This window comes from Rhamphochromis longiceps, linkage group LG7, assembly GCF_057381845.1.
Source record: "Rhamphochromis longiceps isolate RC_006_pf linkage group LG7, R_longiceps_female_GT1.1, whole genome shotgun sequence".
Classification (NCBI taxonomy): domain Eukaryota; kingdom Metazoa; phylum Chordata; class Actinopteri; order Cichliformes; family Cichlidae; genus Rhamphochromis; species Rhamphochromis longiceps.
Window position 1 is genome coordinate 54,249,015 of NC_140563.1, and position 121,896 is coordinate 54,370,910.

General features: G+C 40.2%; 4 protein-coding genes and 2 pseudogenes across 9 annotated transcripts; 3 read left to right on the plus strand and 3 right to left on the minus strand.

The window, feature by feature from the left end:
• Positions 1 to 14,914: 14,914 nt before the first annotated feature.
• Positions 14,915 to 16,180, minus strand: LOC146666350 (uncharacterized; annotated as a pseudogene).
• Positions 16,181 to 17,367: 1,187 nt separating this feature from the next.
• Positions 17,368 to 19,533, plus strand: LOC146666351 (uncharacterized; annotated as a pseudogene).
• Positions 19,534 to 34,111: 14,578 nt separating this feature from the next.
• arhgef28a (Rho guanine nucleotide exchange factor (GEF) 28a) lies at positions 34,112 to 87,542 on the minus strand. 5 transcript variants are annotated; one of them, XM_085414326.1, is made up of 36 exons: positions 87,305 to 87,542; positions 84,860 to 84,914; positions 75,755 to 75,899; positions 75,301 to 75,666; positions 71,549 to 71,738; positions 71,060 to 71,249; positions 69,115 to 69,184; positions 67,302 to 67,348; positions 67,098 to 67,170; positions 61,548 to 61,654; positions 61,164 to 61,435; positions 60,905 to 61,088; positions 60,694 to 60,802; positions 59,653 to 59,739; positions 57,512 to 57,554; positions 56,483 to 56,584; positions 54,950 to 55,073; positions 54,113 to 54,248; positions 53,970 to 54,025; positions 53,828 to 53,888; positions 53,572 to 53,701; positions 53,363 to 53,478; positions 50,553 to 50,693; positions 50,116 to 50,366; positions 49,906 to 50,031; positions 49,683 to 49,800; positions 49,277 to 49,531; positions 49,114 to 49,190; positions 48,833 to 49,011; positions 48,431 to 48,522; positions 47,565 to 47,750; positions 46,243 to 46,478; positions 45,563 to 45,610; positions 44,417 to 44,935; positions 42,396 to 42,660; positions 34,112 to 36,885 (listed from the first exon to the last, which is right to left on the minus strand). In XM_085414326.1, exons 2-36 carry the CDS (start codon positions 84,890 to 84,892, stop codon positions 36,734 to 36,736), a joined length of 5,286 nt encoding a protein of 1,761 aa, XP_085270452.1. In that variant the 5' UTR covers positions 84,893 to 84,914; positions 87,305 to 87,542; the 3' UTR covers positions 34,112 to 36,733. The 5 variants fall into 5 exon arrangements, with proteins under 5 accessions (XP_085270452.1, XP_085270453.1, XP_085270454.1 ...); XM_085414327.1 differs by having other exon boundaries at positions 87,427 to 87,532; XM_085414328.1 differs by lacking the exon at positions 59,653 to 59,739.
• Positions 87,543 to 92,423: 4,881 nt separating this feature from the next.
• On the plus strand, positions 92,424 to 97,414 carry ankra2 (ankyrin repeat, family A (RFXANK-like), 2). Its single transcript, XM_085414331.1, has 8 exons — positions 92,424 to 93,192; positions 93,287 to 93,445; positions 93,547 to 93,612; positions 94,692 to 94,789; positions 94,900 to 95,025; positions 95,117 to 95,183; positions 95,317 to 95,397; positions 96,335 to 97,414. Exons 1-8 carry the CDS (start codon positions 92,892 to 92,894, stop codon positions 96,388 to 96,390), a joined length of 954 nt encoding a protein of 317 aa, XP_085270457.1. The 5' UTR covers positions 92,424 to 92,891; the 3' UTR covers positions 96,391 to 97,414.
• Positions 97,415 to 99,490: 2,076 nt separating this feature from the next.
• On the minus strand, positions 99,491 to 105,350 carry btf3 (basic transcription factor 3). Of its 2 annotated transcripts, none has more exons than XM_085414332.1 (6): positions 105,260 to 105,350; positions 103,289 to 103,357; positions 102,840 to 102,953; positions 102,523 to 102,724; positions 100,954 to 101,007; positions 99,491 to 100,025 (listed from the first exon to the last, which is right to left on the minus strand). In XM_085414332.1, exons 2-6 carry the CDS (start codon positions 103,355 to 103,357, stop codon positions 99,979 to 99,981), a joined length of 486 nt encoding a protein of 161 aa, XP_085270458.1. In that variant the 5' UTR covers positions 105,260 to 105,350; the 3' UTR covers positions 99,491 to 99,978. The 2 variants fall into 2 exon arrangements, with proteins under 2 accessions (XP_085270458.1, XP_085270459.1); XM_085414333.1 differs by having other exon boundaries at positions 105,197 to 105,284.
• Positions 105,351 to 113,410: 8,060 nt separating this feature from the next.
• Positions 113,411 to 115,383, plus strand: foxd1 (forkhead box D1). Its single transcript, XM_085414335.1, has one exon. The coding sequence runs from the start codon at positions 113,707 to 113,709 to the stop codon at positions 114,754 to 114,756; it is 1,050 nt and encodes a 349-aa protein (XP_085270461.1). The 5' UTR covers positions 113,411 to 113,706; the 3' UTR covers positions 114,757 to 115,383.
• Positions 115,384 to 121,896: the final 6,513 nt, after the last annotated feature.

Below are 121,896 nucleotides of genomic sequence, written 5' to 3' on the forward strand. Positions count from 1 at the left end.
AGATTGTTTTCAAAACTTTATCAGAGTCCAGGAATGGAAATATGGATGTGAGCTGGAAAAGAGCATATGTCCACGTAATAAAAGCAATAAAAGTCCACAATTCAATTACCAAAACATGAAACCAGTCTTTTTTAATCTTCGTATAGTAATACAATTTCAAACATAATACAAAATTGGTGCTGTTCTGATACAGCTTTAGTCAAGGCAGATGGGAACAAATGCATAGGTGCATGCACTTGTGAGGAATTCAATTTGCTTCTAATCAAGCTAGGTGCATAGCAGATGGAAAAGAACGGGTGTCAGGGTTTCAAAAATGAAAACAGAAGAAGAAGAAAGGGGTCTTGTGTATGCGAATGCGTGTATGACAGTTCTAGCCCCCAGCCTGAGGGGACAGGTCTGTTTCTGCAGGCCTAAATTGGCTGTCAAACCTGCCACAGACGACTCTTCTCACAAGCCTCAGTCTCATATTTCTGCTGTAATATGAACTGGAGGCAAGAATGGGGGAGGGAAAAATGCAATTACTGTTCTTTTTTTTTGCTTGTCTGTGTGTGTCATCTCGGTCATGTATGAACGCAAAAACAGAGGAGCTCTTGTTATAATGAATCCCCCAAAACTCATTTCCACTCCCACAACAAGCAACGGGTGTGCGGGATCCCATAACATGAACCCGTAAAAGATTGTCAGAAACACTCCACATTACATGCCATTACTCCGTATTCTTCCTCTGTTTTAATAAAGGCTTCTCGGTACATTGAGTCTCCTAAGAGCTTGAATTACATTACATCCTCTTGTCCATGGGTATGAAGGCTTTGTTTTTTTCCTCTGAGAAGTTACAGTATTAGTCTTTGGTTCATCTTAAAAAAGGAGACTAACAAAGCCAAATGATATTCAGCACCTGACATCCTCATTAAAATGAGTTATGGTAATTGGGAAGAGTGACAGCAACCGATCTTGCTTTATGTGTATATTAGTGCACTATGAGCTAATACAGAATAGTTGTTCTCATTACATCACTAACATTAATATAGAATAAGTCCATGGTATTGCACCAGATTACCATCGGACTGGATGACATGTCCCTTTATTATGGGTACCATGGGCATTGTAGCTCATTTTAAGCTGGCTAACAACCTGCTGCTGTAAGTACTAAAGCTAATATAGTCCCCAGCAAATGTACTGTTTCCATACGCTGAGTACATTCTACGCACTATATCATCAACATCCATCCATCCATTTTCTTCCACATATCCAATTCAAAGGTTAGGGTCAGCCCATACCCAAGACATTAGGTTAATTGGTGATTAATTTGGTATTCTAAATTGACTATAGACATGTGTGTGAGTGTGATTGGTGTACTCTAGCTCTTGCGACAACTGGGATAGTCTCCAGCTCCGCCACGACCTTGAATTGGATAAATGGAAGAAAATGGACGGATGGATAAAAAAAAACAACACAGTTTTGATGACAGCCAGTGCCAGCATAGTTTATTTTATTGTCCTGTTCTTTTGTTTTCCCTCTGTGCTAGGAAAACAAACAGATGATAAACTGTTTTTATAAAGTCTTTTGGTTCTTTCTCACCCTCTCTGCAGACATTCAGCCAGTGCCAAGCTGATGTAATATAAAAGATACCTATCAGCCACTGACCTTGGTAAATATAATCTAATTTACAGATAAGATGATATCAGTCAGCAGGGCCTATACTGCCCTGTATCACTGTTTCTGTATCAAGCTATAACAAAACTATAGAATTTCAACCCAGCTCAGTCATGGAAGGATAGTTTGGTTTTCTTTTAATGTATAATGTATCTTTTATGTGAAAAATGAAATAAAAATCCAAGAAAGCCAACAACTAAATTCTCTGGCATCCCTGCTCAGAAGTCCATCAGCACAATGTTCAATATTCTGTTTAACTTTGCAACAATGCAAAGTTTGAATTCCCTCTGCTTTCTCCTTCTTGTGGTTTAGTGTTTGTTTAATGCTTTGTTTTTATAAGCAGAAGTTATTCTGCAAAACATCTTTCATGCCATGCTACAACTACACTGCAATGGACTGCTTTCCAAAGGCTTGAATTTGAAATGGATTGACAGCCACCCACAGCGACATGCTACTGTCTCCATCTCTCGACCAGACAGATTTCCTCATTAAATGCACTGTTCTGGCACTGTGGAGGTGATCGATGGCGTCGCTTTCTCATCCTTGTGTGCTCCTCACATGATTCATCATTCACTCTGCTCCTAGACCCCACCCTCCACTACCCCAAACCCCATCTCAAAATTCTGCAAGGTGAACCATTTCAATGTGGGGATAACAGACGTACAGTAGGTCAGGTGTGGTAATCAGGTGTGGGGGAGGAAAGCACCAAATGTTTCAAAACACTATGCAGAATAGACCTCTGGAAATGCTACAACTCTGGAAATTTCCAGGCAAGGTCACGTTTCTGTCCCTCCTAAGCTTTGTCTGACATTGTGACTTCATGCTCTGGCAACCAGTTCCACCAACTGATGGATCACAGGCTATGCCCTTCCCTTGCAAGTTTTTTTTTTCTGCTGCTTTTTTCCCTCTTGTAAAATAAAAGGAGGTGATTCACCAACTCCGGGGAGGCAGGGAAGGCCCCTGATATGACTTGTATGAACAAATCACATTCTCATTATCCGCGATCATTATCGTTGACATCCAGCTGACCTGTTTTCCTACAGCTGCGACATAGAGCCTCAACTGACGAGTGACCAACAGATGAATCATAATTAAAAACCAGTTCCTCCCTTCCCTCAATCACCACCGTGGCGGCAATATCACTGAGAGTTATCAGTGTGAGACAAGCTGAAGTATAAATGAAATGCAGAAAGAGACAGAAGCTGTCGGTCACCCTGTTTAGAGTGAGCATATCCATCTGTGTCTCCTACAGGCACCGAGGAGGTGCAGCGGCCCATCAGCCAGTCAGGAACAGTTCCCACCTCCTCCCTTCTACTTTCTGATTACGTTCTTCATGAATAACTTTCAGTATACCACTGTGCTGCACACTCCCGTCCTGGGAAAGGGGGAGATTAAAAAAAAAACGGCCATTAATAAGGACAAAGGAATGCAGGGCACACACAGATAACATGTTTCCCTGTGCTGGATAACAGCTGTCTGCTTGCTGTTTTTCTTAACAATCACAATCACAAAAACAGAAACACGTGATGTGTGCTAGGTGTGTTTTTGGAACCCTCAGAGGCACAGAGGCTGGATTGGATTTCCATACCTTGTTTTGGTATAATGCAGATCCTCTTTGTGCTCCAGAAAAGATAGCTTCCCTAGCATTCAGCTGCAGGATTATCACGTACAGCATGATGTTCGTGCATAACTGAGTTGTCTCAGCCGAGACAGCCGAACAACATTTGACACAAATTATAAGTAGCGGGACACAAGTGACATATTTGTGGCTCTGAAGAAAGACATTTTCATGTTATTTTTTTCAGTCTGTCAGCGTAGATCAGGGGTGGGCAATTAAATTTCCCAAGGGGCAACATGAGAAACTGGGACTGTTGTGAAGTGCCAATAACACTATAAAGCATTACAGTTAATACTGAGCTGAATTGAGTTCAGCTCATTGGTGTGGCCCACCACAACAGACCCAGTTTTTCATTAGGGCCCCTTGGAAAAATTAATTGCGCACCCCTGGTCTACCTGGTCACATATGTGAAACATGAAGTACTCTGAGATCACTCTCTGGGCAGTATTTATTTCTAAGGAAATAGTATTTTATTTTATATAGATTCATTTTTTTTCTTTGCTCTTTTTAAACACCCCTTAAGAAGTCAGATAAGGGTAGCATGAAAGATGTTTACTTTGACTACACTAACATTATGTTATGAAGGTAATTAAAGCTAACTATAATGTGAGATTTAGAATCCCCAATATACCAGCAGCATTTCCTAAATCCTGACAATACAAACAGAGGCAGTAGAATTTGAGCCATGATTTACGGACGATCGTGGCTCAAGAGTTGGGAGTTCGCCTTGTAATTGGAAGGTTGCCGGTTCGAGCCCCGGCTTGGACAGTCTCGGTCGTTGCGTCCTTGGGCAAGACACTTCACCCGTTGCCTACTGGTGGTGGTCAGAGGGCCCAGTGGCGCCAGTGTCTGGCAGCCTCGCCTCTGTCAGTGCGCCCCAGGGTGGCTGTGGCTACAATGTAGCTTGCCATCACCAGTGTCTGAATGGGTGGATGACTGGATATGTAAAGAGCTTTGGGGTCCTTAGGGACTAGTAAAGTGCTATACAAATACAGGCCATTTACCATTTTAAAGATAAGAGACAGTTTATTAAAGTTTGAACTTATTTATCCATGAAGATAAGGTCGGAGGTCAAAGTAACATGATATTTTGAATCCCCATACAACATTCCCTATATGCCCATATGTTGACAATCAAAGGAATGCTTGAAGGAAACTTAGTTTAGCCCTATACATGCATTATTATCACTTTAACATTCAGATCAATCAATTGACCTTCAAGGTGGGGTCAGAGATCATGTGATGTGGTATTTTAAAGCTTATACAGTACTTTCTATATGTTGACAATACACCCCACACTTGTAATGATCATAGTTTCTAAGTTATAAGTTTTGTTTTTCACCAATAAATCATTAAGCTGACCTTTAAGGCCTTGGTGGATGTAAGCCACATTTTAATGGATCGCTAACATGAGCCCATCTAACCCTAACCTGATAAACCTAAAGGTTTAATCAGAATTCATTCAAAGCTTTTTGAGCTATTGGATTTACACACAGAATGACATGCACATAAACACTACCAAAGAACATAAGTTCCTTGGTTATTACATCCAGTACATTAACATACATTTTTCTACTTACTGTAACTGCTCGGGCTAAATAGCCTCACTTTCTTTCTTTCCTGCTTTTATTCTTGGGTGACAAGTAGCTAAATTGCCCTTTTAAAAAGTAGTACAGCCACTAACACCAATTCATCCATGACCAACTGGGTGGCCACTTGTTATTTAATGAGGATTTCCTTATATTAAGGAAACTTTAACAGGCTACAACTTTGCACATCAAAGTTTCCTTCATAGCCATTTAAGAGGATCCAGTAAGTGTAAAATCCTTTTCCCTCATTAAATGTCACTAAGTTAAGAACACACAAGTCATGCTTGGAGGGTTTCCATCACGTGTGCGTCAAGTGTGTGTCAGGCCTCCTCGTGGCAAACGTGTATTTATATAAATAGACTCTTAACTCATTGCTTATAAAAATTCATATTAAGTCCTGACTTCACTTTTATGAGACAAATGGAGCAGCAGAGCAAACATTTTTTTCTGTATCACATCATTTTAAAATGTCAGATTAATTATCCAAATAGGGTCTATTGCAAGCTTTCACCTTTGTCACACGCTACTTGTTAGCATAGAGAAAGCCTAAAAGGATATTCTTCTCCTGGTCTTTCCGCTACTAATTGGGCCCCTGAAACTGCTGCTGGTAATTGTGGCATTGTATCTTATTCACTTCACCACTTTAAGCTTTTGGAATGAAAATTCATACAGGGCTCAGGGGTTTGTGGTTGTGCCATGTGTTCATATGAGTGTGGATAAATATGGGAGAGGTGTGGTGAACCAGTGGAGTTGATGAGAAAACCCTCCTTCTTTTTGCTTTTAAAATTTAATTGACAGTTGTTGTCTGGGTTCTGGATTAATGCTTCCATGGGAAGGCTTCCTTTGGGCATTTGAAAGGAGCCATGTGTAAGGCATTTTTTTTAACATTAGGAAAAATTAAAAACAAACTTTTAAGAGAATTTGATGAGTGTTGACATTATGGCTGGCACTTTGATATATTGTGTTGCAGAGATTTTTACTGAAGTATGGGTGCTAACCAGCTTGCCCAAAGGCTCTGCCATCTCCTATTGCCACTTTGTACCCCAAGAGTGAGTCACCATGGTGTCAACTTCAGTTCAACATATGAGGAAAAAGAAATGGAGCTGCCAGAGTGTATTTTTACTCTGTAAAGACTGTCTTGTCAAGCAAACTGTGAGGATAGGTGGATGATAAACGAAACAATATATCCAAAGGAGAAGACAAGGGGAATTAATAATAAATAATAAACTAATAAAATGTATTAGACAGTAGGTGCACTATTTTCAGAATTACAGCCAGATGTGTCAACTAGCAGGCCTGGGGAATAGAACTGGGCAGGCACTGCTCCAAATTGGCTCTCAGGATGACATGAATTTTATGGCCTTCCTTCCTGATGAAGACCACTCACATTCATACTACAACAAAGTCATTAAATAATAGAAACAACTACATGACAGGAAAGAGGACTGCCTGGGCAATAAGCTATCAATTTTAAACATTTCTTTCCTGCAAGTTAAGGCCATAGAGTAGTGGTGACCAGTGTTGGGCAAGTTACTTTGAAAAATTAATTAATTATAGTTAGTTATAGAACCCCCATGCTAAAAACCAAGCCCTTGAATGGTGCAGCTATTTCTGCCAGCTGTCTGCAGACATGATACAATACAATGTACTGTGTATATGACAAATAAAGCTTGTTTGTTTGAAGGTATCTCAGGGATTAACTGTGTTAAACTTCTTTACAATGACAGAAGGGTAAGTTTCACAAGTATGGCCCACTGGGCTGCATGATGATCCATAATGTAAAATGAGTTTAACATTCCAAAAGCAACCTCTTCTGAATAGCAAACACCAGCTGTAGGCAAAAGTGATATTGCTTACTTTCTGTTAACCAGGTGTTAAGAAAGAGATTGGACACAAAAGTCTCTGTAACAGTAATTTTCGATAATGGTTTTATCTCTTTAACTTTGGATGCTTTGTCTCAGAAGCACAAGGTCCAGATGAACAAAATGCCCATGAAGCCATGCAGAGGTAGCAATGATTCATTCAGCGTTTGTTCTGATATATCAGGGTGAAATTTAGCAGGCTTGTTCATAAAAGCCAAGAGAACCCAAGATGTCCAGGGGCTATCTTCACAAAGATCCAACCAAACATCCATGACACTGTGAAAAAGGAACTCTTTACAAACTAGTAAAATGATGAACTTATATGTATGAACTAACTAGCAACTTTGGTGTAGAGATGAATCTTTAAACATGTTCTTAATCTACCTTTTAAAATTTTGCTTTTGCTTTTCAAATTCCATAGTTCGGGGTGCTATTGATCTAATCTCAGTTCATGCTTTCCAACTTTCAGCTTGCTATCTCTGTACTTTTTAGCAACACTACAACAGTATCGGCCACTGAATAAATTCCCTCAGCCACAGTAAACTGAAGGTGAATTCTCACAGTCCTTGGGTCGTTTTAATATCACGCATATCCTGTTTGTTCTTTGCCAATCAAGTTGTTAAGCCAAAGCTCAGGTTGACTGTTTATCTGGCATCCCCACTCGCTGGGAAACAAAGCCAAGCATTGTAAAAAATTCTACTTCCTCTTTTCACCTTCTTTTCTGTTCCAAGGCAGATTTGGGAGAGGCTGATTTACAGGGCTGTAACGCAGCATTTAGGAAACATTTTGTTTTGATTAAAGACAAAGTTTTCAGTTAAACTGTTGCAGGCATTTATAGCACTGGTCCTGTGCGTTCACTGGAAAATGCATTTCCATTCCTTGCAAGAGGGAAAACACTGTAATCACTTGGAAAGAAATATTGCTTTTTTCCCCCTAAAACTTCTAAAGTTGATAAACATTATTTATCTTTTTTACTTTTTAAGAAATGAGCTGTGTCATAATGTCTCACATGGATATCGTGTCTTTTTTTCTTAGTTATTACTACCACACACAGTATTTACTGTTATGGAAGAATTAACTTGGCATGATGTATCAGCTAAATGACTTCACACAGCAGACACCAGACATCTGTTGCAATTTTCTTGGCAAAGTTTCTACACCGGGTTACAGGACCATCTTTCACTCTCACCTAAACAACTGTCAGAATAAGATGTTCCATGTGTTTTTTGTACAAATAAAATCCAGCTGAAAATGAACTGCGGTCTGTCCGACAGCCTTGAGACACTCCATTTTTTTCAGTGTAATTTTACCTTAAATGGGCTTGATTTGGGTTTCTGACTGCTATCCACCGATGAAGCTCTAACAGCTGCTTCTCTAAGCACTAACTGCAAACATTTAAAATAGTGCTAAAACTCATTTGTCCTGAATTAATAATCATTAAAAGACTTGTGCCCAGTGTTTCCTGAGTTGCTGTTCATGCCCGTTTATGAGAAATTACCTTTTTACATACCGTCTAATGTATTTAGCCCTGTGAGACCAGAGAGCACAAAATATAAACACAGAGAAATGTCAAACATGATCATCTGACAGCTTCTTCATTAATGGGGCTTTGCTAAGGATTTGAATATTTCAGGGTTGTTGCTATACCAATAGCAGCACCATTTGTCTGGGTGTTCATCAGTAATTTGGTAGTCTGGGACTGGAAGTACAAATATTAACCACTTGGGCAATGCAGGCAAAAGTCAAAGACAGCCTAAAATCGGACATTGTGTACCCAGAAAGGTGACCCTCACGTCTGTAGGTTCGATGCTATACATTTGATGTGTTAGACACATGATTAAGTGAATTTATAAATATAGCACACATCATCTGCATCACAATGTGAGGTCATTTTTGACCCACTCTTCCAACAACCTGTGTCCCTAAAAATGCAACAAAACAATTAAATATAGTTATTAGATTTATTTCAATCGCCTAGTGCAAATAATCAAAATAATTACAATATCAGTGTGAATCCAAACAACTGCTGCTCTCTGACAGATAAAGAAATGAAACAAAAATTGATTCAGAGCTATAAAGCTTTGAAATGTGCTTTAAATTTCTGTGAAATAACATTTGATTATGGCTTCACAGTGCAACACACCAACATCAATCATAAATAGCAGTGTGAACAACAAACACGCAGAGTGCCTCAGTAATTCAGCTGAGAGCAGAGGGAAACCAAACACAGAAAGAGGCTGTGATTTTAAAGCAATTGTTCTGTGATTGAAGTACTCTGCTCCCCAGCCCCAGGCTCTCAAATAAAGCCTGATCCCTCTTCCCCCATATCCTCCAAAATGTTTTAATGAGACCAAATCCTTTTAACTCATGCCCGAACTGCCAGAGTTATGGATATAACTGTGTTTGGTTGTGTGCGCGTGTGTGTGTGCGTTTGTATATGAGAGTTCTGAACACTTTCTCCTTCTCCTGGAGTGAAAAGGGAAGAGCAGCAGTTTCCTCTGGAGGGGAAATCACATCAAAGACATCAAAAGATCCAAAAAGGTGATCCAAAGATCCAATTTCAGACCAAATGAGCATTATCTCGCACGACCAACCGTCCGTGACCACCGCCTAGCTTAACCCAAATACACCGAAATGTGTCTGAACTCTGAATAAAATGTTACCAAAATATTACACCTGACAGACTTTAAGCTTATCCTGAGCAGCAGTCCTGATCTGAGTGCAAAACTATCACCAAACTGTGGTCGGGATAAAAAAAATCTGAATGACTCTTACATGTCATATAGTCAGTAGGCGTTTATCTTCAACAGGAAATTTAATTTCAGTGTAGCAACTAGGTATTAAAATAATAATAATAATAATTAGCCTCAGCACAAACACACATATACGGGTGGTACTAGTCTGTGCTCGGCTGTATAAGGAGGAAACGTTTTCTTTTTCTACACTTTCAGAGTAATGTGGAATTTTCTGAGGAACTGTTGCTTAGCACTGATGGTTATCATTCACAACAAAGAAACAACACACTGAAAGGGGATGTTCTAGAGGCTAGAAGTGAAGTAATGTTGATAATACATAGCTTAGCTATTTGCAACGATAGCGCCACAAATATATATACCTCCATAGTTACTATTAGCCATACCATTAATATGTGAGTTGGACAGTCCAGTATTTCAGTCTGTATTAAATATTTCAAATAGTATTGAACAGCCTGCCACAAAACTTTCCTCCAGCACCACTTTGAGGTTGACATGTGGTTCAGAGTACAAAATACTTAAAAGTTTGAAATAGTTTAAATCATGAGGTGTATTTAAAACTATTTTTACATAACTAAACCTCTCAACGTCCTTTAGAATACCACAAAGTTGTGTTTAAATACTCATTTATCCAAGAGTTGTGTGACCTCCATAAATTCATCATCTTGTTTTAATGAAATATCTTGCTGAATCGTACAGATAGTGTCAAATCAGACTCCTACATGCAATAACAAGTTCTTATAAGTTATCATTCAGTCTTCAAGCATTCCTTCACAATCATATGATCTGTGAATGAGTATTTCATGGGAGAGTGAGAGAGAGGTGAGATAAAATGCCATTTCCTAAGAGAATAACATAATAACATATTCCAATTGCTCTGTAACACAAACAATATGCAAGCTGTGTACCATTGTAATTAAGAATATAGCTTTTAATTCAACTAGGATTGTTTTGAATACCATTTTTTGGGCTCCAGAGATTCACTGGTAATTAGCAGCGAATGTTCAAATGTTCATCCAGCAGAGCCAATGGGGTTTGTTCATGTTAATGGAGAGTCCTCTTCACGCACTAAGGTTAATTATGGAGTTCCACAGGATTCCCTGCTAGGACCAATTCTGTTTACATTATGGATGCTTTACCTTGGCAGTATAATTAAAAGCATAGCATGCAGTTTCTCTGCTAAGCAGATTATGCCCAACTTTATCTATCCATCAAGATAGATTACACACACCAATTAGTTAAACTGCAGGAATGTGGATGACCTCTAATGACCTCCTGCTTCTACATATTACAGTGAATATGTAGATCTGCTACCCTCCATTTGCGCAATATCTCTAAAATGAGAAACATCCTGTCTCAGAGTGATGCTGAAAACTAGTTCATTAGTTTACCTTACAATATAAAGCACCTTGAGGCAACTGTTGTATGATTTGGCGCTATATAAATAAAAATCAATTGAAATGAATTAAATTAAAAATTGAAACAATCAGTTTGCAAAATTTGTACCCATGTTAATGACCACAAAATCACTGCAATTTTTAATTTTACAATTAGTTAAAACAACAAAATGGACCTTTCAGCTTTTCATATACTTTGAAAGTGTTTTTTTTGGAGACCCTTTGAATGTGCCTGTCTCTAAATCACTTTGGGTCAACTTTTTTTTTTTTTTTCATTTTTAATGTGCTATAGCTATAAAATGAAGACGTTATAGTCAACGCCAGGAGGTTCAGACATTTTTTATAGATTATGTTTGAGCTATATTTTTTTTTATTTCCCAAAAAATAAATTCTTTGTGATGACCGACAGCCACCAGTGATGGATGACCCAAACATTTGACCAACAAATTCAGCCTTCTCTCAGGCAGCTGTGTCTGCAACTAGTGGTAAATGACCCCTCATAGCTATAATTGCCAGTTCCCCATAGTGAACAGGCAGAAGTGACTGACCTTTTTTTCACCTAGTTTAATGACCAAGGAGGGCCAACTCACTATCTGTTACCTGCTGCCTCTGCTAATGCCAAGGAGAATGTTATCAAAGGAATGAGCCTGTCAGACTGTGGCAGGAAGTTCATGGTCCAGTGGAAAAAAGGGATAGATGAAACTGAAAATATGCATGTGAATTCAAATTAACCATGTTAAAGGATAGAAGATGGAGAACCAGCTTCAACAAAACAACGTTGGTGAAGTCTGGAGAGGCCTCAGAACCATCTCGGGCCACAAACAGCAGAACTCTCTGCCTGGGAGGGATGTGAGATGGGCAAATGAACTGAATCATTTCTTCAACAGATTTGACTCAGCCATGAGGCAGTCTGCAACATCGGCTGCAGACTCACCCACCCCCACTGCTGCTGTTCCACCTCAGACACTTCACACCTCCTCTATTCACCCTGCTCACTCCTCACCACCCCCAACAACAGCATCCAATACACACTCAACACAAGGCTCCAGCCTGTCTCTCTCAACCACCCAGGTTAGGAGGGAACTGAGGAGGACTAATGGCAAGAAGGCAGCGGGTCCAGATGGCATCAGCTCGAGGGTCGTCAGGTCCTGCGCGGACCAACTGTGTGGGGTGATGGAGCACCTCTTCAACCTGAGCCTGAGGTTGGGAAGAGTCCCACAGCTCTGGAAAACCTCCTGTGTTGTACCAGTGCCAAAGACTTCACGCCCCAAGGACCTCAACAGCTACAGGCTCTGACATCCCACCTGATGAAGACCCTGGAGCGGTTGGTCCTGGCTCAGCTTCGGCGCCTAATAAGCTCATCACTGGACCCACTTCAGTTTGCCTACCAGCCTGGCATTGGAGCGGATGATGCCGTCATTCACCTCCTACATCGTTCCCTCGCTCACCTGGAGACCGCTGGAAGCACTGTGAGAATCATGTTCTTTGATTTCTCCAGTGCCTTCAACACCATTCTTCCCTCGGTTCTAAAGGACAAGCTGGTGAACTCTGGAGTGGACCATCACCTCACTACCTGGATCCTGGACTACCTCACCGACCGACCACAGTATGTGAGGACTCAGGGCTGTGTGTCGGACAGGGTCGTCTGCAGTACGGGGGCCCCACAGGGAACGGTTCTGGCTCCGTTCCTCTTCACCATCTACACTGCAGACTTCTCCCACAATTCCACCCAGTGCTTCCTGCAGAAGGTCTCTGATGACTCTGCAATAGTCGGCCTCATCACTGATGGGGACGACAAGGAGTACAGAGGTCTGACCCAAGACTTTGTGGACTGGTGCCAGCTGAACTACCTCCAGATCAACGCCAGTAAAACCAAGGAACTGGTGGTAGACTTCCGCAGGCACAAGCATTCTCCACTGCAACCACTGAACATCCAGGGTATGGACATTGAGGCTGTGGACAGCTACAGGTACCTTGGTGTTCATCTGAACAATAGACTGGACTGGACTCATAACTCAGACGCCCTCTACAGGAAAGGGCAGAGCAGGCTGTACCTGCTGCGGAGACTCAGGTCGTTTGGAGTGGAGGGCCCACTCCTGAAGAAATTCTATGACTCTGTGGTGGCTTCTGCTATCTTTTATGGCGTGGTCTGCTGGGGCGGCAGCATCTCTGCTGGGGACAGGAAGAGACTGAACAGGGTGATCCGAAGGGCCAGCTCTGTTCTAGGATGCCCTCTGGACCCAGTGGAGGTGGTGAGTGACAGGAGAATGGCGGCTAAGCTGTCATCCCTGATGGACAACATCTCCCACCCCATGCAGCAGACTGTGACAGCACTGAGCAGCTCCTTCAGTGGGAGACTGCGGCACCCACGGTGTGGGACGGAGAGATTTTGCAGGTCTTTCCTCCCCACTGCTGTCAGACTCCATAATAAAGACTTTAACTGATCAAGCACACACATCCATACATATGCAATAATACTAAGTGCAATAATCCTTTCTGTCATCGTTGTATTTTTACTCAGTTGTATATAGTATTTGTATTTGTATTCTATTTTTATCTTATTGTATATTTATTTTATTTTATTCTACTGTATATAGTATTTTATTTTATTCTATTCTGTACAGTTGTGTACTGTATTTATTCTTATTGTATTCTAATTTTTGCCTCATAACTTTTGCACTGTCCACTTCCTGCTGTGACAAAACAAATTTCCCACGTGTGGGACTAATAAAGGTTATCTTATCTTATCTTATCTTATTTCCAGTTAGTTTTAACTTGGGTCTAATTTTGTCATTTGGCTATCATTCTTCCTACTTATAAAGATGTTGCACCAGTATGGTTGATCGCATTTGCAAATGATTAAAACAAGATTCCCCATTTGGTTTTATAATATTTTTCCTGTAAGACTACAGCAAACCAATAGCACCCGTATGCCATCGTGAAATTGTTATTTAACAGTATACTGATGGTAAATTTCATACTATGAGAACTTTTGCCATAATGTGCTGTACAGAATATAAACATGACACTGTTATAGACTGGTTCTTGTATTTTCTACTGTACTTAAGCACTCAAAGTACTTCATACCACATGTCTCATTCATACAAAAATTCATACAGCTATTTTTTCCTACTAATATTCTAGCTAATATTCACATGATTGACACATTGGGAGCAGCTTTTGCCCTTATCTGATTGCCATTACATCATTATTTTAGTTTTTCTATTGTAATGTCTTTGAAGCATTTATCAGTGTCAAATATATTAAAGTGTTCTAGAGTTATAGCAATAAAATGATTTATACTGCTCAGTTCTCAACTTGCATATCCTCTTTCATATAACTCAAATTGATGTTCTGTTATGTTTTGTTCTTTTCTGGACTATGGAAAGATATCAATCAGTCGCCCCCTACAAAAAAGCACTAGGCATCAGTGGGAAGAAAAAAACTCCCCTTTAACAGGAAGAAACATACTTATTATCTGCTACTACTACTGTAATATGAAAATGTTTGCTTGCTGTTAATATTTGGTCCTTAAGGACATCAGCATATAGTAAGCAATATTCCAGGGGGTCTTATCTTTAGCTGGGATAGGCTCCAACCACTGGATGGATGGATGACAACTTGTTATGTTTTTATGTTTCTGTTAAGTCAACACTTTATAATAACTGCACACTATCAAGCATTAGTTAATCATCTGTTAAGCATTAGTTAATGGTTACTTAATTATCTCTACAGCATCTACAAAGTATTTCACATCATCAATTAATAGTTTACAAGCACTGCTTTAAACTCTTTGTTCATGATGAATAAGCTAATGTATAACACTTTTTATTAATCATGTTGTCATGTTTTAATGTCATGATTAATCATTTATAAACACTACTCTGCATCAGTTACAAACCAGTCATTTCAGGATGTTCAGTGGTATACAAAATCATTGGTAAAAGGTAAGTAGATGGTTAACATACCCTATATAATACTATAAACTCTGCATGTACTACACATACTAGTTTCATACATTTTATAAACACTGAATATCAGGGTTACACGAGCCACTCAATAACTATAAGGTGTTCTGACAGTAGTATATCATTTCTGTTACCCCCGAGTCTCCAGATTTGCTCCTTGTAAGACCTCCAGGCTCTCTCCAGATGTTGGGTATGGGCACCTGTATGAGGGTCAACATACCACCTGGTGTGGTTAACAGTATGGTGTTCATACCCTAAATTTGGGAGTACACGATAGGCCCGCCATTCATCACTTATCACTGAGGAACCAATCCAGACATGAAGGGTAATCACAGGAACAAGATGTCTTCGAGATCTTTTCTCCACAAGTCGCAAGATAGGCCTTGTGTCTGACGGAGGTTTGTTTGACTTGTCCACCATGTGCTGCTCCACGACAGATCCTATTTTCAAAATAGTAACATGAAACATGTATGTTTAAATATATGTAATAAGTATTTGTTTAAACTAAACTTAATGTGCACTTGCATACAAATTTTGTCATTCCTTGTTTTGTTATAAATTTATCCTTCAATTTACCATTGAGTCTTTTTATCAAATAAGAAAATATTTGTTATGTTAGATAATAAGAAAATAAGAAATATAAAAATAATAGGAAAATGTGATAAAAGGGACTCTGTGTAGTTGTAATGTTAATGACAAGTCTTTAAGGTGATAATCTAACTGACTTCACTTACTTTAATTTGCCAGACAATTACATGTTATGTTAATTGACTTTAATATACTTAAAATGGGCTACTGATTTTTCTTTATTTTATGACAGAAGTATGTATGTACAAGTCATTGTAAATGAGACCACACACAGGGGCTTAGTGCCCTGTTACTGCTGCTTTTATCCCCCTTGTCCAAGGTGCTCCATGCACCTCTGCATGGACAGAGGAGCGAAGACACGCACTAACATGACAGGAGGGTAAGGTCAGGTTTAGCAGGGATAGAACATGTTAAAGAGGTTCCCTGTTAGCTCGTTTTAAGGAGAATTTTTGTGTGAAAACAAATAATAATAATAATAATAATAATAATGAATTTTACACGAAGTGTGTCACTTTGTATGGAGTTGAGTCTAAAAACATAATATGAAAATTAAAATAGATATCTTACCAAGCATATTGGTCTCCGTTGTTCATCCTTTTCTTCAGTTCCATTCCATCCAGTCTGCTAGCAGACTTTGCATTTTATTTTTCTTTTAAGTAGCTTTTTTCTTTGAAGATATTTTATAAGATTCAGTGCGCCTCTTTTCGACATCTCCTCGTTAATTAGATTTTTCAGTTGCGTGAGATTTCGTATTTTTTAGCCAGTTTGTTGTTAAGCCCACAGAGGAAGCCGCGCTTTTGCTACTTCCTGCTTCCTACATGACCAATAGGAGACCGCGATGCTGTGCCCTCTCACCTCTAGGTCATAATCAAGCTGGATTAATGGCTTCTCTATGAATACGAAAGCCCAAACCGATCCGGCATGCAAACCTGGGCAAAAAGGGGGAATAGGGCTTTGGAGCGTGATGTCACGGGAGCTGGGCCACGCCCCCTCCCGCCATGACAGTAGGCCAAAGAAAGTACACGGAAGCGTCAGCTATGGTTCGTACATGCTGTGTTGTCGGTTGCAACGTTAGATCACACGATAGGGAAGGCAAGAAGCTGGAAAATGGGCTCACTTTTAATCGTTTCCCCTCCTGGAGGCAACGGGAGGGATTTCATGTATCTGATATGAGCGGATATCGAGTTCTCTGCCATCCCCAATTTTTTGTTGGTTTGTTCGCAGCATTTTCTTTCCAGTGAGTTCTAAATAAATTCATATCTCTCTTAATAGGCTTTTAGTGTATTTCGAATGCGCTGAGGTCATAGATAATTAGATAAAACATCGTAATGTGTGATGCTATAGAATCACGTCATCTTGACTGAGTAGCTTATTATTTGGCATTATTGCAGGCAAACCAGCATATGAAATATGAAACAGAAAAGAAAAGTATGGGGTTTTTTTTATTCAAGATCTGTTCACCTGTACTTAGCAAGTACATACACATGAAATGCAAACTATTTACATGGCAACGCACAGCTGGCAACCTGGCTGTATCTTGGTCATATGGTCAACGTACTCAAAACGTGGAGGCTTAAAAACGGCCAAATCTTGTACCCAACCGTTTGTGAACTAGATGTGTGTCTCCAGGAATTTATAATTCCGAAAATGATTCGCCGTGTATGCGATGACTCCACAGACAGGGTAAGCGAAGATATCGGGATAGGACAACGGCGGTAGGCTGTCTGGGTTTCCACTCCACTGCCTTATTTCATACGGGTCCACATTACCGATGCATGCTATTTTTTCCAAGTACCATCTCTTGGCGTCTGGGTGCAATCGGTCGCGATACAGCCCTTTGTCTTTTGCGTTGATTTTAAGCAAGGTTCTGGCAGTCTCGCTTCCAACACAGTGTGTTTGTTTTGATTTGTGGCCTTCCGACATGGCGCCGCGATCCCACAATGCACTGCGGCGTGACGTCAACTCCAAAGCCCTATAATAACGTGGACAAGATGGATGTTGGTGTTACCAGTGGTGAGTATTTTTTTTTACCTCATTGTATTAGCTTATTTCATTGCTAACACCCACCGCCTATTAGCAGGTAGCTTTTCGCTAGCTGCTATTAGGCAATTAGCTTAGCTTAGAGCTACATTTAAGCTTTAGATATCGGCAAAAACACTGTTCTGTCACGGTTTGCCGGGGCAAGCCGTGTGGAATTATTTAGGACCAGGACGCGGTAGCTCTGGTGCAGGTGAGTATTTATTAACGAAGGAAATACAAACAACAAAGGCACTGGGAACATGAACTGGAACCTAAACTGGGTAAAACTAACAAAACAAACCAGAAACGAAGATGCAGGGAGGTCCGGGGAAATACACATGGAGAGATGCAGGGAGACCGAGGGGAAACAACACAGACGAACCAGCAACTACTAGGACAGAAGACACAACTTAAATACACTCAGAGAACACAGGGAGATTACACACAGGTGGGGAACACAGCTGGGAGTGATTAACGTGACGAGACTAGGGAGGCAAACTGAAAACACATAAGACGCAGACCTTCACAATAAAACAGGAACTCACACATGAAAGGACACAAACTAAGAAACGCGGACTAGATACAGGAACACACGAGCAGAACAGAGTAAACACTAAACAGAAGAACAGAACCAAAATCGCAAGAAGAGAAAACACAAAACACTGGGTCAAAAGGACCCAGGATCATGACACTGTTCAGTTTATTTTATTAGTCGTTTCTTGTGGCTTGGCTCAAGGATTAAATGAGGATTATCGCCTTTGGTGTTACTCTGGGCTGTAACTTATAATTGTGCTTTTTGTAATTTAGTTTGTCAGTCCTTCTCTAGCTATTTTGCTGCATGCAATATGAATTCACAATAAATGCTCTACATTGTACAATTCTAATGCACTATGTTTGAAATACGTTAATATATAATTATAGTCAAATTGGCCAGTTTTTAAATACATAACTAAATATAGTTTGTAATGTTACCATTGTAGGCTATTTATCAATCACTGTAATGCTTTTACTGTTATTTAAAGTCTACAAAGTGTACATTATTATTATTATTATTGTATTTGTTTTATTAATTTTATTTGTAGCCAAGTCTCATTTTGTTTTTAATTTTCTCTAGGTGTGACTGTTGCCCCAACTGCACAGCTAGCAGACAGAAGAAAATCACAAGAGTTGTCTGTGTTGTCTTTTTAACTGTTATACTAGCTCTCTCAAAGGAACCCACAAGTTCTGTCCAGGATTCCAGTAAGGTATTGAGCATATCTTCACTTTCCTCTGATGGGTCTTTTAGTGAGAGTTCTGACTCCTCCATGAGCACAACTTTATCAGATAAAGACAGGAAGAAGAGGAAGAAGGGCAAAGAAACATGACCAAAAACAAAGAACAAGAGGTAAAGTGATTAACTCAACAGTTTGATTTTTCATGCGGTGTGGTACGTTACTACACTATTACATTACATTAATGATTATGTTCTCTCAATTGCAGTCCACAATCCTAAGCAAGTGGTCACCCAGTATAACAAGATTTTGAGGCTGTTCAAACAAGGAGGCACCATGTCTGCTGCCTTTAAACATCCGGGAGTGGACTGGAACACGATTGTGGCAACTGCTCCAATTGCTGAGCTATTCTTTGTTGCACCTGAGAGGTATAAAGAAACAGAAAAAAACAAGCAGGGACAGAAACTTTCATTGTTTGCTACACAGTGTGCTACAGCAATCAGTGCAGATCCAGAAATAGGGGAAAAATTCAAAGCGTATAAAATATTAAAACAAAGGATTAGATTTTTGGGGGGTTTTTTTACATGGTGAAATGTGGTGAGAGTCCACCATTGTTAACAGCTTAAAAAAACTTTTAAAAAAAAGTTATATATTCCAGTTGATTGGTCAGTTGTTTGTAAAAAAAAAAAAATGACACACTTGATTTTTGGTTTGTATGTTTTTTATTATTATTTTACTGTTATAAATTCTGTAGTTTTATTTTGAAGGCTATGGGAGTTTGAATTAGAGGAATCTGAAGAAGAGGAAGCCAAACCTCTTCTAAGGCTGGTAAGACTAGAAAACTCACAAGACTTGTATTCATTTGGAAATTTCTTTTTTTCATTATGTTCACATAACCTTTAAACATAACTGCACTGTAAATGTGTTTTCTGTTTCAGGTATGGGCGGTGAACGTCATCAATAAAATGAGGGACGTTGAATTTCAAGCTAGAATGCTTCTTCAGTTCCCAGAGGCCATAAATTTCAGTAATATACAGTTATTAACCCATCAAAAAAATAACCAGAAAATTCTGATTTTTTGGAACTGAGATGTTTATTAACCCTTTAAACAAAATCCACAAATTTGTTTTTTTGCTATGTCATGTTGTGTATGATATACTTTTATTATGTATTTATTATATTTTTTTATATAGCATTTGATACATTGGGTGTTTTTGGCAACTTCCTGTTAACAACAATGTTAACTTTAGACAAAAAAAAGAGTTTTGTCCCTAACATTTTGAAATTATGGCAAGTATTGATCATGTTGATGAGATTGAGGTCTCAGAAACTCATGTATATATGATACAAAGTATGATACAAGTGATGTAAGTATGATACAAAGGGCATTATAGGGTTAACAGTCCAGCTACAGTGTTTCAATATTTAAGTGATGCTTTGAATATGTTTAAAAGATCATTCTTATAATGTTTTTCTACAGAACACCTAAACTCCTCAGCATGGTGAAGGACTACATTAAAGTCCTGAAAAAGACGCAGCAAGAACAGCGTAACACCAAAATGCTCACCGTGCAGGAGGTAGTGATCGAGGTAGTTCTCCAGGGCTTCTGGGAGCTTCCTCCTCGTCCGCTCCTAAACATGGCCTCCCAGACTCTAAGCATCCTATCCACAAGTGTCATCAAGGCCACTTTGGATCATGTCTCCAAGAGCCTCACGGCGATTGAAACACAGGCCATCTTCACCCGCTCCATCCGAGACAATATGGTCGACACCATCCTGACGGAGATCAGACACAAATTTCCTCAAGAATCAGCGCATAAAGGGCGTAAACACAAAGCGCGGACCCGCCGACAGATCAGAATCAGCAAGCTGTCGGCTTTCAGCCCCGACCGTGAGAAAGCCGACAGCTAACTGATTCTAATCCGCGGGTCGCACTGTGTGTTTAAGTCTTTGTGCAGAATCCGTGTTCCTGCTCTCATTTACTGTCTTAGCTGTTTGGTGGTGGTTGAAATTTTGTGAGATTTCACCTGAGATTCTGGCATTTCGGGCAAAATAAATTTATATTAAAAAATCAATTCAGGATTTTAATGAATCGATTTTACGTTATCCAAGCCAGAATTGATTTTAATCGATAAATCGATTATAAAAACCCACCCCTAACTGGCACCACCGGGCCCTCTGGCCACCACCAGTAGGCAACGGGTGAAGTATCTTGTCCAAGGACACAACAACCGAGACTGTCCAAATATGTTGCTTGATGATTGTTGTTCATGTTTTTAGGGTTTCTTTAGTTTTCAGTGGGCTGGGTGTGTTTTTTTCCCCTTAGTGTTCTTTACTTAATTCTTGTTCATAGTTCCTGATTTGTTTTCCTAGTTCTTGTTTCTTAGTTTTTAGTTTCTTGAGTCTTGAGGTTTTGGTTTGTTTTTTGTGACGTTTATCTCTAATGAAAATGTTTTCCAGCAATAAAAGCTGCCGATTTAAGTTTCATTCCACGTAAGAGTCCTGTGTTTGGGTCCTACAACCTGCCTGTCACAGCACACCATGACAGAAATCAAATTTTATAAACTCATTCATATTTCTACACGAGTCTCCCATCTATATTAAATAATTTTTTTTCTTTCAAACATTTGTAAGAGTCTTATGGTTCTCAAAATGCTTCCACAAGTCCAGTAAGTGTAGTGCAGTAACATAACATATTGATTGTATTATTTTTTAATACAGTTTGAACTTATTCTGTTAACATATGAACAACAGTAACTGAAACTGGTATATAAAATGCATTTCCTGTAGAAAATGCAGTGTGAAAGCTAATAGCTGAATAGTTTGAGTTGAATTTTTATAATTGCTGAAATCTCTGGTGAAAAACATGTTTAATGGGCTGAAATACAACGAAATATTCACCTGACAGCCAATGCGCAGAACTGAAATTCACACAGAAGAACTTGGAAACTAGCTGAACAGCTTGAAAATGTACATAAGAAAAAGTGTCTAATGGCAAAAGAAAATTTAGAGCTAAAACACATCTGAATGAATATTAGTAGCTCATATTCTTTAAACCACTGGGAGAGAGGAATTATGTATTTTAAATGTCTAAACTCAAGAATCTCAAATGAAAAAAAATGGAACATTTTCTTAATATCTGCTGTTTTTTGCCTTACCCTTGTGCAGTGGTTCCCAAACTTTTTTAGCTAGGCCCCCCTTTGTTTTACATGAAAAATGTTCGCGCCCCCCCTTCTCAGGCGTGCACGTTCAAAACAACACTAAAAGCCTATTAAGAGAGATATGAATTTATTTAGAACTCACCGGAAAGAAAATGCCACGAGCAAACCAACAAAAAATTGGGGATGGCAGGGAACTTGATATCCGCTCATCTGACCGCTGCAATCCAAGGTCTTCGTTTAGTAATATCGGATACATGAGATCCCTCCCGTTGCCTCCAGGAGGGGAAACAATGAAAAGAGAGCCCATTTTCCAGCTTCTTGCCTTCTCTATCGTGTGATCTAACGTTGCAACCGACGTACAACCATAGCTGATGCTTCTGCGTGCTTTGTTTGGCCTACTGTCATGGTGGGAGGGGTCGTGCCCCTCCAAAGCCCTATATGTGGAGGGATAGTAATTGTGCGTGTATATGTAAGCATTTAAACACTGCAGAGAGTAGTAACCGTATTTTGTCCCCCATTGCAGAAATCCATTTCACCGAAACAATAATGTGGCGCACAGTGTGACGTCAAAAAAGGCGCACACCTTTCACGCTGCGTTTTCCCCGTTTTCCTCGTCCACACGTAAATGCAAAAACGGAGTTTTTGAAAATATCCACCCTGGCAGGCGTTTTTAAAAATCAATTCAGTGACCGAAAACGTTGTTTATGTGTGGACGAAAGGTGCAAACATATAGAAAAATCTCATTTTTCAAAAATACCCGGGTACGTGTGGATGTAGCCTTTGTCTGTGTGAGTGTAACGGCTGCCGCAGGTGCAGCTGTTTGGGCGGGAAAAAGTACACAGCCTCTCTGATTGGTGGATTCAAATTGAGTTCAGACTCATTGACTGGCATAGATCCACACAGGCCCCTCCGTGCTCCATGTCTGTGTGTTTGTGTGAGTCTCTGTGTGCATGTGTGTGTTCATATGTGTCCATATTTGTAATTTTGTGTATCTGCTGGCTGTTCTTCCTTTTCTAAGGTTTCTGCCAATTTTTCACAGTTGAAAAGCAAGTAGTTTTGAGAAAACTTCAGCTTTTTTCAGATGGCCATTTTGCTTTTCCAATATTCTGCTTAAGTTATTACTTTTCTACTAAATTATACTATTTCTGCTACTATTATACTACTGTATATTAAGTTATACTGTTACACCACTTCTTTCAAACTGTTATGTTTGTGCTAAATATTAACATTTATGCTGAATTACAATACTTATGCTGTGTTTTACCATTTCTGCCAAGTTATTACATTTTTGCCAAGTTGAGCAAAATGATTACAAGTTCAACTACTTTTAAAATACTGACTTCAGCTTCTTCAGCTATTTTCAGCAGACAGCTTCAGCTTTACAGCATTCACACAGCATTTTTACAGGAAATGCTAATTTTTCTAGTATTATGTTAATAACAGATTTGAGAAAAATCATATCTACATTATATCTTACTGTTATTATATTATTATGATCTGCTGCAAGCTGGTTAGAATCATATATGAAAACTAAAAAAAAGTAATTCCAAAATTTTGTCCTAACATTCAAACATTGAAACTACAAAAAGTGATGGCAAGAAGAAGAAGGTAATGTGATATCAATATAGTACCTGATAAAAGAAAAAAAAATGTTCTTTTCTGATTTGTTCATTGTAAGTCTGATCATATATCACTCGTACATCAGTTTTACAATTCCAAAAGAAAAATAAAGGTCAGACGATACAAAGTTGGGAATGCTTTGTGGTAAATGCTTTAGGATTACACTACATCTGTTAGCATTCCGTGACAGTAACCTATCCTATAGGTTGCACAACACCCTAGTAATACATTATTATCTAGTAATTACGCCACCTCTTGTTAAACGTCATGACACATGGCTACCTGACAGTCCTCTATAATTTAAAAGGACAAAGAAGCAAAATGAGGGTCCCATTGAAAACCTGGTGGGTGGGTTGATCAAATGAGTGAACCTATTGTGAGGGATTACCTCAGTGTCACGGTGCAGGATCACAGTGAACAGCTCATCCACACGGTCTCACGAACAGCATCACATGAGTGTCCGACACTCCTCAAGTGCTGACAGATATGAACCTTTGATGTGTATTAGTATGCCTAAGAGATGATTCACCTCCACCCTGTGCATAAACACCAAGACTGCAATTAAAAGGAGCACTAACAATATGGGCCGTAGATCGCCGACGACCGCAGCGCGTACACATCCAGTTAAAACGATTTTCATCCCTTGCATACAAACACATGCGTGCATGCACACGCCTTACTAATACTGTTGTGCCAACAATATTGCAGGAACGACTGATGACACTGATGACAGAAAGATGAGAGCGCTGACAGGGCGACAGGCGGTGAATACACTTTCATGGAAATAGCTCACGATGAAAAATGATACACTATTCATAGCAGAAAAGTACCCAATTGGTGGCAGATGTTAGATGCAGTATTTTTATGTTATTCCTCTCCTCTCAATTTGAAAAAAGCAATATACAGTATAGCTGGAAACTATTATACAAGTGGACATTTTACCAAATCAATGTAGAAAAAAACTGCCATGAAATGCACATAGACGCACGTAGATCATACTTGTATTGATTTGTGCTCGCCCTCTGGCAGTGTGAGGTATTTGAACACTACTAGAAGGCCATGGTTATCAATTCAGATGCTTTTTTGATACATGATAGCCATTAATAGAAAGTATTTCTTTGCCTTTAGCAAATAAGAAAATCATTTAGTCGTGCCTTTTCTGCTATGAGGACATATGAGTTTCTGTTTTGTCCCTCTCCTCTGTTTTAATTTATTTTAACTTTATCTGTTGTGATGCCTTCAACCATAAGTCTGGGAAACTAGATTCAGATGTACTGTACAGGGATGGGCTTGGATAGACACGAAAAAGAATAGAAACTGATTTTAAAAAATAATAAAAAACAAAAGAGGTTTCAGTTACCCTTATTGAATTCCCTCCCTGTCCTCTCCCAATATTCTGATAAAATATAAATGTCTTTTAAAACAGTTTTTGTCGCCCAGAATGCAGGAATGAGCACAGACTTCTGTCAAATGAGGTAACGCGTGCTCATTTTCTCTACTGTGCACAGCATTTATGTTTCCAGCTGCGGATATTCGACCCCCCCAAAGGCCTTTTCCGAGCCAGGAAAAACTCTGATGTAGGCCCCAAAGCACTTTGCAAAGCAGTCCCGTGATAACAGTCCTGGAGAGCCTGTTAATGCTGCATTTACGTCAAAGGGAAACAACATATTTGTATTTTTTCCAGCTTATAAAACAAACATAGAAGTCCTGGAAGGCAACTCTTACGAGCTGTTTGATGTTTTTTTCCCCCCTAAACCTCTGATTTATCCACCTGTGTTTCACACAAAATTGAAAGGACTGAAAAGCAGCTCAATGCAGTCATGCACATATCCCTACTTAAGTTCAAACTGAGCATCAAAATGGGGAAGAAAGGTGATGTACGTGACTTTGAATATGAAATGGTTGCTCATGCCAGAAGGGTATGGCGTTATTTTTGTGCCACTATTCTGAGCGCACGTTAAAAAAAATTTGCTCTCAAGGTTCTTTCTGTGAAGTTCTAGCTGTTTAGCAGTGAACAGGACTCCTGCATGACTAAGAAGTCCTTCACAAGCTCCAGATGCAGGAAGAGCTGTACTGATTTTGATCGACAGCTTCCTGATGTGAGAAACGCTATGCAATGGTAAGTTTTCTCTAAATCTCTTTTTAGTTGTGATGGGATTTCCGGCTCTTTTTAGAGAACCGGCTCTTTCGGTTCAGCTCACTAAAAAGAGCTGGCTCTTTCGGCTCCGAACTGGCTCTTCAGGTTGTTTTGTTGCTTTAATTAATTTATTATTAACAATAATACAAAATTATGCACAAAAGGAATTACTAATGTAAAAAAAAGTGGTTTTATTTATATATTTATATATGTTTATATATAAATATATGCGGTGGCCCCTAGAGACATGTGTTGCTTGGGATGAATTGGTTTCTTCTAAACCCAATTCATCCCTCCCACCTACTTCCCTCTCAAACTGTCTTATTGAGATTAGATCCTGGTTCTCCTCCAATTTTCTCAAACTTAACAAAGTTTTACTTGTTGGTACACCATCTATCTTAACCAAATCCCACAGTTTTTCCATTAACATTGAAAATTCTCCCACCCTTCCCTCCCCTCAGGTTAAGAGTTTGGGTGTCATGCTTGATAATACTCTTTCATTCCAGTCTCACATTAATAGTTGGGTTGCGGTCACGTGGTTCTGATGACGTGCGGAGGCAGCGCGATTTTTGAGTGGAGGGCGGAAGTAAACATGGAGGACACTGTGGAGAGTCAGGAGAGCAGCTATTGTGCAACTTTAGACCCCGTTTCTCGGGAGAGATATAAACAGATAGTTAAAAAATATATCGGACGTGATCCGTATTCTTTGAAAATGTCCGAATACACCACAGAAGTAAAGGATTTGCCTACTATCGAGGCTGTGGATATCACCAACTACTTGGTCCTCCAGACTTCTTACTACACTAGGCAGCAAATGAAAGCTTTCAAGAGTCTGGAGGCGTACAATTTTTTTGTCAGCGGGTGGGTCCACAACCTTGGAACAAAACGTCTCCGTGATGGATACAGTTTGGTGTTTGCAAGGGTGAGTGTTTGTTCTTATATTGCTTTATCTTAAACACGCTAACAGTTAGCGGTAGCGGCTTTAACGTCAACAAACATGCCACATCCTTAGGACTTCGTTAGAGTGACAGTTGTTTGTTTCAAGGTAAACCATTCTCAGCGGTCTAACGAGACACCTCTGAAGACTTGGGTAATTGCAAAGGAGGATGGAGAAGTGATTGCAGCTCATTGCAATTGTATGGCAGGGTTAGTAGCCTGTTCTCCACTGTCACTAGGCTCAAATCCGGGCTCTCAGCCGTCTGTTGCATATCCAAAATCGCCTCTGCACATCGATGCTGTTCTGCCTTAAGCTTCATTCTTTTCTCTCGTTTGAGAACTGATTCCGATCTGGGTTTTCGTTCGTAGCCGAGATTGACCGTCGGAGCCCAGTCCTCCGACTCTTCGTCATCCAAAGCACTTGGGCAGCCTATAGTCCCAATCAAGTCAATATTAGACTACTAACTTAAAAGCACTAAGTAAACGAGAATTTAACGACAACCTAATGCTAATAAGTTCGTTTGCAAACATAACATTACCTCTGACGAAGTGGTCGCTGCAGACACGGGCATTGGCAGACTCTGCTCCTCCCGACTGTAAACGTAAATTTAAAATCCATTTTTTCCTACGTTTTTCGGTTAGAATTTTCCATTTTTCTCCTCTTCGTTGGGCTATTTTTGGTACCCTAAAATACCGTTTATCAGTTTCTCTGGTCGACCTACTGGAGCATCCGTAAACACAACAGGACATAGGCATTTTGCGTACTGTCTGTCTGTGATTTTGCGCTTATCTTTTTCACTTCCGACCGCCAGTCAAATTTCGCGCTTTACGTCGACGTCACGTCTACGTCAAATGAAACCTAGCTATTACATAACCCGGTCTGCTTACTTCCACTTACGTAATATTAACCGACTCCGTCCCTTCCTTACCCCTCATGCTGCTGCCATCTTTGTCCATAGTCTTATTACTGCAATTCCCTCCTATTTGGTCTCCCTAAAAGGTCCCTTCATAAACTCCAACTTCTTCAAAATTCTGCAGCTCGGGTCATAACTTGCACTCCGTCAAGAGCTCATATTACCCCAGTTCTTCAGCAGCTTCACTGGTTGCCCGTAGAAGACAGGATAAATTTTAAAATCGTACTTCTTACATACAAGTGTATCCATAAATCTGCTCCTTCATATTTGTGTGACCTGCTCCATATCACCACTGTTTCCTGCCTTTTCAGATCATCATCTGCTATTCATCTTACTGTTCCGTCCTCACACCTTATCACTATGGGGAACAGAGCTTTCAGTCGCTCTGCTCCTCGGCTCTGGAACTCTCTTCCTCCTGCACTAAGAAATATTGACTCCCTTTCCGTATTTAAGACACAGCTCAAAACACATCTGTTTAAACTGGCTTATTCGCTTTAATGCCGATTTTATCTGTTGTCAAGCTCTGTTTTGTAATTTTAACTTATTTTATGTATTTTATGACTACTGTTTCTTTTATTAATTTAATTTTTTGTAAGGTGACCTTGGGTTTCTGAAAGGCACTCTCAAATAAAATGCATTATTATTATTATTATTATTATTCATTATTATTATTATTTCCTCAGGCTGAGTTTTTTCATGCTGAAAAGTTGATTTGTTTTGGGTCACACTGAAGACACCGACGCTGAAGACATAGCTGTTCTTTTGTACTGCTTTTAAGCGAAACATTCTTTGTATATGAGGCCAAGGGTGTTCATCCTCTTCAGCTCTAGCGTAGACAATTGGCTCTGCCATGTTTTCATGTGTTTCTTCTTTCCATGTGTTCGCCACTTTGAAATGCTTGGGCGGCTCTGCCCGCCACAGTTTCAGACTGGTCATGTGACTGCATGGTCACATCTGATTGCTAAAAAAGTTACCGGAAACCCCACTGGCGGCATGTTATCTAATGTGTTAAACTAATTATTTTTTTAAAAAAGTAACGAGTAGAATTTTGCAAATGTAACGGAGTAAAAGTACCGTTTCTTCTTCACAAATGTACTCAAGTAAAAGTAAAAAGTACATTTTTTTCAAAAACGTACTTAAATAAATGTAACGGAGTAAATGTAACTTGTTACTACCCACCTCTGTTATCCACACACACACACAATAGCAGCCCCTCCTGCTCAGTTTTTGCATTTGCGCTCGCTCGCAATGTGTTGCTCGTGCTCTCAACATTTCTGCCCGTGCGTGTTCAACTCTTTCTGTACACCGTTATATTTGTACCTCAAAATCACACATTGCGAGCGAGCACAAATGCAAAAACTGAGCGAGAGGGGCTATTGTGTGTGTGTGTGGATAATAGCAAACACTGAAATACATTTTTTGCACGCAGCAATGAATTTTGTTCACTCAAATTGAGCTTTTCTTCGCTCAAAATAAATTTTTCCTCAAAATGCAACACTTGCACCTGCAAACCTTTTTTACGTGCGCTCAGAATAGTGGCACAAAAATATCGCCATAGAAGGGCTGGTCTGAGTATTTAAGAAACTGTTGATCTGCTAGGATTTTGCCACACAATCATCCCCACAGTTTACAGAACATGTCCAGTGAGCATCAGTTCTCTCTCTCTTTGCTGATGTCAAAGGTCAGATGATAATGGACAGACTAACAACGAAAGATTAACAGGCATTTAAGTAATCACTTGTTATAACTGAGGTATCCTGAAGAGCGCAAATCACTGAACACCGAACCGAGTGCCACTCCTGTCAGCTAAGAACAGAAAACGGTGGTTAAAACTTGCACAGGCTTATCAAAGTTGGTCAACTGAAAACTGGAAAAACATCTGGCCTGATGACTCTCGATCGCTGCTACAGCATTCAAATGGTAGGGTCAGAATTGGTGTAAACATGAAAGCATGGATCCTTCCTGCCTGGTATCAATGGTTCACGCTTGTGTTACCGATGTAATATTGCAGAGAATCATTTCTTAGCATGAAATGAGCATCTTTTAACTGCCGCAGCCTACCTGAATACTGACGCTGACCATGTCTATCTTTTTATGGCCACGGTGTGCCCATCTGCTGATGGCTGCCTCCATGAGGATAGTGCTCTATTTTACAAAGCTTAGATCATCTCACATTGGTTTCTTTAACATTACAATGAGTTCACCTTACTCCATATGATTGTGCAGCTGACAAATCTGCAGCAACTGTGTGATCATGTCTGTATGAACCAAACTCTCTGAGGAATGTTTCTGGCAGGCTTTTGAAAACATGTCAAAAAGAATTAAGTTAAAGAGTGGTTCAACCCAGCACTAGAAAGTGTCTGATAATTGTACTGTATGTTATTAACAGTGATAATCTTAGCTAGAAAAGAACATTTTGTAAAAGAGTGCCGTACCTGACCTGCCTTTGCTTTGAAGCTCAGACCCGTGGCAATGACACTGAAGCTGCACAGTGTGTAAGTGTTGTAATTAGCACTTATTTTGGATTAAACAGCATCACACTTGGCTTTGACACAGCTGGAGGAGATGATCATGATTTTAAAGGGACGTGATGAGTGAGACCAATTAAAACGGGGGTCAGACATAAAGATCAGAGGATGTGTCAGTTAAAAATGTCTCTTCAAAAGAAGCAACTTTTTGCAAATGCTGCAAAGGCGTGTCATAAGCAAATCTGAACGGAAATGTTTGCTTGCACCAAATACAGTAAAAAAGAGAGAGCAGAAAACACTGAAAAGTACTGAAAGTCAAACAAACATGAATCACGTTGTTATGGTCATTATAGCTGTAGATTTCCCTCTCTGGGTATGGTTTTGAACAGTCTGTATATATACTGAGTCTATCCTGTAACTATAATTCACCCCTAAGAGAAATCTAATAACCTGTATATGTGTTGTATATTGTGCAGGTTTCTCATAAAAGCATCACTCACTGGGATAAGCTTTAATAGCTGTTATTTATATTTGGACTGAGCAGGTTTATTCTGTGTGCCTACAGAAATCATTACACCTCCTCTTGGGAGAGCCTGTAGCAACGTGTGGTTCGACCTGCCAGATGACTCAGCGATAATATGTTTCCCCTTTATCGGTTTTTCCGTCGGTGTTATTGGTCACCTTCCACAGAGGTCATTAAAAAACAACTAGGGAAGAAGGGACAGAAGCCTCGTGCCGTAATAAGGAACAAGCTTTAATTATTGATCCCAGACAAAGAAAAGCTAAACGGATGAAATGCTAAAGAGCTATTACTTTCAGCTCGAGTGTGTTTATGCTTTAAATTATGACACTTTTTGCTCCACTCCTCAGGTAGCCGCAAATGAAAAGTGTTTGTGATGATATCGGGGAACTTTCAGCTGAACTGGAAAAATCTAGATGGTTGATTGACATCCTACTGCTATAGCTCGAGTTAGAGCGTATTTCTCTGTCAAGCGCCTCCCGATTCCGCAGTTCCAAACATGCACCACACCGTAGATCCTCTGCATGGCCACATCACAGCAAGAACATTCCAGTTTTTGACCTCGCTGAGCCGGGAATTTCTGTGGCAAGTTTAAGGGCGAAAACACAACTTTACACTCAGTTACTTTTCTAATAGTTCAGAACCGTTTAACTCTTTGTGATGTACATTGAACAACGTGCTGGAAACATTCCGAATTCCTGATCCATGTTGAAATCTACAACAGTGCAGATGATTTCAGTGTATTCATAGTTTTCACAGGACTTCAAATCATTATGGAAAGGACCACCTGAAGAGCTTGACAATTATTTATAAGCATGTAAAAAATTGGGCAGTCTGCCTCACACCTTAGTGGAGCTTAGAAGAAGATAAATGATACCACCCTTCACTTGCATCTAGTTTAAAGGAGCCAAAAGTTCAAACGGAACAGGAGAAAAATAAAGCAGAAGAGCAGGAGGAAAATTAACATCAAGAAGAATGAAAGAGAAGAGGTAAAACAATAAAAAGGTGGAGTTCACACAAGGCGTTAACGGGAAGAAATGAAGGAGAATATGAGTTAGCTCCACAAGGCCATCATTTCTCTTAAAACTTACAACGCCACCCCCGAACTTATTCACTGCCTCTTACTTCAAACCTTTACACCAACACACCCCCTAACTCATGCACCTGCCTATTTAACCCTTATAACATACACATTTACCCCAACCCATGTTTCCCAAATGTAGATAGACAGATATAGCCCAATAAAATCAAAGGAAATAGCTCAGAACAACAGCACAAAAATTGCTCAGAATGTGTAACAAAGAACAAAGACGACCAACAAACCAGGTCTGTTGAAGTGAACTGACCCTGTCTGTAAGGTCCTTTTTAACTAAAGCTCTTAAGCACTGTATTCTAGTGCTTGTTTATATAACAGTAAAAACACATGTGGCTGTGCGAACAATGACACCTGTCACATATACACGCACACACACAGGCACCTCTATGACATGCATACAAAAGCTTGCAATATCATAAAAGGCTGTTTCTTTCTCTTCCCACACCTTTGTCCTAGACAAAAACACAAAAGATTCCTTTTCAAACAGCTGTTTGGTTTTCCTTCAAAACTGATGAGGTAAGGTACACCCTATTCCACTGAAAGCTCCAGAAGGCCTGAGGGAAATGGGCGTAATCTCAATTTTAAAGCAAAGGTAATACATACAATGGATCCTTGATAAGGTCTGACTAAAATGAATTCTTTTTAAATGATTTTTTAAAAAATGCTAATAGTGTTTTACCCAAAAGGCACAAAGTTATCGTACAGTCTCAGTGTCAAAGTAGCCCCTAATTTAAAGCAGTGGTAAATAGAAAACCATCAAATTTGCAGCAGTTAACATTTGAAAAAGCTCAGATCTCTCAGCAGCTTGTTTCAGATCTGTACCACAGAGAAGCTAAAGGCGTCATCACTATATTTTATTTCAAAAGTTGAAGGAGAAGCAGTTCCCAGATGACCTGAAAGGCCTCGAGGGTTTATAAGAGCGCAGATCAGAGTATTCAGAATGTCAGAACTGTTTTGGTCTTAAAACATTTAGTGTTTTATAGGACTGAAGTATATATATATTCACACACAAAGGAAAAAATAAACAATCAAGCTCTATGATCAATGACATTACTAGCAGAAAAATTACTTTCTGCTAAATATACTTAAATATATATATATATAGACTCTATATATCATTGCCATAATGATTGTGAAGTATGTGCAGTATGCATGTTTGCTCCTTAACTCCTTTCTGTGCATTTACACATAAAAACTGCACGATCGAGGAAAGGGTCATGAATGTACGCCATATTTATGCACATAAATCCAACGTCACATTTGCACATTCATATACACGCATTTATATTTAACACTCACTGCAGGGGTTCAATTTTAAGAATTTTAATAATGGTTCTACACCATTAATAGAGGGTTAAAGATAATCATAGAAGATGGCAGACAGAGGGGAATCTTTGCTAGCTATGTCCAAAACACCATGATCAGCGTACAGGCCACAGGTAATGGCTGTTTATTCCTTTAAGGTCAAGTACTGATTTCCAAATTTCTACATTTCCAATTAAAAGCTCTTATTATTAATATAATGTGACAGCTAAAGTGTCTGTCCTGCAGCAATATGTTGAAAAGGTGACACTTTATAATACTTTTATGCTATTAAGCATTAATAAAGTATTAGTGGGCGCTTAATTCATCATTTGTATATCATTACTCCTCCTTTGTCATTTTTAAATACAGATATTTTTATACAGCTGTTACTTTTTACACCATGTACAGCTACCACTGTGCAGTCACAGCTATCACTGCTAATACAGCACTGCTAGTAATAATCATAATAGTTGTAAAAATCTTAATAATATTAATCATAATATTAATAATTCTTTTACTAAGCCCAGTTTGATCACCTAGGCTACCACATGCAACCCTAACTCTGAGTCCAAAAAGTGATGAATTACACTGCAGGTCTTTAAACAAACAAACAAAAAAATCATACTTATTAAATGCAAAATGTACTAAGCCAGAAAAAAGACCGGGGCGTGCAGCTGACATGGAATGAAGTGGGCGTTTACAAAATATGCAATAGTCTGTGAAATAATAAGATGCAAATTGGGGGCAGAGCTGGGACCCTGTTGCTATCACAGACATCTGCTCTTCTTAAACCGCGACAGACGCAGAGACACAGGTGGAGCACATGAAATACATTACTTTTATTGTCAGGAAAAAAACCTGGAAGCTCTGTTTTTGTTTTTGGCCTCTCGTGAAAAGATCAATTTTGGTTCGCAGGAATCCGTATTTGAAAATAGCAAATAATGAAATGCCCAAGAAACGTATGGTTTGTTGCAAAACAACATATTGCATTCATCTGATACTGGAGCGGATTTTATGATTGCAATTCAGCAGTGCGCTCACATAGGAAATCATTGACTTTCACGCACCTGGTCTGCCACCTGTCACTGCTGGCAGCTGAACGGGAAGCTCAATCACACATCTGTTTACACTGTTGGAGACACTGCACAAGGAGACCAAGGACATAAAAACTGAAGTGTTATTGTCACCCATGCTGAGCTCTCTGTTTATGATTCAGCTATTTTGCTGTTTCAGTGTAATAAACCCCATCATGTAGCCCCATCAAACAAACCTCAAGAAAAACAAAGCACCGCGGGAAATTCTTTTTAAATGCAATTTTATCAGTAAAGTCAAGAATGTACAACACATGAGCTCAAAACAAGAAAATAGACCTGGTTACACACGTTCACGTCTTTGTGCAATAGAACCCTTCACACCGCACAGTAAAACATGACTTTTTTTAATAAATAAATAAAAGCACATAAGTTATGTACATGGTATTAAGTCAAAACTTCAAAATACTCCACTGCCTTGTGGTCTGATTACACTACAACAGAAATCAAACAAGATTCATGTTATAGTGCCTGTACAAACACTAGGAGACACCTAAAGCATTGGCACATTTGATACAAAAAAAATAAAAAATCGTCAGGAGAAGCAATATGTAAATGCTAGCTGCATTGTAATAGTTCAGCACAGAGCACAAGAGCATCAATAAGGCAACTTCTTATTGTTCTGGGCACTTGGGAGGATATTTATATTAGGACATTTTTCACCCTATGAAGCAAGCAAAGAAAGACAGCTAAACTGAGCAAACATATTTATGATGCTGAGCTTTAAGCACTGTAGTTCAATGGTTCCTCAGTCTTAGTTTAGGGTCTTAGCACACTAATATTACTAAATCAGCACTAAGTACAAAGAGAGACCTGTTAGGTCATTTTGTTTACAGGAACTGTTCAAAACTGTAGCATTTGCAAAATTAAAGGGACATTTGTTTTTATGAAAGAAGCACATTGTAATGGCTATGAAATGACAGTGTTTAGGCTTGCTGCCAAAAAATATCACTGTAACTATGCAGTTCTTCCTGCCACTGGTACTAAATCTGGACTAAAAAGCAGTAAGCACTTTCCCCATTACAATGCACTAATCAGGCAAGGAATAACTGTGGTCGGACATAGTTGCGTGACTGAAATTATTCGAATATGTGCAATGAACATTAGCTACTTACATTCAGAGTGCAGCCATAGATTTAAAACAGGAATGTAGTAGTTACTACATGACAGCAATTTCACTGAAAAGGACACAGGCACTTAAAATCAACCTTGCTTTTATGTAGACATATAACTAGACTACAACCAGTTGGCAACCAGTTCGAGTACATATTGCAAAAGACAAGACGAATTTCACTTATTGGCACAGACTGACTCGGACTGATTCCAATTTGTTGGCAACTTGTCTGTGTTTATAAATTAGGTGCCAGTTATTTGCAACCCTTGACAAACCCTTGATTTCAATCCAAGCTTGTGACTGTTTGGAGACAGGTATGCCTTACCAGGTGACCTGTGCAATCTTCTTGCAATAAAAAGTCGTCACCCAGAGGTTGAAGGTGTTGCACCAGTTGGTCAAGCTAACTACTTCCAATTAGTCGCTGAATGCACACAAAAAAAAGGAAAGAAATCAATCCAATTATCACTTTAGTCACAAGTAGGATGCAATTTTATTTTTACCAGAGCAGTTTCTTTACTCTAGTGTGACTGAGCCATTAGTGAGTGGTTCCTCTCCCCAGTTAGATGATGTGATGGGTGTGACAGCGGGTGCTGAAGTCTGTTGCCACTTTTAAATGTTTGACCTGAACATGACACTAGACGAAATGCTAAAGGCTCAATTACGGTGACATTTTTTCCTGTGGAGATCATTAACGTTTGTACCAAAGGTCATGACAATCCCATCAATATATGTCAAGACGTTCCAGCCAAGTGTCAAGCAGGATCACAAATGTCTTTAGAAAATGTTATGGAAATATATCCAACAGCTTTTAGGACATTTCATTTCATTTCTGATGGACAGTTGGACAATCCAAAGAGCCAGGCTAAATTTTGACTTCAGGACTTAAGGCGGTTTGAGCGAGTGTGCTTTTGTGTATTGCAGGAAATAATACTCAAGTGCTCGAAAGCTTATTTCTCATTTCTACTCCCTGATAAAACTGACAGATTAGCCCAGCTGCAACATCCCCACTAAGACCATAACTGGGCTTATTTTTTAAACAAGAAAAACATGCTTCAGATAAAAGGAAATAAATGAGACGGCAAGACTGCAAAACGTGGGACTGATGTTGTCGGCTCTCATCTCTCATTTCTAATGATCTGTGCTCCCCATTGCTCTTTAGCTGGTAAATAAACAGGACCTGTCTGATGAATGAAACAGGGACAGTTTACTCCAAGGGAAAACAATCGCCCACCTGAGAGATCCAGGCTGATGTTTCACTGATATGGAGTATATGCTTTTCTCTCACTCAGTGGGAACAATAATAAATATAGCGCTGGAGGGGTGAGATATGCAGGACCTGAGAAAAGGGAGAGACGGTAAAAAGCAGAGAAGGGGAAAAAGGCTGCAGGGGATTTGACAGTCAATATATGGCCAGATATATACACAGACACACAGACACAGAAGAAGAAGACAGAAAACAAGGAACACTGAACACTCAGTGGTGTTTTGAGCTAAGGTGCATGACAAGTGAGACAGAGTCTGTTTCTCTCTCAATGTTGCCAGAAACTGTTTACAAAAAAAGACCAAAATAACCTTTCAATGGTAGAAAACAAGCATGCCGAAAAACAAATGTAAAAAAACAGAAATGCTTTCTTAAGGCGGCACAGTCCAGTACTGATGCTGATCGTGAATGTCTTTCACCGGGTGTTTTTTTAGAGTTTGAAATGCACCAACGTTCATAGGTACACAATAGTTTCCTCCCTGCCCTCCTCCCCTCCACTGTCGGTCTCCAGGGAAACCAGCTGAGGGTCACCGGGATGCCGGCGCACCGGATACGGGTCAGTTCCACTTGCTGTTAGTGACCAGGTCTCCCCATTGTGGCTGTGATCTGAGTGGGCACAAAAAAACACACCATTTGTAGGAGAAATACAATTACTGAAATTGAACAATGAGACATTATTTATTCACCACTGATCAAGTATCCGACAGTATGGGACACGTAGCCACGTGTTTAATGAGCTCGGTCTAATTGCTTAGCCCACTTATGTAATCACTAACAGCATACAGACTAGGCGCTGCTGAGCCTGCTGCTCCCTCCTGCACCGTGTCTGAAAATGGGGAAAGAAGAGAATTTCAAGCTATGCATCACACCCCCTCAGCTCAGGCGTGTCACTTTTATCAGCAGCTTTCTCAACACGATCAATTGTCAGGCTTCGATGACATCAGCCTCCTCGCAAGCGATGGCGGACAAAAAGAGAGGAGGAGACAAGGGACCAGAAATGACAAATGAAACTGCTAACACCTACGAGTTGGCAAGCATATGGTTATGCTGAAGTACTCTCACAGCAAAATACTATAACCCTGACCAGCCTGTAGTTGCTGTTCTCATAATCTTTTTCAAGGATTAGTATCATTATTATTCAGATGCAATTAGCTCTTAAAGAGGCTATGCTTTTGTAGGTGGTAACTATCACTTGTCTCTGCTACGCTTGCATTCTTTTTTTCCCTCCATGTGCTGTCTAGCATTAGGGCAGGTGTGCTGTCATGGTAACAGATGGCGTGAACTATAAATTGCCTCATTGTGTCCCTGTAGGAAAGTGTCTGTTTGATTAATTATATAAGAGTCTGTCAGAGTAGCTCTGTTAGCCAACACACAGGCCAGGCCTCCACTAGATGAGATATAAAGATAAAAATACCAAATCTCTTTCTTTGAGTTTCATCCATGAAATATTAAGATTGAGTGATAATGTGACATGCATGCTGTTAAATATTTAAATTGCAATAAACACAAGGCTGTTAAAGTGTGGCACAGGGTTGTTTTATTTTCTGTCTACAGCAGTGAAAGGTAAATACTACACTACTGCTGTGTGTCATACTTAAACTCACTATTTTGAGTGCAGAAGTGTGTTCACATTATCAACTATGGATACATGAAGTACTTTAAGAGTTGGTGTACTCGTAATGGTCAGAAAGCCCAAAATTCCTGATGTTTGACTCGTCAAAAATCAAACACTACAGAAACAAGTGCTCGCTCTGCAGAAAGTAGTGTACAAAAGAGAAGTATCCACTTTAACAACTTAGCATCGCATTTTAGTTCACAGCATGAAATAAAATGCAGCACAAGAGATGAATCTATTTTTGAAGTGTATGTATTTTTTTGATTTGCATACATAAACCAAATGCAAAATTGGTGCTGACAGTTTAACCAGATGATTTACAATCAGGGAAGAGCTCGCACTCTCCCAAGTTCCTGATCAAATTCAAATCAGCAATGATTTTCTAACACCAGCCACCCGGTGATTGTCACCGTTTTATTTTTAATTTAACGATGCTCCCAATGTCTGGCATAATTATTGTTTGGAAGCAGCCACGACCAAGAGAGTATGTGCTGTAATAAATCCTTTATTGACCAATTATGGCTCAGTCACACTAGAGTAAAAACAGCACGCTGACCTCCTTGTGTCTACGAAAAGTCGATGGTTGACTGAGAATTGCAACGAACTTTGTTGCTTTCAGAAACTGATTGCGGGTACTTGCATCCCAAACAATCACCATCCAACTCAGACTGACTGCAGACAGGTTGCTGAAGGTTGCCGTTCAAATCATAAATGCAGGCAGACTGCCAACACAATAGTGGACTTGACTTGATTACTAACAGGTTGTATTCTGGTTACATTCGTATATAAAATCAAGTATGTCTGATTTTACAGTTTAATCAATGTCCTGCAGCAAATACGTCGTTATTGGTGGAGGCAATTCTGAATTCCTGATTGAAATCTACGAGGTTCTGGTTGGACTCTGAATTTTGCTGAATGCTTTTCGGTTGTCTGTTGTATTAAGAGTGTGCATGTGAGGATGGATGACTGACGTCTGCAGATCAAATCTACCTACAAATACAAATAAAGTAACCTCAAAGTGACCAGTTGTTAATATGATTTTTTGTGCAGAAGACAACAGATAAACTGCAGTTTTCAAGAAATTGTTCACACATAATCGACATATTATCACAAAGAGATTTCATTTAATTGCCAACCTGACCCAATTCGGTTGCACACTCATAGCAGACTAACTGCAGACTGACTCCATCAAGCATAGCTTGTTGTTCTATTGCCGTATTGTTGCAGTTGCTTTAAATATATGTCTCCAACTACTGTTTTCCCCGTGTGACTGAAGCATTTACAGATTTCTAGCTTTCTGTAGGGGATATCATGTTCTATGTATAAAAAACGAGCAAAAAAACAAAAACAATAGAATGTTACTTTTTCATTTAAATTCTGACAATAAATAAAAGCAAACTTAAACAGAATTAGGGCTCAGATTAACTTTAGCTGGCTTCAGCACAATGAAATAAAAGGAAGTGAACGGGCTCTCTGTAGATGGGCTCGATGGGTTTGATTGAAGAAGTGGCTGCGTTAAGCTAGTTAAATCTAACCAGCCTGGAGCTGCTGGCCTTAAGCAGAGACAACTCAATTCATTCTTTTTATTTCAGTCTTTTAGTTTTGTGAGCACTTGGACTGACAACAACACGCTGGTGTCAAAAAAACGATACCGTTTATTAGGGAACTAATGATGAATGAATAATGTGCCGTGATCGTTGTGTTATATAGGCTCACAGTGTACAAAGAAGCTTTTTTATTGAATGCCAAGGAATTTTTAATGATACACAACACTTGGACACCTTTCCACAAATAAATTGTACACAACCAGTGTTATAAAGGAAGCAGTAAAATGTCTTGATGAAGGGAGGTTTTATTAAGTTTGCACCTTTGCAAGAAAAAAAAAACATTCCTAAGTTATGTGTTGCATTATTATTTGTATTGTGTTATGTCCACTGTTTTCTAAGTGTGTGGCAGATTCACAGAAAAATGATCTATTCAAAAGCTACTGTCCACTGCGATGCTTGAGCACAAAGTCACAAAGCAGGTTTTTTGCCTCCTGCAGCACTTTGCACAGGGTTTGAATTCGTCAGCGTGCCGTAAAGTGAAGCGGCTTCACCTTTCTTTTCTTCCTCAACCTCCTCACAGAGCTCTCGTCTTTTGTGTAAAAAGGTGAACAACAAAAACCTGATACGACTCATCAGATGAAGCGTCAGCGTAAAAAATTCCATCCAACTGGTTCTCCAAGATTACACTGAACCAGAACGAATTATTGAAATCCACTGAATTAAAAAAGGTGTGTGTGTGTGTGTGTGTGTGTGTGTGTGTGTGTGTGTGTGTGTGTGTGTGTGTGTGTCGTATGCACAAGAAGAAATAGTCACATGCACAGGTGAGGATGAGAAGAGAGATCATATTTTGATCCCTGTGACTGACAGCACAATGGATCATTTGCATCTGAAAGAGATTCCTTTTCTTTTCACACGAAAAAAAGAAGAATGGAGATACCAGGTTCCTCCACATACCAGGCAGCTTGTGACCCAGAATGAGATCGAGCTCTTAAAATATAAGACTGCACCTAAGACACAAAAACATGTGTGGCGATTTGGTCTTTTATTAACTGTTGAGAAGACCCTCAAGGGACCCACTGAAGAGCCTTGTGGTTACACATCAGCTGGAGCACACCCTGCACTGTAGACTGCAGGCAGACATCCACCCCGGGCTTGTTAACAAGTGACTCAGGTTTCACTGGGGCATTGCGTGTGCTCAATAATGAGGAAAGGTTAATAAGCTGATCAATGGCAAAGAGATTGTGCTGCCTGCTGTAAGCTGGTAAACAATAGCGGGAACACCACATTAGGCTGCGCTGACCCGGTTTTTACGAGGGCTCAGGGAGACAGGCCGAATGTAAACTGTAATTTTCCCCGCCTGCTGAGAGCATCGGGGCGAGCACGCTGATGAATGGATTAGAAATGGAGACGGGCAAACATGGGATTGTAGCCGACACCTCCAGAGCGCAACCTGATTAATCTGTGACTGCATCTCTCATTCCTCCCCACCCCCCGCACGCTCACGCCGCCCCCTTTTCACCTGATGCGATGACAAGCCATGCTGTAATGAGTTTTGCAAAGATTTCTTTCAGATCGATGCCCCAATCAGTCAGCCATCGCCTGCAGACTGTGATTCACACGCTGTTGTCTCCCCGGCCACTCGATAGATAGAGAAAGCATTGATTTTCTTTTTCCTTTGGCAGGCTCGAGCATTGTGGGGTGGGGTGGAGTTTGGGGGACTCAATACTGCTGCAGGTGGAGGTGGTGGGAGGACAGGCAAGGCCTCACCGTGGATACGGCCTTGAGAGCGCGGCGTGTTTGTGTGTACAGTAGGCTCTCGCATGCATGGGTGAAACCAGTGCAAGCAGAAGGTTTGTTGACATTCTCACAGGGCGCAGATTTCTAATTTATGTTGACAGGGTGATAACACAGTACGCTACTGTTCAAATACATGAGGTAAATGCAATGTGTAGCACTGTGCTAAAATGCATGTTCTTATTACATGTAGTAGAAATGGAAATAAGAAATTGAGCTATTTGGTGCTATAAAAAATACGATCCTCTTTTGAGAGAATTGTCAAAATATATCCCAGCCTCAACTTTGAGAGGTCTGTTTGAGCAAAACAAAAGCTCTGAAACCAGCACTGTTACAAGTGTACCAGAGACTCAGATGGAGGCCAGCTGAGGGCTCAGTATCATTAGGTCTTCCTCAAAGAGGAAGGTCCCATCTTATCTTAAAGGCTTCATAGTACCATATCCCCTTTGCTCTCAGACTAAAGGCTTACTTGTGGTTCCTAGGATATTTAAGAAGTAGAATGGGAGGGAGAGCCTTCAGCTTTCAGGCCCTTTTTCTGTGGAAGCAGCTCCCAGTTTGGATTCAGGTGATAGGCAACCTGTCTAATTTTAAGACAAGCCTTTAAACTTTCCTTTCTAAAAAGCTTATAGCTAAGGTTGGTTGACCCTGCACTTTCCATTTGTTGTGCTGCAATAGGTCTAGGCTGCTGGGGGCTTCCTGTGAGGCACCGAGTGTTTTTCCTTCCCACTGTTGCAAACTATTTGCTCATAGAAGGTTGTCTGAATCGTGTGGTTTTCTCCCCACTATTGTAGTATCTTTAGCTTTGAATATAACAGTGACTGTTGTGATTTTTTTTGCTAAATAAATGAAATTGAATTGAACGGACAGAGGAGAGTAAGTACACCAGTGTACAGAAAAGAGACGCAATCCCATGAAACTAAAACCAAATCGAGACCATCAGTATATCTCAATTAGAACCACTGAAAGCCAAAATGTGAATGCAAATAACATTCAGTGTATCATACAGTCCAATTACTTCATTAGTTTTTGATCTGTTTGGAAATTAATATAGTAGCAAGTAAGTGACTGGAAAAGTTTAAAAAACATATGAGGCCCAAGCTGGATTTGCATTTGTGTCTTCTCTTTCTAACTTTGAAACTGAACTTTGTGGTAATTCCTACCATGCCTTCCTGCAGGGCTGTAGAGGTATCCAGTCCCCATCATCCATCCCTGGGAGTCTGAGTGTTGGCCGTGGGGAGTCTTAGCTCCAGAAGGCTGTCTGCCGTTGGATTGGGCCAGCAGGGAGTTGAGACAATTGTGTGTGCTAGCATCATTTCTTCTGTGGTGCACATGGCGGTTGTTGACGCTGGTACTGGCTAACGCGGCCTCGTTCACAAACACAGAGCCATTACCGGTATGGGCTCTGGACGGACTTGATGCCGAGTCCTGAGGGAGAGGGAGGAAATGTCAGGGCTCGATCCAGACTAGCAAGATCATCTTCAAGAACCGTGAGAACAGAAAGAGGAAACCCATTTTCGTTCCAGGATAAGGTCATTAACAAATCATGAATGCTGACAGCTGGATGGCATTCACACCTGTGAAATCTGTCAACAATCCACCTTTGAAATACACTCACGCATTTACATAAAAAGACCAGGAAACACATTTGACATACCTGCCAACAACTAGAAAAGCCTCCATTTCAAGATCTCTACTTTCCTCAAGCTTTAATTACAAAAAGACAAAAAGTGAGTCACTCGAAATGACATTTTCTCACTTCATGCAATAAACGGATCTCTTTCTCTGTCTCTCTCTCCAATACAAAGAAAGCGAATGAAATTTTATTTTTTGATGCTCGCAGTACTGAAACATTTCTTTCTGTGGATAATATAAAGACTTCACTGTGAAGTTTCTGCAGAGGCAATTTCTTCCAGAGAAAGCCATTTCCAAGAAAAGTGCTCACAGTATGTTCTGTGGATTTATGTGAATAATGGAGAAGCTGTTTCTGGAAAGACACTCTCGCTGACATTTTTTTCTCCCTCACAAATGATTCACTTATTGTTGCAAAGGCAAAAACTCTTAAGAGAAAATGAAAATAAAAGTATATCAACTAAAGGTAAGTGAGGGAACATGTTGTCATTTGGGTGAAGCGACCCTTTAATGTTTGGCTAAGGGCAGATTAGGACTCATCTTCACATAAACATGGCCTTTCCCTCTGCTGAGTGCAGGCAGCACAGCTAATTAGATGCAACCAGAGAGTCAAAGTGTGTGTGTGTCATTTGATCTGTCTCTGACCCTATGAACCATTGCCTCTGGCTGAAGCATTAGTGTGTGTGTGGGGGAAACATTAGGACCTGCACTGTCTCGGCACGCTTTTGTTGGACCGACTAAAATAGATGAATGGAAATAAATAAAGACTGCAAAAAGCCAGGAGAGCCTCATCACGTCTAGCCTGGAAAAGACCAAGGTGGGGGTGGCGGTTGTGTGTAAATTAATGAGGGACAGAGGGAATATCGAAACCCGAGCCTGCTCATTTGTCCATCCATTCTGTGCTCTCTGTGTGTCTTCTGAACAAGTCACACCTGCTGCCGAACAGAGCGACACAAGCCCCATAAGCCAGCGGAGGTTCAGATAGATGTATGTGCTAAATTAGTTTCACCACTGCTGCAGTTCCACATGAGGTATATTGGGACTTAAAGGGCAGGGGGAACAGCACACCCTTTATCCTCCATGCCTTCCAGCTGTGTGGGACATTTTGCTGGAGTGCTTTTTCAAACAAAGTGTCGATAATCTAAGCCCCTTTGGGTCACAATTGATTGGTTTCTTAGGCCGTGTGCCTTTGGTTTTAATTATTTTTGTCAGAGCTTTTATTTGCAGTGGTTTAATTATCATCAATCATTAAGATGTTTACTGGTGAGCAGAGCTGCCGGAGCACTAAGACAAATGGTGCTGAAATTGCTCTCATTATCGCGGGTCATATGTCAAGAGGGGATTGGACTGCTAGGTGTGAATGTGTGAGCCAGCGTAACCCTGGCTGATGGCTGTATGAGAAAAGCTTCTTATTAATGATTTTAGCACAAGAAATACTCCATAGATGCTGTATATCTGCTCCCACTGAGGTCACGAGCGTCAGTGAGGGGCATTACTGGCTCATAGATTCACTGGTAAAAGAAAGGGCTATCACTTCTGGTTCCCCCAATACCTGCTGTCCATCAAGAGGGATGAACATGTGAGGATTCGCAGTTGGAGGGCTGTCCTGCGGCCCGTGCTTCCAGCACTGCAGCAGCTTTTGCTGCTCATCCAGGCGCTCTCGTTCCCTCTCCACGCTCCTCTGGCCCTCCCTGAGTCTCTCCAGGTTCTGCTGGTACTCCTCGAGCTGCTCGTCCAGCTCTACACGTTCACGTCTCAACCTCTCCGCTGCCACCTGGCACTGCCTCTCCCTCTCTTCCAGCATGCTCTCCTGCGCCCCCTGCTGACTCTTCCTAGCCTGGCACTCTCGCTCCCAGCGTTCCTTCTCCTGGCGCAGGCGGTCATGGAGCCGCTGGGCCACCGCCGCCTCCTCCTTCTGCTTCTCCAGGTTACGTTGCTTCTCCTGATCCTGGAGGGCGCTGCCCCGGACACTTGGGAGATGCAGCCGTTGGGCACGAGGGGAAGGGCGGCCGCTCTCTTGGAGAAGGAGCCTCTGGACCTCATAGCAGCTGTCCTGGATGGTCACCGCAGCCTAGCACAGAGAGGGGAAAGTCAAAAGCGACATGGTTCATCAAAATGCAAATGATCAACTGCCACTTTTACCACCGTGTTGCCTCCTCGCAACGTATTTGAATGGCAAAATGTGACGGAGATCATGATCAAGGCTAAAGTGATGACTTTTAATTTTTATGCATTAAGGTCACAGCAACTAGTGACAGGAAGCCACAGCTGCTCATACCCAAAATGAAACTTTGTATATGGAAATCACATCGTGATCAAATCCTCGAGCCTAAGTAGATAGGCAAGAGCGAGGCAAGAGATAGGCAAACACGTCATTTGCAAATACACCCACATTCTCGTCCTCACACAAATTTTAATTTTACACCAAAGAAGGAGCGTGTGTACAGTGAAACAAAAGATCCTGCTACGTCTCCTGACTGAAAAAACAAAACAAAAAACAGATCAGTGAGATGAGCTCCTGGAGCTCCAGCAGAGTGATGCTTCTGTTTAAAGTGCGCAGGCGAATGAGAGCCTGCTTATGATACAGAACGTATCTGTTCATACTGAGATCACAGGAGGTGTGTTTCTTTTTCTTTTAATTTCTTTGTTGGCCTAATATAGATGAGGGCTGTGAGGAGGGTAAATAAAAATAGCTCACCTGCAGACTGTACAGCAACTGAGTCAGGTTTTGGACACTCTGAGCCACCTGTTAATAGACAGAGTCAGATACAAAATGCAGATTAATGGGTCTTCCGCAGTTTTCATGTGTGAACATCAAGATTTCACTTCCTATTAGTTAGCTACACAAGTAACTACAAGCTGCATTCCTCTTTAAGCTTGAAGTTGCATTGACAGAACACCTGTGCCCCCTGGAGGCCACGCGTGAAATGTCACCACATTGTTTAGGGTTAAATTATCACTCTCTCTTATCAGAGTAATTTACCTCACAGGCCACAGAAAGCTGCAAAGAGCAGCAAGGCTGTTGCATGGTTTTTGGAATAAGTCCCTATATCAATATTTAATGCTGCAATACCTCAGGAAACTAAATGGACTTCCTTTATTATGAACTTATCAATGATTCATTAGATTAAGGCCAAAATGTAATTCTAATAGACTGCACTGAATTATTAAAGCAACAATCTTGAGCCACACATCTGTAAAGACGTCGAAAGAAGCCGTGCTCAGATGCAGGGAACACGTTACCTCTGCAGTACAGCAGCGAGGGAGGCATTGCCTCCTGATATCTGCATCAATATTTAACTCAAAAAGCAATTTAATTTATCTTCTCTGTTTATATGGTGAAGTCACAGCACACATTTTAAACAGCAGGTTGCGTACCTTCAAGTCAACGTCGCCTCGATTGTCTTTTTGAAAGTCAGTTGTGGACTGAAATACAAAGGTCTCAGGCCAGCTCCCCTCGCTGCCCCGAGGGTCTTCAGGCGAGACCTCCAAAGAGTCTGAGGGCTCGACGGGTACGGCAGGGCTGACAGGAAACACGGAGTCTGTGTCAGAGTTCTGGCTGTGACTCGACGGTGAACGAGCCTTGGACGATAACATGGCCTTTAGGTTCTCAGCTGGAAAAAAAACAGACGGGACAAGTGTAAAACTCAAACTAGTAAGATCAGTAACAACATTACTGAATCAACTGAAGCCATCAACAGTTCAATTTTGTTGTAAGAACATAATCCAAGTTTTCTCGCCGGAGCCATTGGCCTTTTAAAAATCATGTAACTCTGTTAAATTAAAGCGCCAGCATCTCATACTTTATGAATTTTCCTAAAATGGGTTTATTCATCATGTAGTGCAGCGGTCCCCAACCTTTTTTGCACCATGGCCCGACAATATTTTCATGGACCGGCCTTTAAGGTGTCGCGGATCAATACAACAAAATAAAACTAGTACCGGTACTGAAAAAAAGAAGATTTATTCATAACACACGTGAAAAGACCCAGGAAAACCGAGTTAACGATAAAAACGATAACAAAATAACGCTGAAAACCGATAAAAACCCTGAAAACCATACATTTCACACCTGAGCCTCAACTCCCGCGGCCTGGTACCAAATGACTCACGGCCCGGTACCGGTCTGAGGCCCGGGGGTTGGGGACCGCTGATGTAGTGGATTACAGGGTGTGTGGAACAAAAAGAAAAAAAATCCCTTTCAACCTAGCACCAAAGACGTTACTTTGATCCCATGGAAATTAAGCTAAAACAACAGATGCTGCCTGCCGTGCTGTTTAGCATCATGCATTTTTTGCACCCCTTTAAATATATATACCAAGAGCTAGAGCTAGCTTGCTAAGATTATTTATATCTCTTACTTATATTTGTGATTTTTTGATTTATTCTTACAGTGTAAATATGTTTCTTCTTTTTGCATGTATTGCTCTTTATGTTTATAAAACACAAAAATAAAGGAATTAGGAACATATGTTTTTGGATATTTTTCCTCTGTACTGTATTGCTACAGTAGATTTTTTAATTAAATGATCAAGATATGATCAAGTGCAAACTCTCAGCTTCAATTTAAGGGGTTTTACAAAAGCTTTTCAATAACTGTTTAGGATTTTTACAAGTATTATAAGGAGTACTGTAAGTTGAGAACACTGTGGATATGAAAATATGTTTGCTGAAGTGTGCAGTGCATGTGAAGGTTTCACCTTCTTGCAGCGCAGCGGTCAGCAGCGCAGCTGCCTGGAGAAGCTCCTCTGAGTGTGGCTGCACCAGCAGTCGCGGTTCAGCTAGCGAAGCCTCCATCCTCCCACTCAGAACAGAGAGCTGTGTGTAGATCTGCAGCTTCTCCGCCAGGCTAGAGCAGATCTGCTGGTCCTGGCTCGTCAGGCTCTCTGGTACAAGAGTTCATGTAGTTCAAAGAGCGGAAAATGTTAACAGCTACTATGTTTACAGTTTTTCTCAGTTGCTTTGGCTCATTTCTTAAATGAAAGCTGAACGTAGCCAAATCATGTGTGAAACTCTTCAGAACAGTCTGTTACTTTAGCACTTCAGAACAAGCTTTAATTGTTATTAGTGTTTGCAAATATTTTAGAACATTTAGGCAAGAGACGACACTCAGTGCGGTGTAATTGAAACCATTCAGAGATGCTTCAGTCTTTAATAATGCTTCTATACGCTCAATATTTTTACTCTTGATAATATGTGAGCATCAGTTCATTTGCAGCTCAATGAACAGTGAATAGTCCATCTAACAGTCACAAATATGCTGAGCCAACATGTGCAAGTCATCAGACTCTAAAGCATCTTTTAGAGCTTCAGTGCAACAAAGTTACAACAATGTAACATTTTTCCATTACAATAGATGCAAAACATCATTTTGACAAATGCATAAAAGCGGGCAAGTTAAGAACCTTTGGCAGTTCATCTGCAGTGTTTTAACATTTTAAGAGAAATGCATCTGCAGAGCCAAAACAACAGCACTGAAAAAAAAACCCCAACCCTGTAATAAATCTACATTTAAAATAATTACGGTCAATAGGAAAAACACCCCAAACAAAATGGTTAAAAATACCTTGTAGCTTTTGGATCTTCTGAAAACGAGCCTCGGCAGCTCGCTTCTCCTCGTCTGATTCACTTGTGTATTCCTCTTCGTCCTCCGGACAGCTGAACAGAAGCGACAGTTAAATCAGGTCAGGCAGGCAAATGTGTACACATCATAAAATCTGTGTATTCAGTTCTCAAAATCCTCCTTTTCCCCACAATTTAAACTGTAATTTAATTCAGTTTAGTTTTATTTATATAGCACCAAATTACAACAACAGACACCTCAAGGTGCTTTATATTGTAAGGTAGAGACCCTACAATAATACAGAGAAAACCCCAACAATCAAACAAACCCGAATGAGCAAGAATCTGGTGACGGTGGGAAGGAAAAACTGGCAGAACCAGGTTCAGGCAAGGGCCTCATACACACCTCTCTACGGCCTCTCTAATGAGCCTCATCCATGTGTTTCGCTCCTCTTTGGACGACGTGTGGACCTCATACATTTCTGGTCCAGCCGCTGAGGCGCTGATCAGAAACATCCCTCTCTCTTCGTTCGCTACTTCCCGAACTATTAACTTCTGTAGTGGAATCACTGGAGGCTTCTGGTCCTTTAACACATTTAAAGCATGGAGAAAAACAAAACAAAACAAAACATCAATCATCCTTACACGGTGCAGTGTTTATTACTGATTTCTTTACTGAATGCGTACCACAGTTGCAAATGTGTACTTCTGGTCTTTTTCTTGGAGGAAGATGAGGGTGTCTGTGAGTAGCAGCGCCAGGACGTCTGGGCAAAATAACGACGGGTGGAAAAACAGTTAGATCAGATAGGATGCAAAAATGACACATGAACTTCTGAGTATCATGTATCACCTTTGAGTCGCCCGGTGGCAGTCTTCCACAGGAGCACCCCCTGGTGTTTGAGCACTTGTCCGGGCCCCATCATATCCTGCTTGCGGAAGGTGTGTCCGCTCTTCAGCTTAGCTGCGCTGCGGTTCTCCATGCGATTAAAGACTTCCTGTAACCTCTGGTGCCGTTCGTATTCGCTGACCCTCATGTCCACGGCTGCTATCGCCTCTCGAATGTGAGCCAGGGCTTTCGAAAGGTCTGCGTGCTCCTCTGTTTCCTCTGATGGTCAGAGCAAAGGAAAAACAAAAAGAAAAAAAGAGGGTTTTCTTGTTTTTTTTAACTAAAGTAAGGTTTTATTTTTTGTCCCCCCAACACGTAGGTTTAGCAATCATAAGAGCCTGTAGCCAGCAGAGGGCAGTAGATGACTGACCTTGAGTATAGCGTAGGATCCTCTCTAGCAGCACTGGGTACTTTGTAATCCTTTGGGTTACCAGCAAGATGCACTCTGGGATTTCCCTCCGTCGCACCAAAGAATTATTCCCTTGTTGCTTTAAAAATGAAGTATAGCAATTATGAAAGATCTAGTGAGGTGAAAGGGAGTGAGTCTATTTTAATTTAATGATTTTTGAAAGCATGACACAAACGTTAAATACCCTGATGAAGGTCTGAAATCTTTTGTTATGTTGTTGGAGCTCTTTGAAAAAGCTGACAGCTTCATTATGGCGGCTGCAGAATTCCCCGTATACCTGCTTCATCTTCTCCCCGTTCTCATCCGTGAACTGCAAAAAGTAGAACCAGGCGACTCAAACATGACCGGTCTAACCACACCTGAGACAAAGGTATACCCATGAACACCAGCTAACCTGCTGGAGCAAGATGTCTCCTATTCTCTGGATGAGGTAGTTCCTGTGGCCCTGAGGCTGGGTCGAGCTGTGTCGCCGTTCCTTCATGGCGGCAAAGAAGGCGTGGTGAAAGAGGAGCAGCTGGTCCAGACAGGGGAAGACTCGCTCCACCGCTTCGGTGTCCAGCTGCACTTCTTGTCTCATGCCTCGCCGGAAAATCTCGGCCATGATGTGCAGAGTTTGCAGGTGATGAAGCTCGGTCTGCATCAACTCTGGATCAGGGTGGGGGAGGTGTTAGATTTGGGACATGTGCTAAATTATGCCAATAAAAAGCTGAATCTCTTACTCAGTCTTAAAACGGTTTTCTGTGGTTTGACACTTTTACATATGAAATCCTGACACATGCAGAAAGTAAAGCATTCCAGGAGACGCCTTTCACAACAGCAACATCTGCTTACCATAGATTACATCCTGCCTCTTGACAGCTCGTTTGTCTTGCTTCTTGCAGAACTTGTGCTCAACCGTCAGGCTCCATGATTCAGCTTCATATTCCACAGAATCAGCTGATATGTCACTGTGGATGTATGAGTCTGTGCAGTCTGCAGATGGAAAGAGGCATACGAATCACTTTAATTTCTTTCAGTCAGTTTTGTTTATTTTCTGTAACATTTTATTTAGTAAAAAGAGACTCCCTAGCTTCTTTCCCCACAAGTTTGACAAAATGACACCTGCAAGCTCTAACAAGGTGTTCAACTTTTTAACTGTTCAGCATTTTAATTGAGTGATAAAAGAAAGTTTGGACGCTTCTTATCTCACATAATGTTTCTGTACGATTTAATAGCGTAACCTTGAACTACAAAATGTTATGAGAATGTCAACAAAGTGCAGGTTATAATGTTCTCACTACAAGATGATAACAGTGAAAAAAAGCTTCACAGTACAGTGTTCTGAAACCACCTGCAGGATATCAGTGAGGCCTGAGATTTAGAGGGAATCACAGAGAAGTTGTTGGAGACAGATTATACAACAATCCACACTTAAAGTCTTCACATGCGAAAGTCTGGGATCACATTTTTGATCTTCAGTTGATCCTAGCAGCACTGGGTACCTCGTGATCCTTCGTGTAAACGATCCTTAGATGCCATCAGACCAAAACAAGTCAAGTTTAGTGACTATATGTTACTTTCGGCTGCTCTGGACACACACACACATACACTGATACACACTCATCCCCCCTCCCTTTCCAAACGCCTTCGATGCTTGTCCCCTCCCGGGGAAGATGGCGGTCGACTGGACCAGCGCAGACATGCTGCAGGACCAGATGCGCTGTCTACACCGGCTCTCTCTCACCCTTTTACCCGCTCCTGTTGCTTGTCTTGTGTTTCTGTGGTGTATTGATAGTCATGTGCTTTTTGTGCCGGGGTGTTTTTTTCTGTTATCAAACTGTTCTCCCATTAGGAGCTCAGTCTGAGTGGAGGTTTTTTTTCCTCCTCTCACTTCATGTTATGTATTTTTGTTGTCTTTTCCTGTCAGCCTACCTCTCTGACATGTCTTCCCAATGTGTTGTTTGTGTAAAGTTTGGTCAGAAGGTTCCTTTATAAGTGCGCATGCGCCATTAGCGTGCTGCCTGCTGTAACCCATAATTTCCTTCGGGATTAATATTAGTATTAGTATTCTGATTCTGATTCTAACTTGTTACAAAGGATCAGCAGGTACTTAAATGTTTAAGCAAGAAAAATCCTCTAAAGTCAGATGTTGGAACTCTGAGCTTAGTGCATTTCATTAGCAAAGACAGAAAATTAAGGGCTGCTCTAACTTTACAAATCCAAGTTGAGGGGGGCATTACAGATTAAAATCCTCACTTAAATATTAGTTTAACTGGTGTGCATAAATTGGCTAGCTGTCTGTCCCTCTGTGTTAGCCCTTTGATGGACTGGCACACCCTCCAGGGTGTCACTAGTCCCTCTGTGACCCTGCACTAGTTAAGTGGTTAAAAAAAAGGATAGATGCATTTCAAATACTGGACAAATTGCTAGGATATTCTGCAAAACAGAAAAAATAGTGCAACCACCATTTCCACTAATGGTTTGGCTGAAAGTTGGAATGCACAAAAGATTTTACAAATGCTTCGATAAACACTGAACGTTAAACATAAATAACACAAAAAAATCTGGCACAAAATCTTGCCCCTATCATATAGTCTCCATGAAATAATAATTCAAAAGATTAAAACTAACACTGAAACTAATAGAAACGAAATTAAAACTCAACATTTTTAAACAATAAAGACTGAAATTTAACAAGAAATTCCATTCTGGACTAAAGTGGATTCAAAACAAAAAGTCAAAATGGAAAAAAAACATCAACTAATACAAAACTATAATACTTCTGGTTAGGCAATAACATTTTAAAATATTATTTGTATTGTTACAAGGTTATAAAAAACTAGGAATAGTTTTGGAGAATGTTTTCCCAAGTTTAAGAAGAAAGTTTTGGGAAAAAATTAAAAGCGCCACTCAAAACTTTACTAGACCTCTTAATCATAATCATTGGGGGTCCTACGCTATAAGTGTGTCTCAGAGTTGGTAAGGATAACTGCCCTGTGAATATAAAAGTCTAAAAACAGTGGAAGACCCCTGATTTATTTACAGACTGTGGAATGCATGTTAATGGTTCACTAAAGCTGTGTAAATCTGAGACTTGTCTGACACACGCTACATTTCAGTACATTTTCTTCCCCAAAGCATCTTCTCTCGGATGGTTTAAAAAAAAAAAACCCTTAAAAAACCTTAAAGTTAGTATTTAAATATGCATTTCACTGTTACATACAATTTTTTTGTATTTGGGGATCCTGAACGCGCCTTTATCACACCTTTCCTACAACTATTCTATTTGAATAGAATTTCTATTCATTGTTTCTATTTAAAAGTCAAATATAATGATCAAAAATGGGTGGAAAGCTACTTTTTACAGTAATATTATAATATAATACTTTAGAAAATAGGAATGTTTTGCAATTATTCTTTGAACACCCATCTGCTTCCAAACATTTCCTGTTTTAATCTACAGTAATGGGAGGAACTGTGATGCCTACTTATATGCCTTTGTCCCCCATAAAAAAAATACTTTCAGTTTCTGAAAAATATTCTTACAGTTTGACCTTTTAAACTGCACTGATCAGCTTTTTCTTGCAGCAGCAAACAATGAAACAGAAACTGATCTGTTTCTTTTTGGGTCTTTTAAACAACAAGCCCTATTCATACCTTACCCTCTCCAAAGGACGACTCGGTGGAGGTGGAAGACACTGGAGTTGGCAGGAGCTCTTCGGATTGGCTGCTCAGCTTCAGGGTATCCGACTCTGTCTCTGAACTCTCAATGAGTTGGCTGTACCAAGAGGAAAAACACAAACAATCGCTACTTCTCGCTATTTATTTCTTTTTAACACAACAAATTGTGTAAACGATAAAGATTAATAACCTTTCCACGTTGGGGAAACTTCGTGAGAGAGACTGCGACACGGCGTCCTTCTTCTCCTTGGGAGTCATGACGGGTAGAGAGGTAGAAGTGGGGATCACTGAGTGAGGAGGGCTGTCTCTCACTGTGAAGTCTGAGGGGGGTGACGGGATAGCAAAGCAAATTAGCCTAGATAACAATAATCATCCCAAGTTTTATAAACAGGAAACTCTTGCATGACATGGTTAAAATCACTGGCGACCAAGTGTTGTAAACTCACTCTGTGGAAGGGATGCTGTCCTGTTCTTCACCATGGACACGGCATATTTTTCCTGATGTTTCTAAGTAATACAAATGAGGGAGTCTGCTTACAGCACATAAACAACCGACAAAGGGACGATCTGCTTTAGGCTAAGACTCACCTTTAAACACGGGGGGACAGATTCCTTACAGCCCTTATGGACAATCGCAGTGCAAGCTGTGATGGAAAAAAACACAATTTTAACGTTTTTATACATGAAGAGAAATTAATATAAATGCTGGTTGGAATTTAAGTTTTACCAACTTGAGCAATGTAGTAGGTCCTTTCCAGAAGCTGGTTTGTCACACACCACACACACCGTGGGGCCTAAACAGGACCCTGTCGCAAAGCGATGTCCATTCGGCTGCCTGTCCTTGCCTTCTCTGTCCTTCCCTTTCCCCTTTGAAAGCCACGCCAGAGACATTGGAGTCAACAAAGAGGCCATACATACGCGAGGCGAAACGTGACTGACTGTTACACCTATAAACTCAAGCCCATGCAGGACTTAATACAAAAGACGATAAACATCTTTGTGAAAGTTTCTATTTGCAGGGTAAACTCTCCAGCATGCGAGCGGATAAACGAGGCCACCAGGAGGACCCGCCTTTTTCCAAACCGTAAGAAAGTCCACTGACACGGAAATGAAGCGTGGTGTAAACAACAGACACAAGCAGGGAGGGCTTCCACTCTCTGTGCTGACTCAACAACAGGGGATTAATCATTAAAAAGGAAAGAAGCTGGACATGTTTGGTCTGTCCCTCTGACCTTGAGTGCTTCCCAGAAACATTTCCTGGTTCGTGTCTCTCAGAAAGCAAAGACTTGAGTCTAGACGTGGGAATCACCCAATGACAGAAATAGGCTCACAAGAACAAAACACGAATGATCCTTTAATCTACGGATTTCATCACACCAAGGTCTACAGAGCAAACACCTGAAAATACTGCATGCCCTTTTAAGGTATTAGACTGAGAGTTTCATGTTGTAGCTAAAGCCAGCTTTAATCTACAACAAGGTGAAGTTATGCGAGTTATTCTTTACATTGTTGTTGTAAGTAAAACGTTTATAGGTGTAACAGCAGGACTCTTTGTGGCTGGGGTTTACCTTGCTTTTGTTACGTGTACTGGACATCCTGCTCTTGAGAAAACTGAATGTGCGGATGACTTTGTACTTCTCCGACTCCGTTTTGGCTGGAATGTTGTATTTATCCAACTCCTCCTCTTCAATTCTGTAGACAGGTTGATGTAAGTAATGCAGTTATTATTATTTTTTTGTGTGTGTTTGTGTGTGTGTTCTGCTTACTAACTGGATTGAAGACATAAATTAGTCACCGTGATCTGATTTCCTTATTCCTGAGTCAACAAAAGTAAACCAAGCATGACAGGTTTGTTGAGGTGCACACACTCTTACATGCAAAAAGTCTGCAAACCTAACGGATACATGACGTGACAAAATAGCGTTTCAGCTGATACTGTGCAGCATGTTGTTTCTGTTAGGGACAGGAACTGAAATAAAAGGCTGTACAAACATTTCTGTTATCTACAGTGGGGGAAATAATTATTTGATCCCTTGTTGAATTTGTCAAATAAACATTCTCTAACTTTTACGGTGGTTTCCTTTTAAAGCAAAGAGACAGAATATTGAACACAAATTTAGGAAATATGTCAAGAGTTATACACTGATCTGGATGTTATTGGGTGAAATAAGTATTTGATCTCCCTATAGCCAGAATTCTCTCTGTGAATTACAATCACTCAGTCAATTACACATTTTTTTTGTTGTCAACCAGTTTTTTCATTCTAACTTCTCCACCACCATGGGCCTGGCCAGTGAGCTGTCAAAGGACGTCATGGAGAAGATTGTAGACCTGCACAAGACTGAAATGGGTCATCAAGAACACCACACACTACAATGCAATGACTGCAACGATCTCCTGCTTAAAAAGTCACATTTAAAACCCTCTCCTAAGTTTGCCAATGACCTTATAAATGAAGGCTTGGTAGAAAGTGCTGTGATCAGATGAAACTAAAATCGAGCTCCTTGGCATCAGCTTGACAGAGAAATGCTGGGTATGATCCAAGTAACACCATCTCCACAGTAAAGCATGGAGGTGGAAACATTATGCTTTGGGGCTATTTTTCTGCTAAGGTTACAGGACACAAGTGCACTAAAAAACCAATGAATGAATCTATATTGTACCAAGCCATGTTTTGCTTGGGGATCAAATACTTATGACAAGCAAATCATTTTTTTGGTTGATATTCAAAAAAATGATTGAGACTGTTGCCAGTTAGAAAACTTCAAATTCAGTAAGAGATTAAATAATTACTTCCCCCACTCTACAAGCACAGACCAAAAAATAAGTTCTCCATTTCTGCAACACTTTGCTGTGAAAGCAGGTAAAAAACAACAACTAAGAACTGTTAGAAGTTAGAGACATGCATGACAAAGAAAGACATTCGATGCATATTGTTAAAAGATCCTAATTCTGTTCCTGTTCTGCTGTTAGAGGAAATGTGGTTTGTTGACAGGAGGTACACGTGCTGTAGGTTTTGTTACGTTTTTTAACGGTTAGTCTTTTATGTCAGATGGTTAATGACGCGGAACCAGGCAAACAGAGGTGGATCCCCCACATACTCTTTGAGAAACTCAGACAGGGTGAGATGTTGTAGGGACTCTGCCAGCTCCATGCTGCCTTCATCATCAGCAGACTGGGCACGCTTACGAAACTTGATCTCCCTGTAAAGAACAGCGCCATAACACACCATGTTTATAAATTCTCTGCCACTAGAGTAGCTTTGTATGAGTCACAGTTCAAAATAATCCTTATTTATCCAACACCGGGCTTTGGTAAAACAAAAAAACAAAAAAACCCAAGAGTTTTCTTCTGTAAACAGGAGAGCTGAACATCAGATTGGCCCTCTCTGCTCCTGAGATGATCACATTAAGGATATCTACTCTCTTTGACATCATAGAGATCCTAGAGTAAGGAAAGCTGTGCGAGTGAGTGTTTAGGGCAGTCAGAATCCCAGGAATTTGTCTCACAGGGATTACTTTTGCATAGTTTGTCATCATTATACAAAACTATGAGCATCTGCCATTGTTATAAAACATCCACATAACCAGAAAGTTGAAGCGCAAAGTAGGTCCACTTAAAAGTGATTGATAAGTAATATCAATTGGCTTTTCTTCTTTAATGGAAGAACTGGAAACTGTGCTTTCATATTTAAATCATAAACATTTCAACTCAGTGATGAAAAACACAGAGCAGCCTTGTGACACTGACAAAAAAAATCAGGTTGGGTGTAGAGCAGGGTCACATTGATATCTCTGCGTCACTACCGCTTTTGTCCCAAGAAAAAAAAATAGATCAAACACCAGTAATGCCAAAGAAAAGGCTCTGAGTCATCAGGACAAAAGAGCTTCACAAAAACCAGCAGCCAAGTTCACAGAGCACCTGCTGTCACCAAGCAACCTGGTCATGATAGTTACCTACATATGCTGCACTTGGGATTGCAAATTTATTGACGCATACGGCACTTTCAATTAAGAGCTCCAAAAGGTCACATCAGTTAGTGCTAGGAAACAAAAGGAGACAGAAAAGAGACCCTGGAACACAAAATGATCCTAATAACGTTGAGTAAATTAAATGCAAAGTATAAATACCTTTTCTCATGAGACTGATCTGATATACTGGAGGCTCTTGGCTCTGTGAACACAAAAAAGGGGAAGATGTTGCTAAAGTTGAAAACAATAAAAAATAGATTATTGATAACCCAAAGAAAAACAGCAGGTAAAGTAATATTTAGACTAGGCAACAAGTTTTGTTGTCAGATTTATCAGATTTTATTTCCATTCTAGAGAAGCTGTTCAGTTTCATATGACAACATTTGAATACAGACACAATTGTTATGCAAAGCAACAAAGATGGTCCTCAGGTATCAAATCAGGACAGGATGATAATATGAAAAGCAGTAGCACAGACAGACAATCACAAGTGCTGACCCGCCAGAGACCCACAAGCAGTCATCGCTGCTGCGAAGCGAAGCTGTGTCGTGATTACGAAAGCCATACACAGACACAAAGACAAGCCAAGGTTATTACAGTTTGGTGATTCTAATTGAATTCTCTTTTTTAACTTTCTTTCTAATTTCTTGTTTCATGTGTTTTGATTGAAGAGCATTCGAGTATATTTTTACATTTTGCTGGTTTTTTAGGTTAATATGTGTTTTTTCTAAAGTCCGTATAAAACAAGAATAAATGTTTTCTCAATTTGTCACATCGCATAAAGTTGTGTTATTAAGTGTTTAATGTATATGATTAAAATATGATGAACAAATGAAGAAACTCAAGCATTGAGGGCATTTGCAAAGACGACAAAACTACGCCCATCTGTGGGAAAGGTGCAGCCTCTCAAAAGTTGAAATACCAGTTGTGATTTGGTGAATGCATAACAGAAAATAAATGCATCCTAGCGGCAGTTTTAGAGTTTAAGCCAAAAAAGAAATTCCAGGCAACAATGCCCTACCCAAGAATCAACTTTTCCAGCAGACTGGTGTGTGGCCAAGTAGAGTAAGGCTGTCAGTAACAAAGACCCAAACATTATTTGGTAGTATTTCTTTGTCTCTCTAGAGTTAGATTAAATTGACAGATATGCTCCAAGCCATCTAAGTTGAAGTGGCAGTCATTGTGTAAACTATTCTCAAATTTCAGGTTCATGTTTCTTTTGTAGTAGTTTATATTTGCACACGAATAAAGACTGTACTTTTGTGCTTCGTGGGGGAAAAAAGAATTTAAATATGATACGCATCCAGCAGGCAATGTAATATTACTATAGGTTACTGTTACTAATTGGTTTTCCCTCATTGACAATTTGCATTTTTTGCTCAATATCAGCCCTAATTACCTCATTATATAGATTTTAGGCTAACATTGAACCTTAGTTGATAGTAAATAGCAAGCTATCATAGTACCGTATCATCCCAATGGAGCACTTTGCTCCCAGACTTCTAGTGTACTTGTGGTAGAATGGGAGGCAGAGCCTTCAGCTTTCAGGCCCCTCTTCTGAGCTCCCAGTTGAATTTAAGAGACAGACACCCGCTTTACTTCAAGATTAGGATTAAAAGTTAAGAGCTGGGTCAGGTGTCCCTGAATCCTTGCTTAGTTACGCTGCAATAGGCCAGGCTGCTGGGGGCTTCCAGTGATGTATTGAGTGTTTTTCCTTCACACTTGTTTTTATACACCAATCTGAATTTAATCATTAATTATTATGGACCTCTTTCACAGTGTGTCTTTTGTGCTGTCTCCCTCCACTCACAGGCTCAGAGAGGGGCAGCCGTCTGCTGCCATCTGGTTCCACAGGAAGTTTCTTCCATGCAAATGGGACTATTTCCCTTCCCACTGTCGCAAAGTGCTTACGGATAGTGGGTCAACCGATTGTTGGGGTTGTCTCTGTATTATTGTAGGGTCTTTACCTTACAATATAAAGTGACTTGAAGCAACTATTGTTGTGATTTGGCTCTATATAAATAAAATTGAATTTAAAATTAAATTGAATTATATGACTATTACTGCTTTTTCTCCACATTATTACCAAACTATTACCATGTTGTCACCAAGTTTCAATATAAAATTCTATCAAATTATGACTCAAGCCATTTTTCTTTTTTTTTTAAGAGTTGAATCAGTTTACAATAATAACCTTGACTCGCCCCTCCCACACATATGCAAGCATTAACAGTGACAGTGGCATGCAGGCTTTGCTGGGCCTTAGCACAATGTGACGGCTGCAGGTGTCCAGTACTTACTACCAGGGTGGAGCAAAGACAGAGATTTAGACAGAGAGAGGGCCTGAAGAAGAGATCGGCTGTGGCTGACACTGTGGTGCACGGCATCTACAGGGCACAGTGGATAGAGGAGTGCTCATAGATCAACTAAAGACACTTGAGACTATCAGCATGTACAGTCAACTCTAAGCTAAAAGCTGTTAAACAGTACTTAAACTTTAATTTCATTCAGTTTCGTAAACTTGTTTTGAATAAAAACTACTAATAACAACTATGTAAAGAAAAACCTTAAACTTTGATTGACATTTGGGGAAAAAAGTGTTTGCTTGTTTTTGTTTTTTAAATGGTTGCCACTGTTATGTCTACGCATTTCATATGAAGCTGGAGGCAGCAGCCAGTTACCAGCTGGCTCACCATTTTAACAGGAAACAGCTAGCCTGGCTCTGCTGGAAGCTAGCAAAATCCATCTAATTTGTTTAGTCCGCACAAAGAACACTGTTTAAAAATGATAAATTGTGTTTTTCCAGGAGAAGTTTTCTGCCAGACTATTTCTTGTCTAGGTCTGGTACACTCATTGTGATGTCAGGACTCCAGAAATAACTGACTCCAGCCAAGAATTTGTCTGTCACATATAAGCACCCCTTTTATTAAATGCATAACGTACTAATTTGTGAACTATAACTGTTGCAGGTAGATTAGCTTACACCCGCTGTTTCCACCTTTAGATAAAGATAGATATTTTTTCTCTGTACATTTATTTACTATACAGACAAGAGGCTGAATGTTCTCAAATGCAGGAACGTGAACAAGCATATTTCCCATTCAAACCACTAATTTACTTAGAGTTGACTGTACATTATATTAGTTGTAAGGCTATCTAGTTCAGCTGATCTGTCACTTGAAAGCTAATTTAAAATTAGCTAAATAGAATTCTCACCAACCAACGATGTGAGACTACCCCATCAGTGACAGACAAAAAAAGCAAAATAAAAAGGTTAATTGGAAATGTTATTAGTCATGTGTTAAACTTTTATCATGCTCAACGATCTGAGCGTTACTAACCGGGGCTGATATCTGAGGCTTGGTTATCTCGAGTAAAACGAGCCGGACGTAAGCTGATTTTGGAGGAGTAGGAATATGATCGCAATCGAAGGCCCTCGTCAACCAGTTCCTACATGAGAAACAAGTAATGTTTGAAAGCATGAGTATAAAACTTGTAGAGCACTTCATGTACGGATAAGCCGAAGTACTTAATGAGAGGATGGTATATTACTTGTGAAGTGGGTTCATATGCTGATGCAGACTGGCTGCGGGTGCAAGTGAGATCAGGAGAGGGAAGAGGGAAAGTTTCCTCTTTGTCTTCACTTCTCTCCACATCGGATGAGAGTGGGGAAAGTGGAGACTTTGGCCCGACGCTTTCTTCTTCACTGTCCACTTCCAGAGCCACCAGACTGGGACTGGAGTTATAAATGACAAATTAGTTAGACACTATCGGTACACACAACGCACCGGAGAAGACATCTGATTAATACCTGAGGTCACAGGTCTCCATTGGTGGACTGCCTCTCTGATCGGCCTGCTCGGAGGAGGCGGGACGGATCAGCCTTGTGAGGGCCAGATCGACAGGTGAAAGCAGGGGAGAGCCGGATGCAGAGGATGGGTAGAAGTCTTCTGAAAAGGGCGGAGGGGTATCGGTGGCTAAAAGAATTTCCTCCGAGTTGATGGTATCCCATAAACTGCCATCTGTCCCTGTACTGTACCTCGTCACTCCGCTGACATTGTATTTAATGTCAACATCATTCGCCTGAGGTGAAAACATAAGGCGGGACAGGAAAGAGCAAAAAGAAAGAAATTTATTAAGCAGCAAAGCAAAAACTGAAATTTTATAACTAAAAAGAAAGAGAATGACGTATGACCTGTGCGATGGTGTGGCCGCTGCTGTGGATCGCAGAGAGCAGAGGGTGGGCAGCTTCCTGAGTGAACTGGCTCTGTACTTCACTGGACGGCATGCGATCTCCATTTACTATGACAAGCATAAGAGATTCACTTTGGTTTAGAATAATTCAAACAGACTACTTCTTCTTGTCACACACACACACACACCACTTTCTTAGTAAAGATCAACTACTGCACACTCTTGATTACAATAATTCCTCCCAGCATCAGCCCCATCAGCCAGAAACTAGAGAGAGACGGCTCTCAAGGGCAGGATAAAATAATCAGGCGACTTATCCACACAAACAAATCAAGGAAACTTCACCATGACGTGGTCAAAAAAGCATGTCATCAAAATAGACCTTTGAATCATTTTTGCTTCTCTCTCCTGCTTTTTTCTGTTATTTGAAGTCTTTTTTTAACCATAATTCAGTCATCCTATTGCTTAAATGTCATGGCTTAACACGCATAAAGCAAAAACGTGATGACCTTTAAGGGGTTGTTTTTATAGAAACTTCCACATATGATCCTTTCAGGCAGCCTGTTTGTTTTCTGAGGGGGGAAAAAAAGCAGATTACTGATTTGCACTGAGTCATGCTCACTATCACTCTCTCTCTCTTTCCTTCAAGTGCTAGGTCAACACAGTGTTTATGAACACTCATTCTTAGCAATATTCAGAAATACAGGCAGTGACCTTGGTTAGATTTTAGATTTGAGCTCATAAAAATCCAATGATGAAAAATAAAAGAAACAATGTTGCCAAAGTTTTATATCCATGTGCATGGGGGTTTTTTCCCCAAAATTGAAGAGGTCATAAATACTTGAAATCAGAGTTGAAGTTGTTAGACTTGCTTGGCACTGAAGAGAGGCACGCATCTCTGTCTTAATCTCACCTTTCAAATCTGATCTGTTTTCCTTTTGTCGCCATATTAATTTTTTGTGACATTTTCTGGTCACTGAGCCTATTATACATGGTTAGGATCTGTTTGCGTGTGCTGCCTCTGGCATTCGGGAGTTATTTTGCCAATTAATAATCTCTTTTTAGGGCGACATAACATTAATATCTACTTTGTCTTAAAGTTTCTAAACACTACATACTTTGGTATTTAGACAGAAGTGAGGTTTTAGGACTGGTCAGAGTTTGTGTAGAAAGGAACAGTTAGTTCCAGGAGGCTGACGCAGGGAACTGGCAGTTACATCAAGGTTCCGATCTTGGAGTTAATGACCAGCAGGGGACGACACCTTTTCCTGCATACAGACTTTTGCTTGTATAGAAGTCTACGGCAGTGTTTCCCAACTACAGTGCCGCGGCACATAGGTGTGCCATGAGAAATGGTTAGGTGTGTCATGGAAGATTATCTGGTTCCACCTGATTTGTACTCTAAGCGATCGGCGTAACGGGCAGAACAATTACATTCTCTTCCACTAGAGGGCAGTACAACCAGTACTACAACTACAACTGCTCTAATTAAATGGGTTGATAACTGCCAATAAAACAGAAGAAGACAAAGAAGAAATTATATAATAGTCATGCTGTGAGTGAGAAAACACAACGCGTAATAGCAATAGATAAATATTTGAAAAGAAAAAGTAGTCAATCTGACCTGGGTCCTGGGAAAAATTCCAACCCAGATGAAGTCCCTAGCATGAGTAGTGGCCAGAAGAAAGCAAAAACGGTATAATGGGGACAAACGGAGCCAATTCTGCTTTACCTGGTGCGCAGGGGGAAATGATCAATATGCTTTTTGTGACATTTTTGTTTGGTGGTGTGCCGTGTGATTTTTCTAATGTGAAATATGTGCAGTGGCTCCAAAAGGTTGGGAAACACTGGTCTACGGTCCTGTGCTCCCTCACTACGTGACCTCAATCGACATTTTTGTGATGACTCCCAGAGGACAATCACTAGTTTCAGACTATAGTGACTAAAACATGAATTTTATAATGTGAATCAGTCATTAACCGATGAGCATGCGGTGCTCTTTCACAGTCAGAATCATACCATATTCATCAGCTTGGGTTTCAAAACACTAAAATCACAAAAAAAGCTCAGTTTAAGTCTTCATAACAAGATGAACCAGTGGGTAACATACCATTAGGTACTTTTTTATAGTGTCTATGGTCCCAGCAGCTCCCTTATTTTGCAAGGGGTCGCCTTAGATACATTCAGTGACTCCCTGAAGAGTTTGTGGGTGATAACAAGCTATTATACTGACCAGAGGTCTGAGGTAATGAAGTACAAATACTTGGTTACTGTACTTAAGTAGAACAGCACAATTCACCATTACTCCACACTTCAAAACATTAAACCAATATGAGTCTAGATGGAGGTAACAATAGCTCATGAAAAACTGTCTCATTGGTGTATCCATTACAAGGGCTTTCTGCCTACACAGAGATGAAAAAGGCAAATATATAAAAAATTTATGCATCGTTTATATCACTATGCTCGAGTTAAAATGGGTCGGAATGATCTGGAATGGCGTTTTTAGTCCAGATGTACATAAGTTGCGGTCACTGTACTTCAGCGTCTAGCTAGCACTACAATAGGAGGAGCAAGCATTTTAAGCATTTTAAGTAATTTAAAATGCAGTGTCACTAACAGTTCAACACACATCAGCAAACACACAAACTGTTTGTGTGCAGTTTGTCACACAGTGTGTTGCTAGCTAAAGGTGCAGCTGTTGCATTTCACAGGAAGAAAAGATAACTTCACTCAGACATGGAGAAAGATGTAAGAAAGAAAAAGATGTAGAAAGACGGGCCGGACAAAGGATGTAATGTCCTCATTTTTAAAAATATGACACTGGATCCGTATATGATGTGAATACAGTAAAGCACTGTACTGGGCTGGTGCACAGCCGGTGACGTGTTCCTGGTCAGAGTTGGTTTACATAAAGGGTAGCAGAGATTAAATTGAATTTAAGATGATGATGCTTTGGTTCATTCAACTTTTATAATACTGTCTAGTATAATGATAGTATAAACAGTACACTGCCAGTGTAGGGAACGGAAATCAGAGAAGCTAGCTCATGAAAAATTTGCTTACAGCTTGTTCAATTCAGTTGTGTAAATCCACAAAGACCAGCAGCAACATAGGTCAGCTGATCACAGCATGTACACAAAGAACACAGCTCACAATAATAAACAGGAGTAGAGCTCAGAATAGAAATGACTGAGTTCCCTCCAGTGAAATCCCACTTTAATGTTGGACTGTACTCATTTCCCTGTTCAAAAAAAGTTTGTATTCTCATGTGTTAATATCATTTAATTATTTAATTACTTTATTAATATAGCACAAGGTTCAGTTTACTTTTTTACAAAAATAGCTGCCCTCCAAAAAGCTACTTTTAACTTATTTAATCTGAGCACATCCAGAGCTTGTAATTTTTCACTTTTACTTGGGTAAAGAATTTGAATCAGTGCTTTGACTTTTACCAAAGTAATTTCAACACAAGTATGTGTACTAGTAAAAAATGCTTTTACTTTTGACACCCCTGTCTATGACACTGTCAGATATTTTAATCTATATTTTATTGGTGTTCAGATTTTTTTTTTCTCTTGCTTTTTTCTGAATCTTATTTTTTCTTCTTTTCTAATCTGCATTAGTGGTTTCCAGTTAACTTCAGATGAATCTTGTCTTTAGTGCCTATTAGAAAATGTGAGCGTTTGGTTTAGATTAAAGGTAAGGCAGATTAAGCTTCTTTGTATAACTCTGCATGTATTTATACAAAAATACACACTATAATGCCTGCCACATGATCTGTATATTGTGCAGAACAAAAAAAACACAACAGTAATGTGACCGTTGACTATGAAATGTAGTAATTTAAAGTAGCCTGAACAATGTCTCAAAGTAAAGTCCTGTTGAACGTGTACAGTGTACATAATTACTTGGGCAACTGTGAGGGAGTGGTGGTTGGCATTTTTATTTTAAACACGTGGAAAATTGCCTTCCTTGATGAGTGCACTTTCCACCCAGACTTTGATGTCTGGACCTGCCATGGCTGCACTAATGTAAAGGAAATCCTGGGCATCACAGAGGCATTTCCTCTTTGCTGCTCTCACACAGTGAAGACATACAAGTAGCGCACATGGAGCTCAAATATACAAGGCAGACTTCTCATATAGTTCCATGACTTTTATCTTGTTTTTATGTATCTGCTGTGACCTTTAAGTAGAACCTTTCACACAGGCAAAAACAAAGAACCACGATTCCAGTACTGGATCTAATGGTGACAGACACATGCAGCACAAGTCTCAGCTGGTAGACTAATCGTAACACAAGCTAGCTCCAACAATAACTGCCACCGCTGAGTTATGTCAGTGAAACATGAGAAACTGTTATGATCATTTCAACAGATCTGGAAAAAACAATAACTCCAAATGACACTTTTTCACCACAGTAGCCCCAAGACACTGTCATCCCATCTAAAGCACTCAGGCCAAAAGAGAGTTTAAGAACTTGAGGAATATAAGGAGAAATCTGCAATCTGTGGAAAACAATGGGATCGATGCCTCGTGTTTTTCACGCGACACTACTTGACGCTGACACTTTATCGTAAACGCACACACATAATTTCATTTATACAGCATTTACAAGCGCCATTGAGTAGCACCAGAGCCTCTCCAAAGTTTACAACAAACTCTTCATTCTTCCACAGCATCACACAGGAAAATTAGCATTCGCAGTAACCGTGGTGACACCCGAAACACTTTAGCATCCTTTTCAACTTTTTTTTACTAGCCAATGAGCTTCAGCTTATATAGTCTTGAGCAGATGTTGGATTTAAAAGGGAATCAGTGTAAATGCATGTGTCTTATCTGAAATGTCAGCTTTTGTAAGCCGAGGACACTTTAGCTTGTTAACATTCCACCTCTTGCTTCGAGTACACAGCTCTACTGTTTGATCCAGGAGAGAATCGGGGGAGGGGATGGCAGGGCGACAAACCAGAGGGGGGGGGGGGGGGGGGCATCTCATAGCTCAGACAAAGTCTGAGTGGGACAAGCCTGACCCCATTCCTGTCTTTGTCCCACTGACAGGGCAGATTCCTGGACCCCTGGATTGAGTCATTATGGAGCCAGTGCGGGTAAAGACACAACCAGCATCATCCAAAGACTCCCGGAGGACAATATGTCCATTTAATAAACGAATACCACCTCTGTGCCTAATACAGAAGCCCATCCCTGTCTGTGCCTGTGAAGCAGCAACCGCATCGATTTCCAATGATGTGATTCAAAACAGAGCTTCGCATATTGTGCTAAGACCACGAGAGAAACAGTTCCTCCCCAGGCTTCTGTACTAGCTTAATATGTTCTGTTCCCACACCCCGCTGTTCAGTGCAGCCACAAATATGTTGTTGTATTTTTTATGGATTACCCATTCATCATTTAATCCAGATGCTGAAGAGTTACTGCCGTAATATTAAAACGGAAAATAAAAAGTTGTGATTGCTGGGCCAAAACGTTGGACCAGTGAATAAATCATCTGAAAATACTTGAAGCAGAGGTCGAAGAGAAGAGAAGAGAGTTACCAGATAATGAGGATGAGTACTCTTCTTCATCATCATCGTCATCTAAAGACAGGACGAGCTGCTCTTCAAAAACCTTTAAGCAAACACAAAAAGCATGTACACCATTTCACTAAATTTACATATAGTTTACTTGAAAAAGTCATAAATGCATATGGCTGCATTCAAAAATCTGCAAACATCTACAACGTATGTATGTATACTCACACTGTCCACGAGCACATGCTCTTTCACATGTTGTTCCTTGTTGATGCCTGTGCAAAAGAAAAACACTTAACCAAAAGCTGAAGCCTGACACACAAACACCCTCATCTTCCTCCTCCTCCTCCTCTTGCTGCTGCTGCTGCTGCTACTCTAAAAAAGAGAGTTATGTGGAAGGCACAACATCAGGTTCTCTGGATGTGACTCTGCTATCCAGGAATGGAAAACTAACCAATCAGACTTTGCGCTCGTCCAAACCAGCAGGTCCAGAGAAAGAGCACAAGCTCCCTACTGTGGAGCTGTTATTTCAAGAGGATTAATGGACGGCTGCTAGAGTCGCGACGGGGTTAAGGTCAATACCGTGGTACACTTCCTGCTTCCCTTTATGAGTCGATGCTGCCACCTGCCATCTCTATGGTTACCAAAAAGAGTAGCCACAGGTTGAAGAAACACAAAATGTGTGTGTGTGTGTGAGACACAGATATAGAATGATAGAAAATAATTCGCGGCTGGCATCGAAGATTAGCAAAGATTACTCTCTGCATGTCTGCATGCCAGCCTGAACATGTCACCGCAGGGAAAGAGAAACAATGTGCTTCTTCGGTTTTCTCTGAAGGCTCAGATGTGCTGTGGCTGTGCCTTTTATGGTGTCTGTTGAAAGTGTTTTTCTAGTCTCTTTAGGTCCTAAGTGATGGATGTCTGATCATACCACTGTTTGCTCAAGTGAATCTGTGGCTGTTCATTTTTCCACTGCTCCAGAGTAAAGTCTCCAAACTTGCATGCCACCGCAGGCAGACAACACGCATGAGCTGTTTGCGCACGTGCAGATCAGTGTGATGACAATAGCAGGGTTGTAAGTAATTATTATTTTCATTATTGCAAAATCCTTTGATTGTTATTTTTGACAAATCAAACACTTTGTTTCGGCTACAAAGCATCAGAAAGCAGTTTAGAAATGACCGCTACAGGTTCTCAGAGCCTGGGATGAAGTCTTTATACTGCTAGACTGAGGTCCTTCAACATCTGCCAGAAAATGCTGAGGATTTTCTATGAGTCTGTTGTGGCCAGTGCGATCCTCTATGCTGTTGCATGCTGGGGGAGCAGGCTGAGGGTCGCAGATGCCAACAGACTTAATAAACTGATCCGTAAGGCCAGCAATGTTGTGGGGATGGAGCTGGACTCCCTCAAGGTGGTGTCGGAGAGGCGGATGCTGTCCAAGATAAAGACAATGTTGGATAACACCTCCCACCCACTCCATGACATGCTGGTCAGTCACAGGAGCTCGTTCAGTGAGAGACTGAGATTACCGAAAAGCACCACTGAACGACACAGGAAATCATTCCTGCCTGTGGCCATCTCCCTGTACAACGCATCCACTTAACACACTGTTTGCTGCTATAACTACACATGTTTCTTTTCCAACTATTTATTTATAAGTGACTTATGTATGTATGTATATATGTATATATTGTACTATTCTTAGTTAGCGTATTGTCTGTCTTGTCTTAATGTTGGTTTAAAATGGAGCACTGTAACAAAAAATAATTTCCCCCAGGGATCAATAAAGTATTCTGATTCTGATTCTGATTTTGTCTGACTAAACAGTCCAAAGTCCAAATATGAGAGTAAGTGATCTGAAATATTAAAAAGTGATAAATTGGACATGTGGTTAGAGACCGGCCCCATACAAAGTACACGAAAGGCTGGATAAACATTGGCCTAATATTTTTCAGATAAAAGCCTGAAAGTAATCAATTTCTCTGATATTATGAACACAAATTGACCACAATGCTACACATTAGTTTAATTCAGAACTTACCTTTGTTAGTCTGAACACCTTCATCTGTATCCCTCTTGCCCACCACAGTATCAGCTCTGAGCACATTGATCTTGGACAGAAACAGATGTTTGAGTAAATTAAAACTGCCATGAACTGTACAAAGAAACATGACATTATGATAAAGTACAATTATTTAGTCACTACTGCAGTCTTACTATAATATGTGTATATACAAACTATGTATGGATGTATGTCCATATGTACTCACATACAGATGGGCCAATCTGAACCAAACTTTGCATGAACAACATCACACATCCATTATTAACATCACTATGTTTTTTATTTGCGTATTCATCATCCAGGAATGTCAAATGTCTCTGTTTGCGTTTGCTTCAGATGTGAAGTTCAGTGTAGGTCGGCCTTTGCTTTGTTTTTGCTAGTATATCAATATCAATGTCAATTTTGTTTATAGAGCGCATTTCATTGCATTTAAACTCAATGTGCTTAACACTATGGGTGGGTTTTGATTATCGATTTATCAATTAAAATCGATTCTAGCTTAGATAACGTGTTATCGATCCTGAATTGATTTTTTAACATAAATTTATTTTGCCCGAAACGCCAGAATCTCAGGTGAAACCTCACAAAATTTCAACAACCACCAAACAGCTAAAACAGTAAAAGAGAGCAGGAACACGGATTCTGCACAAAGACGTAAACACAACGCGTGGACCTGCCGACGGATCAGAATCAGTGAGATGTGGCTTTCTCACCCGACGGCACGGACTCTAAACAAACCTCTGTAACTTTGCTCTGCTTCACTTCAGCAGCATCAGGTAATGTTCATATGTTGTTTGATGACTTTCTTTCGTTTTTGATCTACTGCAGAATATTTTTAAGGTTATCTGCTATAAAATCCCAGGCAAGGAAAGTCGCCTTCATGTTTTTCTGTGTTTTATCCTCAGCTACTTTGACACAAAGGCATCTGCTGTGATGCTCACACTTTTGATAAAGTCTCAAGTGTCGGCTTTGTTTTTATAGCTATAAAAATATGGAAATGTACTGATACGTGATGAGAATTATAATATTTCTGACTGAGTCAAAATTTCCCAGATTCAAATCAAATCGAATCGAATCGATTCGGGACCTTGTGAATCAGAATCGAAACGATTCTAGAAATCAGTGACGACACCCAGTCCTACTTAACACACAGACACACACGTCCACACATAGATATTAATTATAAGCCTGTGAGAACAGAAACTCAAAATCTTTCTATTGGTTTTTCTGAGTGTAGACCCATTTGTAACTGACCTCAGGTCAGCAGGCATTATGTTCCAAAGAACAGGACCACATTGACTGAAAGCTCCCTCAGCTCACTTAGATCTAATTCTGGGAATAGTTAAGAGCTGCACCTGATGACCTGAGTGGTCTGATTGGGTTATCAACAGGAAGCAGGTCACAGAGTTATTGGAGAGGTCGAACCATTGTTTGCTTTATTAGCTCACAAAAGGATTTTCAAGCGTGTCCAAACATTAAAGGTGGACTCATTATATTGATTTTTAACTCCATATTTAAACTCGTGGACACTGCTATTGTACTTTCACATGATCCACAGTTCAAAATAATCCTTACTTGATGCGACCCCTCAGCTTATCCTCTGCCTGAAACAATTTGCTTTGGCTTCTCGCTCTTTAAGGTAATCCCCTTAAGCCTGTTATCATCAGCTAACGTCATCCATTTTCTTCCCTCGTGCCCTTCGTTTTACTGTACTGCAGAGGTAATGTATTTACTGCTTCACTCTTATCAAAACCTATGATTGTTAAAGAGCATGAGTGTTTACACAAGGGTTTACTAAACTTATGATATGGCCTTAACTTAACAACATAACTTTACATCAAGCACAGACAGGCATTGGAACAGTCTTTTGCATTTTCTTCCCTAAATTTTTTAACAGACATCCCCTGTGGTTTATTCTCACCATTTTAGAAACACTGAAGTCTTCTAGTCTTTCTCGCAGGACCATGATGCTATCCTGAGGGGAGCTTCCCGGGGTATGCCTCACAGAGAGGGCTAGAGAGTCGGTCCCAGGACAGAACCTCAGCATGTAAGAACTGTTGGACCACAAGCACCACACACCAGGAAGAGGGCTGACTGCAGGACCTGGAGAGCTGATGAGGAAAAGATTTACTACAATAATCCCCAATATATCAGCTATTGTACATACTTCTCAAGCTCAGTCTTTACAATGTTATTACTGCATGTGGAAATGTTAGAGGTTTATCATATTTAAAATAAATTTTATGCATGTGCATTTTGTGTATATTTCCATCTTAATTTCTTTCATCATTACTCATCATTTACTTCATAAAGCAATTATTTACGATATTACAGTAATACCTTCAAAAGGAAAATACTACTACCTTTCAATAGTCGAAAAGAGACAACAGTAAAATAATAAGAGTCTTACGCTGCTAGCAGCATGAACATGGCATGCTGTCCAGACTTTTGAGCTAATTGGAGGGGTGTGTCTCCATCCTGATTGGGTAAGGTCAATGCCCTTTGACCTCTTGGTTGGTGAATTAAGAATCGGGCAAGGTGAACCAAACCCAAACGCACCGCAACGTGGAGAAGGGTTTCTCTGGGATGATGTTTGACAGCTGGAGAAAAAGAAAAGAAAAGAAAGAATTATCTGGAGGGAGAAAGATGCTGAATAATCTTTCAATCGAGGAGATGTTTAAAAAGCGCTGACACATGTAAAACAGCCTTCTTAGCATGTGTCTTCTGAGTAATCAATGTCAGAATTGTTTGTGTGATTTGTTCATGTAAACAAAAATGACTTTTAGTCAATATGAATGTATTTGGAAATCCCAAATATCAAAAGCGGTATTAGCTTCAAGAATCCAGAACTTTTCCTGCTATTTCAAATAGACTTCCAGTGCATCAACACAGCAGCAGGGCACTGTGCATATAAGGAATGAGTGACTCTGCGTTCTGCCTGTATGCACTATATGAATATTATCATTGCCAACTAAAACCAAATGCTTTCCTAAGCAAACACCTGCTGACACAGTTGCTAGATCTAGCCTCCTGCTCACTGGAGTATAAGGGAACATAAACAATGAGTATGAGGACATGTCAGCAGTCGTTATTCCCTATGACTGACTGATCTTTTAACAGTCTGTAGTCTAATGTAGGGCAGCAGGAAAGAGCAAGCGAAAAACCACCAGTAAAATCCTTCTCTCTACATCGTTGTCGTCTTGTAAGCTCAGGAAGAAACTTTAAAAAAGACTTTATCTTCTGGGTCTTCCCCCCGTCTGTGGGTGAGAGTTACCATGGTACCATCTTTCCAGTGCAGAAACAATGTGCAGAACAATTCAACTATTTCTCTTCTCCTTTCCAATTCTTGTTGAAACCCCAAAATGAACTGAAATGTCCTGCCGCCTCAACAATGGTGCCATTAAATTGTGACCCAGTTTGGAGAGGGCTGCGAATGCTGCACATGCTCTTTATGCAAAGTTCAACAAACAAGCACGTCATTGTCAAATTGTTGCCATTGCAAATAGTGCACCGCATGGCTATGGGGGCCAAGAGCTACTTTGAATTTGCACCACACCCAAGCTTTGCATCAGCATTTGCTTTTTTTTTTTAAGCAAACCATGACCATACATGCATTGTCAAATACAAGGACACACACACACACACACACACACAGTCTGAATGCAGCCTTTAGCACTACATGTGAATATGCTGCTTTAGGCTGCCTATAGTCTCATTTGCTTTTTCTTCTTATGATGAATACAAACAGTCTGGAATTGTAAAGGCATAATGAAACAGCTGGACCAGTATATGTAATTCCTAATTTCTTATTTTCATTAAAATTTTGTTATACTGTTGAGCATTTTAATCCTTTTCATTACAAAGGATAGCACAAAACATAATAAATAACTCAATCTAAGGCTAGATGCCAGAAACTCTAGCAATGGGAGTGTAGTGCAAAGGGTTGTGGAAGTTGATTTAGCAGCCACGGAGGTCTGCAGGACAACTCTAATCTGACCAAGAAAGAATAATGGCAATAATTACTTTGTCTTTGGAGCAAACCAGCCTCTGCCCGACTGGCTGCCTGGTCCTCTGAATCATGTGATGACTGAGGTGAGCCGCACAGTCAGATCTCATTGGGTTTGAAACCACTGAACACCAGAGCACCGGAGCAATAATGACCTGAAGGATTAATACGTTCCTTTCCTCAAAACTCCAAAAAAAATGTTTTCCAAATGATTCAATAACTTTACTTTTGTGATATCAACGTGTGAAGATAGTAGGCACCTTGTGTGCTCCTTTCTAGCACAATGTTTTATTTATTGTTTTATATCATCTAATACCAGACCTTGCTGCAACCACTCAGTTTCATCTCTGTCTGAAACCAACAGTTTCCCCATATTTCCCTTTAAGGTCAACTTTTCTGATTGGCTGCCCCTTTTTAACAGTGTTGACTGGCAAGTAGGTGGGGTTTCTCTACTCACAGCCAGAGCTGTGTGGCTGAAGTCATGATATTAGGCATATCCACTCTCAGTGGCATCGTTAGACAGCCAAGAGACTGTCCTTATTATATTAAACTTGACCAAGTTTCCATACACTCATCATGCTAATTTGCAGCTTTTAATAATTTTTTTGAAAATTTCTTTTTCCAGGGTGGAATATTTTTACAGCATAGATCTTACTTTTTTTAAAAAAAAAATCTATGCACAAGTTTACATTTATTTTGGATTTTCTCTAAAGCACAAAGGCACAACAGTATTTGGTTAAATTTCCCGATAACAATTGCACATTGACCAGACACTTTAACTAGCTTGTAGCATAATTTTGGATGGATATTTGACCACTCTTCTTAGCAGTATTGGTAAAAGCCTTTCTGATGTGTATTTGGGATTGTGTATCACTCTCCTGTTGTAACACTCAGTTGGTATCAGTACCACAGCAGCAAAACAGCCCCAAAGCATGATGCTGCCACCACTGTGCTTAACAGTTAGTGCAGTCTTCTTGGGTTTAAAAACCTTACCTTTACCTTACCTGCCTCCAAACAAACTCTTGTCAATGTGACAAAAGAGCTCAATCTTTCTGTCTTATGCCCATAAAACTTTTCTCCAGAAGCGATTTGACTTGTCCATGTGGGCAGCTGCAAATTTTAGTTGATTTCCTTTATCAGCGCCCTCTCATTTGTTCATCCATCCATCCATTCGCTTCCGCTTATCCTTTTCAGGGTCGCGGGGGGCGCTGGAGCCTATCCCAGCTGTCATAGGGCGAAAGGCGGGGTACACCCTGGACAGGTCGCCAGTCTGTCGCAGGGCTAACACATAGGGACAGACAACCATTCACACTCACATTCACTCGCACATTCACACCTAGTGGCAATTTGGATTAACCAATTAACCTATCCCCACAAGCTGCATGTCTTTGGACGGTGGGAGGAAGCCTCTCATTTGTTGATGACGCAAAACACGTTCCACTGAGAACAGCGACTGGTATTCCTGCAGTTTACAGGTCATGTCAGGCTTGAGTTGGTGGTTCCTGGGTTGTTCTTGAACATTCTAACCAAGTTCCTCTCATCTGAGGCTGGCAGGTTGGGTTTTCTTCCAGACCTTGGCAAGTGCCAACATATCCAAAAAACTTGTGATTGCTTACAGTTGTTTGATCTAATGATCTTGCAATCTCTGATTATTTAGAAATGGCTTCAAGAGACCTCAACTTGTGTAAATCTACCGTTATTACTTGGACATTCCCATTTTTCAGAGTACTGGTCAATCTAATGAGTGCTGTCAAAAAATTTGTTTTATTGCTGGCAAAAAAAACAGTTAATCATGATTGAATCATGATTGAATCATGATTATTAACGAGATGTTAATAGGCCTTCACCTTGTCACATTAAAAGACATAAAAGAATCTTCAGCACCACGTAAAAGTTTAAAGTCAAAGCATGTATATATTTGAGCCTGTGTGGATGAACGCTTCAAAATAAATTCAAAGTTGTGTACCCACAATTGTACTTTTTAAAGTCATTAAAGATGTGTGGTGTACAATTATTCTACCATGGAAAAAGAACATGAAGCAAAAATAATACGAAAACACATTTGGGCTTTAGAGATAGAAACCTGAGATGCAAGTGGTTACTGAAGTCTCCAGAAACTAACCTCCGACTTAAAGTTGGACGTTTCATTTCATTACCTTCTTTAGGTTGGCCATCTGTTTTCCACTGCTGAGGGTAATCCATGTTAGCCAAAGCATGTGTGATCTTCTCATCCAGCAGCCGAAGATCAGCTGAACTTTTATTGATCTCCACCTCCTGCTCAAGGTGAGCTAACTGTTCAACAAAGAGCTCATCATCCTCTCCCTGTGCGCAACAAGGAAACTTCTTCAGGATCTCTAAGAAGCTCTGGGGGTCAAGCTGGTCTCTGTTTTCACTTAGGTATTCTGCTACTTCCTGGGCATCATCCCTGACGTACTTAAAGGACGCTTCCCCCTCACAAGGTTTGACTTTGTTCTCAATGTGAAAGTAGGATGTGACAAAAACAACTTCCTCAAGGTTGTGGCCTGTGGAATATAGAGAAAATCATTTTAAAAAATCAAAGCAGGAAGTGATGACAACGTGAGAGCCAAAGTGGTTGACTAAAGGACATACCTGGAACTGTGAAGCAGAGACTCAAGCCATCATTGGCTCTTTTTGCTCTAATCACGTGTGCAAGTCTAGAGCCTTGTACAACAATGTAGAAATCTGCATGTTCAGAAACTCTGGTTTGCAGCCTTACATGAGCCTCCACTTGTCCCTGGTTTGAGAAACAGAAAGTCAGGCAATATTATCACCCTTGAGCATGATTTCTAGTAGAACTGAAGAATATTCTATCACTTTGGCTAGAAATCACCAACTTATGCGATTGAGTCCAATGATGATGTTTCAAAGATGTGTACCAAGTTTGCAAGAACTTGCAATCAGTTGCAATTCAGAGCAACTTTTGTGCATCAAGACAGTGATAAAACAGTAATAAGACAGAGCCACTCTGCTGTCAGTGTGCAAGAGAATGTGATAACAAAGCAATTAACTCTGATACATCGATGATAATCATGAACTTATTGCGAATCTATTGCCATCAACATGCACAGAATTTCTCACTAAACATTAATTTGCATTAACTACTTACATTCAGAGTCCAGCCAGAACCTCATGTATTTGAAATATATATTCAGAAATTCCTTCACAAAATTAGAGACAAAATGGCACAGATGCTCAGCAACCTTGATTGTATAGTCAGTTGGCAACCGGTTGAATCAAGCCCACATATGCAAAGAAACTTGTCCCAGGTGACTTGTGCTCATCTTGACAATCCATCTGCGTTTTTAAGTCAGACAGCAATTATCTGCAAATCTTTACCAATCTGTCACAGTGTGGTTGTAGTCAGTCCAAGTCAGACTGTGACTGTTTGGAGACAAGTTGCCTCCCACCAGGCAACCTGTGGCTTATCATTCAACTTCTTGGTGACCAAATGATCACTGCAACTACTTACAATCTGTCAATTCAATTCAATTTGATTTATATAGCGCCAAATCACAACAACAGTCGCCTCAAGCCGCTTCATATTGTAAGGCAGACCCTACAATAATACCACCAAACATAAAAAAAGTTTATGCAATTACTGGGAAACCACCAGTTGTTCCTAGGATGCAAAATGTAAAAACAGGCCATCCTATTTTAAATCTAGTGTGACCGAGCCACTAAGTGTGACCTATACTGTAAGAAACCCGAACTTAAAAAGGCAAAAAATGGGCGATTTAGTTTCACAACTTTTACTGCACTCCTTGTACTTAACCCTCCTGTTGTGTTTTCCCAGGAAGAAAACAGGGGCTCTTATGTTCTCACAATCTATCCTATGAAGAGATTCTACTTTTTAACCCACTCTAGCCTTTTTTCCTGCATTATCCGACTATACGACTGTCATAACTTTACCATCTTTTATGGATATCAGCAGGAAACATGACGGCACTGACTTATTCTGTTTGTACACAAACACCAGCAAAAACCACCAAGGTTTTCTTGCATTCCAGCTCATACATTGCAAAGAAAACACAATGACATCGAATCAGGAATATGCTGGAAGGACAACTGTCCTCTGTAAACACTGTCCTCGTGCCAGTATAGATAGCTCAACACTGGAATTCATCTACTTGGTATTATGTTCATCCATAAGAGAGTCGGCAAACAGTTTGTCCGGACTCTGACGTTCCAGATACATTGTGTGCAATACTCTTATCTAAAACATGTCACTTTCTAATGGATTGGAAGTGCCTGCAGTGATTTCACTTTCAAGGAATTTTTTTCTCAGGACAACTTATGTCTTCAAACATGTTTTGACCTATATTATACATGCGAGTATAGGTCAATCTTTCCCATGGAAACAAAAACAAAACAAAACAAAAAGTCTATAATCATTTCAACTGCACTTAAAATCTGGTTCCAGTCAAATTTCTAACCTTTACCCCTGTTCTTTGGAAACCCTTGGGGGTTTCAAGAGTTGCTATCTTCCTGTTGTTTGCGAGGCTGCTATTTGAAAGTGATAAACAGGTCTGACTCAAGCTGCAGTTTCTCCGTTTTCAGCGGTTAGCTGCAGTACCACTTAGTGCACACTTATCTCTGATTGTTTTTCCGCATAACAGAAGATAAGATTTCATCCTGCTGCTTGTGTAGCCTTCGTTATTTCCTGTAAGTCTAACTCCACATGAAGAGTCATTCATAAAAGTACATTTACAAAAAAAATATAATAGAATTTATTTAGATATTAATGCTATGTGCAGTTTTCTGTATTTTTTATACTGTATTCCTTTGTAAATGTCTATAAAAGACACATCACACAATATTGTTTGATTGCATTTTGAATCCTGCACAGAGGATATAGTTTCCACTCAATTGTCTCAACATTGTCCCATAGCCTCAGACAATATTACTTTAAGAGGGGCAAAATTTGATCAGACAAATCTGTACCTCCTGAGTCTTGGAGATTAGAACAGAGGTTGGCTGGGGTTGCGATATGACAACACACCGATGTGATCTATGGCCTTTTTTCCAGGGCACCGTCATGACACAACCTGATCCAGTAACAATGAAATATTCAACACCTTGTGGTTTTTTACTTCATGCCTTCCACGTGGCAAGGTTGAAGGTCGGGGAGTATATTTAGTTATGAATACAAGGTTTTTCATATATGCCTGCTATGAATCCACAAGGTGCTTTTGCTGTTGTGTGACATAACAACTGGGCTGCTTTGTTTTTAATGTTTATTTTTATTAAAACACTAACACTAAACACAAATTAAAACACTAAATGATACACCAGAGAGATGGTCTTCTAACCTCCGCATGTTATTGTCCATTCAGTGTGGGGGGTGGGAGGAAAAACAACATCAAATCTGCTGCCCGGTCTCCAGGAAACCTGTAGTTGTCAGCTCTACAGCTCTTTGCCATGATCTCCTGAGTGTATCACACGGGTGACGTCAGGGGAGTAAGATCAGTGCCACCGCAAAAACAAAAACAGCTCCAATAACAGTTAGCTCCCCTCAGTGCAAAGACCTACTGATGTCAGCTCTCAAGCATAGTTATTTCAGTTTAATAACCAATACAAATAACATTTGGTATCATTAAGAAAAACTGCACTGTGCAATGGAGTCTGCTATAATCATAGAGTCACTATAAACCCTCATAGCCTATTTAATTTGATCAAAGAACAACAGAGGCCACCGTTCCACTTACTTCCACATGCTCTAAGATGATATGCTCATGAACGTTCACACACAAAGGCATTACATTAAGCAAAACAATTGTCCAACCACAAGTATGTGACAGTACGTCACACACTACCATAGCGACACTATGGGCTGTTCACATCTGAACTAACATAAACTCCAGAGTCTTGAGAGTGACAACCAGCTAGTGCTGAAGGCCTTTTCTCATGCTCAGCTGAGACACATACCTCTGATTTAATCTGCTGTGCAAATGGGATACTAATAACTAGTCTACATGTCAAAAGGGGCTGGTGCAGTGCCACAACCATTCATCTCAAAGAAAAGTCCTGTCAGTAGACTAGCTGTTACATAATATTCTCAAGAAGTACTGAAATGAATAATTACGACATCTGAGAAAGCAGCTGTAATAGGAGAGCGTGTCTATTTGGTGAAGTAATGTTGTTTTATCCTTTATGGACAACTTTCTTGTTCCGCATCAATAAATATTTGGAAACGTGAGTCTTTCTGTTGGTTTGACATGTGAAAAGCAAACACAATCATCACAGCACTTAAAGGGGAAAAAAACCCATAAACCATTACACACACACACATACCTGCTATAGTTTAAAGGAAACCACCATTACACTACACAAACCACACTCGCAATCTAACAAACATTGTAATAAGGGGACACCCAATCTATCTTCATTTGTCAAAATGTGGCAGTACTGCGCTGAGATAAAAGCTGCTGTTAAGGGGAAAAAAAGAGCCTTGCAAGCAGATGTGTACTGGTTTAAGTGGAGCCCAACAATGCATTCACCAGCCACTTTACTTAGTACACCTTCCTATTAAGTTGGACCCCTTTTGCCTTCAGAAAAGCTTTAATTCTTCATGTTGTAGGTTAAACTAGCGGTCCCCAACCTTTTTTGGGCCACGGACCGTTTTTTTGTCCGACAATATTTTCACAGACCGCCCTTTAAGGTGTCGCGAATAAAAACAACAAAATAAAATCAGTACCCGTACCAAAAAAGGAGGATGTATTCATAACACACGGGGAAAGACCCAGGGAACGATAAAAACGATTAAAAAAAAATAACGATAAAAACTGAAAAAAAACCCTGAAAACCATAAGTTTAACAACCGAGCCTTAACTCTCGTGGCCCGGGGGTTGGGGGCCGCTGGGTTACAACCAAACAACCAGTCTGATCACCTGCCTCCCCAGTTCTGATGCTCAAACCGAGCAGGTCATCTTAACCATGTTTACATGTCCTGAGTTGCTTTTTGGATTAATGAGCAGTTGACCAAGTGTACCTAGCGTACTGTAGCCCCAGTGACCTAATCCCTAAATTAGGGATTGTGAGTCCCAAGCAGAGTGGCTCAGTAGAAGTGTTCTGGGCCCATAACCCAAAGGTCGATGGCTCAAAACCATCCTCTGCTCGAAAAATATTTAACCACAATTTTGTTGTACAATGACAAAAGGCTATTCTATTCTAATAAAGTGTATGTGCGAGCATATGCTGATATTGTTACGACCCGGCTCAAAAGCCGCAACATAAAAAAAAGGAGATGAATAACAGAGTGTGGGTGAGAAGAGGTTTCATCCTAAAATGGAAAACCAGGTTGGCTAAAATGGCTGGTGCCACCAAGGCAAAGACTAGTGCACTGCCGGAAAGCTTGCCTCAGGTATGCTTTTATCCACACCTGACTAGGTGTGGCCAATTAGCACCAGCTGAAAACACTGAGACGATTAAAAGCTGCAGAGGGACGTAACACCTCCTCCCTTAAAAGGGTTCCTCTAGGACCCTTAAATTTATTAAAAGCCCCTCTGAAGCCTTCAGTTCCTTGACCCACAAACCTGGAATAAAAGTTAAAGCTAACAGAAGCACAGTGTTCACGTTATAGTTGGCATCTCTAAGCATGGATGGGCATGAGGATTTGAAGTTGCCACACTGAACAGACAAAAAGTAACATGTGACCAACACAAAGGAGCACAACAGTCACAAACCCAAAATGATTACCTGATCTGCTACAACACAAAACCAAAAGTAGCAACAAATAATCACAACTAAGTGATCTGTTGTCTCCACCACACAAACAGTCACATACAAGTGGCCCTATACCACAACAAGTTACTTTAATCCAAAAAGTTCAGTAAATCAAGCACACTAGTGACCAACCACAAAATGGAGAGCTATGGCCACACAATGATCACATCAAGGGTGGCTCAGCACCCCACAGTGTTATTGCCATCACCTGGCCAACAACACTCACAAGTGATCCAACAAAATAGCCATATTCCCCACAACACTAAAGGTCACAGCACAAAACACCTCACAAGGATCTCATTAGCATCCATCCACACTGACATATGCACACACAGGGTGTGCACACAATGCCAACTTAAAAACAGCCTACCTGCCTCAGCTACAGACCATAATCAAGAATGGTCTCAAACCTCCTACCAAGTTTGGTGCCACTGATTTACTATGTGCAACTCCCAGCCTAAAACACTAAAAACAACAAAACCCTTACTTTTCCTACCCTAGTCTTCAGTGGTGTACCAGGCTCGAGGCAACTTTAAACGCGAACTCGAGAGCAGGCAGCAGACCAGAGATATAGTCTCCTACCAAACTCTGAAGCGTACCCCCACCCAGGATAGCCACCAAACACAATAAACTAAAACAATAAAGCAAAACAACAAACAAGTGCTTCGATGGAAGGGCAGCACAGCCACCCAGCTGAAACACACTAACTAAAGGGAGTTTGCACAATTACAGTGACCACCATCACTCACCCACTTAAAAGCAAAACAAACTGACATTCAGTCTCCACTAAAATGTCCAAATATCCCGGACGAGCCCCCACTTATGTTACGACCCGGCTCAAAAGCCGCAACATAAAAAAAAAAGGAGATGAATAACAGAGTGTGGGTGAGAAGAGGTTTCATCCTAAAATGGAAAACCAGGTTGGCTAAAATGGCTGGTGCCACCAAGGCAAAGACTAGTGCACTGCCGGAAAGCTTGCCTCAGGTATGCTTTTATCCACACCTGACTAGGTGTGGCCAATTAGCACCAGCTGAAAACACTGAGACGATTAAAAGCTGCAGAGGGACGTAACAGATATTAACAACTGATACTGGCCTATAACAGATGTATCGTCCTGCCAGGTATGTTGACATGTGCCAATACAAAAGCGTTTTCACAGAAAATAATCCAGATTACAAAAATGGAGCCAATTTTAAAGAATTGTTTTTCAACAAAATGTACCATAATTGTATCAGGATCAACCTGGGTTATTCTTATTATCATCTGTCAATATTAGCTATTTGCCAATCAATTGGTATCTGCATTTATAATAGCCAGTAAATTCAAGTTTAAAATACAAAGGGAACCAGGTGAAAACACCCTTCAGCTATGTTATGAATGTTAACATTGCATAGTTTGTCCAGCAGAGGCACTTTGCAACTTCCTTGTTGGAACCACATATGTTTGGAAGACCACAAACATAACAACCACGTGATCCAAGCAGAGTCAGACACAGCATAAATGTGTAAATAAATAACTTCACATAATAAATGTTAGGGAAATTTATTTATGTTTCATTTCTGAAAGCCAAAAACTATTGGCCGGCATATTGAGTTGGCCGGAATATTGAATATTTATGCTGACTTGCTCACAACAGCACTGCTAGCATCCTGATGTTAAGCAGTTGTTATGGTTACCCTATTTACCACCTTATTTGGCAATCCACAGATTTAGATCAACTAAAATGACCTGAAAAATATAAAATAATGTACAAAAAATGTTAAAATTACTATTTACCCCTCCAGAACACAAATATGTCAGGCAGATTTCTATATAATAGCAGTAACAGCAGAATTTTGGGGTTTTTTTTAAATCTGCTGTCTAGTTTATCACATTTAAGCCTCATTAATAGTTTCAGATCCTTAAGCATGAACGAATGTGGTGGCAAACCAAGAAAGAAGCAAGCTGCTGGTGTTGCTACAACTGGAAATGCAGTTAGTTCAGCCTCTGTTGTGGTAAAATTGCACTTTCCATTTCACCAACATGGCCACACATTCTTCTTTCAGGGGCATAAGTTTGATTCAATCATGCACCTGGACAAACAAAATGACTTTCGCATGAACCTGAAGCTAAACTACAGCTCAATAAAATCTCCTTCCACACAGGAACTCCCAACGCTTTTTCCATCCAACTCATGGCAGCCACTTCTCCATTGATCTCGTTCATCAGTATTTGCTATGGGCATGACACTGTGTTGCGTGCGTGGAGGTGCGCCATAAAACTTTACTAGGCATGCTACAATAGTAGTCTTTATATCACAGCAGTGTGCCACAGCTTGTCTACACAAAGCCCAGCATTGAAATCTGGATCTCATTCAGTCCTGAGAGTTGCTCCTGTTCAGCTGTGTCCTCTGAGGGTGGAGACACCACTTCCTCTTAGTATGTGTAAGTTCTAGCGCCCATAATGATTCACATGTCTGGGCCTCGAGACCGGCCCTCCATCAGATTCTGTGAGCGAATGGAGGCAACGATTTCGAAGCGACCCCCACCCCCATCACCATCCCTCTCTCAAACTGGTGACACAGCAAAACAAGCAGACACTCCGCTTACCAGAAATCTGGCAACGCTTCAGTGACTGGCCCACCCAGGCTTCCACATTTACAGGAGAATAGGCAGAGAGAGAGTGAAAGAGGAAAAGAGAGAAAGAGATGGCGAAACAAAACTAAAACGTCCAAAAGTTAAAACAAAAAAAGTTGAAAAGACAACAATTTGACAATTTTAGAAAAGAAAATCCACTTTTCTTTTTTTTTTTAAACTTGTGTAACCAGTAGTTTTTAAAGAGCCAAGAATACTCTATTATTCTTAGTCCCATGTTCACTATGGGAGCCATGCTTTCAGAAGCCCTTGTCATGTGGTGGGCGGCATAGAGCCTGGCTTCCCCAGGGACTGAAACCCTGCTGGGTTGGGTTTCACCTGCGACACAAGGCTCACTAGTCAACCAGTGCACACAGAGAGAGTCAGGACTGAGAGAGGAGGAGGATAGCTGGAGGGAAACACTTCTGCTGAGGTAAAAAAAAAATCATGCCTGAAACATAAGGCTTTGGGGTCAGTATCAGCCTGGCAAAGACCTCAATCTGGGCCACTTGATGGCTTTGGAGTATATGAAAGAGGGCATAGATTTTGCACTTTCAACTGTGTTTTCTTAAGGTTCACAGCTTTTCTTACTGATAAAGATACCCCCCCCCCCACCCACCCACCCACACACCCACACACACCCCACCCCACATTGCCATTGTTGTTCATATTACACCAGAGTAATTAATAGATAAACTTGAACAGAAAATCTTCTGTTTTTAATTTTTACTATCGCCTGTAGAAATTTCTGTTTTTACAATGGGTCCACAGAAAAATAAATAAAACCTTTTCTGTATATTAATGAAGACTTTCAGTTTTGCAGTTGCAAGAGAGTCTGGGCAATGACCAATGACAATTTCTTTGATTTACTACAGCATGTCTGTGAAGGTTCTCAGTCATCCAGGTCATCGTAGTCAAAGGAGCTTGCAAAGAAAAGCATCTGGACTTCTTTAAGTTACTTGAAGACGTTTCACCTCTCATCCGAGAAGCTTCTTCAGTTCTAAGGTCAAATGGTGGAGAGTCCCAGATATAAACCTAGTGGGAGTGACCCCCCACAGAGGGACAAAAGGACCCCCTGATGATCCTCTAATCGCCTGAGCCAAGGTGTGAAACTGGGTGTGGGTCCCAATCAGCCCGAGTTTCTACAGCAACTTTTCCATATAGAATAGAATTCAGAATAAGCATGTAAAAAATAAACACCTGCTGTTCAAATTGCACTTCTTGTTCTTCTTCTATGAATTGGAATTAAATGTGTCTTTGACAGTAATGGAAACTGTGGACCATCATGCAGAATAAGTTTGACAACCCTGCATTATGCAAACACCTCAGACACACACAAGCTAAGGAGGTAGTCACTTACAAATAAAGGCAGCTCCCTCTGGTTCACGTCCATTTTCTCTCCATCCACCAAAGACCTGGAGACAAAACAGAGGTGTTACTATGACATCGGGTTAATAACAGCACCGCCTAATGTAACCTATAGCCATGCTACAACTGAAGCATTGAATGTTGCACCAAATTTATTGCACTTATGTTATTGTTTGGCGTGAAACTTTAACCTCCAAGATCTGACCCTCCTCTTAGCCCCACTGTCTCCCAAAGTCAGGACCAAGAGATCGCTTGCTATTTTTGTGTGCCACGTTTCAAAACATTTCCTGAGGTGAGTAAGATGAAGACTCTTATAGGGCTTAGTTCGCTGCCTGCATGAATGGAAAAACAATAGCCTTCAGACAGGATACAGCAGTGGTAGAAAGGGTAACTGTATCATCAGCACACACCTGATCCACTGTGACTTCAGTCTCAGCTGTGAATAGTGCATGACTTCAAAGCTGCACAGCAGGTCTGCAGGCTGCTCTTTGTCTAGACACTCATCTGCATCAGCTGGGGCACATCCAGCAGGCCTTGTGGCTCTGCAGACTTTTTGCATGTCCCAAACAGGCAAAAGTTCCATTAAATGAGCCGAATGTTAATGTAATCGTAACCCATAAATGGCTCCCTTGCATGAATAAACTGTAGCCATGATTTTATTTTAGGAAAATTTTCATTTAATTGTAGAAAGTAAGCCACGTGAATGTCCTGGCTAAAATATCGAGGATTTTTTTTTATGGTAACCATAATGAAAAAACAGCTATAGTTTTGGGTAGATTAAGTACTTCCTGCTTTTAAAAGATGAACCTTTAAAAAAAAATCTACCAGTATGCAAGTTTTCACACTTTTAAAGAAATTATGGTTAAAATTGTGTTGTTGGTTTTTTTTAACCAACCAAAATCAGGAATCATGCTTTCATGTTTATTAATTTATTAACTGAATACTCTTCTCGGCTTTGATTTCAATACACATATTTTAATGATTGTTGAATATTTTTTGATTATGCCACTTCTTCCATATAAAAGTACGTAAAGGAAAGGTGGGCAGGTCAATTCATTTACAGTGGTGGAAATTATTATTTTAATTTCTAGCTAAATTTTTAAGAATAGAGCAGGATCTAATTCTGATGGTAGTTTAAATTTAATGGAGAAAGACAGGATATCAAAAAGAAAAAAAGACTACATAGAAATTATAAATCGATTTGCACATCAATGGGTGAAATAAGTTTTTTTACTTATATCTATAGGATTACACTACTGTGATGTACAACTAATGATGGTTAATCTATCCTATTACAGATTTTTTTTAAAATGCCCACAAATGCGATTGTTCTGCTCATCTTCCCTTTATAGAAAGTTCAAAACAAGATTCACGTCCAAACACAGAAGGAAGACCTCACCTGAGCTTCACGAGCTCAAAAACAACTTTTGAATAGACTGCAGGTGAAAACAAAGATTGGATGACCAGGAAACCAAAGTAAGGCACACCACCATCTACGGATTAACTTTAAACCCAACGTTTATTGTCTATTTTTTTCTAATACTATGCAAAGCATTAGTGTCATTCATTGTCCTCAGTCTGACTATTCAGTATGAAGGAGAAACCTGATATGAGTCGTGGCCAGGCACGCCAGAACAGAGCGTGAGAAAACAGAAAAAAGATTACACATAACCGCACGCTGTCAAAAAGCATTTGGAAAGCATTTTGACATACATAGATGGGAGTATGTAAACCCTGTCTTCATCAGCCCTTTTTCAGATGACGCACGGTTAAACTATTTAATTTCCGTTCACATGGCAAGCTGCAAAAACAGGCTGTCGAAAGCATTTTTATGCACACAGTGAATGACAACTGCATAACTCCACAATTTTCAACATGACGTATTTAAACTTAATAAAAGAGCTCACAAATTCATGAATGATGTATGGCGACTTATGAGCGTCTCCGTAAATTAGAGTTATCGGACTCAGAATGTAAGGTATTACTTAGAGGAAAACCACCTCGCTTTCACACTAATGCATGGAGCAGCCACACAAAGAAGTGAAAACGGGGGACCGCACACATTGTGAGCACTCCTATGAACAATAAATGATCTCCACTGCTACTGTCAGTAGGAAGCGAAACCCCTGCACTTAACAGTCAAATACAGTCAGTAAACGAATCATTTATCTCTCTCCGGGATCACAACAGCGGGTTTGAATAGACGACATAGACAGGGGAAAACGCGCGTTTTGCCTTTTACCTGTGAACGCACCAGCATTTCACTCCATCCACGCCTCACGTGAACAATTAACAAGTAAAAAATATATATATACAAAAATTAAAAAGTACATGAAAACAGTTTCGCTGTCTGCACACTGCTCCTTCCTTTAAGTTTTAATGAAAATCTGCGTGAAACGGAACTTTTCCGAGTGAGGATGAATCAGCTTCCCATTACCTGCTGCGCTTTCCTCCCTCCCTCCGCTTTCTCGCTCCGGGAGTCTATTTGGAAAGTGTTTGAGCCGCTCGCTTCTGCTCCGCGTAGTAGTTGTGACGAATAAACATACTTTATTAATGCACCTTTTATTCCGAATGAGTTGTTTCTTTCCGCTTCTTTCAGGTTTCCATGTTTTTGCTCCGAGAGAGAGCAGGTTAGGAGTCTGCAGGTGTCGCCAATGTTTTTCCTTTTCCTTTGCTGCCTGTCCTTTTTTTTTTTTTTTTTTGGTCCACCCCTTCAAGGACCGGGCAGCATGAGTGAAACCTCTCCGGGAGGCAGGGCCAAACGTGGCGACATGTGCTTAATTCCGTCTCTATAAATGTAACGTCCCCAGCATAGGGAACTCATAATGACATTTAATGCTTCATTTGACATTTCCTTTAACTGAGCTCCTGTGTTTAGTGTTCATCATTTTAATTTTCTCCAATCAGAGATCAGCCTGAGTGATGTCACTGTGATCGAGTACAAAGAAACCACAGCAGCAGCGGTGAAAAGACTATAAGTACAAAGTCAGTTCAATTCACTTCAGTTCAGTTACATTTTCTCACACAATAGTCGCCTCAAGGGACTTTATATTGTAAGGTAAAGACCCTACAGTAATACAAAGCCCCAACCATCAGATGACCTTGTTCAAGCAAGCACTTGGCAACAGTGAGAAGGAAAAACTCCCTTTTAATTGGAAGAAACCTCATCCAGAATTAGGCTCAGGGAAGGACAGCCATCTGCTGCTACCTGCTGGGGGTAAGGGGAGGGAGACAGATGGAAGAGAGCTAGAGATTAATAATAACTGGAAAGAATGCAAAGTGATTAAAGCACATTTTTATTCTACTACACTTCTTCCACACTTTAATTATTATTAACCTTAGAAAAAAATTGCTCCACTTTATCAGCCCCAATGTTAAAATGCACCTTACACATTAATACAACATCAACATGCCACATCACTATTCTTTGAACTTCTTCTTGAGTTGGATAGTTGTAGAGTGTACGTCCTTGGTAGGGATAATGGATCTTTTAAATACCAGGCAGGCTGTTACAGTAAAGTCCAGAAATTTACTGACAACTGTTTTGGATACATTAACTACATTTTTTTGTTGTACTTTTACTTTGTATTTGTAATACAGTCTCTCACTGAGTATTTTAGCACTTTGGTGTGTGGCTACTTTTGGCATTAGCTAACATGGTAATAAATATAGTATAAATACACACACGATAAGTGTGTTTCACAGAATTCTAATGTATTATTAATATTATAAGCTAGACTGGATGTATGAATGGTCATGACCTTACACTGATAAATTCCATGTTGTTGCCAATAGCCAACTTCAGACAACATGGCCAATATCAGCTGAAACAAATCTTATATACTGATATATCCTCATCAATCAAGGCTAGCTTTCAGTTCAGTTCAGTTTAATTTCATTTATGTAGTGCCAAATCACAACCACAAACCCCATTTATATTGTAAGGTAAAGATCCTACAATAATAGAGAGGAAACTTCAGCAATCAGATGACCTCCTATAAGTAAGCACTTGGCAACAATGGGAAGGAAAACCTCCTTTCCACTGTTGCCAAGGAAGAAACCAGGAAGAAAACTCGAGCAAAACTAGGCTCAATGCAAAGTGATGTATAAACATACTGACAGTGAAAAAAGGTGAATAAAGAAGAAATACTCAGTGCATTGTGGGAAACCCAAGTAAGCTAGATCTATTGCAGCATTACTAAGGGAGGGTTTAGGGTCACCTGGTCCAGCCCTAACTATATGCTTTATCAAAAAGGAAAGTTTTATGCCAAATCTTAAAAGTAGAGATGTGCCTGTCTCCCAAATCCAAACTGGGAGCTGGTTCCACAGAAGAGGGGCCTGAAAGCTGAAGGCTCTGCCTCCCATTCTTCTTTTAAATACTCTAAAACCACAAGTAAGCTCACAGGCTGAGTGCTCTACAGAGGTGATGTGCTACTTTGAGGTCTTTACGATAACATGAGGCCTGATTATTCAAGACTTTTTACATCGGCAGGTGCATGAGGGAAAAGTACAAATGAAAGGGCCTTTCTGGACTTTGAGATGATTCTTCTTCTTTTTAGTATTTTAGCATGAACTATTGACTCAATAAACGTGGCTGTACAGCTGTTTTATGTAGTGACATCAGGTGTATCAAGCATAACTCACATTTAATATGTAAGCTGATTGGTGATTTTTGCACAATCTACTTTAGGAGTTATTTTTTCTTTTTTATGAAAATGAACTCAAGTGGAGTTAATTGCACACTGATAGCAGAAGGACAGAGCTGTCTCAAAATAGTGCTTAATTTGTGTGGGACTCTATACTTACTTTTTAACTGGCTCGGGGGGAAAAAGACCTCTTTCATTTTCAGCTGGATTCTCATCTTAGTTGCACACAGAGGAGGGCAATTTATCCTGACATTTTACATTAATAAGAAACACAAAAAGAAGACAACTTTCCCACAATTCCTGCTCCCTGGTCACTCATAAACCCTGTTCCCCCACTAACTAATAATGAGGAGCAGATGAACTAAAACGATGGTCCAGCTTTCACACAGTTGGCAATATCAGTTAATTTCACCCTGTCCACCAAAAAGTGCTGTCTTGCTTAATTGGGTGATCAAAGGATTATAGAAAGCTTGAAAGAAGAACAAAGCCTCCCTCAAGTTCAAGCTCCGATTTCAGAATTCATAAGACTATGGTGCCATCTGCTGGTGTAACCAAGAAGTGACTAAAATAAACAACACTTGTGCAGGAGGCTTTTCCATACCACATTCCACTTGCATCCTCGGTAATGTCATACACTAAATTCCAAAGTAGTTAAGGTGCAGTAATCTGCTGTATTTTCTGCATGCAATTCCTGTTTCCTGTAGATGGCAAGAGCGGTACACAAAAAGACACACTGAGGTTCACTGAGTCACATTTAACAAGGCACAGCTTCCTCAGTGCAACTGACCTGGAAGGGGTTTTTTTTTCCATCAAGACCCCCTGGTGTTGTTGGAGCAGCTTCATGGACATCCCAGGACCCTTGACCTCCTCATTAGAAGCTTGAAAAAACAAAAACAACAGCACAAAAAGGCCTCGGGAGAAGCATCGCCATCACTTTTTTACTTCAAAACAACAGGAAACAAAGGCGCTAATATTTGAGATACAAAAGCACTTTCCTAAAACAATTAAAACAACAAAACAAGAAGAGTTTCTGTCCCAGCGCAGCTGCCATCGCACTGTTTCAATTAAGCCTTTTTTTCCCCAGCTGAAAAGACATTTCAGTTACAGTCCAATAAAAACAGATTTTGAATCATAACTTCAATCTCCAAATCCTCCTCTGATTTCTTAAATATGTAAAGCATTTCAAAAAATCATCCAGGGGTTTCAAAGGCAATAATTCAAATAACTGTATTTGTTTTCTCTCACAGAATTTGTAACACGACACCAATCTTCCATTTCAACACATCCCAAAGGTGCTGTACTGTGTGCTAAGAGGTGCTGACTGTGGAAGCCGTCTGAGTACAGTGAACTCAGTGGTGTATTTAAAGACCAAATTTGAGATGATCTGAGTTTTGGGATTTTGCGTGTTATTCTGATGGCAGCAGGCATCAGCAGATGGGTTACACTGTCTTTATAAATGGGCTGAGATGTTCAGCAACAATACTCAGGTAGGCTGTGGTGTTTAAATGATGCTCAAGTGTGCCAAGAAAATATCCCCCGACACCATTACTCCATCACCATCAGCAGCCTGAACCGTTGCTCCAAGGCAGGATGAATGCGATCCATACTCTTTTATGCCAAATTCTGACCCTACCCTCCAAAATTCACAGAATGACATCGAGACTCATCAGATGAGGCAGCACTTTTTCAATTTTCTGTTGTTCAATTTTGATGAGCCTGTGCAAATTGTTGTCATGGTATTGGGGGATTTGACCCAGTGGTTCAGAGTTTTTGGACTTTCTAGTGTTTATTTGAATATTCTGTTCTGATTCCTGGTTTGTTTAATGTTTATATTTCAGGTATTCATGTATGTTTCATGTATTCTTGGTGTACTTGCTCTAGCTTGCACCTCCTAGTGACTTTAAAGTGTAAAGTAGCTGTCTCCGCTTCCCTTAACTGCCCTTCTGCACATATACAGTGAGTGCCCCCCATTGTCCTGTGTCAGACCATGTGTTTCTGTTCCTGTCTCTCTTGCCCCTAGTGGTTTTCAGCATGAGTGTGTTTCCTAGTGGTTATACTGTAGTTTTCAGTTTCCCCTTTTTGGATTTATGTTTCACTTTTTGGATTATGGCCACTTTGCTCTTTTGTGAACAGAAAAGGGGCTCACTTTTTGTTTTATTCTGGCTACCTCCACACGAGTGCATGTGGGTCCTTTTCTCTACGTCCAGTCTCTATAATCCACAGGCTGTGACAACTGCAGCCTTTGATTCCTGGTCTTAGCTGATAGGAGCAGTGCCAATTGTGGTCTTGTGACCATCTGCTTCAGTGTTTGTGTTCAATGTATGTTTTTCTGCATACATTTGTTCTAACAAGTGGTTGTTTGAGTGGCTGTTGTCTACAGCTCAAAGCAATCTGGCCATTCTCCTCTGACCTCTAGGATCAAGATGGCATTTCTGCCCAGAAACCTGCTGTACACTGGATATTTTGTTTGAGTGAACAGGATAGACGGTGAATATATTTGAAGCATTAGATAAATAACCTTTTTTTTTCAGACTTCACTAAATGATTTTGTGAACTTGGAAAACCAAATAAAACCAAATAAAACAAAAATATAGAGGAAATATCCTCACTTTTAATATATGATAGTTTGTTAAATAAACTCAAACATTCAACATAAATTCAAACATTAAAAAGGAAAATAAGAAAATTCACTCTGTAAACTAACTAAAACTAAACTGAGTTAAAAAAAATTTTTAAATGAAATAAAAAGAAAAAATAAATAGAAGATACAAAACTATGGTAACTTTGCTTCAAACTGTAACAGACCGTCGATTAAATGGCCTACCATTAAATAACAGCTTTGGTATTTTGTTTGTGTGATGTAGTTTCCGGTCGGAACTTACTAGGGGGAGTTTAAAAGATGATGCACCGACGTTTAAAAGACGTCCAATTGCGCATGTGCAAATCTATCAAAACACCGACAAAAGAGCGACGCTTGCATGGAATTTATCTAGAAAAAATGTCTAAAAATGCTTATGGACTTAGATTAATTGATTTTATAAAATAAATATTTCTTTCTTGATAGTTACGGTTAATTTGTATGAAGGTTAGCAATCCGTTCTCCATACACAGCGTACCGGGCCGAAGGTTACATTAACAGTAGCTAGCATGCTAAGTACTGGTTAACCACCATCTGTTGTTTGCTAGTTAATATGTTTCACACGCTGTTGTTTGCAAGGCTTTTCTGTGTCCCTTTAGTACGCAGGCGAGGATAAATGAAAATGACTCTGACGCAGAGTGCTGATTTCCATCGATTTTTAGCATAAATTTCCTCCGTGTTTCAAGCGTGCATAGTACACCGTTTAACCTCAGTGTGAAAGCTCAGTGAGTGATCCGGGGATGGACAACGTTATGGTGTCAGCGTCAGATGGGACCGCAGAGTGCCCTCTGGTCTCCGAGGACATGGAGGGGATCTGTGTAATGCCTGACTTGAGTGCCATAAAGACTGAGCAGTCGGTGGGTGCAAGCCCAGACGACACAAACACCCAAAATGTCGCTATGGGCATCAAATTCATCTTACCCAACCGCTTCGACATGAATGTTTGCTCAAGATTTGTAAAGTCGCTCAATGAGGAGGACAGTAAGAACATCCAGGATCAGGTGAACTCTGATCTGGAGGTGGCTTCCGTTTTGTTTAAAGGTAAGAAAAAAGCAAAACCCTGTTTCTTCGTCTTAGATTAACTTGTGATTGTGTCGAATACACGATACTAATAAACGTGTTTTACTTCTGTCAGCCGAGTGCAACATCCAAACCTCACCTTCCCCGGGTATACAAGTGCGTCATGTTTACACACCATCCACCACCAAACATTTCTCGCCGATCAAACAGTCCACCACTCTCACCAATAAACATCGAGGCAATGAGGTGTCTTCCACACCTCTTTTGGTGCACTGTAAGTACCATCATTTCTTTCAACTTCAGTTTCTTTCGTTGTTTTTATGTGAGCGGAATTGTTAAAATGTAATTGTTACACATGCATTTGTTTCCTTTCAGCTTTATCTATTCATCAGCTGGCAGCCCAAGGGGAGATGGTGTTTTTGGCCAGCAGGATTGAACAAGGTAGGCTGTCAAAGGATTACAGTTTTTGTTGTCATGGAGTGCAAGCCATCCAAAATTAGTTAAATGAAAAATTGCACCACGGTAACAACCAAAAACATCACTGTCATACATGCACCGTTAAGCATGCATAAATTATATACCAATGAAGTTCAACACTTTAAAATAGAAACATAAATTAATATAAATGATTCCACATTTTTACAGACTAGGTCTACTTTCAATCTTCTATAATGTTTAGTTCGCAGAGGTGTGAACTGTATATGAACCAACCATATGAACAAACTTCTTCCATTTTCCTTTAACAATGTTATTCTTTCCAGACTGATACATTCTGAAAGTTCCTTTATCCCATGTTTCATAGAAGGAGCATCCATACTCTTCCAGCATAGTGCTTTTGTGTTTGTCAGAAGCCCACTGGGTAAATTCCCAGCAGGCACAGTTTAACATTTAGAGGGATGTAGAAGTTGAACACCTCTGACAGACAGTTGATGACATCTTTCCAGATTTTATGAATGTTTGGGTATTCCCATGAAAAGTGAAGAATGATTCCTTTTTCATTTAAACATGTTTAGGTTTAACAGAAGTTATAAGTCCACATCAGCTACTTGTATTGAAGATGCTTTATTTATATTTATGCCTTTAGACAAGCCTCATTCCAGTTTGTTTCATATATGTCCTGTTATCTGCTGCTTCTCGGGGCATTTAACTTGTTCGCTGCTGAGACTTTAAAAGTAGATATTAGTAGGTTATAGCAAATAGAAACTCGACCTTTTTCTTCCAAATCTCCAAAAGAGACTAATTCTATTTTTCATTGCTGTTGGATAAGCGTGTATTTTTTTTTTTAACTGTAAATGTTTAAAGATTCTGCTTTTTTAGAATTTTTAAATCCTTCTTTCTCAGACATTGAATTCACCTTCACATAAAAGAGAAAAACAACAGTTCTTCATCAGTTTACCAGCAGATATTGAATCTTGATAATTACTTGTGTATGCAAAATATAAAGTTTAAAAATGTAATTAGACCAGTAGATGGAGATTAAATACAGTGTTATGTTTTATTTTCCATATTTATTTTAACAGAGACTGTAATCAATCTCCAAGATGAGGAGGGCTTCACCCCGCTGATGTGGGCAGCTGCACACGGACAAATCGCTGTGGTGGAGTTTCTGCTCCAAAATGTACGGAATATTCATTGAAAACTTTTTATTCTGTTTATATGTTTATTATATCTGAGCAAGACTTCTTCACTTACTGTCTGTTTGTCATCCTGTGACACTTTTCGCTGTAGGGTGCTGACCCTAACCTCCTAGCCAAAGGGAGAGAGAGTGCATTGTCCTTGGCTTGCAGTAAGGGATACACAGATATTGTGAAGATGCTCATTGACTGTGGAGTCGATGTCAATGAATATGACTGGGTATGTTATTATAAAAAAGTTAGTTTAAAGTAGCGCCTCCGCTCAGTTTGTGATCTTGGTATTAAATGTTATTATCTCTGTGGGTTTTTAGAATGGAGGAGCCCCTCTGCTGTACGCTGTCCATGGCAACCATGTGCGCTGTGTTGAAATCTTGTTAGGTGAGCAGAAATCTTTGACTTGCAGGAACATCTGTGTTCATATTTGTTAAAGGGTAAGCAAAGCAGTTGTGTTGAGTTCTAACAGAAAATGATGTACAGTGATTGAAATTTTGTATGTTTGCATGTCTTTCAGAGAGCGGTGCTGATCCTACCATAGAGTCAGATTCGGGTTTCAATGCAATGGACATGGCTGTAGCCATGGGCCACCGAAATGGTATGTGAGAAAAAGAGCAAAACACAGCTGAGAAACATGCTGGAACAGTCTCAGTAATCAAGTTGTCTCTGGAGTAACCCTGACTGTATTCTAATATGTATTAACTTTAGAGTTTGCTGCACAAACCCCAGAACTATACTTTTATTTATAAAAAATGAGAGAGAGTGTGTGTGTTTCTTTAAAGGAATAAACAACCAGGCACTGTTATGACTTCATTTCATTTTACCTGTTCAGCTAATATCTTTAGAGAGAGTAGGGTTTGGACATGCAGAGGGGAGGTAGTGGATCAATTGAACAAAGGATGTTTAATATAGAGCAGCCAGGCAGGAGGAAAAGAGGAAGACCACAGAGAAGATCCATGGATGTAGTGGAGGAGGCCATCTTCCATTCACCGCATGTGCTGGAACTGGTCAGCACAGCGCTGTTGTTCCATATCTGCCACATAGTTTGTGGTGGATTTTTTCTGAGGGGGATGCTTGAAATATATACAGGCATATTCCCTCTGTAAAAATCTGACACCTTATGGGTTGAGGACAGCGAAATTAGATTTGAGATTTCTTTTTTTTCCTATAATGAATCATTCGGTCATGGCATGAACTTACCAAAAAAAAAATTAGATTTTGTCCTGCTGCCAAAGTTTAAAATTAGTAATTGTCCTGGCGTTTGTCCTGTAAAACTTGATTTGAGTCGATAAGAATTTGTTGACAGTGCTGCTGTTTCCAAAAAAGTAAAAGTCTGCTAAGATAAACACAAAGTCGCCTTTTCCTGCCAGATCCACACTTTCTCCTTTCTCAGAGTGAAGAATGGTCACATGGAAATGTGAATATTGTTCTTAATTTTCACTTTTAATGCTTATAAACTATCGCAGTAATCAGGATTTGTTTCCACAAAGCCCACAGTTCAGTTAAATGACCTCAGTGTATGTTTCTCTGTTTAGTTCAACAGGTGATGGAGGCACACTTGCTAAAGTTATTGATGGGGATCAGAGAGTGAACTGCTGCACTTGAGGGAGAACAAATACTGAAGAGATGCTGCTGTGCACTGGATAATCATGTAGCATGGCCAGTCTGTCAGCCTGCAGGAGTATTTTGTTCCCTTAAGAGATATTTCATAAGCTTCATATTATTCATGATGCAAGTGAAGGTTTGTGGTGTGTGAAACATCAGTTTTAACCCTCTTAAAAGCTGTTAAGCTCTGCACTTTCTTCCTTTTTTCAACATTGACTGTGGAGTTGCATATCCAATCACTATACACTGACTGGTTGTCAAAGAGCATGCTGAGTTCTTCAGTACAGCCCACCACGCACTCCCCTCCACCTGTAGTATGTTGCCAAATGAGCAGTGCAGACTGGAATTGACTTTGCTCTAAAGTTGCAAAGAGCTTACTTTTTACGTTGTTGTAATTTAATACCTTTTGCCCATCTTTGTGTTCTAAGACTAACCTATTATCTTCTATTACATTATTTTATTGTAATATTTTCACGTTCGCACTCTCTGAACTCGGGATATTTCTGAGGCACGAGATTTTATGACTCTGTCAAGCTGTTTGTGGTCCGTTTACTGAAGATCTTTGTGTTTCATGTATTGAATTTATTTATTTTAATAATTTAAACTGTTATGTCAGTTTGTTTCTTTGTGTAGTGATACAAAATGTTCAGATGTGTTGTGAATTTTAAAAGACCTCACACAAAAATGCTGTGGTGCTGTTTGTATGAAAATAGTAATACTGTTTATTATAGATATTTATCTGATGTGCAAGAGTCAATGAAGTTAAGCAGTTTAACTTAAATGTCAAACTTTTGAAAGTACAACCAACAGCATCACATTCTGTGATTCTGTGAAGCTTTTCTTTTTATATTGTTCATAAGATGGGAAGAAAAGCCTGTGTTGAACAATTTTACCCTGAAAAGCACTAGAAAATTTGAGTTTCATGCTTCAGTGGCCATAATGCTCTGAAAAAAAACAAGCAAATAAAATGTAATGGGGGAAAAATAAAAACATACTCATTACAAATGAAAGGTACAGTCGTGAAAATAGGTTTTAACAGGACTTTGTGGAGTCTTGTGAAAAACAGAACACCCCATGTTCAGAAGCTTGTAGATCCACTGTTTGCAACAATAACTTGAGGTGCTTGTTTTCTGTATCACTGTATTCTTACATCACTGTGGAGGAATTTTGGCCCACTCTTCTTTTAGTAGTTCTCTTTTACTTCAGTTATTGGGATTTGCAGGCATTCGTTTATGAATGGTTCTTTTAAGCTCCTGCCACAGCGTTTCAGTCAGATTGAGGTCTGGATGTGACTGAGCCACTGTAACCGGAGGGGGGGGATTTGCTGGGATGCCCCCTCCCTGGATCATTTTAACGCACACCTTAATGGCTGGTAAAATTGTTATTTTGCCAAGTTTAATTAATTTGACACATTGTTTCATTTAGCTGCTGTTTCTTTGTATCCAAAATGCTGTATTTCCAAAATTGCTCATGCAGATTGCAGCATCAGCTACTCACAAAACTGGAAAATGGCTTTTTAAAAATAAAATTGTGAAATCAGCATTGCCTCTCTGACCTAAGTTTTAGCTAAAAGAGTCCTTGAAGCAAATCTTGACTCTTCAGCAGCCATCTTCAAAGGCCGTCGGTCTTTTATTTAAAGCATTGTCTAAATTATCTTTAACCATCTTTGTTGTTGTGGCATTTCAAAACAGTTTTCTATTCAACATGCTTTGTGCTTAGCCTGAACTCTCTTAGGGGAGCTTCTGTTTTTTTAAGTAATCTTCAGAAATAGTTCTCCAGCTTCTTGAAAGGCACCCAAAGCTCCTTGGATGTTTTGCTGATGATCCCAGACTGCTGACCCCTGTTGCGGTCTGGACTTTGGAGAGGCCTATCCATGATTGTGACCGTGTTTCCAGATGTGTTCTTTATGGTGAAATCAAAATCCCGATCTCCTCCGTATATAGTGATCATGTTTAAGTATGGCTTGTCAAGTCAACCTTCCATACTGACCATGTCTGATGAGGCATCAGTGAAAAGTAGATGGATGACACAAAGGACCAGATGCATATCTTTGATCTTGTATTGGGACTGGATACTGCTCATGTGTTAAGCATGCCATTTCTTTTATCCTCCACTTGTCCAGATTCCCTGATTCCTTTAGGGGCACACTACACTTCATCCAAGGTCTCTGGGAATCATAGTGATGCTGGAAAAATACAATTTTCTGTCTGTTAAATTGTTATTTTTGGCATTTTCCATAGAGACAACTAAACAAATGGAGGGGGAAAAGTGTTTGCAACAGGCTGCTAGTAAAGTACTTAAAAACAGTGCGCTACACTGTTTTGTCACTCAACCAAAATTAAAGTATGGTTCCTTAGAAGCAAAATATAATGATTCAAGACTTTTTCATATTTTTGTCATCATAGATAATTCTGTAGTTGTTATAACTGTATTCTAATATACACTTACGGTCACACTCACCCTCTCCATTTTCTTGACCATAAAGTAAAACTGAGGGATTGACAGCCATGGTTACTCGCCCAGCAAAAACACGCCTCTTACCCTCATTTTCATAAGTGTAAATTGTGGAACATACTAAAGTTTACTGAATACTTTACCTCCCTGTTACTATCTGCAGACAAAGAATGTCTGCAACTGCCCTGACCTTACAGGAACTAAACGAGTTCAACCTGCAGTTCATGGTTTCTCACCAAATCTACAGAAGAGCATCTTCTTGATGCATTCTCAATCATCCAGGTAAGTAAATCTCCAAAAGTTGATTCTGTTCATCTGGACGTAGCGTTTTGTGGGAGAAATGTTTCGTCACTCATCCAAGTGACTTCTTCAGTCTCAGCTGACTGCAGGTTTCCCCAATCTTATAAACAGTACATTTGCATAATGACTGAAACCAGCCCAGTGAAGGAACAATGGGCTGGGAGGTCAGTTCCTTAATCATAATTATGCAAATTCTCATGACCACTGATCAACAACCACTGATCAAAGACCACGAGTACCATTCACAGAGAGTTTGGGAATGGCTACAGAAGAGCAGTTGCAGTGTTTCAATTGTAGAACTGTACTTGACCAAGAACACAAAAAACAAAAACTGAATTTTTAGCTATTTATTGACAGTAGCAAAGGTTTATTCCAGATATGGTGTTTTTAGGGAGGCCACAGATTCAGGGGGTCAGTAACATGGAGGAAACAGAAGGACAACGTGAGCCTTTAACACCACATTTTTACAAACACTCTCTCACTCTGACCACACAGCACAAGCATTAAGGAAGTCTGGTGGCAAAGAGGAGGTGGAATGAGTACTAAAATACCTTTCACGGAAATACTGCTACTCGAGATTTAATACAGAGTACTATTCTAAAAAAAAGTTACTCAAAAATAATTCACTTAAGAGTATGCAAGTACTTTCAGGTGTTGCACATGTTACAGAATGCTCACAAGCCAAAAAGAATTTGACGTGTTTTTCCATCTTGTCAGGTACTTTAACTGTTACATTTTCCACCCCTTGAAAAAGGACATTACAACATCTTGTGCCCCACATGGTCCTGTCAAGTTTCAACACTCTGGAGTCCCAGCCCCTCTAGTTGGCCTCATCTTTGGATGCTTCATCGAAATTCTCCACCAGATCTGAAACAAAAGATTAGACATTAAATTGATTGATTGGGGAAGAAAGTAAATGCGTATCCCATTTGCACAAGTGACTCAAAGGTGCTGGAGAACAATTCAGGAAGTGTGTGTTTATGTGAAACAGGATACTTGGTGTAATGCAATTCTTTGCTCATCTCTCCCACTCCTACACACAGACGGCAATGTGCTCGACATATGAGGCCCTTATAACTACTGAAAGCAGCTGTAAAAATGACAGCAAAGGGCATCAAAAAGTTGGCTCCAATTACCCCGTGAAATGTGAGAAACCCACCTATCCAACTCAAAGCTCAGAGGGTCGGGGGTTCAAATGGAAACAATTCAAAAGGTCTGAGCAAACATGTTCCTTCAGTGAGAGAACAAAAAGAAATCCTTAACTCCAAAAACAATGTGATGGCAATGGATGTTAACCCCTGAGCCATCGGGCTTCAACTGCTGAGTACATATGTAATCGTTTGTTACGTTAGTGAGAGAAAAAAAAAAAAAAAAAAAAAAAAGAGCTGAGATTATTGTAATGGCAACCTCATGTGCTCGGTCCATTTTCTTCACAAAGAAAAGCAAACTGAATCTTACAATCCTATAAACAAAGAACATGAGATTCAAACAAAACCCAGCACTGCACCATTGTCAAAAGTAACTGATGAGTCCCCTTCACATGACCCCTTTTTATGAGCCAGAAAGAAAAGCAAACCCACCATGATTTTTTTCTTTTTTTAGCTAACAGAAAAAAGAAGAAAAATCCCGCAGCAATAAATGACAAGTGTAAAGCAGGATTTCCAAACAGAACCGCAAAAAAATCTGTAATGTGAGGCAAACAGATTTTTCTCGAGAAATGTCGGGATGGTCTTTGATTCTGAGTGGTGGAGCAAACTGCTCAGACACTTGGATTCAACATATGAAAATTGCTCACCTGGAACATCATCTTCTTCTTCTACTGCAGCAATTGGCGCTTTTCCATCTGCAGCTGTAAGAAGAGAACAGATCTGTGAGAAGCCTTAGAGTAGCCACAAACTAAACCAAAGCCTTTTTCAGACACAGCTGGCTTCATCACTCCATCACACTGATGGCATTCTTCATGGCTTCACTGAGACTTTACCAGGACACGGACCAAACTATCCACCGTGCTAGTTCAATATGGTACAAGCAAAATATAACGCATGAGGCCGTGGGTTTTCTCTCTTGCAGATTACATTTTAAAAGTTACTTAAACAGAGCACTGCTGCTTCACAGCAAGAAGGTTCTAAATTTGAATCCACCATCTGGCCGGGGTTGTTCTATGTGGAGCTCTGTGTGTTCTCTCCAGGTACTCCGGCTTCCTCCCACAGTCCAAAGACATGAAATTATTTGGGTTAGATTATTGGATGAGTTTAATTTGCCCATAGGTGTGAATTTGAATGAGAACAGTTGTCTGTCTCTCCGTTAGCCCTGTGATAAGAGTATCAACCCGCCTAGGGTCTTCCCTGCCTCTCGCCCTATAACAGCTGGGATGGCCTCCAGCCCCCCCCCCCGCGTAACCCTGATAAGGATAAGCCGAAGAGAATGGATGGATGAATTTAATTAGATGCAGTGAATCAATCCCACAGCTGTAACAGCTCATCAGTCTGAAGTACACAATGTTGCATGTAGTTACCCTGATCTATCCTGTCTTCATGTTCTATGATATTACAAATAAATTAAATTACTGTTGTTGTGCAATATGTAAATATAAGGAAATCTCAATTGACTAATGGATGGATTGTGTTGCCGTCTGCTGCAGCAGGTTAAAAAAAAAAAAAAAAAAAAAAAAAAAAAAATCATACAGGACTTTTAGGAGCAGCTAGCAGCAACAAAAAAGCTTCGCCTGCTGTGGAAACTCTGTCAAAACACAGATTAAAAACATTCACAGCTAGTCTTCTTATTCTGTTGTCACTGATGTGGTCTTCACTGCAGTCAGATTTTAGAACTATTGCATTTTCACTCTGCAACAGACCTGAAACTGCAGTACAAGCTGCAGGAGAGACGTGAACCTGTAATCTCAGATATGCATTCAGACTTTAGTTTGCTAAGTATTGTTGTATTTAATTTGATGGGAGGTATGTTTTATTTGGTATACTGGTGTCACCAGATGTAAGTGGTGGTGTTAAAAACTGTAAATTATTGTTCTGGGGTTAAAGTACAGTACCATCAGATCTAACCACACTGTATGATTGACAGCTTACAAGCAGTCAGACGTTGACGACTGACTCAGCGTCTGACTGCTAGTAAGGATTCTTCCTCTATTTCTTTGATTTACTGTAGGTTGGCTGACAGTTTCTATGCATTAGAAACGTTGACTCTTACAAAAAATAGCTGTGCAAGCAGACATGAAGCTGATACCATAAAATGTGTCAGATTAACAGAAACAAGTGGATATCTGAAAACCGCTAAAAGTCTGACTAAACATGCTCAGAGTATAAGGTGTGGTCAACCACACGCTACATTATAACTTGAGGCTACCGACCTTGCTTGGGCAGAGCCTCGGCGAGTCTCCTGAGGCTCGTCAAGCTGTCTGCTCCCAGCTGGTTCAAGATGCCTGGCAGCATCTCAGTCAGCTGTTTGGTCTCAGCGTGGCCGGTGATGGTGAAGGTGTTGGCTGCGAGGGAGGCCTGCACTTTGGGATTGTTGAAATGGATGACTGTTCCTTGATTTGTAAACATGTTGACCTGGAACCGATCAAAACAGATTTCCCATTCTTAGTGATAAAAATGACAATCTGTACTGGTGCATGTAAGAAAAATCACAAGCAAAGGAATAACTCAAGAGTGATTTATGCCCCACCTCCTCAATGCCGGAGATGTTGTTCACACCGAGTTTCTTTAAGGAGAACTGTAGCTTCTTGTCATCTGCGGTTGCTGTTCTGTGGACCACCTTCTTCTTTCTGCGAGCTGTTCCCTGAATGTGGGCATTCGCACAAACATGTTTCTTAGTCAACATAACCTGAGTGATGTTTTATGCTCAAATGAGGGAGGATGTTTTTATTCTATTTATATACTGTACGCAACGCTGCCTAAAATTACTGCTGCCATGCAACAAAACTATAGATCAAACTGTTGGTTGTCATAGAAACTAACTATAGAAAATTCAGCTGCTTCAGCTCAGGTTTCATGTCCCTAGATTCACATTTAAAGGGAAAAAAAGGACAGCAGCAGATTTACACTCAGAAAATGCTTTGCAATAAAAAATCTACCCATTTTCATGTAATGCCAGATTCACTTTGCGTGCATTACCTTTCCACCGATGCGGACTTGTGCTTGTAACTTTGCAAGTTTTTCTTGATTCATTATTGCTTCTTTCATCTGAAAGGCAGGAAAGTTGCATATTATTATGTCAGTATGTAAATGTAATTATCTGAAAACTAAGTAAGCAAAACAAGTTAATCCACCCCAAAGGAGGCACCAAAATAAAGTGCAACATGCAGATAAGAAAGCAGCACCCTGAGTCAGCAGTGCAGTTAAAATGACACCTTTATACTCATCTACACCAGTAAAAAGATTAATAATGGTTTGCCCCATTATTAAGGCAGAGCGTTATCTGGCTGGACACCGACTTGAAACATTTTTGTCTTAACATTTGACCAGATTTAATAAAAGCCAGCTGGCAAAATACAGTCACTTCCCAGTCTGCTGTTTAGAAATTAACTCTAGCTAGTGCAGTCACTGACTGGCTCACACAGACTGTATTTTTGGTCCTTCCATGTGTTGATCAGAGGCCGTCTTACCTACATGACAAAAGCTAACCAAGCACTTACAACAGGGGTGTGGAACTCCAGGCCTTGAGGGCCGGTGTCCTGGAGGTTTTAGATCCGTCCATGATCCAAAACAGCTGATCTAAACGGCCAAATTACCTCCTCAACATGTCTTAAGGTTCTACACAGGCCTGGTAATGAACTAATTCAGGTGTGTTGACCCAGAGTGATATATAAAACCTCCAGGACAGCGAGGCCTGGAGTTTGACAACCCTGACTTACAAACTCCTGTGTATGTGACCACGTGAATTACAGGAGGTCAAACACACACACACAGTGGTGTTATTCTAAATAATCTACAAAACAAAATATTTGGTTTGTATTTGTTCTTATTTTTCATTTAATAAGGCCACTCTGGCATTTCCAGCTATTTTCTCTGTTTTGTTTGTTTTTTGTATGCCTTTGTAAACTTAAATGTTTAATAATAATAATAATAATAATAATAATAATAATGGATACTTTATTGATCCCCATGGGGAAATTACTTGTTTTTCTCTGCATTTGACCCATTCACTCTGTGAAGCAGTGGGCAGCCCACTAAGCAGGCGCCCGGGGAGCAGTGTGTAGGGACGGTACCTTGCTCAGGGGTACCTCAGGGTAGCCGTTAAGTGGATTCGAACCGCCGACCTTCCGATCATGGGGCGACCACTTTACCTACTGAGCTATCCCTGCCCCCCGAGCTGCGTACACGCATCCATTTGTGTTTAAAAAGCACAAATTTGCGTATTAAGAAACTGTCATATTAAATACGGGTTCTGTTGATTACGTTCACACCTGCTGATGGCCTCTAATTAACCACGTGACCATAACTTCGTTTCCCCCCCCCCCCACTATACAATTTGGCTAATGACTCACAAAAAAAAAAAAAAAAAACATACTGTGCCGCGAAAATTCACAACAACAATGCTGGGCAAGATATCCCTGTGAGGAAATTAGATGAAAACAAACAAACAAAAGTAAGGCGGGTGTGGCTGTGGTAATGGGCGGTAAAATAAGATATTAAAAACAGCAAGCAGACATTTTAAAAAGCCAGAAAGGAGCCGTGAGCGTCACAGCAAGCGCTGCTCGCTTCACAGGTTAATTAGCAAACGCCTTTTCCCTGTAGTGTGAACTACCGAAGGTAGACCAATATTAAGTTATTGTTGCTCAAATAAATTGAGGCGAAAGCACCACCGCTAACAGCAGGTCTGGTTTAGCTGATGAACACTGAACCGAAATGAGGTGTGGTTTAGCTTTTGTGCCAGAACTTGCAGGCTAACTTCTGCTAGCTTCTAAGCTAACTGGGGAAATTATCGGCCTGTCAGTCACAGCCTCTCACAACCCCGTCAGTACGGTTAGCTTCACACCGCGGCAGATTTCAGCCATCTAGTCAGAAAAGGCTTTCGTTTACCTCTTGCCGTCAGATCAGTGGAAAAAAGAGGAGAGAAGAAGGTATTTAAAGCTCCTGACTGACCTGTAAACTAACAGCAAACACATGCGGGGAGCAAGATGGAAGCGAGAGAGGAGGGAGGAAGTGACGTAGTAGAAGAAGAGCGAACTAGCGCGAGTTGGGTTTCCTGCCCTGAGGTTTGCTTTCCAGGCAACACTTTCGAGATTCTTGCAGATTGCCAACCATGCCTGAAAGTTCTTTATTAGGGTAAATTTAGGGATTTGTTATTTATGAGAGTTTAAGGCCTAAAGCCTCTTAGACAATACAGAATCATTTTGTAACTACACAGGCTATTTTATGCCATAGAAAAGTGGGATAATTTTGATATAATTCCAGGTTTGCAACAAACAAGTCTTCTGGAATAAGGTCCTTTAAAGAGATGCAGCCACACAACACAACATATCAGCACAAACACATTATACAAACTGTCGAGCATGATGGTGGAGGGGTGACTATTTGTTTTTGGGGTTTTTTCCAACTACAGGGCTTGGGCACCTTGCAGCAAAGCACACCAGCAAATCTACAGCAGAATGGCTGAGAAAGAAAAGAATTAAGGTGTTGCTATGCTTGAGCCGAAGTCCAAACCCTAACCCAATTGAAATGCTTGTAGGAGGAACCTTAAGAGAGCTGTGCATAAATGAATGCCTGCAAACTTCAATGAACTGAAGCAACGCTGTAATGGAGAGGGGGGGCAAAATTCCTTCACAATGATTTGAAAGACTGAGAGTCATTCAGAAAGCAATTACTTCACGTTATTGCTGCTAAAGGTGGTTCTACAAGCTACTGAATAATAGGGTGTGCTTTTATGGGACTCTTTTTCACAGAGTCCCATGAAAACTTTGTTTCATTATCTGCATGTTTAAGAATGACTCTAATTTGAGAAAGATTGAGAGCTCCTTCTATCAACACACATGTCAGTTTTGCTTGCTCTTTCTGCTTATATCTTATTTTTATACCTGCGGATTATATGCAATTATATTTGGTGATCATCACACCATACTGTTTATTTATTGTTGGAAACTTTGGCTAGCTTTTGTTATGGATTTCCTGATGTCTGTCTCTATGCTAGATTACTAATGAATGAAAGTTTATTATTTATTCTGTCATCTCTTAAGTAGTTGCTATGGTAGTTGAACAACTGTATGCACTTGGATTGCAATGAAAATGAGATATCTCAAAGGGGTTTGTACTAATAGATACATTTTTAAACATGACCACAATGTGGCAATGCTTAAAACAAATGAATAGTCCGATTAGACTAACACTATCAGGTAACAAGCATGCCATCCCAACTCAGCTAACTGTGTGAAAGTAATCGGGACTGATTGCTGATTTATAGAGATAGACAGATTATTACACTCTTAAATCTAAACCGACAGTCAGCTTAAATCACCAATTTATTTACCAAGCACTCCAAGGATGTCTTTTAATTGTGCGATGATACACAAAGGCAGAAGCAGAATATGCAAACAGCACAAGGAAAGTCCCCAGCTAACCAGGCAGTTCAAACCCAGCACCTTCTTGCTTTGAGGTGACAGTGCTAACCACTGCACCCCAACCCTGAACAATGTGAAATGGGATAGCCTGTAAAGTGAGCTGATTGCTTGCTGAAGTATGTCTTATAATTAGGTTATTTTCTGTTTTCAGGTCTTTGTAATGAACCGAAAAAGATGAGGGATTATATCCAAATCCTACTTAGAGCCACAAGATTATAATTGGTTTGGGATTAGCTACAACCTCGAAGGTGAAATTCCTCAAAGTGGCTGATGTTTATAAAAGTAACCAAGCCTCAATAGATCTATTCTTAATTATTTAAGTTTAGTTTTTTAATGTTGCAAAAATTTTGGAAAAGTGGTGTATCCTATCCAGCTCATATTCACTTTAATGTATTATAATAGAATATGTGATATATCAGTCAGGCTTTAGAACACAGAAACTATTCAAACTATTTAGTCCTCAGGTTAACCACTGATGTCCTTTTAGCAGATGATAGGGAAAAGGGTGTAATTTTGATTCTTTAAGGCATAAATGCAGCCTTTGACATGGTAGATAAGTCATTCTGAATACCAGGTTGGCATTGAGGATACTGGAGTTAGTTGGTTTATAGAAACAAACTGCTGGCTCACCTTAGGACAACTATTCACCAGCAGCAGCTTACCTGTGGTGTCCCACAAAGTTAATTTCTAGGTCCCCCTCTACAGTGGGGCAAAAAAGTATTTAGTCAGCCACCGACTGTGCAAGTTCCCCCACTTAAAATGATGACAGAGGTCAGTAATTTGCACCAGAGGTACACTTCGACTGTGAGAGACAGAATGTGAAAAAAAAATCCATGAATTCACATGGTAGGATTTGTAAAGAATTTATTCGTAAATTAGGGTGGAAAATAAGTATTTGGTCACCTCAAACATGGAAAATCTCTGGCTCTCACAGACCTGTAACGTCTTCTGTAAGAAGCTTTTCTGTCCCCCACTCGTTACCTGTATGAATGGCACCTGTTTGAACTCATCATCTGTATAAAAGACACCTGTCCACAGCCTCAAACAGTCAGACGCCAAACGCCGCCATGGCCAAGACCAAAGAGCTTTCGAAGGACACCAGGAAAAGTATTGTAGACCTGCACCAGACTGGGAAGAGTGAATCTACAATAGGCAAGCAGCTTGGTGTGAAAAAATCAACTGTGGGAGCAATCATCAGAAAATGGAAGACATACAAGACCACTGATAATCTCCCTCGATCTGGGGCTCCACGCAAGATCTCATCCCGTGGGGTCAAAATGATCATGAGAACGGTGAGCAAAGATCCCAGAACCACACGGGGGGACCTGGTGAATGACCTGCAGAGAGCTGGGACCAAAGTAACAAAGGTCACCATCAGTAACACACTACAACGGCAGGGAATCAAATCCCGCAGTGCCAGACGTGTTCCGCTGCTGAAGCCAGTGCATGTCCAGGCCCGTCTGAAGTTTGCCAGAGAGCACATGGATGATACAGCAGAGGATTGGGAGAATGTCATGTGGTCAGATGAAACCAAAGTAGAACTTTTTGGTATAAACTCAACTCGTCGTGTTTGGAGGAAGAAGAATACTGAGTTGCATCCCAAGAACACCATACCTACTGTGAAGCATGGGGGTGGAAACATCATGCTATGGGGCTGTTTTTCTGCCAAGGGGACAGGACGACTGATCCGTGTTAAGGACAGAATGAATGGGGCCATGTATCGTGAGATTTTGAGCCAAAACCTCCTTCCATCAGTGAGAACTTTGAAGATGAAACGAGGCTGGGTCTTCCAACATGACAATGATCCAAAACACACCGCCCGGGCAACAAAGGAGTGGCTCCGTAAGAAGCATTTGAAAGTCCTGGAGTGGCCTAGCCAGTCTCCAGACCTCAACCCCATAGAAAATCTGTGGCGGGAGTTGAAAGTCCGTGTTGCTCGGCGACAGCCCCAAAACATCACTGCTCTCGAGAAGATCTGCATGGAGGAACGGGCCAAAATACCAGCTACTGTGTGTGCAAACCTGGTAAAGACCTATAGTAAACGTTTGACCTCTGTTATTGCCAACAAAGGTTATGTTACAAAGTATTGAGTTGTATTTTTGTTATTGACCAAATACTTATTTTCCACCCTGATTTACGAATAAATTCTTTACAAATCCTACCATGTGGATTCATGGATTTTTTTTCACATTCTGTCTCTCACAGTTGAAGTGTACCTCTGGTGCAAATTACTGACCTCTGTCATCATTTTAAGTGGGGGAACTTGCACAATCGGTGGCTGACTAAATACTTTTTTGCCCCACTGTATGTATATGTTTCCACTGGGCAAATTAGACAAAGTCACAACATCTCTTTTCATTGCTGTACAGATGACAGCAGGTGAGTGAAAAGGGCTCGCTGATGTAAGCTGTTGGATGGCACAAATGTTTCTTAACTCAATTTATTTTAACAAAAACACTTAAAGCACATTTGAATGAGTCTCCAAGCTTCATAGCCAAAATGTTGACCCCCCATATGAACCCTTTCACAGTCCAACTGTGAAGCGTAAATCTAAGTCCTGTTTTTGCCAACATGAAGCCTTAGCTCTGCCCAATAAGACAAGGCTCACAGAATCGGTGACTTTATTAAAATCCCTTCCAAAAACACATTCCTAACGACTTTCTTATATGTTTTTCATGTGATGTTGTCTCTTTCAGTCTTCTCGATGTCTGTCATCCTTTACTTGTCTTGCTTGTCATTTCTGTTATTGCTTCATATGCATGGTATTCATTCATATTCACAAATGTCTGCATCGCATTCTATTAATGGTGCTTAGATTGTGTGCCAAAGCTAGTTACTCTTGCTTTCAAAAGAGAACAGTAAGTCAAAGCAAGTCAAGTCAATTGCAAGGAAATATTTATTTGTTTCTGTTATTGTTTCATGCTTATGGTATTCATTAATATTTGTTATTGTTCTTTGTATTTTGTTCTAGTTTCAGCTCAGTTTTATGTCTTTTTTGTTTGGTCTTAATTTGGGGGTTTCTCTTTGAATATATTTATGCTTTCTGTTATTACAAATAGCAAACACTCAAACCAATCAGTTAAAGTTACATATAGTGTGCCACTGGGGAATGTGTCCATATTCATCTAAACATATTCTGCGAAAACAAAGAATGAACAAATTACATTATACACCTGTTTTAAGCCAATTATCGTTATTATTATTATAATACTTCGCACCTTGTTTTGTTTTGTATATTTGTATATCTACTACACCGATCACTGTGTAGTGATCATATACCACTGACGTTTATCATGTATTCTTCAGATGAGTCTACATCTGGTCATTTGTCCTCGTGTAACCATATAAAGTAAAAAGCGTGATTTTGTAACAAGAGTCGCGCTGAAGTGGTCCCAGGACCCGAGAGGGACAGAAAGAGCGAGAGAAAAACCCCACAAACTTGGGAAATTATGCGAACTTCCCGAGACTGAAGAAATCACTTGGATGAGTGATTGAAGGTTTCTCCCACTGAGAACTACGTCCAGATGAACAGAATCAACTTTTTGAGATTTCCTTACCCGGATGATTGGGCATGCATCAAGACATACGCACTGTAACGCTTCCAAAGCCTCAGACGTTGAGATCGATATTTTCCCACTAAGTCTTACAAATGAAGGCACTTAGTCGACTAATTTTCACTAAGTCGACACATTTGGTTTGATGACTGATCAGGAGGGAAAGTCGAACGATTTTGTGTCAGGACTGCACGGAAAGTGTGCGCAAAACCAAAAACATCAGCATAAAATGTCCGCAGTTAATCTTAAAATATGGCAAATGGACTCGACTAAGTATTCTATCAGGTGTCCTCTCAGGGCAAAAACTCTCTCTTGAATTCAATTTATTGAGTGTTTTTATTTTTATTTTTTTAGCTTATTAATTATTTGTCTATGACGGCTCTTAGACATACATTCCGGGCAACACATCATTGCCCTTTTCTGCATGTGATACACATTAATCACATGCTCCACTCAGACGGAGCGTTTTGGTGACATTAGGAGTTTTAATCAGAGCAAGATCGAGGCAGGCAGGGTTGCCTTGAAACAGCTACTGAAAGTGCTTTCTTGGTTGAACTTAAAGACACTTTAGAGGTGCTTTACCACCCATGCATTTTATAATAATAATAATAATAATACTACTACTACTACTACTACTACTAATAATAATAATAATAATAATAATAATAATAATAATAAATTATTTATTTATTATTATTATTATTTATTCATTTATTTATTTTTAATGATAGTGGATGGTTGGATACGACCATTAATGAATCCACTCTTCCGTCTTGACTCTGTTGGGTCACTTACATTCCGAGTACATTACAGAAAAAAGAGGACTCATAAACTCATCACACAAATTAACAACTCGTAGCGTCAAAGGAGTCCAGGAACTTTGCTAATAAAACGTCACATCTGATGTCAAGTTTCAGGATTTCCAAATGTCGGTGACTCGTGAGTCATCATCTTCTGCGCATATGGTTTCAAAACTGGGGGATAAGCTATGAAAGACTAAAATGCAAAGAGTAAAATGTAATTATTTAATGAACACAAATTCCTCTTCAGTTCATTGAAACTGATTGTGTTTGCTTGTTTGTTTTGAATTCTCTTATACGAAAGATTGGATGTTTCGAGTGTTACCTTATCATTCTTGATGAGAACAGAAATATGATCGTTACAGACCGATAATTGGTTATTAATGTAGGTAAACTGGGCATACATTTAAAACCTATAATCGTTTTAGAAGCATCAGTCTTAGCTGTTGCAGTAATTCCTCTCATAGGCCTATTTTGCACCGATAAATAGCACAGATGAATTTATTTGAAATCTCTAATTTTAAAAAGTTCATTTAATCATAGCGAACTTTATCTGTTGGTACAATAACAGTACACATCATTTCAAAGAGGAAAGTGGCAAAAGTGGTAAGCAGGACCACGATCACTGGCGTAAGCAGAGATATCAGAAATACAGTTTGATCCATCCATGACAGTAAATCATTATAAATAATGAATAATCTAAACGGGCTGGTTGGAACCTAAAGCTTTATGCGAGGATGCTAAACTGTTCAAAAATGTTGTTTCCCATATTTAAAAAATGCCACACGCCATATTTCTGTCTGTCTGCACAGTTAAAGGAGCTTGAATCCTTGGAGGAGGTAGACGGGTAGTGTTTTGTTAATTGTGAAACAAGTTCACCACTAGATGGCGTTAGACAAATGGGAACGTCTAAAAGGTTCGAGAGGTCCTACACAGGACCTAAGCATCTGTCAGACTTAATGAAGCACACGTTTATACCCCAAGTGGAAATTGCATTTAAAAGTCAGCTGCCTTTATTAAAACCTGAGTGATGACTTCCTTTTTTTAATTTAGAAGAATATTTAAGAATCAAATTAAATTAACTAAATAATTTAAAAGGCTGTTTTGTTAAATGTGCGTGCTTTGTTTTTAGTTATTTGTCACGTCTGCTGTTGTTTCCTATAAAAATGGGTAAGTGTGGCAGGGTGACAACTTGTAAACTGTCACATATGGCGGTAAAGTCGGGTAAAACACAGTCCTTCGATATTCATATTTTAATAAGCCAGACATATTCATCTTGACTTGGTTTACTGCAGCTCCCCCGAAGTAAGAAACAAATAATATAAACTAAACTATATGCTGGTAGAGTCAAACTGTATCTGCAAGGAGAACAATTAGGTTGGAAGTATAATATATATTACTGTGGGTTTTAATTGGCTTACACAAATTCTGCAGCTTCTGAAAATTTTAACTTTATTGACACCATTTTTATCACGTGTTTATACTGCTTCCTAAAACGCAGGCCGATTGATAATTTTGATCTAATAAAGAGTATAAAAAATAAATACATTAAAATAAATTTTGATTAAAAAAAACACCTAATTGCCGCAATTCAGTGAAAATGTTGAAAATTCCAAATAATGTCCAAACACAGGCACAGATACACGTACACACACAGTGCAACGTGCTCCAGACGCACGGCACGGCCTTCTTTCTGTGCCTTGCATATGCGTGACCCGTGACTGATTCGAGTTAACAGCTGACTCTTTTCCATTGCAAATGGCTCGCGGATAATCTAGATAACTACCGGATCACGCAAACCGAGCTGCCTGAGTATGGTGCAGCAGACTCTGACAAAGGCTGTCTGATAAGAAATGTAAATATCGTGGGTGGGGTGCGTGTATTTCACGCCTTTATGATTTTATATATACATCGCTGCGTAGTTTGTTTGGAAATTAAAAATCCAGATGTTGCCTCCAATAATTTATGTCATTCGGTAACTTAACAAAGTTCAACAAAGAAAAAAAAATGCTTGTCAAAATATCCTCTCGGATCCTTCAACGACCACACCACCGATTAGACTTTTCTAAAGATTTTTTAAAAAAAATGTTGAAAACGTTGCGTGGAATAAAAGCTTTAGATTAGTTATGTGTGGAGTGTAGGCCACCGTGAATGGCCACTAAAAAGGATGCAGGCCACACCAAACTTTTTTTTTCCATAAAAACACTCATAGCTCATTTTCAGTCCCTTTTTTGTGATTGAATTTGTTCCTCTCTTTTCATTCGCCGTGCTGACGTTTCCTCGCCATGTGATCAGAGCAGTAGTATAAATACCGCGAGAAGGTCCGCCCCTTGTTTGATTCAGGTTTGGCCCTTTTGCAGGTTTCACAGCACAGTTTCTCAGCCTGCCATCGACGGGGGTCGCTCCTCATAGTTGTTGATTTTTTTTTTTGGAAAAAGGAAACAGCCTGTAAACATATGGAAATAGCGACAAAACGGAGGGACAATTCTCACCGGTGGCGAAGCGTGCTCCTCTCATCTCCCCCTCCTCATACGAGTTGCTGAAGAGGGAGGAAAGGGACAGCTTGTGCATCTCACGGTCTTCCTCATCTGGCGTCGGAGGGGCACGGCCGTGCGTGAGCCATGACTCTGAGCTCAGAGATGTCGGATGCCTCCATCCTTTCGGAAGAGACCGACATAGACGTGGTCGGAGAAGGCGAGGATGGAGACAGCCAGACGCGCTCCTACGTGGATGAAGTAGCGCAGATGCACGACGGTATCCTCCTGGCCGGCTCTCCACCTCCGTGCCTGGACAGCTCCACCTCTTCAAGGGATACCTACAAGCCGGCGGGCAAGAACACCCTGGTGAAGCCACCTTACTCCTACATCGCCTTAATCACCATGGCCATTCTTCAGAGTCCCAAAAAGAGGCTCACTCTCAGCGAGATCTGCGACTTCATCAGCAACCGCTTCCCGTACTACAGGGAGAAGTTCCCGGCCTGGCAGAACTCCATCAGGCACAACCTATCCCTCAATGACTGCTTCGTTAAGATACCGAGGGAGCCCGGGAACCCAGGGAAAGGCAACTACTGGACTTTGGACCCGGAGTCGGCTGATATGTTTGACAACGGAAGCTTTCTGAGGCGGAGGAAACGCTTCAAGCGGCAGCAGACTCAAGACCTGCTGCGCGAGCACAACACTTTTCTGCCCGCGGCCGCTGCCTATGGCTACGGACCGTACGGCTGCGGGGGATACGGCATCCAGCTCCAGTCCTACCACGCACACTCTGCGCTTTTTGCTTTCCAGCAGCAGCAGCAGCACCCGAGGCATTCACACTCACACTCGGGGACCATTATCCCTGCACCGTCCCTGATGCCCACCAGCACTACCACGGACTTAACCAGAAGTAGATTTTATCCCCAGCTCAGCTCCAGTCTGGGCTCAGCCGGCGTGCAGGCAACATCACCGGTCCAGAAATCGAGCTCCCCGGTGCAGCGGTCCCCCTTCTCCATAGAGAGCATCATCGGAGGGTCTCTTAGCCCCTCCAGGACTTCTCCTGTCGTTGTCCCAGTCTTACCGTCCTCTCTGGGGCCTGCAGTGACCAGCCAGTCGCAGACCATACATCCTGGAGCTGTTTTACATCCGGTTGAAAACTTTCCGAGCAGAGTTGTCAGCGGCACTAGCGCCTGTTAAATGTCTTAACTCCAAACTTTTCAAGACACTTAAAAAAAGAGACAGCAACCTAAACAAAAACGCCCCTCTTTGAAGGTAGGATTATTTTTGTATGTTTGTTTTGCTAGCACGCAGCTGAATGATGGACATGCAGAACACTATTTGTGCCTATATATTCATGCTGTTCATGAAGATATATTTATGTTCATTATTTTTGTTTGTTTATTTCGGTGTGAATCAGACTTTCGACCACGAATTTAACTTTCCAGCCTTTTTTTTTTCCCTACCATGAAGTGATTCGTTTTCAGTCACTGTATAAAGGCGTCTCAGGATAACGGACAGGTTACAAACGATCACGTGTCTGAAACAGGCTTATAATGTATTTGTGTCAAACACATCAATGTTTTCTATCAGCCAATCAAAGCGACCTTTTTTGAAGGTTTTGATTTGATGTTTGTATTAAAGAGAAACGCAGAGCAAAGTCATACATTTATAATAATATGCAGTGTTTATTTCAGTAATTAAACCTTGTACATTTTTGGCAAGTATTGTGTAATTCAAGTGTGATATTTTTACACAGTTTATTGTTTTGTTTTTTTCCAACAAGAATAAATTTCGTTTTGCAAAAAAAGAAGAAAAAAAGCAATTTGTTTGGAAATAAATTTATGAATTGATGTTGAGCTTTCTTGGCGGTTACTGTTGAAACAGACGTGTTGCTGATGTTGTTGTGTCTTTACACTGCGGATGTGTTAACTATAACTGTATGATCCAAATATAGTAACCACTGAATGGCTTTAAGAAACACACACAACTCTTTATAACACACACACACATGTGCGTGCCAGTCAGATAATATTTACAAATGCATTAAATCTGACTGCACTCTAAAGTCATTGCTGTGCCCTTTGGAACATGCGCACACAGGGCCTGCGTGTCCATCTGACCTCTTTCACACTCATCCTCGTAATTACAGTGAGCGGACAGGAGTGTGTCGTAGGGGTGAGACAGGGGCTGTATTTCTGCCTGCTTCAGCTCAGCGATTATCCCGGTGCTGGTGTCGACAGGCGGCCTGGGCTCTTGAGCAAACACTACTCATCCAGAATTTCATTATCTGCTCGTATTAGACCCGAGAGAAAAATGAAATGTTGCTCCTGAAGTCAACAGCGCTCACGATGTTTCGGAGGTTAGAATCACCTTTAATCCACTCATCGTTTTCAGTGTTTGACAGTCTTAATGCAACTTTATTTGCCCCACACGCAAGAACCCACTAACACATGGATCCAAGCAGACTGTGTTGTTTTTAAATACACAGGTAATTTAATTTGACACTTGAAAGAAAAGAAGAAAAAGCCTTCCCAAGCACCTGCGCTGTCGTGATGCTGTGTCTGTCGGAGCTGTGCTTTTTAAAATTTTTATAAGCTTTCATAATGTTGCCTGTACTGTACAGCCCTGCTGCTTCCGTGACTGTAAGTGCGTTTGCCTCCCTTTATTCAAAGCAACGTGTGTGTGCGTGTGTGTAGTAGAATGGCTAAATTGGTGCAGCGCTTAGAGCCAGTTCACTAGGCCACGAGAGAACAGCTATTGCGTGATGATGTAACACGCAATGAGAGAAAAAGGTACACGCACGCGCTTACACTCTGGAGAGTGAGAGTGACTATAGCAGGGAAGGAGGTCAATTGTACTGTGTGGGCTTGTTTACAAATACAGGAGGTTAAACAGCGAAAATGAAGAGATGAGCATGATGTAAAACATTATAATAACGCATGTACTCGAGATTGTGTCTGCTGAGCAGTGGCTTGTAATTAAGGCCTAGCCTACAGGGTTTAAATAGCATCTGTCTATACGGCCTGTAATATATATATAATATCCGGGTATTCAAAGCAGATTTTTACACCAAATGTGTGTTTGAGTTTCCTTCTCATGGGTCTGCACGCCGTGTTTGACATTAGACATCTCTATTCTACAGGATTTTATTTGAATAATACTAAACTCACTACAGTTAAGCTGCTGTTCTTTTTTTAACATAGTTTCTCTGCACATTTGCTCTGCCGATTAACGTTAAGAGTTCTTCTTTTAGAGACTAAGAGTGAATCCAAACTATGCAACAGGGCTCCGTTATAATTTAGAAATTGCATTCATAGGAAGAATTTATCCTTGTATTCAGGGCACTATACTTGAAAAATGACACTGTTTTAATTACGATAATATTACAGATATACACACATATATATGGTAATATATACATGAGTATAATTTTGCCAGTTATGTCAAAAATACAGTGATTCTCAAGAGAAGCTGCTACATAAAGACGCCAGATGGTAATTTATCTATTTATCTAATAGTAAAGTGTGCACTGATTTTCCTGGTTAAGGTAGTTCATGAAAAATTAATATCTACGCGTTAAATTGAAAATTAAATTTTACGATGTTAAGCAGAATAATGATTATTTTTTTTAAAACACTAGAAACTTCTGTTGCTAACTCACTACTTTGGCTCCAGTGCCGCCATAATAATAAAAATGCCAAATAATATATAAAAGAAAGCGTAAGAGACTGATCAGAAAGTTTGCTGTCTATGTAAAATAAAATAAAAAGAAAAAAGAAAAGTAATTGACAGTGATACTCTTCGGGAGAAAAAGAATAGTTGAATCGCTTAAGAGAGAGAGAGAGAGAAACGTTTTCTAAAGCTTATTTTGTGGATCAAGTAGCCGAACTCAGAAATGATCTCAATGAATGTTTTGCGATGATCTGCAACAGCAGCACACAGTCCTGCAGTTGTGTTAAAGAAGGGTCTTTTCACGAAATGTCACGGATCATGTGGTCATCAGCCTCCGTGAGCATGACTGAAGCTCAGTTTAGCAGCCGATACTTGGGGGTCACAGGTCATGAGGAGAGGGGATAAAGCAAAAACACTCAGCCCATAAAAGACACTAAAACTTTGGGAACATGCGTAAAAGCCATTCAGCGCAGTGATAATAATCTATAATTCAAAGGAAGTAAGGACACTTAACGACTTCTGTTTAAGATGACCAATAAGTTGTTTCGCTCACTCTCAACCTCGACATTTCAGACAGCAGACTAAGCACACACACACACACACACACACACACACACACACACACACACACACACACACACACACACACACACACACACACACACACACACACACACACACACAAGGGAGTGCAGCACAGCTACTCTGAAAGGTCATATCGAATGGATTTGAGGTGAAAACCTGATGTAAAATAGGATTCATAGTCAGTTGTATTGGGATAAAATGTGTTTTGCAACCGTACAAAATAAAACAGACACGACAGAACAGTTGGAAAGAGCGTTTGATAATATTCAAGAGGCCTTTATTAATTATTATTGATTATCTAAACGGAATGTAAGAAGCATTTTGTCCTTTGATTAAAAATAATAACAAAGTTTATATCAAAAAATAAAAAAATAAGTTCAAACTGTATACATACATACATACATATATATATATATATATATATATATATATATATATATATATATATATATATATATATATATGAGTCATGTTTTTCATGTTTTAATTTGTAAAATGTGAAATTATTTATATCCCATCTGCGTGAAGCCTTGCCAGAAGTCTTTTGTTGTCAATGAGGGAAAGAACGTTGTTAACGCGTGTATGTGTGTGTTTCCATATAGTAAAAATCACCTCTATCACTATTTTGTAATTATGTTTTTAAAAAAAAAAGTTTAAAAAAGACGTTGTTAACCTCTATAAGACAATATATTAGAAAGACTGTCTTCTACCAGTTTCTATTTATGTTAAATGCCAAAAAATAAAGAAAGAAATAAGGAAAATATGCTGATTAAAAGAATCATTAAAGATTCTGAATTAAAAGCACATAAAACATTTTTTTTTAAGTTTTTCAGATATTAAATTAAGTATTTACAAGATTTCATTAGATTTTTATTTAGCATCTGATATAAATGAAGGAAAATGAACAAACCATTTATTAGAAAATGTGGAAAAAGGACACACTTTGTGATCAAAATCACAGTAAATGTGAAAGTGTGAAACTCAATTTCGACTCTTGATCGTTAAATTATGTTTTCGAAATTCTAAGAACAACTTGCCTGAAGCTTGTGGTATCTGCAGATGTGAAGACAGATGTGTATAAAAAAAAAAAACTAAGTAAAATACAAAAAAAAAATTTAAAAATAAGATTGCTTGGAAAAGTGGGGAGTTTAAGGAGCAATGTAAAAAAAAGTGAATACCTCCCAGGAGGTGCAGAATCTCTCCATCTGCTATTCAGTGTATGGCACAGTGGCTACACTTATCCACTCTCTCTAAAAGGAGCTCCGCTTTCCACCCCATTAAAAAGTTTGGGAACTAATGCCACCCCTGAATACTACCCTAATTAGAGGCTGCTCAGAATTGCAAGGACCTGCTACACAAGAGTGGCTTTGGGAGAAATTCTGCTTTTCCCCTTTTGTAATGACATCGTTTCTTTCTTTCTTTCTTTCTTTCTTTCTTTCTTTCTTTCTTTCTTTCTTTCTTTCTTTCTTTCTTTCTTTCTTTCTTTCTTTCTTTCTTTCTTTCTTTCAGAAGAACAAAGCTTTTTATAATTTTTTAAGCTCTTTTGATGCCATCCTACAGATCCAAATTGGTGGTGAAAATCCAGTGATGAGCACACACGATGAGACTTTCAGTTACAGTAACAGCTATAGAGATGCATGAGGTGCTGTTTGACAGAGGAATTAAAGACTCTGGCTCCAGGCCACGTCGCTCCAGACAGGCCAGGGAGGAACTCTGAGCTTTCACCACTTCATGAAGTGCAAGCTTACAAGTCCTTGCACATAATTTATTTAGCTGAAGACTTTTCAGGGGTGTTTTTATTTGTTCTACATCTTGCCTGTCTCACCTCAGTGTGAACCCACCGATCCGGGATCTGCTGCAGAATTATGTTGCCTGCCTCTCACCGCATTTTTCACTTTCTTTTCTTTTTTCTTTTTTAAGTACTGCACGTGTTTGCTTTGGCATGTTATCCACTCGTGCAAACAACTAGGCTCCGTAGCTTATCCATCACGCTTGTGCAGAATGTGATGATAAAACAACAGGCGGCTTGAAACAAACCATTTGTTGCAGCAGGATTTATTATTCTGTCCACTTGAAATAAAGTACAGAGGTTACCTAGACTTCTCCTACTTAGGTTACAACAATAAATAGAACAAAAATTGGCTACCCCCAGCATCTCCGCCAAGTCTCCAATCTTGGTCATTCCAAATACCTCTGAGTCCAGCAGCTGTGTGATGTCACTGCAACATCCGCTGACGGTTTGCATCCTACACATCATTAAGCATCGTTGCATTGCCTTTCAAAGGGTACTTCCAAAGAAGCATTGCTCGCCTACCAGCGTCAGGCCTGATTAGTTACATGCAACAACGCCTTTTGGTCATAAACACTTCACCGAGCTCCAGAAGCCCGTTCATCATCATGACGCCCACAGGTAATCCACACCAATGGCTGCAGCTGACACAAGGCAGACCCCAAACATTTCCTCTGAGCAGAACCTGCCTCTAAACACAGTCTGCCGCTGCACACAGCAAAATATCCCAACATTTTTTGTTCATGTACATCCTGCACTTTTGTATATGCATGTGTGTAAATTGGTGGAAGGGGTAAATTTAGCAGGTGGGGTGTAATTCAAACTTTGAGTTTGAACTTTCAGTCCTCGTTTTCTGCATCATGTCATTGATTTTGCAGCTATGATGGCCTTGTCACTCAAAAGAAAGAAAGAAAAGAAAAGACACATTAAAACTGGAAGCCACACATGTAGGACCATTTGCTCCTTAGCTTCTTGTCTAAATCTCCTCCCCAGATCATTTTCCTCAGTTTCTACATATCTTTTCCTTCCATCCTCCTTTCTAGCTCTAGCTTCATTGACTCAACCACAAAGTGTCTATAAGGCAGATGCCTTAGATCTCTAAGAGGAACAGGGAGACGCTGGAGCTGAATATTTAAGTGGTTGATTCAAGTCACCGCACCCCTCTCTGTGTCGCCGTATCTTCTCAAGCTTTTGGAGGTCTGCCCAAATCTGCCTAAGCATTTGACAGACGTGCTATTCTCACACAGCAATGGATCAACCCCACAATTAGATCCAGAGATGTTAGGGTACAAACACACAAGCCCTGCAACTCATGGATACGGTCCTTGCTGAAATGTATGCCACATTAAACTATCATTCCCTGCAACATATTAAGAGTCTGAGCTCTGATTCCCTGATCACACACTTCATGGTTTTATGGTCGGAAGTTCCCTTAAAAAAGGCATATTCTTTATTTGTTAAAGGTCTTCAAAATCACAACTCGGTAAGAGCAAAAGATTGAGCATCAACACAGCTTATGCATGGGTGCGCAAACAGCTTTCAGGTGTCTCCTATCAATGAAATATAATCATCTTAGAGAACTTTTCCGAAATCTTTATGAAATTCAAGAAAAGTTTTAACCAAATCTTTTTCCTTTGCCTTCTTTTTCTTCCACAGGTTTGATTCTCTAAAACAGGGGAATGAAAGTGCATAAATGCCGTATTCGGTTCTGATCTTTGCGCCAGTGTTAAAACTCCCATGAATTTTTTTGAACGGCAAGATCACACCAAAGTAGAAAAAAAATTTCTGTTTTATTTGATATTTCCTCCCAAGGCAGCAGGAACTTCCTGTGCTCCGTCACAACATTTTCAGGAGCCTCTATCAAAGTATAGCTTCACCGTCGGGGGTGTCCAGCAACCCCTGTGCTTCAGGGTGGTCAATTCAACCATTTCTGGTGGTTCCACTGGCTGGTAACTGAATACATATTCAGAGCTCAGCAGACTTACTGACATCTAGACTACCGACATCTACTTCTTGTGTTAGTGCAGGCTAAATTTACCATCTGAATCCTAATGTAGTTTTGCCGCTAATGTAAGCTAAATACACTCGATCAGGGCAAAAAAATTAAATAAAAAATCTGCACTGCTACTCAATTCACACAAAGTGCAACAGTTCACAAAGCAGTGAGAGAGGTCCATCTTGTGTGTTTACTGAATTATCATAATCTCAACTTGCTTTCTGTATCCCATTTGAATCTACAGTTACTCTGGGGGAGGGAGGGGTCCACATGTTTTATCTCCAATGCTTAGAGT

Coding starts and splice junctions, on each gene's coding strand:
- arhgef28a (XM_085414326.1), bottom strand. CDS start 84,892: ATGGACGTGAACCAGAGGGAGCTGCCTTTATTT. Junction 55,074..56,482: donor CTGTCTGAGTTTCTCAAAGA/GTATGTGGGGGA, acceptor ACCTGTCTACAG/AATTGAAGAGGAGGAGTTGG. Junction 45,611..46,242: donor GAGGCGACGTTGACTTGAAG/GTACGCAACCTG, acceptor GTCTATTAACAG/GTGGCTCAGAGTGTCCAAAA.
- ankra2 (XM_085414331.1), top strand. CDS start 92,892: ATGGACAACGTTATGGTGTCAGCGTCAGATGGGACCGCAGAGTGCCCT. Junction 95,184..95,316: donor CTGTGTTGAAATCTTGTTAG/GTGAGCAGAAAT, acceptor CATGTCTTTCAG/AGAGCGGTGCTGATCCTACC. Junction 95,398..96,334: donor AGCCATGGGCCACCGAAATG/GTATGTGAGAAA, acceptor TTCTCTGTTTAG/TTCAACAGGTGATGGAGGCA.
- btf3 (XM_085414332.1), bottom strand. CDS start 103,357: ATGAAAGAAGCAATAATGAATCAAGAAAAACTTGCAAAGTTACAAGCA. Junction 102,954..103,288: donor AAGTCCGCATCGGTGGAAAG/GTAATGCACGCA, acceptor GCCCACATTCAG/GGAACAGCTCGCAGAAAGAA. Junction 100,026..100,953: donor AGAAGAAGATGATGTTCCAG/GTGAGCAATTTT, acceptor CTTTTGTTTCAG/ATCTGGTGGAGAATTTCGAT.
- foxd1 (XM_085414335.1), top strand. CDS start 113,707: ATGACTCTGAGCTCAGAGATGTCGGATGCCTCCATCCTTTCGGAAGAG.